Raw genomic sequence first — 144179 nt, 5'->3', positions numbered from 1 at the left:
TAAAATTAAAATTTAGTTGGCTTTCTTATTGCAAATACTAAAAGTCAGGCTAAGTAAATTATCAAAACCTAAAAAAAGAATGAATTGATAGAGAAACAAGTGAGCTAAACTGTTTAGAGAGAGTCATTCAGAGGTTGATTCATCATTTCCAATCTATGCACATACAAAAATGACAGCTTATTATACTTTCCCCCCAAAGAGGCAAGAGTTCAGTATGCAGTATCCCTCTAACCACTTAGTACTCTACAAGCATAAACTCAGTCAGGCTTATATAAACTATCTGCAGAACTTCACAGCTGCTCCAGAATTCTAGGGGCCAAAGTCAACTCTGGTTTAAATGGACTTAACAGCACAATAGTCAAAATGGGACTCAGTTTTGCCCATAGTTTCTAGTTCATTTATGGAATCTTTCTATTTGTTAATTAATGTAATTTATTTTATGTATTTCTAGCTGATGAAAATGCTGTCCATTCATACTTGTTATAGCAAATTGGAACAGTATATAAATAGTCAAGGGCACTGTTTTAATACCAAAGCAAAAAGATATTTGGGTGAACAAATCTGTTTTTAGTTTTTTCTAGGCTGTGTGATCACTGCCTTCTTCTTTTTGGTCTTACTTGTTGTCTTATTCTTTTTACCACGTAACTTGAGGGCCTTCATCAAGCAAAATACTGTGCCAATGTGTATGCACAAACTAAACAAATGGACCAGTGTCTACCAGATGGTGATAAAATGCAAATGAGAGTGAAATATAGGGTCACTGAGACTTTTGTGCATGTGCACGCACACACAAAAAGGTATTTTATGTGAGAGCTCTCAACAATTCAGCTGAAAAATCCAACATCTTCTCATCCAAAATTAGACTGCTGCATGTCGCTCTGGTAGATCATATACTGGAGAATGCAGTTTTTTGTTTTGCCCTTTCGTGACTTGCTGGCTTATTTTTCAAAACAATAGGTCTAAGATTCTTTGGCACTGAGGTCCAACTCGTCAAAGATATTTAAGTTGATTTCTATGGGAGCTGGGAACCTAAATATCTTTGAGGAGCTGAGCCTCAGATGAGGTGCGGAGAGCCCTGTCAGTTTACTTTATTGGGAGCTCCGTGCTTCATGTGACCAGGCCCTGAAGAATTAGGGAAGCAAGTTCCTGATGAAGACGTATCTTAAAAAAGCAGCTTCACTGGAGAAAAATATTGTCTTCTGCTTTGAATGCCTCTTTTCACTATGTTCTAACAGGCCTGATTGTTAAGTCTTCTCTGACATGGCAAGTGCTCTTATTTCCCAATCAAATCCAGGGCAGCAGAAAGAAGTCATATTTTTTGCAGGCATTATTTCGCATGCTTTTGTAGGATTGGGCCATGTGTGCAACTTAGTAAGATTTAGCTACCGCTGGGGTGCAGACAGTTTGGCTTGCCATGTCACACAAAAACTTCAGGTTTATGATCCAGTTTTCTTATTAAAACAAACACATTTCCATAAAATATTTTTAGAATTAGGGTTCATAAACATAAACCTAATGTCAAACACAGAGGATTTTGAGATGACTAAGTATGACTAAGTCTCACATGGGTTTTTTTCCCTTCTGAGAATGTAAAACCAGGAGTAATAACATTTTAATTGGTCAGTCCTGAATGTCAATGAATAGCTTTAAGAGATGTTTCTCGAACGAAGGAAATAACACAACCAGAAGATTAACTGATTCAGAAGAGAACTGCATGTTAATTGTAGCTTGACTCCTATTCAAAGACCCAGAGTTATCCCTTGAAATAAAAAAATTAAAAAAATAGAGAAAACAGGAAAGCAGTTCTAGTTTTCCTTCTGTTTTCAATAAAATCTGTCTTTTTGGAATCTTCAAAAAAAATCCTACGCATTATTAGCAACTTATCCAAAACATTATGGCACCTAACATTTGTTCTGAAGAATGAATAAGAATGATTAGTTTAGTAAGAAAGAAAGAAAGAAAGAAAGAAAGAAAGAAAGAAAGAAAGAAAGAAAGAAAGAAAGAAAGAAAGAAAGAAAGAAAGAAAGAAAGAAAGAAAGAAAGAAAGAATATTGGAACGTTTGCTTTCTGCATGTTAGTTAACATATTTATTTTATATCAGCTATAAAATTCCTTTCAGCTAGAGAGAATATAATGATTTTAACCATTATTCCACTAGTAGAGCAAAGTAAATTGAATTTAATATTAAGATTAGCAGCATAAGCAATATTGTACTGTATACTGATTCTATTACTATTAGTGGATCAAGTCCTCCATGAATATCAATTGGCATAGCTCAAATTACTTCAATGGAGCTATGTCAGTTTACATACACTGAGGGTCTGGCACCTCATATTTGAGTCAGTAGAAAACCTCATTTTGAATTTCTTGAAGCTGAAGCAAAATTGCCAATTTGTCATAGAATTCAGCTCTAGAATTCTGCAGAAAACTGGTCTCTCCACAGACTGTATCTCTAGCTTGCTACAGAGTACTTAGGGCATTACCTAGAAAAGATATAAAAGGGATGATAAAAGGGGATATTGCACTCTGCAATAAATAAACATAGAAAATAAAATTAGCAATGAAGTTTCCACCCTGACATCTGCTGGAAAAAGTATTTATACATATAATGAATTTTTTTTAGCTTGTTTGGCTTTGCATTTTCTTTCAATGTAGACAACTAACAGTGCATATACCTCATAAAGTCACCCCAATTTAATCTAGTGTGTTACTGTTGGCATAGCTAAGAAGTTGTAAATCAAGTGCAAACTGACAAAATTATCATGAGAGAAACCTCAGAAATAATAATAATCTGGTAGGTGAAGCTAGTAATTGAATTTCATGAAAAGTCATCATTGTTTTTACTGGCATCAGATGTGACCCTCCTTTACACAAAGAATGTTGTAAGAGAAGGCATGCAAGGGCTTCTAAGACCTAAGATGCAGGTGGATAAAAATACTTACCTTTTGAATCAAGGGAATGAATGCATAGAACTCCAAGGCCGTGTCCAGACTCAGGGGTTTTTTCGGGAAAAGTAGCCTTTTCCCGAAAAAACTTCCCCTGCGTCCAGACTCAAGCCGCGTTCTTTCGAAATTATTTCGAAAGAACGCGGCTTTTCTTTCGATGGCGGTAAACCTCATTTCACGAGGAAGAACGCCTTCTTTCGAAAGTTCCTCTTTCGAAAGAAGGCGTTCTTCAATGTAAAGAGGCCGTCTTCGAAAGAGAGCATCCAGACTCGCTGGGTGCTCTCTTTCGAAAAAGCGGATTTTTCTTTCGAAAGATCCGCCTGCAGTCTAGACGCGATCTTTTGAAAGAGGCTCTTTCGAAAGATGCTTTCGAAAGAGCCTCTTTCGAAAGAAGCCTGCAGTCTAGACATAGCCCAAGCAACTAAGCTCTCTAGCAGGGGTGGAAAACCTCAGGCATGGGACCAGATGCAGCCCCTGGCTTGCCTGGATCTGGCCTCTGAGGCTCAGGGATCCTCCCCATTGAAGAGCTTGTGTTAGTGCTCCAGCTCCCAGCCATCCACCCACAGGGCTGGAGAACAAAACATATATTAGACTGGGCCACCCTATGCTCTAGTGTGCCAGGGGAATACGAGGAGTGTGTGGCCTTCGACTGATTTTTCTGTGGGTTAGCAGCCCCCGAACAAAAAAAGGTTCCTGCCCCTGCTCTATAGGAATGTTTTCACTCTCTGCATATATCTCACTTATGATCACTCAGACAGATCAGACTTCCAGGAATAATACTTGATGTCAGCTAGGCTTCATCTAGACCACAGGTTTCTTTTGGAAGAAGCTTTTCCGGAAGAGATCTTCCAAAAAAACTTATTCTGAAAGAGAGCATCCACTCTGCCAAAGTACATCAAAAAAGCGATCTGCTTTTTCAAAAGAGAGCATCTACACTGAATGGATGCTATCTCGCATTTCAGCTGTGATTTCTATGGACGGAGTGGCCACCAGGGCACCTGTGCTTTTTCCTCTTTCCTCTCCTTTTGAAAGAACTCCCTCTTCCCCGTCCACACACAAAGCGCTCTTTTGGAAAAAGGTTTCTTCCTCATAGAAAGAGGTTTACTAATGTTGGAAAAAACCCTGTGTTCTTTCAAATTTTTTTCCAAAAGAACACAACTGCAGTGGGGATGTAAGTGAAGTTTTTTTTAAAAATGTCGTTTTTCTGAAAAAAATCTGTAATGTAGACATTACAAGAGGAACATATGCAGAACTTTACTGCACACACTGATCATACATCTGCCTCAATGTATTGAACAATAGTTATGCTGTGTTTTTTGTTTGGTTTGGTTTGTTTTTCATATCACCACCAGTAAAAACATCATACAGATACAATTACCAGGCAGACTCACCCGAATGTTCCATGATTCCTTAATAGAAGACATTGGTGTGATGATTACTTGCTAGAATTGAGTGTGTGTGTGTGTGTGTGTGTGTGTGTGTGTGTGTGTGTGTTCCAAAGATTACTTTTTGCCATGCTAAGGTTTCCTTGAAATAACCAGAATATATTTAAATTTCTGAGGTGACTAAGTATGACTGAGCCACATAAAAAGCAAGAATGTGAAGGTTGTTGATTCAGCAGATAATGTGGCTTCCACTGAAGAATGAAGATTACCATTCTACCAAGCCTGGACATGAGTAGAACAGATGAAGGATATAAGAATTAAGAGCCGTTTACACCATGGAGAGGTTGCAACTTTCTATGACTAGCTTCAAGAAGACCCTTGTTCCTGTAGCTAGGAGTATTTGGGCTAAGTTGCTCAGATTTTGCTTGGAGACAGCTTCTGTTTCATTTATCTGCTTCATTAAGTTTAGACTATATTTGTCTCTGTTTGCTTTTCTACTTGTGCTTGGAGTGTGTCTATCTGTGCGCTGTTTCACAGAGTCTAGAGTTTATTTTCCTGAGTTTGCTTTCCACTGCTTTTGGACTATGTTTGCTCTGTGCTCTGTTTCATTGAGTCTGGACTTTATGGGCCTAAGCTTGTTCCACAGCATTTGGACTATGTTTGTTTTGCTTTCCAGAGCTTGAGAATGAGGCTATATATGACCTGCCACTGCCTAGAAGAGTGTCTCTGTCCATATTGTGGTTAACATGATCATACGCCTGTGCTACCTTACCCTTTGCCTAGCTGTCTGTTAGCGTCCAACTTGCCATTTGCCTGGTTTGTGTACTACCATTCTGGATTCAGTCAACAGAGGGAATCTAGAATAGACCTGGTATGTTGTAAGCGGTAAGTATTACATTATATAAAAGGCAAATTTGTTACGATGGCCGGATCATGGTGACAAATTTTCTGTTTCTCAAGTATGAATATGGAAGTCCTACAACAATGTAAAGTACCCTTGCAGCTGCATTAATAATTGCTGCTTCTGCATGTTTGTTAGATCTCCATCAGACAATGGCATTGGCTGAAATTAGTGCTAAATTACTTACCTAAGACAAGCCTTTTGAAATGAATGAGTCTGTTTGGCATGGAATAGTAAATTGCCAGTTTATAGGACATTGTAGGACAATGCTCAGCCATAGTACAGACAAATCCAGCTTACTTGAAATCAGTGGATTTATGCCTGCTAAGATAATAGATGAAGTTGGCTCTATGTATCTATTTCTAGCTTTGAGACATGAAATGAGAAAAATGCATCAGTTGTGATAGTGATTGTAACTAGTTTAATGTTGAATATCTGGCAATTAGGTAAGAAAAACTCTGATCAATAACACAGTTCATCCCTCTATAACATAGATTAGTAATTCTCCCATGTCACCTATCCCTTTAATTTCCATCAATGAGTACTGATGGCATTTGATCATCAAGATCAGATTAGATCAATGATTATTAGTTCCCAAACTAAATAGTTTGCCCCCAGAAGGCCATCTTCAGTTTTAGAATCATTTTGCCTTGTGGGGGACTATTTATGTAGCCGATAGAGAGATTATAGCTCAATCTCCTCTATTTCCTGAATTAGGCCACCAAAACTTCCAGCATTATTTGGCCACATCTTTGAAATACATGCCAATGCTATATCCTGATAGAACTCATCAGTTGTATCATAGAGAACATCAGACTCTATGTATTTTAACTCTGTCAATGGATACAGAAAGAGACCAATACAGAGCATGTCTGAATCCCTCTCCCCCAGTGCTCCCCTATAATATATATTAAGTATACAATTGAAAATAATAATTAAAAATTAAAAATAAATACAGACAACCTCCGACTTGCGACGCAATTGGTTCCCAGGGAAACATCGCAAGCCGGGGTGCGTCGCAACTTGAACCCTCGTTGATGATAGGCACCGTGTGTCATTGTAAATGCGGGCCGAGGATGTAAGTCGGGGGGTTTCAGCCCCTTCTGCACTTCAAAAAATAGTTGTAAGTGCGGGAGGGGTCGCAGCTCGGGGGTTTCCTGTAAATAGCTATAAAGCAAGGTTTTTCTTCTTGCCTTCTCTTCTCCTGACACAGGCCACCAAAAACCCAAAGAGAAAGAACACAATTAAAGTGGTCCACAAACCACAATTAAAAAAAAAGATGGGGATGTGGCATGATCTGCGGATGTGGCTTAGTGGGACTGATACATCAATGGAAAGGAGGGGAAAAGAGTCAAAGATGGAGAGGAGAATAGAGTTGAGGGAGTCATCTATGGAATCAATGGGATTTAGGGAGAAGAGTATGGAAAGGAAGAAGCCCAGAGATGCACAGAAGCTAGGGACTTGTGTAACAGATTTATGGACAACCCCATGCTGGCAAAAGAACTGGTGGTTGCAGTGTTAAAGACCTCCATTAAAACCTCACATGCCCCCTAATCAGGTAAAGAATCTGGAAGGTCCCAACATAAAGATGGCTTGAGTTAGCATTTGCTAGTCTTGCTAACCTTTAAATCCATCCTACTAATTAGCTCTCATTTTAACTGTTGGTACCTTGACAACAAGGGAGGCAGAGCCTCTAGGGAGGTCAGATTTTGATACATTAACTCTGAATAGTATCTTACTTTATAAATAAGATAAATAGTCCCATTGAAGTCAATGGGATTAGTCGGGATAAATTCCTACACAATGTGAGGGAAGGGTGTCAAATTCAGATCTTTAATGTAACTATTGGTCTTTTGAATTGTTCTTGTTTTAATCCACCAGGATTAAAGGAAAGAAATGTACCTAGCTGAAAGCAGAACTGAGTAATATTCAATTATATAGTATCTGAACCATTTTAATATAGGTATCTACTCCAACCATAAATACCACTTGACCAATATGAACTTTCTAAACTGATATATAAGAAAGGAGTTGGAAAACAATTTTAAATGATGTAAGTCTACAAGAAGGGAGAACATAGGGAAGGTATATAGTGCATAAAAAAAAATAACAGAACTGTTATCATGTATCTCAAAAGCACATTTTAAATTAGTATAGAGCTCTTAAAGAAAACTTGAAAAGTTTCTTCTGCAAAGATAAATTCTGAACAGCTCATGCTGGCAAATGTTAAATGAAATCTATCACAGGAGAAAGAAAAATATTTAAAATACTAGGTGCTCTGGCGCTAATTTAGGCTTAACATAAAATTTTCCTTTTGCCACAAAGAGCAAATGGGAATTCCAGTTGTCTTCAGTTTTCAAAAGGAATTTCTTCAACTGCTTAGTTCATTACAAAAAAAGACATCAAAGATTCACGGCACTCATCTGCAGATAGATTGCATATTGTTTCATCCACTTTTAAAATGAGATAAGAGAAAGCACAAAGAAAGGAACCTGGAGCAAAAAAAGATAAGCTGTGAGAAGATTTAAAAAATATAATTCCTCCGTTGTGTTGTGGCATTCTGTGGGCACCTGTCCACAGCCATCAGGACCAAGTGACTGAAATCAAACCAGCAAGTGGAACAAGTACAGTTAGCTTCATGTGTTGGGCATGAAGGTGTTGGATTCTGTTCTTGCCAGGTCCATAAATGACAGCTAGAGCAGGGGCAGTATGGGTAGGGATTTCTTCTAGTTGTTTGAGAGGCAGAGAGAGAGAAGAAACAGTGAGGGAGGAAGAGAACTAACTTCACCCCAGGCTGTTCCTGCTCCTGATTGAGACCCTGCCTCGGCTGGCTGCTTAAGCACACACCTAACGTTAAGCATGTGAATAGACCTATTGACTTTATAGACAACAAGAAGTCCTGTGGCACCTTATAGACTAACAGATTTATTGGAGAATAAGCTTCCTGAATCAAGACCTCAGAGTAGGAGCAGGCCCAAGTCCAAAATGCTTGAAAGTTGCCACTGATTTAGGAATACCATTTCTTAAATGATGTTAGTGCTTGAGCCACAATTTACAAACCTCTCCCAGCTGAGACTTGCAGCACTATCAGATTATTCAACCTTCTCCATAACTGGCAAGGGGATTATACTGGCAGGGTATGTCTACATTGCATTCCTCCTTCGAAAGAGGAATGCAAATGCAGACAAACGAAATCACAAATGAAGCACGGATTTGAATTTCCTGTGCTTCGTTTGCATAATCACGGCTGGCCGCTTTTCTGAAATATCCTATTTCAAGAAAAAAACAAGGTTATTTCGAAAAGAAACTCTTCCTTCAAAATAACCCTTACTCCTTAAAAATGAGGTTTGGGGGTTATTTCGAAGGAAGAGTTTCTTTTTTAAATAATCCCGTGTATTATAATAAGGTATTTCAGAAAAGCGGCCAGCCGTGATTATACAAATGAAGTGCAGGAAATTCAAATCCGTGCTTCATTTGCAATTTTGTTTGTCTGTATTTGCATTCCTCTCTCAAAGGAGGAATGCAATGTAGATATACCTGCAGGGATTAGACAGCCATACTATTCAGTATCTGCCAACATAGCAATACATCCAGAAGAGTTTCAAAAACTACCACTTATTTTGGATGCCCTGTAATTTGTTTCTCGTCTTCTGTTCACCAGAGTGCACTGCTTTCTCTAATGAAGATTTGCCATTACCCTAGTACCCTCTTACTCAGTTTGGTGAAATTGTAGGGCTAATTGTACTTTCCTTAGTGAGGCAAAACTTCCACTGACTTCATGACAATGAATATAATTTAGTTGGGTCCTGTGGGCGTAGAACTCTTATTGCAGAGTTGCCTTTTTATTATTTTCCCTTTGTCATGAAGGTTATCTCAGGGTTGGTTTTTTTCCCCAAATCTGTAACCAAGTACAGAAAACTAAAAGTGATGAGATTTCAGCAAGAAATGGCCAAATCAAGCATGACAAATTTCTATGATTGTGTTGGTAGAGACAGAGCCGTCCAGTCCATTGGATGGTTTGGGGAGGCTGCCTCCAGACCTGCGATTTGGGGGGGGAGGAGCTCCACGTCAGCTACCTCAACTGTCCTATGAATGGGGTTCTGAGTAGCCCAGAGGATTACCTGGTGGTGTGACATAGGGCAGCAGCAGGAGTGATCTCCCACTCACTGCCATGGCAGGAGCCGGTGTGACCCAGCAGCCTTCTTCACTGCACTCTGCCTCGCCTTGCCACACCCTCCCAGCCCGCTGTGCTCTGCTTCACCAGAGCCCCTGCTGCCTGGGAGGGGACTTTGGGCAAAGAGGTGGGAGGGGACAGAGCAGGGTGGGGGAGGGTGGAGCAGGACCAGAGCAGGAGTGGGGTCTGGAGTGGAGTGAAGGTGGGGTAGAAGAGAGCAGAAGCAGAGCAGGGGTGGGGCCAACTGAGGGGAGTTGGCCTGGATCAACATCTGGGACACTGAGGGAGGTTGCCTTAGGGCCTGCTGACTCCTAGGGACAGCCCAGGGCAGAAATATGATATGACATTTGTCAAACCCATTTTGAGATACATGTGTAGTAACAAGTGGCAGTGACTGACAGTCTACATAGCCAACTTCCAAACAAAAGGATAATATGTATGTATCACTGGGGTTGTACAATAGGGATACAAGTGACATGAATTCTTGGGAATTTTTTTTACAGAAAGTGCTGTAAAATAAAATCCACTACTACTCTTACCAGTACCCATAATATACTGATAGTACTAGTGCACCCTTTCTATTGCTGAGCTGATAGAAGCACTACCTGAAAAGTATATCCAGTGTTATACTGCAGTTAGGGTGGAGTGGCTGTGCTGTCTAAGTAGGAAGATTGATTACCTAACAAAGATTGCTGGCTGATTAGCCCCTTAGTGATAAGTATTGAAAAGTAATATTACTGGAGCGAAGAACGCTTGTATGAAAGCATTGGTATTTGTATTGTAGTAGCACCTAGAGGCCTCAAGTGTGATCAGAGCCTGTCTGCTAAGCCCTCAAACATTTAGTAAAATACAGTCCTTCCCTCAAAGAATTTACAAGGTAAACAAGAACAGATGAGGCACTATTATTATATCTGCTTTACAGAGGAAACTGAGACCCAAAGCAATTAAATGAATTGCTAAAGGTCACACAGGTAGTCTAAGGCAGCACTGAAAACTGAGCTCAGGTCTCCAGACTCCCAGCCTGATGCATTAACCCAGCAATATCCTTCTCTAGCAGTACTACTTCTGTTTCAGCAGTGGCCTAATCAAGTAAATCCAGATTTCCCCAGTTTGCTTTCTAAACAAGCTTGGGAGTGCATCCACGAGTTTTAAAACCCAAGTTAAGTCTCATGTGGATGCTTGTTTTCTAATTCAAAATCATCCCTCTTTCTGATTTCAGGACAGAGAGCAGGTGCTGACTAATTGTTTATGTGTTAGGAGGATAGTCTCATTTTTCTCTTGCTGCTTGACTCTGGTTGCTGCTCTGATGTGTTTAGAGAATGCTATTTGGAATTCTAAAAAAGAGAGGAGAAGGGACAAACCTGATAACAATTTAGACTCATTGTTTTGCCTTTGTATTTTCAGTGGCACAGAAACAGCAGGTTATGTGAAAATCAGGCTTATGGGCCTTGGCCAAGAGGCTGAGATCTATAGTAGTTTGTTTTATGGGGGTGATGAAGTCTGGGAGTCACATGTAAGAGAAGGCCCTGTAGCCTAGCCAAGGAATCCATGTGTGACTTCTGCGCTCTCCAAACAATCTTGGTTTCTGCAGAGTCAAATGATTGTTAGGAATCAGGATTTGAGACTTAAGTATGCAAAATCCCTTGGCAGTAGAAAATAGTGAATGAAAATTAAATAGAATAAGCAGCTGGGTTAATACTGAACACAGTACATTTTTTTAAAAAAAGTAAGTCAATAATCATCCATATAACCTTGTGTGTGCACCCACGCAATTCTTATTGTAGTTTAATCTTATTTCTTCTTGGTGAGATTAAGCAGGTTCCTTGGCATGTAAATATAAGGGGATATTTGGTAAGCAGTGGATTACACAAGGAAAAAAACTTGAAATGTTTGTTTCAAAAAATGTACCTACACAAACTTCCTTGTTTTGTATCTCATTCTTGAAGTAAAATTCTGATGTATTAGTACAGGGCTACTCAACTTTGGAAGCTCTGGGGGGCCACAGTGATACTCACAGCACATGCCGAGGGCTGCAACTTAAGTGTGGCTGCGTATACATGCAAATATATATGCAAATAGCTTTCACACTGCTGGGCATGAATACAAAGATTAAGACAAGACTACACAACACACAGGTCCCATTTAAGTCAGTTCTGCTGATATTAATAAAATGCAATATTCACCCGATTTCAACCCATATGACAGCGCTTTTAATGAGCAAGGGCAGTCCAGGAAATTAACTACCAGAAGACCATTATATTGACTTGCTGTTGTGGAGCATGTTCCCAGTGGAGGCCATGTTCAAAGGATCTCATCCACAAGCCGTGTGTTGAGCCCCGCATAAACCCACACTGCACCGTGGGCCTCAAACAAACAGGCCACGGGCTGCGAGTTGAGTAGCCCTGTATTAGTAGGATAGACAGTCCTTTAATTGTTTTCCTTTTTCTCCTTTCAGGATTTTCTCAAAAGGAAATCTACAAGAGAGATATTATTTTAAATCTCAGAGGGCAGTTCTCACAATACTGAGGGCCTGCTCTCACTGAAATCAACAACAAAATATTGAACGCTGGTCAAAAATTAAACATTTGAATGTTTTTCTTGTGAATTCCAGTATCTACTGGCTAGCCCATTTAATTTCAATGACTTCATAAAGCATAAGATTTAGCCCCTACTTAAGGCAAAGAGCAAATGCATCCTTTGTAACACTTGAAAACGTCAGACTAGTTAAGGATGGGATGTTCAAAAGTGTTTAGCACCATATTCTAGTCCCAGTCTATCTGAAATAAAATTCTCATTGTCTGCAGTGGTCAGGAGACTTAGGCTAACATAAAGGCTCAGATCCTCCTAAGTATTTAGGTACCTAACTCCCACTGTACCCAAGTGATTTCTAAAATCCCTCCCTTGACATTTAGGGTATGTCTACACTACCACCCTAGTTTGAACTAGGGTGGTAATGTAGTCAACCGGAGTTGCAAATGAAGCCCGGGATTTGAATTTCCCGGGCTTCATTTGCATGTTGCCGGGCGCCGCCATTTTTAAATGTCTGCTAGTTCGGACTCCGTGCCTCGCGGCTACACGCGGCACGAACTAGGTAGTTTGGACTAGGCTTCCTATTCTGAACTAACTGATTTAGGAATGTTCATCTTTGATGTAAACACCCTCTTGGTGTCCTCTTTCTAGTTAGTTTAAATGCCAAGGCCCAACACAGTCAGTGGACTCAGAGACAGCAGAGAACATTAATAACTGGGTCCCAACTACATGGCTACAACTTTTCTTCAGGAAAGGGGTGCAATAGTTTAATTGTACTTGGACTTATCTGTGGCCATTTTTTTTAAATTTATAAAATCAAAGTTATCTTGATATTTTCTCATGATTTTGTTGAATTGCTTCAAGTTTTGGTTGCAGAAGTTGGTACCAATCAATACAAATAGAAAATAAAATGAGATACAGGCTTACCTGCTGTAATCAAACATTTTCTGGAAAATTCTTAAATACTAGGGAAGGCACAGAAATGCATTGCGGCCACAGACCTAAATAGCTTTTCATTATATATCTGGCAATTAATGCAATCCACAGAAAAAATGGTTTTTTTGTAACTGTAAAATCGATCTTGATTTAAGATTGGTACCCTGCCCAGGAACATCCATAATTCTTCCTTGATTTCCTCCTTCCCTGCCCCATAAATTACTTCATCCCTTTTAACAGTGCGCCTTACTCCCCTCCTATGTGTCCAGGGGCTACTCTAGCCAGTGAGTAAACAGGGAAAAGCCAGGAATCCTCCTTCTACCTACCTCTGTTGCCCCACTTGCTGGCAGTAGAGAGTGAGGTGGAGCCTTCTTTCCCTGGCTGAATTCACAATCTGAGCTGAGCTGAACAGAGCAATAAAGAAAGTCTTCTTCCTCTTAGCTGAATAGGTGACAAACTGGCCCATGCAGAAGAGGGGAGGAGAAAATATGCTGCCTGATTGGGAAAATATTGACAATTCATATTGCAGAGAAGTGATGGGGGGTATTTCCAGAGCATTCCCCGCTATACATAATAAACAACATCACGTGAAATAAATCAGAGTAACCGTAAACCGAATAATATGATCACTTTTTTAAAAAATCCTGAGCTCATACCTAGAAAATAAGCCCAAATCTGACTAGACATTATGATTTAACCTTTTTAAAAAGCTTTTAAGAAGACAACAGCCAAACTCTGCAATGAAGTGGAAGGATCTGAAGAAAATGGGGGTAGAAGGGAACTGATTACTTTTAATACATTGTTCTGTTGCTTTGTAGAATACTGCTTGAATTAAGCATGAGGGAAACGAGGATTTCTTATCTTGTAGACTGACCACGTCAAGTCGCTCTCAGGGGTTTTCACTATTTCTGATTCTGTACGAAATGCTGATGTTTGCATATGATGTTTGTGCCATTTTTTTCTTTTTACAATAGGAAAAATATGAATTGAACATTGATACTTTTTCTGATAAATTGTATTGTGTTATCTTTTTGAACATTTTGGAATTTTTCTCTGTGCTTGTTCCACACTACAAACCAACTCCTATCTATCTATCTATCTATCTATCTATCTATCTATCTATCTATCTATCTATCTATCTATCTATCTATCTATCTATCTATCTATCTATCTATCTATCTATCTATCTATCTATCGCTATGTCTAGACTGCAGGCTTCTTTCGAAAGAGGCTCTTTCGAAAGCATCTTTCGAAAGAGCCTCTTTCGAAAGATCGCGTCTAGACTGCAGGCAGATCTTTCGAAAGAGAAATCCGCTTTTTCGAAAGAGAGCACCCAGCGAGTCTGGATGCTCTCTTTCGAAGACGGCCTCTTTACATTGAAGAACGCCTTCTTTCGAAAGAGAAACTTTCGAAAGAAGGCGTTCTTCCTCGTAAATTGAGGTTTACCGCCATCGAAAGAAAAGCCGCGTTCTTTCGAAATAATTTTGAAAGAAAGCGGCTTGAGTCTGGACGCAGGGGAAGTTTTTTCGGGAAAAGGCTACTTTTCCCGAAAAACCCCCTGAGTCTGGACACGGCCTATCTATCTATCTAAGAGTTTGTATATCTGTCTGTCTGCAGGTCCATTAGTTCAAGGACTCCTTCTAAATGATAAGAACTAGGACCACCAAAGTTGGTGTGCAGTCTTCTCCTGACTTAAAGTAAGTTTGGGGTTTGGTTGTGCCAGGAAAATGGGAAGTGACTACAATGGGATTGCTTTCCATAATGTGGAAAGGGAGGGGACAGTTCAGAGGCAGCTATACTGCAGTGTGATCTCTGGGGACTGATGCACAAGCAGGAGAGTGGTCAGCTCCTCAGGGCTCTACATGGCCAGCCACTGTACCAGGTAAGTGGCCACCCTGCCCCCAAACAGTTCTGGACCACCCCAGGCCTCGGCAGCACAGCCTGCCCCATCAAGGGAGCCCCCTAGAATCCCGTCCGCCCCCCGACCAGCAGCAGAGCAGCTGGGGGACTACTGGAGGCCAGGTCTGGTCCCTTGAGCTCTGCCTCCCTGCAGGGCAGGGGGTGGGGCAGCTACAGCATGGGGCCAGCCTCCAGAGACCCCTCCCCCACAGAGCAGCTGCAATGCATGGAGGCAGCTGGAGGCCAGGGTTGGCCCCCAGAGGTTCCCACTAGACAAGCTGGATGCTGCAGGGGTAGCTATAGGCTGGGGCCAGCTCTTAAAGACCCACTCCCCTAAACAAGCTACAGGGCAGGGGGGAGGCAGCTGGAGCTTGGGACCATCCCTTCCCCAATAAGCTGGAGGTTGGGGCTGGCCCCTACATCCTTGGCCCCCTTGGAATGCTGCCCTGGCCCCCAGGGAGGAGCCACCAACAGAGAAATAGCACATTTGCCCCCACAGGTGGCCCTGGTAAGCCACCTCCAACCCCCTGCCCTAAGCCCACTCCCCTGAGTTCTGCACCTCCCATCCTCTGCCCTGACTTCTGCATCTCCCACACCCAACTCCTTGCACTTACTTCTGCACCCACCCTGTGCCCTGTACCCCCCCCGCACACACCAAACCCTGTGCCCTGAGCCTCAGCCCCTGCCCTCACTCCAGCACTCCCCACCTCCTGCCTTCAGCCTTCCCAACTTCCTGCCCTCACTCCTGTATCCCTACCCCTTACTCTGAGCCCCCCACTCTCTTTCTGACTCCTGCTCCTTCATACTGAAAGCCCTGCCCTGACTTCTGCATCCCACCCTGTGCCCTGAGCCCCCTCAACCAACCCCCTTCCCTGACTCCTGTATCCCCACCGCTTCCCTGATCCTCTTCCACACCTCCCAGCCCTGACCCTGTGCCCTTAGCCCCTTCATACCCAACCCTCTCTCCGATACAATACAGCATGTACATTTTCCTTGTAATCCCCCACTCTCAAAAAAAGAAAAAAATATCACCCCTGTCATTACTACAGTTAAGGACTTGAGCAGAGCCAGTTAAGTCTGCTAGTATTATAATATCCAATTGACTGATTACAGCGAGCATAGTGCAATAGTCACATTTAGAACTCCTATTTCTCTCAGAGCACTGCTGTTGGGTTTGCAGCCTAAACGGACTTATACCCGAGAGGATAGGCACTGATCCAAGATCAAGCCTAGGGATGGCACTAAATTAGGGTTGGTTTCTCAGATACATATTGATAATCACTCTTAATTATGTCCACGATGAAAACGGATTTGGAAACGAAGGTGGGTCTTAATTATTTTGCTTATTAGATTTTGTAACCGATTTACCAATTATGAACAAAAAGGAAAAATATTATTTCTTTCTCCTGAGGGTTTAGTACAACAATATAAGCACTGGGCGTTGTGTATTTTAGCATTATTTTCCTTTCCTGCTTATAGTCCCTTCTCATGTTTCTCCATCATTTTAGGCCCCTAATAGGGATAGGATGAGCCCATTGATGTCGGCACATGGAGGCCTGCTAGTAGCATGCCTTTAGGTTTAGTCTCCTAGCAGCAGCCATTCACATTATGTGGGCTTTCTTTTTTGGGCATTGCCCACCCCTGAAACTGACTTCAGGCATTTTTCACTGCCTGTTCTGCATGAATAGCCACAGGCCTCTTGCCAATTGTCCCCCCTTCTTGAAAGCCAGCCTCAGCCAAAGGCCTTTTCAAGTGTGATCCCAGAGTGCCACACAGGCTTTCAGGGCATTGTTGTTGAGATGAGGGCCCTGCACTGGAAAGTGGGGTCAGAAGAGAAAGCACAATAAGGGGTGATGGAGGCTTCATGCAGTCCTCAGATGCTGGCCTGTTTATTAATTTACAAAACTAATGTCACTGTCTTTAGAGAAGAGATTGAGTGAAAAAGATGCCCTTTGAAGAGCAGTGCTGCTTTTGATGCATTATCAAAACATTGGTCCCCTTATTATATTGATTAAATTGGGGGATGCGTGGGGAGGGGGGGAACTGGAGGCAAATGCAGATAATAGAAATTCAGAAACGTTGATAAAATATTGAAGGGCAGGATAATGTGAAAAATGCACCATTACCTTCTGCCAATTCACATACAGTTCATATGAATGAATATTAAGTGTTTTGTATTAATTCTGATTAATAACATTCTTAAGTCTTTAGTCTGAAAACCCTCTAATTACTCAGGGTGCAAATACCTAGCCCCCCTCATACATATCAGACAAACTATTAGCCAAACAAGCACAATAGCGAGATGCCTTTAACAGAGATGGCTTTTTCTGACCAATGGAGTCGCCAAGTGTTCAAACAGAATATGTTTTCTCTGTGGGTGTGTTGACTGGAAATTAGGGGGTCTGTGCACTCTGGCCAAATCAAATCCACACACACACACATCAGAAGAAAATATTTGAAGACTGAACTGGGAAAGGGCCTTGAAACTAGCTTCTAATGTGGCTCTTGCAATCAGTTACGGGTACAGTAAAACGTGGGTGTGAATTATAGGATTTATTCTGGCAAACAGTTGCCTGATTTACCAGTTCAGAGAGGGCTAGACGAGATCTAATTTATAGCCTCGTTTAAGGTGCAGTGTACAAAAAATCACTCTAAGAATGGCCCCAGGATGGAATTGTGCTTTCATGGTTCCCCATTGCTCCAGGAGAAAAGCAAACTATGTAGCCCTTTATGGGGTACTGTTCACATGCTGTTCACACTCATGCTGGCTTGGTTTTGCTGACTAGCCAAGGTTCCAACCTAGCCCACCCCCTCCTCTCTCTGCTTGCCTCCTTGCTTATAGGAAGGAGTAGAGGCTCTGCAGAATCTACTTTCCACACAGCATCAGATCAGTGATACAGGCAAATTGTACATGGCAGTGACTTATGCTCCCTTCTTGCCCTAATCATGCAAATAAGGACAAGTGTTCTTACCCACAGACAACTGATGCCTCTCATTCGACCGGTGAAGAGGGGTAGGGGAGCCACCAGCCATATGATCTCCACCTCAGGCTGGGGAAGGGCCAGAACAACCCCCTCCACTCTAGGCCCCATCTCTCCTTGCGACTCTGTCCCTCCCTGAGCTTCTCCATACTTTTCCCGCCTCTTCTACCTCCCCAAAATGATGTGGCCTGGGGGACTAGCTGAGGCCAGCAACAAAGGTCCCCACCCCACACTGACCTGCAGTGGCAGGGCAAGTGGAGCAAGGCAATTCAAGTTTGCTTGGCTCCCCTGGCTGGGTTGCTCTGCTTCCCATGGGTGAGTGCAGAGCAGTCCCACCCCTCCCAGTTGGTTGCAGCCCATTGGAGGCATGGTTGTGGGATGGGGCTGGCTGCTGGCGTCAGCGCTGCCACATACGTGGCACGTACCTGGCTAAGACACCCTGGAATGTGAGGCAACGTGGTGTCCCAAATTTGGTGGTGCCCTACACAACTGCATACTTTGTATAGCAGAAGGGATGGGCCTTGCCTTGTATAGTTATTTATACCTAGCAATTTGAGTGCCTAGTGAGTGCAGAACACCAATGACAGCACCTACAATGCAGAGATGGCAAATGCTGACCCAAGGCATTGAGCAATCAGGCCTATGAAGTCAAAGTTCTTAGAACCCATTCACTTTAATGGCAGCAGAAAATGATATAGCAAATACGGGATTACAGTATTTATCCTTTCATTTCATGATGAAGCACAAGAAGCATTTTAAAATACTGGAAGTAATTTCAAGCAGAGGTAGCCTAATACAGTAAAAATTAACAAACATATAATAACAACAAAAATACCCCAACCCAGTATTATTTTACCAATTTGGTTTAATTGTTAAACCAATTAAAATTCGTATAATTGACTTTATAGTTCACACACAGACAAAGCTTCAAACTCAGTCTCCACAATTCAGTCAAAGAAATCTATTCAACATCCAATACATGAATCTGATTATTAATATAAATATTTGACATTAAATATGTGTCTTTTTGCTATTAGAATACATTGGTTACCAATTCTAAAGTATGATTTCTGAATGCCAGCATTCAATTCTTTGGAAATTATATTGCCTGGGAAAGTCTTGGAATATTTTCAAATACAGAACTAATTTGTAAATAATATGAATGACTTGCATATGTTTTTGTGTAGCAACGTTTAAAAAATTAAAAAGAATTTTACCAAATGTTGTATCTAAATACTATATGACCATCTGACATTTCACAGGAAGTGGGGAAAGACTTTTTCTATAAACATTCCCCCTTTTCATGTTTGCTCTGATTTAAAAATGCATCCTTAGGTTACATTTAGTAGGTCTGATTCTCAAGCCTCTTATACTTTTCAACCCCTTTGACTCCCCTGAAGACGTTATAAAATAGAGGAATGGCAAATTAGGCCCTGTAACTTTTCACTTCAGTAGGGTATGTGTTCCTCCTCCCATTGAGTTAGATGTAAATATTTTTCAGTAGATTATTTGCATTGCTGAGAGTATCAATCAGGGATGAGAGGATAGTATAGCCTTAATGGTTTTCCACACTTCAGAGTATATTTGGGGTTCATATAAAGAACAGCAGCCTTGCAGAATGCTACAACCTATACATCGCACTTACAGCCAGGATAGTCCATCTCTGCAGCCTATGGGGAGAAATCTGTCGAACTTCTGTGTAACTTGCCTGAACAAGGTCTGTTTACTTTTACCCCTATATAAAAGCAACCACAGGGAATGTGATGCAAGTACACTATATTTACAGCTTTTTAAAATTAATAAAAATAACCACAATAAAAATACTGTAGTGTAAATATGACAAATGCTGGTCTCCCAAATTATGTTTCTTTCTCTATCTTATGAACTGTAATGGCACAGAAAATGCACATAAAAAGTGTTCAAGCAAACGTAGCATGATCCTTTCAATAATATCTAGACATAGCAATGGGGAGCTATATACTGTATACATAAATATAGGGGGGAAGGCTAGATGTTGTAGGAGCTTAAAGGGATCATGAATTAAGAAAAAGGCTCTTATTAAAGTATTAATTATGAAATAATTTTGAGCATTTGAGGTTGGAAAATGACCCAAATGTTCAGATGCTTATCCAAGCCTGTGTGATCTTATTTACTATATCTGAGAGGTAAGAATTGAGCATGATATCACATTACAATAAGGCTTCTCCTGGTATTTTAAACTTCTGCTTCTGATCCCATTTTTAAAAACCAAACCAGGAAGTGCTAAAGTGTGCTAGCATGAAACATTCTTTAAAAAATAGTGCAAACTTTGTGATTATAAGGATCGTTCAGGTAGGGTGCATCTACAATACACCCGGAGCATGACATAAGCTATGCAATTTGAGCTATACAAATTGCGTAGCTTATTTCAAGTTAGTTTTGAAATAGTTTGTTTCAAAATTTGGCACTGTCTACACAGCACTTATTTTGAAATAAATCGCTATTCCGAAACATCCCTAACTCCTCGTGGAATGAGGTTTCAGGGACAACAGAATAGCAAGCCCATTATATTTTGAAATAATGGATGCACTCAGAAGACATGGAATAGCTATTTCAGGATATCTCTGGTATCTCAAAATAGCGCTGAAGTGTTGACATAGCCTTAGAGATTAAGATCGCAGTTCAGGCCATTTTTATTGTATCTTAAGCATTTTGCCTTTCCCTATTTGACCACTTAAGCATCAACTTAAGCGTGATGGAACTTAAGTGACAACTTAAGAATGTTGGAATTAGATCCTCACATAAAGTAGTAGCCTCTCCAATACATTTTTCTTTTTTCTTCATAGTGTTATGCTGATCTCTATTCCTGCGTGAAGAAGCAAACATTATTTGTAATGAAAAGGGGAAAGAAGGGAATGAACAAGTCAAAATAAATTTCTGGAAGAAAATAAACCTGTCTTTCCTAATTAGAAAAAAAGTTTTTTCTTTGCTCACACAAAATAAATAAGCTGCATGAGAATATTTCTTCAAAGAGAGAACAGGGATATTGTGGTTTCTGTAGACAAGAGAGACAGAATGAGGTGGTCAGTCTTTGAAGGATATATTGTGGTAATCCAGCCGCTAAGGGAGGGAAATTCTGGAGTGCTTATGAATGTAGTCAGGAATGAGATACTGTTTGAATTTATTCTACAAAACTATAGCTGGATTATTTTTCATTTTTATACTATCTTGAATCATCAGTGCTGCTAAAAATCTTGCATGATGATTGTAAAATTTTCCCTGAAGGGAGATTTCTAAGTCATATTGCAATAGCAGTCCCTGATTGATAGCAGGCAATTGTTGCTCTTCCATTTGCATATAATCTGCCACATTAGATACACGATCTCTCTCACACACACTCTATTTTCTAGCTAGCATATATATTTTCTGTGGTTAGAAGTTCAGAAAGAATCAGCACCACAACTAGTGCAAGATTTTCTAAATAGCAGACCTAAATAAGCAGCTAGTTTACCAGAAGAAAATCTGGCATGTGTTACAATTGGGGGGTTCTGGAATACTTTTGGAAATTTGGCCCTCAATTAGATGTACAAAGGAGAACACAGCTCTTTCAGAAATTTCCCCCCAATATCTGGCCGCATGAATGCGTTCTTTTGTGTGATAAATGTGTGTTCCCAAGGTGTAGCTCTGTCTGTGGGTGTAGCTGGCTGACGTCTCCTTTCTGTGACATATTTAGGATTCAGTCAGTTTCTAAACTCCTATCTGCAGATTCACATCAGTATGCCTTGTTAGTTCAAAGAGGCATGTGATGGTCTCTCATTCATTCATTCATTCATTCCCAACACAAAATGGTCTCTCATTCATTTCAAAAGACTGTTTCAAATAGTCTTTATTATTTGTTATTGGTTTTGTGAATTTGTGTGAAATGAAACCAGAAGCATATCAGCAAATCAATGGGAATGGAAAACCCAGACTGAGAGAAAGAGAGAGAGATCTCAGAAACAAAATGCTTTTGATTAAAAAAATTGATGTTTCAACATATTTCCATCTTGTGAAAATATCTGAAAGGTTTTTGTTGTTGTTGTTTCTTTAAGTAGGAAGGAAGGAAAACAAATGTCAAAACTTCAAAATTTGTGGTGAAACTGAACCATTGTCTTGCAGCCAGCTTTGCTGAGATGTGAATACAGAAACCAAAGATTCTGCAATATTAAAGTGAAAATATTTATTGCAGAATTCTACTCACCCTGTTTTTTGTAGGCATGAATATTTCATAAAAGTTTCAAAAGTTAATAAAGATTTTGATATTGGGCTTTCCTGAGAAGTCCACCTCCTAATATGGGATGACAGATCCTACTTAATTAATCTGTTCAAATACACACATGGGACTTATATACCCAATTCTCACTGACTTTTAAGAGGAGTTGGGTGCCTGCGTGCTTCTTGTGCCTTTGAAAATATCCCCTTACTTCCATTGCATTTTGTCAAGAAACCAGATCTAAAAAGGTGGTGTAGAAAATGCTGTTGCAGTTCCTATAGATTTCCACAAGACATTTGATCCCCCCCCCCCTTTTTTTTGTTACTCTCTGGAATGCAGATATTTTGGTTAATTTTCTCCAGCTGTCACAAAGTCTTACAGGAAAATGACCTGGTGGAGTGACCACTTCCCTTGTCTTGACTTTAGGGGGTTTTTGTTTAGTGCTTTCACCACATCATCTACATCACTGTCTGAAGCCTGCAATAAGTCAGGAAAAAAGAAAAACTAAAATAGCCAGCCTGTTAAAAAATTATGAACCAAACCTGTTTGCTTGAAACAGTTTTATCAGTATGTATTACCATTTCAGATCAGTTCATTTAGCTGAAGGTTAAATCTTATTAGAGTCCCACAATCTGTAGGGAGATAACAGTGTAAGGAAATCTTCATTTGATGTGTATTTCCTTTGGGGATATATTTAATATACAGGTTTATTTGATTTAGGGAACACAACATTTTTAAGAATCTCAATAAATACGGGAAGTAAAATATTCTTTTGTTAGCTTTTAAGAATGTGCTATTCAGAGGGGGAAACCCTCACTTGGACAAACCTATATTTCCAGTTTAGTTTATTGAGGTAGCACTATTGATAAGAAAATCAACTAAGTTTTATGTAGTTTACTGGTTTACACAATAAAGAGTGTGAGGCCAGATGAATAGATTTTGAATGATGATGGTGTATTAAGTGCCACAGAAAAAAGTAAGAACTGGATATATATAATACAAATAACATTGCAATGCTTTTGAAGGGGTTTAAAGCTGTTGTCTTGAGCCCTGTTGCTGCAGAGACTTGAGATCAGTGGGGCTACTTTTGCACATAAAGTTATGCATCTGCATAAATCTTTGCACAATCAGAGCCTTAGATCCCAGCTTTGCATAGAAAATCACAGAGGCAGCCTCACAGATCTGTTGAAGTCAAGCTTTCATGGTTCTCAATGCAAGGTTGAAGTCTTAGATATATCTACACTACACAGCTTTTAGCACCAGGCTGTGTTGACACAACCAGGTCACTAAGAATCACCGTTTGTGGACACTTTTACCAACAAAATGCTTCCACCTCCTACGAGCAGTGTTTGCTTTGTTGGCAGGAGCGCACTCCTGTTAACAAAGCATTGTTTACACTAGAGATATGTCTACACTACCAAGTTTTGTCGACAAAATTTAATATCGACTTCCAAAAGTCAACAAAACAAAAATCACCAGAGGGTATTTACACTTGGTTCCTCTGTCAACAGAGCTTGCCCATACTAGGGATACCATGACTGACAGTGTGAGCAATGCACTGTGGGTATGTATCCCACAGCGCAGTGTGCTGGGAAGGCAGAGCTGATCCTGGGGCATTTTGGGATTCCCTCCAAGTTCTCCTACAGCCTTCTCAGCTGTTGGGAACGGCACCATGATTAGTTCTTTGAGCTCTTGGGGAAAGTCAAAGCAGCACAGTAGCCTGCCCCTCTTTCTGTGCGGCAACAGTCTGCCTGCTGCTGTGTTCCTGGTGCACGGTAGAACAGGAGCATTCCAATGATTTGCTTTTTGTTCACGCAGCTCACTCAGCGGTCAGATACTTCCAGGAGCTTTGGAAGGGGAGGGGCACATGCCTGGAGGGCAGCAAAGATCACAACACTGAGCAATGGCATCAGGGCAGGAAAGCATTGTGGGATACTGTGGGATACTGGCGGAAGCCAGTTCTGTCAACAAAACAAACAGCAGAGTCCACACTGGCTCTTTGTCGACAATAAAGGGTGGGGAAAAGAAAAAATTATCTCATGAGGGGAAGTTTTTTGTGGCTAAAACTGAATGGTTTTCCCAACTAAACTCATATTGCAGTGAGAATAAGGCAGTTTTTGTCAACAAAATCTTGATAGTGTAAACGTAGCCTAGTACTTGGGGCCACAAAGCTTTTGTCATCCAGAGGGAGAGGGGGATGCGGGGATTAAACACCAGTGAACAACAAAAGCTTTGTTGCTCAATTGCCAGTGTAGACAAAGCCTTGAGGCATGTTTACTTTGGTAAGTTTGGTCTCCCAAAAACCTTTTTTGGTGACAAAACCCAGAGAACATTCACACTGCAATGTAACAAAAGTTGTGAAAAAACACCCAGTTTCAGCAACAAAAATCTTCCATCTCCCCCTACCTCAACAATCATGCAGTGTATACTATAGGAAGCTTTTTTTGAGTTGTTGAACTCCAGGATGTTACCCACACTGCCCAATTAGCCACTCTGGCCAGTGCTTTGAACTCTACTGCTCTGCAGCCAGATAAACAGATATGCGCCCTTCCCCCTGCCAGCCTGGGAACTTTAAAATCTATTTCCTGCTGGTTGGCTCATCATGGCATCTTCTCAGGCAATCAGGAGTTGCTATCACTCAAGACACTCTCCTGCTTGGAGCAGCACACAGCTTTTAGATCTTATCAGTGTGTGGGAGTGACAAATCAGTCTAATCACAACTGCGAGCGACCCACAGGAACTTGGACACATACAGTCACAATTCTCGAGTCCTGTTTGAAAAGAGGTATGAGCGACACTAAGGAACTTTAGCAGATGTACAAATAGGTGAAAGAGGCAAATCACTGGTCTTGTGCTGCACCCAAGACATGACATTTTTATAAAGAAATGAATGCAATCCTGGATGGGGACTCCATGTCCAAAGCCAAGAACCCAATGGATACTTCCAATGACACAGAGTCAGCAGAAACAGGACTCAACTCGGAGGAACAAGCTTTTGATGAAGAGGTGGAGGCAGACAAGGAGGAGGGGCTTACTACAGGATCACCTGCAGTGATAGGCAGCCAGGAGCTGTTCTCAAATCCCAAAGCTCATGCTGAGCCTCAACAGCAGCTCAATGTGGAGCATGAAGGAAGGGGAAGAATGCAGGGTAAGTTGCTCTATTGCAAGGGAGAAGGGAATGGGAGGGAGGACACCAGTGGCTGTATTTCTGTGAGCTGGTCAAGCAGTGCCTTGCTCTGCATTATGTCCGAACAGGACATCGATGCACACAGAGATACAAATACAATCTTGCAAGGAGATACTGTTGCTTTTCCTGAGATACTTATTAATTTTCTCACACAGATTCCATGGCAGGGCTGCTGTTTCCCATCCGCCGTTGGGCAAAATTCTACCAAACCATTACTCTAGGGCTACATCTACACTGCAGGCTTCTTGCACAAGCACTGTTTTGCACAAGAGTTCTTGCGCAAAAGGTATTGCGCAAAAGTGCATCCACACTGCCATGTGCTTTTGCGCAAGAGCATCTGTGGCAGTGTGGATGCTCTCTTGCACAAGAAAGCTCTGATGGCCATTTTAGCCATAGGGGTTTCTTGTGCAAGAACCCCTTGTTGCCCATCCACACTGTCTTCTTGTGCAAGAGGGCTTATTCCTTGTGGGGAGAGGAATAACTCTTGTGCAAGAAGCCCTCTCTTCTGATGCTTTACTGTAAATTTACTTGCGCAAGAACAGGTGTGCAGTGTAGACGCTCCGCGAGTTTTTGTGCAAGAACAGCCATTCTTGCGCAAAAAGCCTGCAGTGTAGATGTAGCCAAACTGTGCTTCCAGTACCACAGTGGCACAGAGTTGGGTTGCATAAAGGGCAGGGCGCCCCCACTCACAGCTTGAAGCAGAGTCCAGGTTTGCCTGTTAACCTTTGGTAGGGAAAGAGCAGCTAGAGTTATGGCAGCCTGTGGACAGGTGGGGGATTATTAGAATATTTTTCATGTACACCTGCTGTACAAGTGAGGGCTGTACTTTTCTTGTGCCTAAATGCACAACCTTCCTGCCACCTTCCCTCCCCTTTAAAAATCACCATGTTCAGAATGTTTGGAAAGATCTGCATTTGTCTCCAGGGTAATAGAGGAAGTGGCAGGTTGTGTTCAGAACGGCGCATGTTAGGGTATGTCTACACTTGCCCCAGTTCGAACTAGGGAGGCAAATGAAGCATACCGAAGTTGCAAATCAAGCGCGGGATTTAAATATCCCATGCTTGATTAGCATATTCGCGGCTGGTCGCCATTTTAAAATGCCGGTCGCCTGATTTAACTTGCCGCGTGTAGACATGGTAGTCCGATTTAAAACCCTTCCCTCGAATTAACTGTCTACACATGCAATGAGGAGTAACAGTTAATTCGAGGGAAGGGTTTTAAATCGGACTACCGCGTCTACACGCTGCAAGTTAAATTGGGCAATTGGCATTTTAAAATGGTGACTGGACGCGAATATGCAAATCAAGCACAGGATATTTAAATCCCGTGCTTTATTTGCAACTTTGGTATGCTTCATTTGCCTCCCTCGTTTGAACTGGGGGCAAGTGTAGACATACCCCCACTGAAATGTTCCAATCTTTATCAGGAATAGAACGGTCACTCTATTTTTAACAGTTGCTTTTTCAGAGCAGACCTTGAGAAGTGAGACATGCTCCCCCTCTCACAGGCTCCATCAGCTCAGGAAAAGAACACATAGGACAAGAGAGGACCTAGTGAAGGATGTTTCACAACATTCGTTGACTCCGGATCAAAAAAAAGGGAGGAAAAGTGGGTCAGGGAGAAGAAAAATATAAAAGAAGCCACTGAGCTTATGCTAAAATTCATGGAAGATCAAACTGAGATTCTGAAGTCTCCAATTAACATGCAGAAATGGGAAAGGCCTCCATGGAAGCACATGCAAAATTCTGTATCTAGCTATCCTCTCTCTGCACCCACTTACTCCGTTTCACTATTTGGAAATGGTGTTTTACTAACACACTCCACTCCCTTTAACAGCAGCTATAGCTTTTGACTGTAAACACTAACACGGTTGTGAGGTTTTCCCCTAACCCTTACACTCTCTTATCAGCAAGCATTCACCCTTGGTGTGTGACTGTGATTTGCAGTGATCAATAAAAGCAAAATTGATGCAGGATTCAATGAGTTTATATTGGGTTACACAATCCCATCACTCTGGGACCTGTGAAAGCCTATAACACCCCTTGGTTTCATGGAAAAGCCTTGCTCAGGAATAGAAGTCGAATGAGGCAGGAAAACAACCGCAAAGATGCAAAAGGCAGCGCCCCTCTTTGTCAAAGTGGTTCCTCAGAGCCTCCCTGATATTGATGGCCACTGTGACGGGGAAGACGTTCCCCACACTGACAGCCGCAGCTCCAGGGCAGTGTGCGGCAGGGAGTTAGCGGAGAGCCCAGAGGAAGCCAGCCGTTCAGCGGCCGGAGGGCAGAGCGCACTCACAGCCGAGTGGGGAACCGCGGCTGCGCCCCCGCCACCCGCAGTGGGCAGTAGGACCGCGGGAGGCACGGGCGGCGGTGGCGCGGTGGGGGAGGACGTCCACGGTGCGCTGGTTAAAAAGGTCGGCGGGAGCGAGAGAGGGGGGGAGAGAGCCAGGAAGGGACATGAGCTGGTGGAGTTCTCTGCTTCCCCACAGGCAGCCCCAGCGGAGTAACGGCCAGCTGGCTCCAGTCGGAGTGACCAAGGACCACAGACCTGCCCCAGGACGGGGTATCCAGACCTGGCGGCTCGGGGACCGTTGCCAGGAGTGGAGCCCAGCGGCCAACACTCCTGAGGACCGAAGGGGGCCGAGTCCGGGTGAGGACGTTCCGACCCCGGCGTCCCGTGAGTGCGGGTGAGGGACGAATCCCCGGGGGGCCGACAACCCGGCGACTTGAAGGCGGACAAAAGGGGACAAGGACTGGGGGTGCGAGAAGTGAGGGGTGATGGGAACCACCTCGCCACAGCCACCTTATGGTCTCTTCTGACATCCAGAGTGTTTGGCTGTTCAAACTGTGCACCCAGGCCCTGAGCCTCAGTTATCCACCCATTAGAAAATGTCTCACCCTTAATCTCACACAAATTACGTAAACAACAGCATGTGGCCACCACCCTGGGGATATAAGAGACACCTCCATCTCCCTTTCAATCTGCCATTCAACAACCATGCAGAACTAACTTATCCTGTTGTTTAACCACTCCTGATTGTTGTCTAGGTGACCCATGTAAGGTTTCATAAACCAAAGCTGTAAGGGATAAGACAGGTTACCGAGTATCACTATGGGCTTTTCCACATCCCACATTGTAATTTTGTAGTCTGGAAAGAAAGTCCCTGTCTGCAGCTTTCTGTACATGCCACTGTTCTTGAAGATGTGTGCATCATGCACCTTTCCAAACCATCCCATATTTATGTCTGTGAAATGCCCATTTGGTCCTCAAGCACCTGAAACACCATAGAAAAAAACCCCTTCTAATTGAAGCAAAGAGGTGGCTGATGAGATGTTTTTCACATTTCCAAAATGCCTTCTGCAATGTTACATGTTCCCAAAGTGCCTAGTGACTGAAGGTGAAGCCAGGCACCGTGGGATACATACACATATTGCTTTGCTCTTTCTGTCAATGGGGGAGCTAAAAATGTGGCCATATGTCAACAGAGGGTTGCAGGGTAAACATGATTGGGCGACTTTCTTCTTGGTGACTTTTGCATGTTGACATTACTTTTATTGCCAAATCTTTCTAGTGTAGACATAGCCTATTTTTGTAACAGGTCTCTTTCCTATTCTTGGATGGGCCCTTTTGTTTTTTCTCATCAGATAGTTCCTTTTCTTCTGATCATTTTCATAACTAGCATAAATACCAGGTTAGCTGGGCTTTTATTGGCCTAAGGACATTCTACTTTGCTAGTCACCCTCTCTCCTTTTGCATTTTGCTTGTATTTTGAGACTACCCCACTTTTCTCTCTAATTTACATGTAATTGGGTATGGGACTACCAGTTTTGCAGGATAACAAATGTCTCAATTCATCTGCAGACCAGAACTCACAGATAAGTGGTTAGAAAACTGTTAAAGCCCTGGAACATCTGAGAAGGAAAGAAAGAGGGAACTTTGATTGACTAAAGTTTCTCTATATTCTGATTGATTGTTATTCTAAAGAATTCCAAATGGATTTCTAAGATTTGTCTAGATGCTATTATACAACTGAAGAAACTATTTCAACCAGAACACAACTGTAATGGAATTTCAGAGGGTGGGGGTTCCTTCTTTTTTTGCAAGGATATATAAATCATTTCCACATTTAATAACATTTGAAACTCCCCATCTTATGTTTTTAATCTGTGCTCTATTTCCTATATGATTCGTTTTCATCCTGCAGTTCGCAGATCCCTGAGGGGGGCGGGTGGGTCTATGGACTATGTCTAAGATTTTCAGTGGAGTCCACACCTTCATTTGAAATTTTTAGGGATCTAGAAATGAAAAAAAGGTTGAAAACCATTGTCTTAGATATTATCTATTGCCTCTTGAGCAGTTTTCCTAAACAGTAATGTCTTCAGATCCACTGACTTTATGATATATGTGTATTATACCGAGACAGTTGTTTACCTCAAGGCAATATGTTGCTTGTTGTATTTGTACACTTCTGTAATCACCACGATTATTATGAATCAGGCTTTTAAGTGGACTAATCTATTATTTTATATATTTTTAGATTAATTACAAAATTACACCATATTTTAATTTGGTATTAATTTTCAGCAGTTCAGAAGTTGTAACAAAGATTTTGAGCACTTATTGGAGAAACTGATAAAAGATTTGTAAAAGGGCAGGTGTTGTGTTATAATGACACATCCAGATGCGTGTCAGCTTTTGCAGCCACATCACAGAGATAAGGCATTGGTTGGATGCTGAGTCAAAAGACAGCGTGCTGGAGTGAGAGGGAGGCCTCGGACAAGCTTTTAAGGAGGGGAGTTGGGGAAGAATGGAACATGGAGCTGAGGGTAGATTGGGACATGAGTCCTTTGGGGGGGGGGAGATATGAACATGTCAATAAAGACTTCAGGCAGTCCCTGAGTTACGCGGATCCAACTTACGTCAGATCCGCAGTTACGAACGGGGACCTCTACCTGGTCTCCAGCAGACCAGGGAGAGGAAGCAAAGCAGCGGAAGACGCAGGCAGCGGACAGCCCAGACACGTCTGGGCTGTCCGCTGCCCGCATGCTCCGCGGCTTTGCTCTGCTTTGCTCCACGTCTCCCTGGTCTGCAGACCAGGGGGACGGGGAGCAAAGCAGAGCAAAGCTGCGGAGCCCGAGGGCAGCAGGACAGCCACGGCGCGTCTGGGCTGTCCCGCTGCCCCCGTGCTCCACGGCTTTGCTCCGGACGCCTGTGGTACAGAAGCTGGGGCGCTGCCGGTTGGTCCCGTAGCGCCGCTCTGGGCGCTACTGGACCAACCGGGCAGCACCCCAGATTCTCTGCCCCAGGCGTCCTGATTCAGCCACTGCTGGTCAGTTTCAGCAGCGGCTGAATCAGGATGCCTGGGGCAGAGCAGCTTGGGTGCTGCTGGGTTGGTCCAGTAGCGCTGAGGAGCGGCGGCGCTACTGGACCAACCCAGCAGCACCCCAGCTGCTCTGCCCCAGGCGTCCCCAAGTCAGCCGCTGCTGAAACTGACCAGTGGCTGACTACAGGAAGCCCCTGCTCCGGGCTTCCTGGAATCAGCCGCTGATCAGTTTCAGCAGCAGCTGACTTGGGGATGCCTGGGGTTCTTAAGTTGAATCTGTATGTAAGTCAGAACTGGCGTCCAGATTCAGCCACTGTTGAAACTGATCAGTTTCAGCAGCGGCTGAATCTGGACGCCAGTTCCGACTTACATACAGATTCAACTTAAGAACAAACCTACAGTCCCTATCTTGTACGTAACCTGGGGACTGCCTGTATATCACAAAGCATCAGAGCAAGAGGCTGAATTAAAGTTGCAAAGGCAACCATAATCATAAGGCATCTCTTAACTTTTGAGTTGACTTTGAGACCTTATGTTTCTTTAATGTAGTTTTAGATATATATTTAACTGTATCAAAATATACCTTATAAGTCTTTAATTACATGATCACATATTAGAGAGAGTGTGCACACATGTCTTCTTATAATTTAGTATCTAGCTATCTTTCTATCCATGTAGCTACAACCAATTAGATGCCCCAATGGTGAGCTTTTACCTCACTCTTCGTCATAGATTCATAACTATATACCACAGCAGTAGGTGAAGTAAAAGAACGTACATAATATCTAACTGAAACAGAGGGAGATATTTAACTGGCTGTGATGTTCAGTAATCGCTCTGGGCCCAAGAAGCTTGTGAGAGATCCTCTTTATTCAGTGACTCATTCCAACTGCTTCTGTATAACAGAATAGGGACTTCTGCAGTCTATTTCCAGACTTCCACATGAGGCCCATTGGGGTTCTATGTGTAGCCCACAAAACATTTTGTTTCCTGATGATGATATAAAGGGTTACCAGAGTCCACTGGTTCTGATGGTCTCCCTATCCCAGGATACAGTCTTCGTTACATCAACCTTGCAGCCCACTGAGATGAAAGAGGTCCACTCATGCAGCCTGTTCACTAGCCTGGATTGCCTATCGCTACTCTAAAGGAAAGCCACTTAAAGATACTATTCCCCAAATCCCCAAAGATACTGTTCTCCCTAGTGTGCAAGTGCCACAGCTTCACTGCTGTTATTTGAATAAGTAGATCAAAGCCACCTTGGGTATGTCCACATGTGATACAGTTAAGCCTCAAATCGCTGTCCTAACAAATTCTGTGAAGCATTCAGACACGTAATCTAAACCCTATGCTGATAACCTCTAGAAGAAATCTTCTTTTAGCGCTAATGGTAAAGAGGTGTGGATTTTGGAACAACAGGTGCAAGTTCCATCACTGCTGTTCTTGTGAGGGGGAAATGGCCATCATTTGTGGTATGTCTACACTGCAGCGCTGTTTTGGGATACCAGAGGTATCTCGAAATAGCTATCCCAAGTCTTAACAGCAAGCCTGTTATTTCGAAATATAATGGGCTCACTATTCCAATGTCCCTGTAACCCTTATTCCACAAGGAGTAAGGGACATTTCAGAATACTGGGTAATTTCAAAATTTGGTGCTGTGTAGACACCGCCAAATTACGAAATAAGCTATTTCAAAATAAGAACGAAATAAGAGACACAATTTGCATAGCTTAAATTGCACATCTTATTTCAACCTATGGTGCAGTATGGACTCTCCCTTGAAGATTAACAACATCCATGAAGTCCTCCTGAGAGTCAAAAATTTGGTATAATATATGATAGTTTTGGGACAGCAGCTCAAGAAAATGGTTTAAGATGAAAAGCCAAATTCTTTCACTTTCAGTCACATTCAGTACTTTAATTATACAAATAGTCTCATTTGGTTTTTAGTAGGCTTTCTCATGGGATAAAGTACTGTGTGAGAGTAAATGTGACATTATTTGTCCTTTAATGATTACCTTTTTGAATAAGCTGGAAAATTCATCTTCCTTTCACAGCTTTATTTGTGAAGTGCCACTAACTGCACATCAAAAGCACAAGGATTGCTGGGTCCATTTAGATTTAATAACAGAAATAAAGTTTCATTATGTTACGTAAGGATCCTGTATGCAAAACCCTGACAATCAAGTCCAAGTTCCTGCTCTATCCTGGATAAAAATATTAGTCATTAATGATGATATTAATAAAGAAAGAAATAATAGCTAGTCCCTTGGAAGGGATACCTACTAAATATTATCATTATCTTCTGCTTCCACCTTTTAAAGAGAGAAGTATAATTTCCAACATGCCAGGTTTCTAAATCACCTGACAATATGTAAGGTGATATCTGACTGATTCCTGTAAGCAAGAGGGTGAGCACTTTCCCTTATTTGTTTGCTATTTGAGCTAGCTAGATTACTACATTTGCTCAAGACCTTCCTAAGTGCTGGCTACACATAAGTGCCTGTACTCTATAGTTCATCCTTCCCTGTGTGTTTGAATGTGGAATAGGAGTGAGTGGGAAGGTCTAGATATGCAGCCCACACTTTTCCGAGTGGAGAGCAGTTACTCACATAGACCTGGATTCAGGAAAGCATTTAAGCATGTGCTGAACTTAAACCCTAAGGGTATGTCTACACTACAAAGTTAATTCGAAATAACAGCCCTGATCCAGTGGCCCCAAAACATGAGCCAGCAAGCCACTGGCAGCCAGCCCTCCACTGCTCCCCAGGAGCAGTCTGCCAGCTCCCAGGAGCCTGACGGGCTGGAAAAGGTGGGAAACTTCCTGGTCCAGGGTGGAGATCATGGACCTTATTCAGGTTTGGGGGGGATGCCCCCAACTTCCATGAACTCAGCCCTAGACGGAGGAACTCGGCCGTCTATGGTAGGATAGCTTCCAGCCTGTCCACCACAGGCCACATGTGAACCCAGGCGCAGGTTTGCATGAAAGTCAGGTTGGTCCGGCGAGACCCCCAAACCTGAGCCCTGAGCTTCCCCTCCCCCTTCTTCCCCTTGCTTCTCCCTTACAGCTCCCTCCTCCCAGGTTTCCCTCTCCCCTCCTCTCTCTTCTCCTCTCCCACCTCCTTTTCCCAGTCTCCGCAGAGGCTCATCCTCCCCCGCCCCCCAGTTTTGTTCAATAAACCCAGTTTCTATTTTTGAACATATGTGTCTTTTATTTGACATCAGGAAGCGGGGCTAGGGAGGGGTAAGTGGAAGGACATGAAGGAGGAATGGGGCACGAGCCTCAAGTGGGGAGGACCAGGGAGGCTCTGAGGGCTCCTCGTGGTGGACGCCCTCCCTCAGGGCCTCCTGGATCCTGACAGCCCCCTGATGGACCCCCGTACCCAAGATGGCAGCCTGCAGCAAGTGCAGCTGGGCTGATGGCACCGACCCCACGAGATGCACTGGCATGCCATGGGGCAGCTCTGGCTCCATGTGGCTGAGTGCTGTGTTGTCCCGAGTGTGGGCACTCAGGGCACTCCAAGACAGGACTGCTTGCTGTCCCTCATTGAGGTAGACAAGCAAGCGGGGAACCCTGAGAACTGTCTGTCCAGGGTGGAGGTAGGGTCCCTTTAAGCACAGAGCTCTGTTAAGCCTCAGGCAGCAGCCCCACACACTCAAGTCCTAACCTGATGCCCTACCAACACTGGTTCCAGCCAGCCTTAACTTCGGTTCAGGGTCCACTCAGTGTGGATGTGCTATTTTGAAATAGCAAAACGCTATTTCAAAATAGTTTTTGTGTATAGATGCATTATTTCGAATTAGCTTAATTCGAATTAACTATTTCGAATTAAGTTAATTCAAAATAGTGCTGTAGCGTAGACATACCCTAACTGAATAAGGGTGCTTTTCTGAATTGAACTCGTATTTGGTCACATTGAAAATAGGGTTGCCAGATAGTTTAAAAAAAATACTGAACATGGCAGGAAAAAAATTGGTTGAACAATGTCCAGTATTTTCTGTTTTTTTAACCGGACAGAAGCCGCAAATATCGGACTGTCCAGGCCAATACTGGACACCTGGCAACCCTAATTGAAATCCATTGGCTCCACAGTTGGTCAGACCCTTGTGCCATTGGTTTTGCTGGCCATCACATGGTTTTAAGTCTAAAGACCTGCTCCTGCTCCTAGTCAATGACAAAACTGTCTTTTATTGGCATTGACTTCAGTGGTACAAAATGTGAACTCTACTACAAGGGCTCTTTCTTACTATGTATACTCACAATGCCTAAGGTCGGGGAGGGGCCAATCTTTTTTTAGTCATTTTCAAGACAAATCATAAATGATTTAGGATAATTTTGTTCTATCCTACCCTCCCTGTTCCATCTCAATTTACTAAGCCTTGTCTATGAAAGCTTTGTTTCATAAATAAAATGAAATATGTTTGATTATAATATGGAGGTAGAATAAAAGGTGTTGACAGTGACTGGGTCTTATTCCTGTGGGTCTTATGTGTTTTGAATCCTTTCAGCTTAGTTTTAGGTGACAAACTGCACAGCTGTAATGCCTTACATTTACCAGCCTGCATATATGAAAGATGTGGAATGTTAACCAAGCCCCTTCCCGTCCCTCATGGAGGACCACCCTGACTGCAAAATCTCCAGGGGAAAACACGGCGTGTCCTGATCAGAAACTGCCTTTGTTGGCAGAAACACAGTCTGTTGCATTAACCAAAACAGCATCTTTTTAAAAAAAAAAAAAATTGATGGTGGCTGTTTTTTATTTAAATATTCATTTTACTTGTGTAAACGGATCTCCTTTGGTCTTGACATCCCAACATCACGGGACGATCTGAAAGCCTTGTTTACATTTAGCAGTTGAAATTGTTTCAAGCCTCACGCAGAACCTTCAGAAACTGATACACACTGAGCAGAAAATGTGCTGGATCTCCATCAGCGGTCCCCTCAATGGTCATTGTCCTGTGCATGGCTTTCCATGTGATAGAATTTATGTAATCCTCAATCCCTGCTGATAGTGATCTTTTTATACTATGTAGAAACCGGTATGCTCTCTGTGTAGACCTCACATTGCCTGCACTGTCTGGGAAGCATTATGTTTTCGGTGCCTGTCTCTCACAGGTTAGATCCTCTAAATCTGCCATTACTGGTTAGACAGGTAAACATTCGTGTCTACTGAGATCTCTATACTATTTCTCCTCTATCCTTTCTTTTCTTTGTATTCACCCATCACTTTTTGCCTAAATCTTAAAATTTGAGGTATTTGGGACAAGACAAGAACTGTCTTTGTGCTTTTGGTTTATACGGTGTTTATATAATAGTAGAGAAACCGGGTTAGACACAACCTCAAGAGAAATAATAAACAATAATATTACTGTACTGAACGCAGCCACATCCCACTTGTGCATATGTGATAGGCAGCAATGTGTAGCAAAGGCGATTTTCTAATTTCAGTTATAAAGGGAAAGCCTGGAATAATTGATTCCAATCGAGTTATCCTGGATCCTGAATAATTCCAGACCTAAATTCAGGACCTGGCTCCTGGAAAACAGTACTTACACCATCTATGCCATCTGAGGAATGTAAACCTTAATAACAAACGTATCTTAACACTGTCTCTCTTGTTCCTCCTTGAATCATGGCTATATTTTAAAGTAGCTTCTTGCTTCAGCCATTACTCTATATACATGTTAGTACAGCATAAAATAAACTACACTAGACTGTCTAGTTTAGCTGGTAGAGCACAAAAAATGTAGAACCAAATATTTCTCTGCTTTAACACTGTTTTTACATGAGTGCAACTTTTTTCAAGTTTATTATTATTATTTGTATATTGTAATATGTAAGAGTCCCTGTCTTGGCCAAGGCCCCACTGTGGTAGGTGTTGTACAAACATACAAAGGTAATCTCTGCCCCACAGAGCTTACAGTATGGCTACGTCTACACTGGCCCCTTCTCCGGAAGAAGCATGCTAATTTCCAACTTTGGAATAGGGAAATCCGCAGGGGATTTAAATATCCCCCACGGGATTTAAATAAACATGTCCGCCGCTTTTTATCCGGCTTGGGGAAAAGCCGGAAAAAAGCGTCTAGACTGGCGCGATCCTCCGGAATAAAGCCCTTTTCTGGAGGATCTCTTATTCCTACTTTCAGGTAGGAATAAGAGATCCTCCGGAAAAGGGCTTTATTCCGGAGGATCACGCCTACTTTCAGGTAGGAATAAGAGATCCTCCGGAAAAGGGCTTTATTCCGGAGGATCGCGCCAGTCTAGACGCTTTTTTCCGGCTTTTCCCCAAGCCGGAAAAAAAGCGGCGGACATGTTTATTTAAATCCCGCGGGGGATATTTAAATCCCCCACGGATTTCCCTATTCCAAAGTTGGAAATTAGCATGCCTCTTCCGGAGAAGGGGCCAGTGTAGACGTAGCCTATAAGTATAAAACAAAAGACAACAAATAGATATATACTCTCAATAGTAGTTTATGGGGCTATTCCTTATATACGTCAGAGTAGATGAGAATAGAATCAGGTCCTTAATGACAGGGTGATGGGCTTGAGACCCCATATCATATGTGGGGATTCTTAATATCATGAGTGGATATTTAGAGAGGTGGTTGGCCAGTAATTTAAGCACCGGACTCCTAGACAGGAAGCTCAGAGTTTTAGTCTCAGATTTAATCCCCTTGCAATGGGCAGGTGCCTGAGCCTATGTGGACATGGCTACACAGCAAACAAAACCCCACAGATGGCCTGAACCAGCTGACTTGGACTGTTTCACTGCAGAATTGAGTTGGTGCCATGGCTCTAGAAGCCTACAGGTGGAAGGGTCCCAGAGCTTGGGCTCTAGTCCACACCCAGCAGTCTACACATTAATGATACAGCCCCGCAGCCCTTGCCCCTCAAGCAAGGGGTTTTCATTCTTGTATAGATATACACTGGGTGCCTCAGTTTCTCCAAGTATAAAACAGTCACACTTGTACTTGCCAGAGCTGAGAGCTTGCCTCCATTACACAGTGGATCAACGCTGCCACAGTCAATCTACTGGCTGTTGATTTATCACGTCTGCTTAGATGCAATGAATCGATCTGTGAGCACTTCCCCATTGATGCTGGTACTCCACCAGGATAAGAAGAGTAACCAGAATCAACAGGAGAGCAGCCCCTTCCTACCTTATCACACAAAAGACACCATGGTAAGTACATTGACTTCACCTAGGTTATTTGAAGAGCTGAAGTTCTGTTGATTAGATTGATATCAGGGGTTAGTGTAGACGAGGACTGAGAGTCCTACATTCCAAGAGAGAGGCAATGAGGGGCTTCTGATTAGTGCTCTAGACATCTGAGTTAGTCTGTTGTTCATTGTAGAGCACAGGCCAAAGTACCTGCCTGTTCCTGCCCAACATTCCTGCATTCCAAAATGCATGATGTAATGACTATAACATGAAAAAATCCTGATGGCATTTTTGCATCTGTCTTTCTCCAACTTGCCTGAGATTTTATATGGGTTCTAATTAATCTTTAAAAGTCTTCTGTGGCATAGGTAAATATTATCTGCATTATCCAGATTGGGAAACTGAGTCAGAGAGGTTAAATTAGTTGATCAAGACTTACCAAGGGCAATGGCAAAGCAAGAATTAGGACTAAATGACAGGTGGAATTTTATATCTCCAGAAATGCTTAAGATCATCACATTGGAAATTCACCTCTGTAAACTGTAAGTGCTGTTCTATCATTAGCTGTGTGGATTAAGAAATGATTAGATACATCTGTAAGCATGATTACTCCTAGCTATAGAAATACATTTTTTACTTTTAGATACATGGAGATGTGGTGCAGATCTCAGACAGTTTTGTCTTATGATTAAGATGAAGAATTTTACTATATCTTATTTTCTTTGTAGATACTGATCCTTTCCACTGTCTATTGTAATCAGCTACTGAAACTTCAATATTACCTTATTTCATTTTCCTTGATCACTCCTTGATCCTCATGTACTAGCATCTTTGCTAATTCACCAGTTATAAAAGCTAACCTAAAGGGAAAATAAGGAATGGCATTAATTTAACATGAGCGTTAGACTTTAAAAAGAATGTGGTAGAGTTTGGCTCCTGCTGCCACTTCTTCCTCCTCTTCTTTTACTGCCTGACATTCCTGATGCTGGGTCTTGGATTCTGTAGCCATGCAGCGTATGAATCAGAGAACTCACCCAGTGCTTTGGCATAACTCTTAAAGCACTGACAGTTCCTCTTTCTTCAGCAGTAATTAAACAAGTAAAAACTGGTTACATTGGTTAGCAGACATAAATGTGGAAAATATTCACAAATGCACATCATTGGGTGTGTGCATCTAAGGAATCTGGAGGAGTTGTGGTTGGACTGTCCTTTCTCACATGTATACAACAGAGGTGCTTAGTCCAAAAAAGCAGCTTGGCCAACGTATTTAATTTCACTTAATTTGTGTTCTCCTTTTGTTCATGTGGTTTAATTGAGCCTTGCATTCACTACAGTTTAGTGCAGCTCGGAACAGTAGGAGGCACTGGAGATAATGTGATTGTGCAAAATAAAGTTATGAGATAAACTAATAAAACAAAGGCGTAGGCTACATACAGTTTTTGCTGATTTAACTAATGCAATGAGGGGTGTTATTTTTACTGAAATAATTAGAGCAGGACAATGTCTGTTGTGGAAGGGAATAAGCTATATCTTTATACTGTTCTGATTTCATCCATTGAAGGAAAGGTGGGAATGTGTTGTACTGTTTTAAATATACAAAATGACATTGTTAAAGTGATACAACAAAGTTTTGGTGTATTGAGCAGACCTTAGTAGCAGCCTTATTAGACAGGAAGTATGGCTTTGTGATTATGACATTTGGCTGAGATTCGCAAGAACTAGGTTCAGTTCCCTACTCTACCATGTGTAATCTTACCAAAATAGAGATGTTTTTCTGTGCCTCAGTTCTCCCTTTGTGAGGGGGGCATAGTGACACTTCCCTTCCATGCCAAGATGTTGCAAAGAAAAATTAATGTGTGTTTATGAGGTATTTGGATACTATTTTGTGACCACAAAAGCACTGAAACAGAGATTCTGAAGAGATTTTTCTTGGATCTGCTGAAATGACACCACATTAATATTTTTCGCTCATTACATCTGTCTTTGTTTTTAATATGATCATGGCTAAAAGTCTTTTGAAGAATATTATTGATAATAATCAGAGTAAAAGGACAATATGGGTGCACCCGAAGCATTTTAATAATCTGAAAGCCGAAAAAGAAATCCCACAAAAAAGTGGAAACACGGACAAATTCCTAAGGACGAATACAAAAAGAATAGCACAAGAATGTAGGGACAAAATCAGTGACCTCTATAAAGGGATATAAAAGACAATATGAAGAGGTTCTATAAGTACACTGCCAGCAAGCATAAGACAGGCAAAGGAATATGTAGGTCCACTACTTAGTGAGGAAGGAGATCTATAGATGACATCAAAAGACTGAACTGTTTAATGCCTATTTTGCTTCAGTCGTCACTGAAAACGTTAATTGTGACCAGCTGCTTAACACAATTAATATTAACAATAATGTAGAAGGAACACAAGCCAAAATAGGGAGATAACAGGTTAAAAAATATTAGACTAATTAGACATATTCATCTGGACAGGGCCTGGTGAAATTCATCCAAGGGTACTTAACCTGAAGCAAATTTAGAACTATTTGCAATTATCTTTGAAAATCAATGGAAGAAGGGTGAGACTTTTGAAGGCTGGAGAAGGGCAAATATTGGACCTATCTTTTACAAAGGGAAAAAGGAGGAAAGATACTGGAAAAATTATTATGCAATGAATTTGTAAGCACTTAAAAGACAATAGGGTGATAAGTAATAGCCAACATAGATTTGTCAAGAACCAATCATTCCAGATAAGCCTTATTTCTTTGTTTGACAATGTCACTGGATACAGGCAAAGCATTAGTCTTGATTTCTCTTGATTTTAGTAAGGTTTTTAATAAAGTTGCACTTGACACTTTCATAGGCAATCTAGGGAAATGTAGTCAAGATGAAATTGTTCTAGAGGAGGGTACAAACTAGTTGAAAACCCATATCTGAAGAATATGATTAATATTCAAACATATTAATCATATTTGAGAGCCTCTCAGAAGTCAGTCTTGGGTCCAGTATCATTCAACATTGTCATTGCCAACTTTGATAATCGAGTGGACAGTATGTTTATAAAATTTGCAGATGTCACACAGCTGGAAAAGGTTGTGGACTCTTTGAAGGACAGGATTTGAATTCAGAATGACTTTTACAAAGCAGAGAATGTCAGAAATCAAAATGAAATTCAAAGTTAAAAGTACTGCACTTAAGAAGGAAAAATCAAATCACAAATACAAAATGGAGAATAACTGGGTAGGCAGTAGTGCTGCAGAAAAGGATTGGGGGGTCATAGTTGATCACAGATTGAATTGAATATGAGCCAACAATGTGATGGAGTTGCAAAAAGGACTAATATAATTCTGGGATGTGTTGATGGGAGTTTTTGCAAGAAACTGGAGGTAATTTTTCTGCTGTACTCAGCACCAGTGATGCCTTCATTGGAATATTGTGTCCAGTTTGGGGCACCAGACTTTAGAAAAATGTGCACAGTTGGAGGGAGTCTACAGGAGAACAACAAACATCATAAAAGGTTTAGGAAAGCCTGACTTATGAGGACAGATTTAAAAATCTGAATGTGTTTAGTCCTGAGAAACAAATACTGAAGGAGAACCTTGTAACAATCTTCAAATATGTCAAGATCTGTTATAAAGAAGACAGAGATCAGTTGTTCTCTGTGTTGACTGAAGGTTGGACAAGGAGTAATGGGCTTAATCTGAAGCAAGGGAGATTTAAGTTAGACATTGGAAAAGCTCTCTAAGTATAAGGATAATTAAGCTCTGGAATAAGGTTACAAGGGAGATTGTGGAATCCTCATCATTGGAGGGTATTGAGAACAGGTCAGAGAACAACTGTCAGGGGTTGTCTAAGTGTTCTTGGTCCCAGCTCAGCATGGATAGCTGGACTAGATGACTAAGATCTCTCCCAACCCTACATTTCTATGGTAATCAAGATTTTTGAGGTGCGTCTCCTATATTCCTTAAGGCAAAATCCTGCTCTTAGTCACAAAAGGCAAAGGAAGTTGTACGCTCCTGACAACAGGATAAGTATGATCAGGAGGGCTTTCAGTGTCCAATTTCCTTATTGCCTCTAAACACCCATGAAGTTTTGGCCATTTTCCACTGGTAGTTTAAGTTAACGGTAGATGGGGTTGCTAGCTATTTTGCAGGAATAGACCTCTGGGGACTGATCCAAAGCCAGTTCAATTTAACGGGAATCTTTTGTTTTCATCGTTTGCAGTGGGCTTTGTATCAGACTTTCCTTAAGCAAATCAGAATCTTCTAGATATTCTTTTATTAAGAGATGCTTCATGTTCCTTCAATTTTTGAAGGATATTCTATTTTTATCAAATTCTTATTCAACTCTTTCAGCTTTTGTTGTGATGATGACAAATCTATTTGTATCTTATCAAAGGAGGTGATTCTCCTTTCATCTATCCTAGTTTCACGCTGGTGTATCACCTTGGCTATCAAAGGAGAAATTCCTGATTGATACCAAAATAAGCAAGAAAAGAATCAAGGTTAAAATCTTTTTCTTTAGCCTGCTTTTCCCTGCCTGAATTATTTGGTGAGGCCAAGATTTGATGTTGTGAAGTCTGACATCCAAGTATAACAAATATTCCCAGGTTTGCAAAATTCTAAATAAAAATGTATGCATGGATATCTTAGCAATCTGCTCTGTTAGGAAGGAAAAGACATAAAGAGTAGAGGATTCAGAGCATTTTGGTTGAAAATATTGTTGCTTTTAAACATTGCTTCAGTGGGGTTGGTGCTCTTTAAGTAAATATATTTGATATGAGATGTGGTCTAAAATGTACACATCTTGGAACTTTTCTGCATGGAGTAATTGTCAGTTCTGGGAGTCTGAATTTCTCCAGGTTTCAAAAAGAACTGTCCTGTTGTCCCTCCCTCCCCAAGAGGTACCAACAAAATGAACGGAGGGGTTGGAGAGGCTACTGACCCCAAAAAATCTAAAGTTTCAAATAGACTTTAAAACATAGATGTCAGTGTTCTGCCTCCAGAAGCTCAATAATGTCTTTTGTTCAAATACCACGTGACTCTGCTTTCGGAGGGACTGGAACCATGAGAAGAGTTGATCCTCCATCGACCCTGCAATGTGCAAGCTCAGCAGATGTGGAAGGCACCAACTTTTTTTTTTCCAGAATAGTTATTGAACTTCCTTTGGTCATGTTACTGAAGGGAGTGAGCTGTATTGATGCTTCAGTCAATAAGCCCATATACTGCTCCTCATTACATCAGTTCAATCCCACAGACTTGTACAGCTGCAAATTGTATTACTTATATCATTCACATGGTGCCATAGGTGTGCCTCGTGGTTTTGCAAACATAAAAGAAGCCCATTTAGTGTGAAAACATGAGTATGAGATCAATGGGCTACTATTGTTGAGCTCTCTTGCTTTCAAATTGGATAGTTTGTTGTTCTACACTTGCAATTGAACAACAAACCTTTTATCATTCTCAGGTGCTTACCACCCCTACCCCTGCTTATTCCCAAACAACAAAAGTTTTGCCTTGGCAAGTGCAAGTGTAAATGCTGCTTTGTTGGCAGGAGCACTCTTCTGCAGACAAACGAATGCCATTGGTGGAGGGTAGAAGTATTTTGTCTGCAAAAGTGCTGACAAACAGCATTTATCCCGCCTGACTTTCAGCGACAGAGCTGTATTGACACAGCCTTATCACTAAAAGCTGCATAGTATAGACATGACCTTAGAAAGATAATGATTATATAAGGATTTGTGACCAGGTATGATGTTAGGTGGATGAAGTAAAGTGAATCCTAACAGTGAACTCAAGCGGTAAGAAATGTGTTCTGAGGAGAAAATTGCAGAAGCTGAGGGCAGGGCTGCAGACAGAATTGCCAGGCCCCTGGGCAAGATTGGGGGAATGGCTATGGGACCCTAGAAGGAGTGGAGCCTCAGGTGGAAGGGATGTGGCTGGAATTACCCCTCTTTGTCCCCCAGCCAGTCCTTCAATGTTGCCTGGCCTGTTCCACATGGGGCTCTGGCAGCAATGTTGCTCCTGCTGCCTTTTAAATCACCAGACACATGGGCAATTCACCCTCCTCCTCCTCGTTGGCATCCCTGTTTAAGGGTGTGCACATGGTATTTAGAAGAAGGAATGCATTTCCAAGCAGATGGTAAAGTGAAAGCATGGGAGGAGGAGCTAAAAGAAGATGAGAATCATAGTAAGTCAGAACAGAAACATAGAAAACATCAGAATTGTGGCTTGAATGGTCCCTTAGAATATGTGCTAACTACTTACTTCTGCTAAACAATCTGTTTCACCTTGCATTTAGCTGTGATGCTTGGAGTACATTTCCCAGACCTGAAGAACACTGTGAGGCTCAGAAGCTTGTGTCTCATTTGTTCAATAAAAGATTACCTCATCCATCTTTTCTTTCTAATATCCCGGACAAGTGGGACTGTAAGTATACTGCATTTAAAGGCATTTTATGGAATTACATAGAGTAAGTATTATCTATTAGATCTATTGTTATTATCTATTAGATCACGAGAATTTTTCCTTTAAGATTAAAGGAATTTTTCCTTTAAGATTAAAAGGAGGCTATGAGGGAACATGAACACATGGAGGTAAAAGAAATGATGGACATGTTACTATTCAAGATGTTGGGGAAATGAGCTACGAATAATAAATATCTGGTTAGAGTGGATACAACTGAAATAATTTCTTCATAGAGGATCACAAAGGTATGCATGGATATCTTAGCAATCTGTTGGGAAGAAAACTATATAACGAGCAAAGACTGATTTGTGGCCTTTTGGTTTAAAAGTGTGGTTAATTTTAATTCCCTTTGAGTATGAAATGTGAAAGGTAGCACTTCATACCCACTAGATGAGGTAAGACTTCAGAAAGAGTCCAAGTCCTTAGTCTCCCATAAGTTTCTTGTGTAACCCTGAGCAAATCACTTATTCTTTGTTTCCACCTCTGTACATAAGAACAACCATACTGGATCAGACCATCTAGCACAGTATCCTGTCTTCCAACAGTGGCCAATGCCAGGTGCCCCAGACAGAGTGAACAGAACAGGTAACCATGGAGGCTGTGTCTAGACTACACCTCTCTGTCAACAGAGAGATGTAGATTAGGCATGTCGAAATTGCTAATGAGGCAGGGATTTAAATAACCCATGCTTAATTAGCATAAACATGGCCACCGCTTTTTTTTCAACATGGAGCTTTTTCAAAAAAAAAAAAAAGGCAGTCTAGAGGGGGATCCGTCGAAAAATAAACCCTTTTTCTACAGATCCTATAAACCTCATTTTTTGAGGAATACAGGATCTGTCGAAAAAGGGTATATTTTTTGACAAATCCCCATCTAGACTGCCCTTTTTTTAAAAAAAAGCTCAGTTTTGAAAAAAATGTGGTGGCCATGTTTATGCTAATGAAGTGCGGGATATTTAAATCCCTGCCTCATTAGCAATTTTGACGTGCCTAATCTACATCTCTCTGTCAACAGAGCTGTGTTGTCTAGATGAAACCTAAGAGATTCTTCTCCGGTCACCCATACCCAGCCCCTGACATATAGAGGTTAAGGACACCATTCCTATCCATCTTGACTAATAAGCATTGATGGAACTATCCTCCATGAATTTATCTAGGTTTTTTTTTTTGAACCCCGTTAAAGTCCTGGTTTTCACAACATCCTCTGGCAAGGAGTTCCACGGATCAACTGTGGGTTGCGTGAAGAAAAACTTCCTTTGTTTTAAACCTGCTATCCATTAGTTTCATTTGGTGACCCCAAGTTCTTATGTTGTGGGAACAAGTAAATAATGTTTCCTTATTCACTTTCTCAACAACTGTCATGATTTAATAGACCTGGATAAAAAAGACTGGAATATTAGCACTCTCCTACCTCACAGGGTTATTGTGAAAATAAATACATGGAAGTTACACTAATGCAAATTTCCTTATTGTACACATGGGCTACAGTCCTGATCCTAAAGGGAGTTCAATACCTTAGTAGAGCCTTATTGATTTCAATAAAGTTCCACCATTTATGAGCAAATAGGTCCATGTGTATTAAGGTCAATGCAGGATCAGACCTTTTTGTTTGTTTGTTTGTCTTTTGTAACAGTCAACAATGACTCCTCATTATGTTGGAAAGCAATGCAAGTCCCTAAACAAAAGGTGTGTTTGTAAAGTTTTCTTTTGTATTGTTATGCAAGAGAAGAAGGGAGTACAAGATGCATAGATTCACAGATTTTAAGATCACAAAGGACCATTAGATCACCTTGTCTGAGTCCCCATGAAACACTGGTCTAAGGTTTCATCAAGTTGCCCTGATATAGAATTTCACCTTTATTTGCTATGAATGAAAGGTGTTTTTAATATGTCAAAGGATGAACTGAAAACAATTATAATAGGGACTAATCCCTCTTTCCAACCATATTACTGGTGTGGGGTCAGAGGTAACGATGAGGGAGACAACGATGTTGTTCTATTGCATGAAAAGTGACTGAGTATATTCTAGTCTTGAGGGATTTTTTTGTAATTTCAGTTTCATGATGGGATAATAGTCTGTGGTAATCTATGACATAATGTTACATATTTGAAAAAATTTAATAAAAATAAACTATTTTTAAACATGCATGGCCATCCAATACACCATGAAATTTTGGATACGGGACCACCTAGCTTATGGAACTGTTTTCCCCCATTACAGCCATTCTGAAATCTATTACTTTTATTTCTGTAACATGAACATAGGTTATTAACACTTCAGCTGACTTCTGTGGAAATGGTGATTCACTCCTCTCAGTGAGTTAATAAAAACATATGAAATTGCCTTCAAATGACTTTTCAAACCATAAGTAGGCTAATTTAGAAAGAAAACTATTTGTACCATAGGAATCTGTTGCCTATATATATAAAAACTCTCTAGTTTTCACAAGAGTATAAACTGATAATAATTGTGTTCCTACACTGTCATATGTCAAGGGATAGGAAACTATAAACACTTGCCTGCAATCTGCTGTTACCTACAATGGTGCTAGTCTGGAGTTACTCTACCAGTACACATGAGAATGGAATGTGGTCCATTAATTACATTTCTGTAGGGTCTGTATTTTTAGACCCATTTTTCAGTTGGAAAATTGAGACACAGAGCTATTACTTGATTTGTCCTATTTAGTGAACGTGTCACTGGTAAAGCGGGAGATAAAACTCCCAATCCTGCCTCCCAGTTTCTTATAAAATTGAGAGTTTGTAAACAATAGTTATGATAGAAATAAACTTGGAAGCTGTTATGATGATGAGATCAACAAGAACATAATTTCTAAAACTTTATTTGCATCATCTTGCATCATCTGATATATTTACAGAAGAAAAATGATCCTGTGGTCAAGGCATAGGGTCTCAGATCTAAGTTCATTTCCTAGCTAAACCACAGATTCCCAGTGTGATCATGGTTAACTCACATTATTTCTCTATGCCTTAATTCCAAAACTGTAAAATAATAATACTTTCTTGTCTGTGTTTTCTGTTTAAATTATGTACTTTTCAAGACAGGAATTGTCTCTGGCTGTGTGTGAAACAAAGTGTGGCCCTAGTCTTGGTTGGCATCTTTAGGATCTCCTATACTGCAAATACAAACATAAATTATTATTAGTAGTAATAATAGTAACAATAATTTAAACTAACATTCCTTTATGAATGGTCATCATTTTGCTACAGCACTTCATCATAATTTCATTTCCCCAATAAGGTCTTATTTTAGAAATCTTTGGTTATGGGCCTACCCGTTGCAAATATCACAAGTATGAGAAATATTTCTAATTGTGCAATTTAAAGGACTTCCCAGACTTTTGCTCTTTTCTATTAATTGCAAGGTTCTGTTCACATAAATGAAGTTTGTAGCCCTTTCCTTTGTGTGGACAGCCTTCTCAATCCCTATACAAATCAATGTTCTGTTGCTCTGTTAAGCTAGCCATGCAGAAAATGGTTTCCAGCCTAATAATAGGAGTAGCAAACGTATGAACTCTATACCTCAATGAGGTGCTAACTTCAAAGCCTAGTTACTTGGGAGTTGGGGCCATTTAAATGCTCACATTATTAGGCAAGGAAGTCTAAGAAACAAGCACTCAGTGGGAGTCAAAGAACTTTTTAAAAAGCATTTTCTTTATGCTCATCACACCACAATTCATTTAGGATGGGCTCTTTTTCTATGCCTACCAGTTCTCTAATTAAGACTTTTTCATTTGCCACAGTGTTTAGGTTGGAAAGAGTCTGTGGTTTTCCGTGCACCCTTTCATGATTGGCATATTTTTTCTTTCCCCCATCCCCATAATTATAATTACAATACAGCAGCTTATCTCTTGCTCAGAGGATGGGTAAATTTTTCCTTCATATAACTGCTCCTACCAGCTGTTGACAGTCAGGGAAATGCTGTGCACTGACCCGAAAATGCTTATCTACATTACTCAGTGTTGAACGCAACTGTGAACCAGTATAGGCCAAGAGAAATTGCATTCAGCACATCAGCTAACAGTGATTAAAACCTAGCTTAATCAAAGTGTAATCATGATACTGTATTGTATTTGTTGTAGTCAACATTGGCCAATCAGTCATGATCAGCATCATGTCAACTGACTTGATGGCTCACAATTCTAGTCAATATGATAAAGTTCTGTCATAGAGATGACTGTATAGAGACAGGACTATAACCCATATAAGCACAGCTAGAGAGTAGAAACTCAAATCTAGACTTAAGTTTAAATATCCCATGCTGCAGCATGATTTTATGTCCTTGAACCATCAAAAAAGTTATCTAAAGAGAAAACATGCCCTGTTTAGTCACTGCTATCGAGGCATTTCTTAAAGTAGCCTTTTAATTCAAAAATATATGAACAGACAAGCAAGCTGTGATGAATGGATCACGGGTCTCCTTGGAATTGTCACCCCTGTGCTGGTCACACCACTGAGACCGCCAACCTGCTTTCTAGGGTATCCCACCACTCTCTCCTGCTGGATCAGAAACTCTGGTCTCCTCCAGCCAAAGCAGAGAGTCCTCCAGCCAAAGCAGAGAGTTGGAGCAACAGCCCCACTGCTGAACAACACAGGTGCCGAACCAAGTCAGCTAGGGGAGAGCTCAGCTACAAGGACATTGACAATACCTAGGAACACAATCCCCAAAGAGGACCAATCCCCCAATAAATCTGACTTAGTTTTATAAAAGTTTTACACAGAGAAAGCTTATAAGTTCTCCCTCTTCATTGATGAAAAAAGAAATATTCACAGTGGTTGCTCTCCCATCCACCCCCCAGTAACAATTATTTATAGTGGACTTGATGATAAATAAAAGTATTTGTATTAAGTATAAAAAGTAGGATTTAAGTGTTTGTAAATGAAAACAGACAGATCAAAATAAGTTACTAAGCCAAAATAAAGAAAACACACCATCTAAGCCGAATACATTAAGAAACCTCTTACCTGCAAAGTATATTCCTCACCCCTTGTCCCTGTTTCTGATAAAATGCTTCAAGGCAGAGTTAATTTTTTTTCTCTGGCTTGTGTCTACAGCTCTCTGTGTCTTTAGAGTTCTTTGTTTTCAGGTTTCTTCATGTGTATCCTCTTAAAGTGGGAAGGCAATTTCAAAAGGCAACTAAAGACAAAATCCTGATTGCTTTCCATTCCTTAAATAGACTTTCCCCAGGGTAACAACCATTTGCTTAGACTCTCCATTCCCATGGAAAAATACCAGATCCAAAATGGAGTCCAGCACCAGGTGCTATGATCACATGTTTTTCTAGGACCAACCACAGTTTGGGCTTACAAGAAAACATTCATATATCATTGACTTGACCACTGAGCCATTTAGTTCCTAAAGTATCACTAATGGCTTTTACTAGTATACCTGGACTAATAAAACAGATTCCCACTTAATATTTCTAACTTCACAAACAAGAGAGATATGAACACAAAAATAGAATATACACATTCAGGGGATAATAGGCTCTTGACTGATAGGTTACATGACCTCTTTTGCATAAAGCATCTTCAAGTTAGTCATATTAATAGCCATAAGCCATTTTTCATAAAGCACAGGGGCCATGCAACCCCCTTTCCCTGAGATCACTGCTAGAGGGTTGGATGTTGTCCAATGCAGAGGCAACGTGTTCAATCTCCCCGTTTCTGAACAGGAGGCTTCCTAATATTCTTACCCCATACCTCACAAAGTTTTATGCATTCTTGTAGTTGGCTGACCCTGTACACCTCCAAGAGGAAGTGTTGACATAATTAAGACTGGACAAACTGAGAAAGAAGTGAACTCCAGAGATAAGGCCAGAGCCTTTTGGCTAATTGTACTTGTTGGCAGTTTTCTCTCTAAGTCCTGGGGCAGCACAGCTTCACAGGTGATTACTCGGCCCCACCCAGTCAGAAGCTCAGGGCTCCATGCACAGAGCTGATTGACTGGGCAGGGCTGATTAATCACCTGTGAAGCTGTGCTGCCCTGCAGCTTAGAGGGAACACTGCTTGTTGGGCCTGGGAATAGTGTATAGGGTGGGTTTATGTATTTTTTTGAGAAAAATGCATGTAGATTGTCTTACCTTCTTGTGCCCTCAAACACTGCAGAAATAGTTATCTTGTTGTGACTCCAGCCTTTCTTTGTATTAATAAAAATAAATACCCTGTTGTGCTTTATATTTGGTTAACTAAAAAAATTTGTATCGTCAGAGAAAACACCTCTCATTACTGTTCAAGTTTTTACATAGTCAGATTCAGTGGGCAAGGAATCTTGAAGAGTGAAAAATAAAAATGGGCCCCGCTAGATCTGCATGCAAACTTTCACAAATTTTGTAGGGAGAAAGGGTTTGCCTCCAGGGATTTAGTTTAGCTCTCTATCAAAATGACAGCTGCAAACTTTAGATCTGGGACAGAACTCCCTTTCCAACATGAGATGCTTGGATCTTGGGTGTTATTTCAGGCCATCAATTTAGGAGGACACACATGAGCACACATGCTTGTGTAAACCACATACAAACATTCCTATACAACAGTAAGAAATGGAAACATACTGACTAGAGATTACACTACACCACTAATGATTTTGATTGTAAATGTTATGTCCTGCATCGATGCTCAGAAGCAGAATCCTAAAACTTGGGAAAAGTAAAAAGCAGCATATTTTAGGGTGGTAAACAGGCTTTTAGGTCTAAGCTTCCTAATCATTACCTTATGGCTCATAAAAATAGCAATTTGATACCAACTACCAAGAGAGGTAGTTATTTTTCTGCTCTACGCTATACTACCATAAATGCTAAAACTATAAGTACATTTATCTCTTGTTTAAGAGGGATTAGAAAAATGGTTTTGTCTACTACATTCAATGAAATGGTTATTTTCCCCATCATAAGCACATTAAAATTCAAATTTTGAATATCAAATTCAAAAACTTCTCAAGAATGGGCAGAATTTTGAGCAAATATAAACACTAAAAAAAGCAAACGGGTGCAAATTTGTTGGTCAAATACCCATTTTCAATTTCATTATACAAAGTTAAGTATAACTTAAGTGTAAACGCTCTACATCTGAATTGCATAACAGTTCTATCACGGTTTCACACAATGCTACACATAAGATTGTTTTTAAAATCTCTGGTTTGAAAATATATTGCATGAGTTAACAATAATATTTATCATGTCATTTTTTCACAGTGAGCTTTTTGATAGCTCTCCAGGTAGAAATCTCACTGGTGGGTATGCTCTTTTATTGCTAACCATTTCACTTTTATCTAAGAAAATGACTATGACAAAAGGCTTTTCAGGTTTCGCCACATAGTATCGGCAATATCTGATAGCTTTTATGTGCTCAATTTTCAAATTGATGGATTTGAAAGAAAACTAAAACATAGCCTAGATACTGGCACAGTGCAGGCAGGCACTATATGCATACAAGTCTGCTAATTTACTTGGATTCTTTACCTGCAACCTCCCTGCTGTTTTAATACTGGGGCCTCTTGTGGGTAGAGACAGGCAAGCATGCTGTGTGGTGGTTTTATTGTGATGTGAACAAATGATCATGAGGAAATAACTGGCAGCAACCATCAAACATATTAGATCTAGATTGCCATGCTGGCACTTCAAGGTAAGTGGATTATCATTGTGCCCCCTTATTATCTCCTTTATTCTCTCCCCCTTGTTCCCCTCCCATGCAATGTAGACTAAATACCACCTTGATTGTAGTATTGCTACTATCTGATGGATTTTGGCTGCATTCAGTGACCCCTTTTCAAAGAGAAGGGAGGGGTGCGGACTAGCAAATCACAAAATGTGGAAAATGAGTTAATACTGCTTCAAGTACCTTTGATGAGAAGGGCTGATCCCTAACTCGGGCCTCCGTTTTTAATATCCTCAGTCTGCTTTAATGAGTTTGTGTGTGGTGCAGGGAAAGTTGTTCACTTGTATGTAGCTGCCTTTCAATCATGCTGCCATTTTTCTGCAACTACCAGTGACTCAAGTTTATTCCCTTCGCTAATGCAAGGGCCATCCTGGGCTTCTTTCTTAGGCTAACAGAGTATAATCTTCAAAAACAACTAAGCAATTTGCCAGCCTGAATGCCATTTTCAAAAGTGAATTAGACACTTGTGAGTCTAAGTCTAACTGGAAAGTCACATCAGTGCTTTTGAACATTTTATCCACAGAGCCAATTTTGTCCCTACTGTCACTCTGAACTTGTCTTGAGGGTAATTTTTGTCCACAATGCTAATGATCACTGACATCTACGATGTGCAGTCCCTGTCCCAGTATGGTAACTTTAGGTTTACATTTAAGATGATATGGGGGACTGACAGAATTACCAGTCCCCTGGGCAAGGTGTAGCCTACAAGCTCCCAGAAGGGGTGGGACTGGGGGCTAGCCCGCTCCATCAGCTCTTCAATGCCCCCTCTCATCTGTTGGCAGACCTGGATGGTATGTTGAATTGTTGCCAGGTTTAGTTATCTTTGTACGTCTGCTTCTGCATTGACATAGGTGAAGAGTAGGGATGTTAACATGTAGACAACTACACAACTGATAAAACTGGGCTTATCAGTTAATCCTGTCGAATAAAAGCGCCCCCCCCCCCCCACTGCCTCTGTATTAGACAGTGATACAGGTGCAGCAGTGCAGAGGGTGAGGGGGGAAGGTAGGAGCCAATACATGCTGGAAGCCAGCTTTTAAGCTCTGCGGATCCACCTGCCCTTCCCTTGCTGCCTCCCTCCCCCCCTTTGCTGCCTCCTACAGAGGTGGGTGGGGGCAGGATCTGCCTGCTCACCCCCACACTGCTGCCTAGAAGCAGCAGCATGAGGAGGGGAGGAGAGGAGGATGCTTCACGGCAATGGCCCCTGTCTGCGGGGAGATTGAGATGACAGAGAGCTCTCTAGCCATGGTTCCTGGGAGCACACTGGCTGCTGGCCCCATCTCCGTGGATTATCAAATATTCATGTAACTGCTAAAATGTCATGCGGTTACACGACTATTCAATTGCACGCTATCTAACATCCCTAGTGAGGAGTATATTTGATTAGCTTTGAAGGGGAAAAAGTCTGAAGAGTCTACTTTTGTAAAATGCTACATCTCCAAGTAGGTGAACGGTAATGAGAAACTTAGCAGTGGGATGAATTGGAAGCAAACACTCGCAAATAAGGCCATTTCAAGCAATGCAAATGGGACTGAATAGGGGGAATTCCCTCAGAATGGGGTGTTTCTGTCAATTGCCAGCTTGTACATCAACAGTGACTTTAGGGAGTACAAGGGGGACAAGAGAGGTGAGTGCTGCCGCATTCCATTTATTCCTAATTGGGGGATCCCTCTGGGAGGGACTACTGTGATCTGATTTAGGTTAGGTGCTACTAAGCTGCACTGTATTGTGCTGGGCTAGAGCCAAGCCTGGCAGAGAATCAGAGATCTGTGACCAGCCGAAATGGATCTTGGCTGTAGCAGAGAATCTGGCCCATTACATCTTTTAAAAACACAGACGAGTATCTCTTGCTTGAATAAAATGAGTGACAATGTAGTGCTGTCAAATTAGGTACAAGTGAATATATTCCCAGAATTGAATATATACAGGACTTTCACTTTAAAAGATCAGGCAAAATGTCTTATAAATAACAATTGCACTCCCACTAATGAGAATGAATTGAGTTTGTTTTGTATTCTAGAAAGGAATTCTAGAAGATCTGCTCTATCAGAAGGGTGAATTTTAAAAAAAAGAAGCTATAATTAGCATTTCCAGAGTTTTGTTTTCCAGGTCAGTTGTCTAAAATACATGGGATCTTCATGATACACTTTCTTTTTTCAAGATCTTAATGTTTTTTTATTAGGACAAATTTTGTTTTATTGCCTTGTTTTCCCATAAAGCCAACAAGTTAAAACAACAGGATTTAATTTTGGATTGGCAGGGTAGCTAAAGGATAATACATTGTGTGGCCCCTCATTTTATCGTTCTCTTTTCCTTCCTCCTGCTTCCCAGACTCATTTAGGTGTTCTACTTTGCCACTGTGCTGTTCAACTTATTGGCCGAAAAATCCTTGCAGGTGATTTATAGAACCCCATGGTTATTGTATGGCTAATGATTCATGGAATTTCATTAAATACCAAGTATGTGCCTGCTTACTGTCTGTGCACACTGCATATTAGAACCTTTGCACTCCCCCTTTGCAAATTGCACCCATTAAAGTCCCAGACAAAAGGTCCTCTCAGTAGCTTACATATTTTCCCACATGTGAGAGAGCAATTGGAAACTTCCTCTTGATAACTAAAAACTTTTGAATTAGAATTTATGAGACGGGTCTTTTGGTCTCATTGCCTAAGGGCTGAAATAGATCCCAGTGTGTACAAGTGCTCCTTTGATGCATGGAGCTGCACAGGGTAACATTTATGAACAGGATCAAAAAGTGTAAAGCAAGGACAATGTGTGGAGGCCCTTACTCTGACACAAGGAGCCAGAGTCTGTATGTTTTCCAAGGCTAAAAATGTAAAAGTATATGGTCAGGATAGCAGCACACTCCAGATCCTTTTTAATTGTAGTAAAACCCGAGATAAAATAATGGCTGTTGGTGCTACAACTTCCTTTTCTTCCCTGTTCACCTAGAAAGGCTTTCAAGCTGCTTTTGCCTTTGTGAAAATATTCATCATGCTTGTGTTAAAAGAACTATATCAACAAGAAAATGGTGGGCCACATCCTGAACTGGTGTAAATCAGTGTGGCTCCACTGAAGTCGATGGAAGTAGAGCCACACCGATTTTCTTAACCCGAGTATTTGGTTATAGCTTTTAAATTGACATTGTCTTTGTTTTTCTTTCCGTCTATTTGCAGAGTAAGAATGTCTTATCATGAAGTAACTTATTTTCAGTATAACTTATCCTGGCCCCAATTCAGAATAGAATCTAAATCTAACTTTAACTTCATGAGTAGTCCCTTTGGCTTCAGTGGGAGTACTCAGGAGCTTACAATTAGGTGCATTCTTAAGCCTCTGTGTGGAAAAGGTCATGATGATAACTGGAATTGCCATGTGTACATGACAGTACAAGGGAAACTATTCAGGACCTGCATGTGATTGTATGAGATTTCAATATATCTGAGTTCACGATAAGTGGGCTCCCATGAATTTGTATCTGTAGATGTTATATAAGAAAAAGAGGGAGAAAAAGAGAAATTAGGCAGTCTCAGGTTATGCAGCAACCTCTCTAGAGCAGGGATGTACAGCACTGTAAAATGGTCATGCTGTACAAAGCTTGTTTACACACTTGTCAGGTGAAATCTGTCCTAGATGCAGATCCTTGGTATATTAAGGTTGGCAATACCTTTAGAACAGTAATCAAGTCGCAGATATTAGCTGGGAGGGATGCTTTAATCAGAGGTGAAAGTGAGCTGGTATGGCAAACTTGAAAGAAAGTGGCTATCAGTATGTGCTGGTACACAGCTGATGACCATGCCGGCAGGGCTGCCAATTCGGTGGGGGTAGGGGAAGGAGAGGCAACTGATCTGAGTCCTGGTGATGCAGCAGCAGCTAGAGCCACAGGGGGCAAGGGCCAAACAACACTGAAGGGCTGGCTGGGGGCAACTGGCCCCCCTATCCCCACCCTTTCTGCCCAGTGCCTCCCCCACTCCCTTTGCCTGAGAGGTCCCCGAGTACAGTGACCCTGAGTACCAATAAGACCCTGCTTTCATCCGTGGCTTTAAGAGGTGTAAGCATCAGGAATAGTTAGATTGTCATGAGTGACAGCTGGTTTGACTCAGCTTTTCTACATTCTGTGGCTGATAAATTAGTTACCATCCCATTTATTTTGTGTGTGTGTGTGTGTATTCTGAACAAAGCCTAAAAACACTGACTTGCCCAGGGGACTTTCCAAAAGGTTAGATTTTATCTTGGTGTCTTTGGCCAAGATATCTGCTCTGTTGTCCAGTAAAACTGAAGCTGCCCATCTTGCCAGAGGCACTGCACCTTAGAGGTGATATTTTTAGAGTGGAATGTGTCAGTTTTAAAACAATCCAAGATCCTTTGGTATAAAAAGTGCTACATGAAAGTTCTGACCAAAAAAATCAGAGACTTTACTAGAGCTGGCAGCTCAGTGGCCCAACACGTTCTGGGATGTGTTTTTATAGTGGCCAGTCCTGCTGGTGTGTTTGTCCCTGCTAGTTAGAAGCTTCAGGGAGTAGCCGCGTTAGTCTGTACGGGATAAATTTAAAAAATAACAAATAGTCTGGTAGCACTTTATAGACTAATAAAACATGTAGATGGTATCATGAGGGTCATCTGAAGAACTGGGTTGTGCCCATGAAAGCTCATGATACCATCTGCATGTTTTGTTAGTCTATAAAGTGCTACCAGACTATTTGTCGTTTTAAAGTTTATCTTATTTAGGCTTGTTTTCTAGTAAGTCTGACTAATAATAACTAAAAAATGTTGTAAAATATCCCTGGTAGTTTTCTTTATCCAATAGAGTACATCTATTGGATAAACAGACCGGATTAAGACTATCACATCCTTTTCATCTCGTATGGACCAAATGTAGGAAAGTTCCACCCAAACTCTTCTTCAGGACAACAGGATAAATACTGAAGAGGCTTTCGCATGGAGTGGACTGAGGATGATTTATGAATGAATGGGATCTGTCGGAAGTACAGTTTACACATGGAATACAGAAAAAGCTCTGTTCGGTATCACTGTTGATTTTAAACCTTGACTCAAATATAATTGGGTTTGCAAACTACTTTGAAGAAGTTATAGGGGAGAAGCATAGAGGGAAAAAGACAAAACAGTGCAATCAGAGCTGTACAAGAATGGAGCATAGAACAGGCACCATGAAGAACAAATCTAGAAACTGAAAAATGAAGAGATGGGTAAGACAGAAAAAAAAATCTGAAGAAACAAATGGGAACATAATCTATACTAAATTACACCTTGTGCAATCTGTTTGACCTCATTGGAAATGCACAGGAAATAGCTCAACAAAGAATTAGATCAAGCCAGGATACATACCAGTTAAAGGGTCCCAGTTTATTCCAGCTGAGAGATGTTCTCTTTCCAATATATAAAACAAGTTTCACTTGAATCATAACAATATGTTGAAGGAGGAATTTCAAAAGATGAATTACTCATGGAAAAAAATCAGAGTTTAAATTACCAAAAAAAAAAAAAAAAAGGTTGACAAACTCAAACTGGTCTTGTGGATTATCCTAAATAATATGATGAGCATGTAAAATCTCAAATTCCAAGAATTTCTCTAATCTCTAATGATAGTCATGCTTATCCACATAATAAAGTAATCATCACTCTACTCATTATAATCAAGTATCAGTTTCAGGCATTTCACCAACTTTAAAACTCAAGTGAAAAAATAATGTTAAGATGGTCAGGTAAGAGAAATGGAAGTGTACGTCATTACAGAAGCTAGGGAGATAGGATTGTTGGGTCAATAAAACACCTAAGAAGTTGGGGGAGAAAATTAGGAGAGGAATGAGACTTGATTGGGTATTCCAAATGTAAGTAATGAAGAAGAATTGATTGTTATTATTAAGAAAATAGATGATACTATACAGGCATTGGCGGGGGGCCAACAGGGTGCTGAGCCCCTGGGTAATGTGTCAGAAGGACTGAGGCCTCAAGTGGAAGGGATAGGGCTGAGTTTGTCTCCTTCTGCCAGCCCTTCAGTGCCCCCCTTCCCCTGGGGCTCCAGCAGTAATTTAAAGGGCTCTGGGCTTCTGCTGCTGCTGCCTGCTCCTGGTCAGTTGTCCCCATTGCAGTCCTTCCTCCCACTCCTCCCCTGTCAGCGGTCCTTGCTACTGGTTAGCTAAATGTAGGGTTTCACAAGTACACAGTAACATTACCCAATGAAATGTGAGCCGTCTTCTAAGATTTATTCCACTATAAATTGGGTTTTAACAATATAATAGAAATCTGGGAAAGTGAAATTGGAAATGCGGGTGTATTTTGAAAGTTCAGTCAAATTGGGTGACGTTTGGCACTGAACATTTATACTTTTTGGTAAGATTCCATTAACATTGCTTAATTTGACTGCAATAACTAGAAACTTTTCAGAGCTGTGACTGTAACACTTAGGCACAACAGGATGGCTGAAGGGCAAAACAGACGCACTCAATCTGAACTTCCTCCACCTTTATAAGTTTAAATGAAATCTAGGTTTGATTTGGATAATCATCTAAAAAATTGCATTATTATCATGATTCAGGAAAGCACGTGCTTAAAAGCTAAGCATATACTTAAATGTTATTCTGAATATGGGTCGTAAACTTCAAACAATATATAGCAAGGTCCAGTGGCAGAGATTCAGAAGATCGGGGTTCCATTCTTGGTTCTTTCATTGGCTCGGTTACAGACTATACGAGTGCTATAGTCTGTAAAATAAAGATACTTATGCTCACCTGTCTTGGTAAAACACTTAGAAAACAATAGAAGAAAAATACTGAGACAGACTTTCTCAGTGGATTTCTGGTAGTTTCTCCTTTGAGTCAGGCAGGACATAGCATGAGAGCTGAGAGAGTAAGATACTTACTGTAAAATTCTTGTGCCACAACAGTAAGTGGCAAGACTGATACAAGATCCCTTGTGAACACTCCCTCCGCATATTTTACAAACATATCTGCTGAGTCAAAAAATGCCCTATTCTGGGATGATAGCACAATAGTGCTGACCATGAATAGATAGCAATGGATATCCATAGATAGCTGCATCTGCAGATATTAATGCAAATAGCTGCGGCTCATTTTTGCAGATATGGTTGTAGATGTGGATACAAATTTTGTATCTGTGCAGGGCTCTATGAATAGAACTGGTGGGATTGGAAAAGCCACATTTAAGTTAATGAAACTACACCAATTTATACCAGCTTCAGACCTGGCTCAAAGTAATTGCTTCATCATGCCTCTATGAGATAGAGGCAGCAAAGTGGGGGAGGGAGGGATACTTCAAAGTGGCAGCACCACACAGGTGAGCCAGCGATCAACTGTGCGATGCTGCCACTTTGAAACTCTAAGGCGGCATTTCAAAGGGGCAGCCACCGTACAGCAGATCCACGGCTCTGCCCCTTTAAAACCTGAAGTGCCATGGACCCCGGAGTCAGCTGGAGTTCCCAATTGACCCTGGATTCTGGGGAAATGCCACACGAAGCCCAGGATCAGCTGGGGAGTCCTCAGCTGCCCTCGGGCTTCATGGCACTGCCCCTTTAAAATGCTGCTTTGGCATTTCAAAGGGGCATCATCGCACAGCTGAATCCAGGATCAGCCGTGTGGTGGATGCCCCTTTGAAATGCCACCTCTATGTTTCAAAGGGGCAACCATGGAGCCTGGGGTCAGCTGGGGATTCCCCAGATGATCCCCTCCGTGCGACATTTCCCAAGAACCCGGGGTCAGCTGGGGAGTCCCCATGTGATTGTGGGTTCTGCTGAGCAGTCCCCCATAGACCGTGGCATGGGGAGTCCCCCTCTGACCCCAGGCTCCATGGCTTTGAAATGCACAAGAGCTCCTGCTGGGGACTCTTGTACATTTCAAAGCAGGCACCTGCATGCAGCCCAGAGTCAGCAGGACTTTCCACTGGCCCCAGGCTGTATGTGGAGTTCCCCATTCCTCCTCTGAAACATACAAGAGCCCTCGCTGGAGCATTTCAAAGGAGGAATGTTGAAGTGCCTATCAACTAGTTGAGTAGTCAATGGAAATTCCATCCACTTCTCAACTAGACAATTAACTGCAATTTTACATCCGTAATGCAAATAATTCTTTCTGATGCAGAACAATCTTATTATAGTCAGTAGGACTACTCATGTGAGTAAGGACTTGTAGGCTGAGTTCTTCCCCAGTTAAAAGTTGTGTTTGTATTTGACTGACAGAGCTTGAGGCAGTAAAGAATCCATTGCTGATGATAACTCAGAGTTCATCGCATTCTCACTTCCTTAAGTCAGAGCTCATTCTCTAGCTTCCACGTGATGGGCTCATAGCCAAAGCCATGAGTCTGTGTGTATGTGTTCAGGACAGTTAATATTTATGATGCATCTTACTGGGAAAATTAGTATAAAGCTGTGTTCCAGAAGTACATTTATCCCATGACCTAGTTTTATGAACAACACACTGAAACATGGCCCACTTGATTTAAACCGTTGTCACCCATTCTGATGGATACAATGCCTAGCTTAGCTTATGCAATGCAAGCTAGGATTTTTGCAAAAATGCAATGTGTATTTGTGCAAGGTAAACAGATGGTAATACTTTTGTTAATACTAAACACACACAAAGATATTTATCAAAGGACCACATGTAAGGTCCGCAACTCTTGGCAGACATCCCTATGCTGTTACATCAGCAAATAAGAGCATTTTACTGCATTAGTGACTGTTTGGGTTTTTTTTTCAGGATCTGTTTTAGAGTAGACAGGCAGCTGCCCAGAATGCCATATTTCAGAGCCTTGTGATCTCATCATCTGTGGTACCAAGCATCCACATCTTTGTTTGAATTCATTAAGAATTGTAGATACTCTAGCTAGCTCAAGCCCTTGTGTGGGAAATCCACTGCAGGAGACAGCTCTAGAGAATGGATAGGGCAGCTGGGGGTGAATACTTGAAAAAGTTGGAACAGGGATGAGAGAGATGGGCAATCAGAGTAAAGGAAATGGAAAGAATGGATTTGGGAGGCTGTGGGAATGTCAATTACTACACCAACTACTAAAATACAGCAATCTTTTTTTGGAGGGGGTGAAAGAGATTGTAGTTTTTTAGTAGTATGCAGTAATGCTACAAGTCATTTATGTCAGAAAGGAAAGGGAATATATCCCTCTGAAACTATAGGGAAATTTTAGTTTGACAGACATAGATTTTCCAAAAGTTCTTGGTACCGATGACAAGCTCATTCTGTGATAGCACTGTGGCCTGACTTCAATGTGCTTTTATTAGCAAATAGGATAATAAAATGTGCATGCAACTACTGCTGAGGAGATCTATCTTACCTAAAGTTTTCTACCGAGACACAGGAAAATATCTAGTGTCCCACTTCAGGAAAGCACTTACACAATGGGAATTGAGCATGTGCTGAAGCACCTTTCCCAAATAAGGATGCTTTCCTGAATCAGAATATTTAGTTGGTTATAAGGGCGGAGGCAGGAATATTCTTCAGAAAAAATTCAAAAAACTGTCAGCCACCTCTATACACAGGAACCTTATGCACACTTAATTGCATTTTTTTCCATATGAAGGCCTAATGAAATCAATGGGGCTATTCACAAGTTTGGGTACTTCTAACTGTGAATAAGATATCGCTATCTCATCCATAACTATTATGCAGTGCTGCTGCTAATAATCATTATATCACACGTATAGGCCAGAGTGTGAGCTCCTTGCTCCTTTTGGTGAGCAGCTACTCACAGATGCAGTTCCATTGACTTTAATGGAATGGCTTGTATGAGTAAATGGGAAATAGAAAATCACAGTCTGGCCCCAAGTTTGTTAAAAATAATCATTTAAATAATAATTGTATAATTATTCAACATACTTTTATTTATTTTTTGGTACATGAATCAAAAACGTTAGCTCAATTAGGTGCGTAACTAGGGAAAAAAGTCAACGTGAGACAAAGGCCCTGATTCAGTAAATGTACACACAGGCTCAGAGCCAAAGCCATGTGCTTAGCTTTAAGCATTCACTTAAATTCCATTGAGTTTCTGAACTGAGCAGCAAATAGTGTTAAATTACTTACCATTAGTGCCGTTACTATTATGTTCCGCTCAGCCATGGTCATTTCTTCTGTTATTTAAACAGACTTTCTCTAATACCCTGTACAAGAACTGAAATCCAACCTATTGACCACTGGGAAAGCTTCCAATAATTGCATATTGGAGAAGCAAATCAGCAGGCATAGCAGGGGTATGTACATTCTCATAAATATAATATTCAAATTCATTTGCCTATATAAATTTAATGTAACTATTAAACCAGCCTTCTAGTTGCTCTGGGGTTTCTTTTAAACATTTTCTCTGCTGTAAACATTCCATTCAATATTTTCTGTATCATGTTAAAATTCAAAGGACATTCATCATCAGATGAGATAATTAACACAGCCTCCTACCAAAAGCTAAACATGCTACAGTCTCTTTTCTAATGTATGCATTTCAATGGTATTTCCAAACAGAGTTACAAGGGTTTAGTATTTTTCCTTCTGGATTTCATCCAAACAAAGTATTTTCCATTTAAAACCAAACTCATCAACTGAGGAGGCTTTCTTTGGGCTATAACATCTTCTATGGAAGAGATGGAGGGAACAGACTGGAAATACTTAGCTTAGTTATTTCTCTCTCCCTATTCCTCCCCAATCTAGAGGTCAGTTATGAGCCAGATAAAAAATAGCAGAGCAGATCTTCACCTAACATAAATTGTTATAACGCCAGTGATGTCAACACAGCTATGACAAGTTATGCTAATTGAGATCTGCCTTAAGATATCTAAGATTTCTATCATATCTGCTACCTATGATATTATTTAAGAGGAATTTCAGTTGCATGCCTGAAGGGTGTATAACTCTCACTGCCTAATTATCCTTTTTACTGCAACTTGTTTCTTTTTTAGCTAGCCACCCTTCACCCCTCAAAAAAAGAAAGAGGAGGAGGGATGACTTGGAGACGGACCAAACTGGCAACAGTCTTTCCTCCCAGCCTGAATATTGAGATTGAGATAAGAAGATTCACCTCTATGATGGTCCTGAAACAGGACTTTGGATCCAAACTTTCTCTAAAGTTTTAAGTAAAATTTTCAACTGTCTCTAAGTCATTTTGGATCTTAAGTCACATTGAAGATCAGAGAGACGTAGGCTTCAATGGGTATGCCTAAACAGCGATTCGACAGTACGGCTAGCCTGTTCCAGCCAACCTAGGCTTGTAAGGTTCAGGCAGTGGGACTGTTTCACAGCAGTATAGACTTCTGGACTCCAGCGGGAACCTAGACATCAACACAGCAATAGCCCTGCAGCCTGAGAGCACAAGGCCAAGTCAGCCAACACGGGCCAGCCATGGGTTTTTCTTTGCTTTGTAGATATTACCCTATGCGTGCATCTAAACTGCACCTGCAGGTTGAAATAAGATATGTAATTTGAGCTACACAAATTGCCTATCTTATTTCAATCTCATTTCAAAATAGTTATTTCGAATAAAGCGCTATTCCGAAACCTCCCTTTAACCCTCGCAGAACAACTGTTACAGGAATGCCAGAATAGTGCACCCATTATTTCAAAATCTATTTTGAAATAATAGGCGCGTTTAAAGATGCGGAATAGCTATTTCAGGATACTTCCAGTATTCCAAAATAGCGACACTGTCTAGACATAGCCTTTGTGACTTAGGTGCTTTAAAACTTTACCCTAGTGGTCTGATTTTGATTTCACAGTGGTGAGCTAAGATTTGAAAAAGTGATTAGTGAAATAAGTCCCTCAGCTTTTGGTTGCCCAATCTGAGACATTTTAAAAGGAATCTGATTTGCAGTAGGTAGGTGCCCAGCATTTCTGAAAACCAGTGAAGTTATACACACAAACATCCAGAGGGAGATCAAAATCAGGGCTCAGTTAGGTGCTGAGCTGATACTCATTGGCATAACTCCACTGAAATCAGTAGAGCTTTGTTGATTTATACTTGTTGAGAATCTAGCTGTCAATTTATACCACAACCTACTTCCTGTCCTCTAACGACAAAAGGCATGGCAAGGAGAGATTTTCCACATGCTTAAATGATTTAGAAGCACTATTGAAAGTCAGTAGGTTGTAGGGCTAAATCTGCAAATGAACATAGGCATTGCAATGCCTAACTTTTAGGTGTCCTCATGCCCACTGAACTCCTGAACCTTTAAATTAGGTGTCCAGACTCCCCATGCAATGAATGGGGAGAGCAAGAATAGTATTCTCAGAAGTCAGCAAGATAAATGAGGAACCACTTTAATTATCCAAAAGAAAATACTGTGGCGAGGGGTGGATCTTAGTCCCATGACTCTGGAATGGTGCCTATCTTCACTCTGTGTTCATAGCCACGAATGTCAAGTGCCTATGCCAGGTCAGCCTTTTCTCAGGAAAAAACAGAGAAAGGGAGACTACCCAAATTCCAGTAAACATAGTAAACAGGACATTGACCTGCTCCAAGTCAGGCAGAGGAGGGCTTTTGAAAACTGATTTCTCACAGCACAGTCGAGTGTCTGGACTAGTGGATATTCTGGGACATGAGTGCCACTGCCCCAGTACCAAACATTCCTGATCTGGTTGCCCTCATCTGTCTTTTGTGTGACAGCCAACCCAGTCGGCATGCTCTAAGAACTACCAGATCGGGCCCTGCAGGTGAGATAGGTGGGGGAATGCCTAGCTTGTGACTCCTGTTGGGACTTAAGTATGAACCAGGGCTCTGAGCAGCTTGTTGGTATTGGGACCTAGGCAACATTGCTCACCCCCTCTGGCAGAAAGTGAGGCACTAGGTATCTTTGCTGTCAGAAATTTACGTGCGCAGGGAATTTGTGTGCGTCTTTGTGCATGTACTTTTAACTGACAGTATACAAGCCCCGCCACATAACTGGCAAAAGTCCTACTAACATTCCTAAGAGCAAGAGTGGGCCCAGAAATGCAACTAATCTATTTCAGAAGGGAGTAAACTGTACGATTTACAATTTAGCTAATCCTAGTCACAGGCTGCGTGAGATTTCTTGTTCCTGTTTGCTTCACAAGATATAACATGGATTACGGTAAGAAATAAAGGAACTAGAGATATTGTACAACCAATATTCAAATGAATAATCTCATTCAAGCCAAATGGACTACTTGAATAAGAAAGGATTGATTGTTGGATGGGGCCTTTTCACTGCATAAAACTTTATGGCTACATCTACATTGCAGGCTCCTTGCACAAGAACTGTTTTGCACAAGAGTTCTTGCACAAAAGGTCTTGCACAAAAGCGCGTCCACACTGCCATGTGCTTTTGTGCAAGAGCATCCATGGCCGTGTGGACACTCTCTTGCACAAGAAAGCTCTGATGGCCATTTTAGCCAGAAGGGTTTCTTGCACAAGAAACTCCTGTTGCCCGTCCACACTGCCTTCTTGTGCAAGAGGGCTTATTCCTTGTGGGGAGAGGAATAACTCTTGCATAAGAAGCCCTCTTTTCTGATTTTTTACTGTAAATTTACTTGTGCAAGAATGCACATGCAGTGTAGATGCTCCACAAGATTTTGTGCAAGAACTTGTGCAGATAAATCAACTGATATGTTTGAAGGCAATAATTAATAATTATAACCTCAACATATTTACCATAACAATATTATTTAATCCAATTCCTTGAATGTTCCTCGGTGCCCTTTTGGAAGCCTAGTAGGGGGAGCAGGGAGAAGATGTTCTTTCTTTGAACCATTCATTAACTAACCCTAAGCTTTGTTAAATACTAGCCTAGTGGCCTTGGGACAAGGGAGGGGGTCTGAGTTTGCCAGGGGCAGAATGTCAAGACTTATGGGTTCTTCTGCTTGAATGAAGTTGAGAACGTGGACTGTAACCAATGTGGCTGCTCCTTTCACAGGCAGCTTCAGGGCACAGTGGACCCTCCACTATGAAAATGAACCTCCTGTTTTGCAAATTGGTGCACCTCCGCTCTTTGCGGCTCTTCTCTCGACTGTATGCTTGGTTGAGTTTCACATTCCACATGATGCTTACACAGAAAAAAATAGCAGAACATAGTCAGGAGGCAAAAATTCACGTCTCCTAAAGCCCCTGAAAAATCCTGAAAAGGCAAAGAGGAGATTAAAGGGTTATTAGATCGCAATAACCCTTAAAAATGTAATGACTGATACTGAATGCTGAGAATGAACTCTCTCTCCCCCTATTTCAGACAAAAGAATGTTTCCTAAGCTCTGGTTTCAAATGGACTATTTGCAGTGGCACTAATGACTGTTTCAGAGCCTCCTATTTTCAACAACAACCTTGATCATGTTTTCTCAAACAGAAGAGTTCTATCTATCAATCTTCGAGCAACAAAATTTGAAATCAGTACTTAAAGCTATTGAAATGGAACAGATAAAACCCAGAGGGGGGAAAATTAGCATAACAACCAAAAGGAAGATAGGAACAAAAACAAAATTAAGGCAAGCTGATATCAGAAAGCATGGAAGAGCCTTCAGGCAGAGAAAGACATTGTACAATGCATGGACATGGTATTGACAGCACATTGTAAAACAGCTCATTCCACAAATTAGGATGGGGAAAGGGGTATTAGCCAGTGAGGCAAACTGCATGTCTGATCATAAAATAGGTGAGAAACTGGGGAAGATAACACTGATGTTATTACACAAAGACCAGCTGCAGTTTCTATCCCCCTTTGAACAGATTTTAAAAATAACTAAATACTATTTTTGTACCAGGATAATGCTTTATGAAATTATTTCTTCTTGTTTGAGTATTTAATGAAGTCAACACAGAATGATCAGAGACTGGAGCAATACTGGAAGGAAGATTTTAGGGGTGGAGGATTGGTCTTCACATTAATCCATGCTTTATTACATCTCCGCTTAGCTCTGATCTACAAAGAGTTCCTGTACCATGGGAAAGAAATGTTTTGGTTATGGGAGTTATATAAGTTCTGCTGCTTGTGTGGAAATTATTTTGGTATAAAAGTGCCTTACATTCATATAGTTTATTCTCCTCAGATGGCAGGGGTGGGTAACATTTTTGGGTCGGGGGCTGCTGACCCACAGAAAAATCAGTCAGAGGCTGGGCACTGCGGAGAGACGGGGAGGGGATTGGAGTGCCAGTGTAGACTCCCCAATGCTGGGGGAGGCCCTAAGCCTCAGGGGTCAGATTCAGGCAACCCAGGGGCTGCATCCGGCTTCTGGACCTAAGGTTCCAAACCCCTGTCATATGGGAACAACTAAATCAATAACATTATTTTTACTTTTGTAACTGTGCCCATGCTAGAAACTTGTACTACTTTAACTGTACCAGCATAGTTAAATTGTGTGATTTTTTTTATAGACTGCTCTAAATTTGGGTGTAATAAAACCTGCTCTCATCTACTTTGCATGCATCAGGCTTGATCTGAACTAATGCGTATATTATAGGCTAATTATTTGTGAGTCCTACTTTTGCAGGGAAGAATATGAGTTGTTTAGGAGGGGTAGTTCCTTGACATTTTTGCTGTATTGTTCACATTCTGTGGAGGAGAAACTCTGTACCCAGAAATGTGATTAATTGCACAAATTGTAGGAATGCGAATACTGATGTCAAATCTGCAGCCATACCAACTTGTGCTGTGATCTAGTGCTATCTTACAAACAAAATGGTAGAGAAAATTTTTAAAAATCCAATTATTTTGCATGGAAATTTTGGGGGAATTTTTTTCATTGTTCCAAGGAAAAAATTGGATTTTTTTTTTTACAATTTTTTATTAATGTTTTTGTTTTAGTGAATACTCTGTGTGTGCATGCATGCATAAGGGGGAGGGGAATTAAATTTGCTCAAAAAAAATTTCCCACAAAAAAAAGGCAACGAGTGCTAATAAAAATGAGGAGTTCTAAAAGACAACTAAAAGTGGCACCCAAAAGACTAACACATTTATTCAGGCATAACCTTTTGTGGGAAGGAACCCAGTGCTAATAAGAGTCTTTCAGATCTCTATTGTGCTGGTGGCACTTTTCCTCCCTTTAGTCAGCATTGCACTAGTACCTGGATAGGATGTTAGAATTCACTATGTCTCTCCCAAGTGCAGGCTTTTAAATAAGATACAAAATTCAGTTCTTGACCACAGTGGGACCATCATAAACTCCATACTTTCACAAATTTGGAGTTTCTAGACTTCTTTCAGTTGTGTAATTCTGTTCTGCCTACCTAAATCTGCCATATAATTTCCCTATGCAGGGATATTATTCTCCTTCACTTGCTCTCCTCATTCATTCTTAGTCATAGCATAGCAGTAGTAGTAGTAACATTTACTGCTTACATTGCTCTAGGAGGCCTAGACGGAAAGTAGGACCCCCTGTGATTGCTATATAATGTTATTGTGCACTGTTCACCTGCTGCTGCACTTCCCTCAGAGGTCATTTCATTTCCATGGTGGATAAATGTATTAAATCTGTAAAGTCCAATGGGATGAAAGATGCACTAAATGCTTAAGATAATTTTCTTAAATAAGGGACCTGCTATAGCGCCTCTTATAGTGAAACTATGTGAAATACACTGACCACAACATGGTGAAATGATCATTTTAAGTTTAAAACATATGCACACTCACTCATGACATAAATGTTCTCTTTCTTTTCTTCTGTTCGTTTAAACAGAGATGCCATTCCTTTCCCCATCTGAGTTAAATACCACAGTATCCTTTTCGGCAGGCTTCTAAGCTAAATCTAATCAAGCTGTGTCACAACTCTGTCAGGCAGGTTGCTCTTTCTTTGGCCTTGAATAATTGGAAGAATGTTGGCACTTGTGCCTGGGCCATGAGAACGTGACCCGGGTTGATATTTAATCTACTTCAGTGCTAGGCTGCACTAGGACTGGGACCTAAACCAGGCCTCAGGAACAGTATGTTAGACATCAGCAGCACTCATTTTACCTTGAAATGGATTCCATTTAATGTATCATTACACTGCTACAGGAGAATGCTTTAATGAGACAGATACATGCACTGGAAAGGATTAAATTGTTGTCCTTTAAACATTTTTGCTTTGCTAGCCTAATAGCTACAAGGTGCTGGGAAATACCTGGAGAAGGCAAAAGGTTACAGTCAATCAAGAGTGTCTAAATCTGAAGGTCTGTCATCTTTGGGTCTGTGAACACATTGCAAGAATTGTAAATATCTCTTTTGTCTGCAACAGGGTTGTGAGGACCAGTATTAAACACTGAAACAGCAAGTTGTGTGTTAAGCTTCTTCCAGGGAAAGTTGGAACTTCTACTGAATTATAAAAATTCTCTGGGTACATTAAATACTTTGAATTCAACTACTTTACTGTGTTACTTAGAAAAACCAAAATTTTTATGTAAACCTCATACACAAATAAAAATTCCGTCGTAACTTGTATTTTGGAAGAGTTTTCGGATTTCTCTTCAGAAGGAGAATATAAGCTCCCTAAGTCCTCAGGAGAAAAAAAAGGAAAGTCTGTGCAGATTTATCAGTTGTCTCTGAAGAAAAATCTTAAGCCACAGTGTATTTCAATAGTTTTATTTCTACTTTCATGCAAATTTCAAGGCAACAAGGAACCCAATGGGGAGGGGTTATCAATAATCAGAACATTTTCCGTAGCTTCACTCATGTTTACTAACAAGAAAATTGCCTGGTTTTTGTGACTTATGAATACTGATTTGTTTTTAATATTCCAGGATTTCTTCAGTATCCAAAGGATATCCTAACTTAGTTCATGTGAGAGTCATAATGACAAACTGGAGGATGTCTGAGGTGATTTCAGTCATCTTCAATTTTAATAATGAGGTAAGCCTTCTGGAGATTACAAGTCTCATGGTGATGATCTGAGAGGAGATAATTTCCATATTAAATCAGGGCCAACACAACTAACTGCCCTATACCCTGTTTTTGCCACCCAGCATTTACCCAGTGATGTTGTCCTGTACAATATAGAAAATTTTAATCAATCCCAAATGCCTGCTACTCCACCGCTTACAAATGGGTTCTGGTGATCTGAACAATAACAGAAAGGAGGCTTTGTTACAGAGTGGAGTACTGAGAGACTAATCAGGTACGTTACTGATTAACCCTGCCTCCGTTGGAATGTCAATGACTTCCTTTCTTTAATGCTACAGTATTTAGGGACAAAGTGTTTGTCCCTTTCAGATGCACTCTCCCAATCTAATTTCCACTTATTTTGTTATTGAAGACTAACACCTGCTTTAAGTCACCCAAGCCTCCCCCTTCCCCCCTCCCCCCGCCAACCATTCACATTAAAAGATACTGTAGGTTCCTTTTATATTTGTGAGTCACCATGTAAGCAAAACAGTATTTTGATATGTGATGTTAAATAAAATATTTTTTCCTCTTGCTGTGGGAAATCACTCTGTCGCTTTGAGAAAAATCTCCTCAATCCTTTCACATCAAGCTAAGAATAAATGTTAACCTTTCAAGACAAATTTAACAAGGTTGACATATAAAGTTCTTATATATATTTTGAGAAAGAGTCTGAGCGCAGTAGCAAAGGTAATGCCAGAACTCTTTTTAAAATTCTTTTCGTATCAACTGCTGGGATTAAAATTAACAACTTTCCACATAACAGAAACCCATCACTCTTCTGAATCTTTGGAAAATTAAGCCTGTTTTCCTCATCATAAGTACAACATCCTGGGGCACATTTTCAGAAAAATCAGAAGCCAGACTGTCTTCAGGAATGGACTTACTCGAGAATTTGACACAAACCTAGACCAAAGCCTTGGCCTTGTTAGTTTTTTGACCCTCAGAATTCTAGAACAGTATGAAGCCAAAGCTGATACCCAGGGGTATAAATAAAAAAAAACCAGCCTCATGCTCTGCGCACTGGACTAGGAGCTGCTGATTTCTAACCTAGGCACTAACACTGATTTTCAGTGTCGCTTTGGCTCAGTTTCTCTCCGCTTCAGTGTCCATGTCTGTACAATGATTAGCCTTCCCTTCTGTTTGTGTGATATCCATGCACAACTGAATTCACTCCTAATTTGTATTTACCCATTATCCTTTTTTCAGTTTCATGGCTGGATTGCAGATAGACAGGGGCGGCCCATCCATATAGGCGAACTAGGCGGTCATCTAGGGCACCAAGTTAAATGGGGCGTAAAGGGGCGCCAAATGGTGGCGCAATATCATTGAGGGGTTTGGAGGTGGGGGCGCCGATTGCATGGTTCGCCTAAGGCGCCAGTTGCTGGCAGCTAGTCTAGGCCGCTCCTGCAGATAGAGAGTATTGCCATGCTATTTACTGTTGAGTTTAACTAGCCGATAGTTAATGGAGGCTTTGGTTTTCTGGTGATGAAGTAAGGGCTGCCCAGCTGCTCCCGGGGCATGAGTGGGACGCGTCTTTCTACCTTCAGCTGATGCCAGCTCCTAGCCCTGGGGAAGCTGGTGGTGGCTGTCCAGCTGCTTCCAGGGTGGGACTTAATAGCCTTAGAGCTGGAAGACCTGGCCACTGGAGGATTCCCACAGTGCATATGAATCTGAGTGGCACAGAGAATCTCTGTGTGCTGTTACCCTGTTGGCTGCTGGTATAGGAATATGGTCAGGAAAAAGGAGATGTGGTTGGGTGTCCCTACCCCTGCCATAGTACTACCTGGAGACTAGCAGCAGCAATGCTTCAGGTAGCTCTAATTTACATGCTTAAACCAGACCAGCACTAAGCAGCATATAATCTGGGAGGTTGGGGCAAAGGTGGTTTAAAGCTACCTTATACTAACCCATCCAGACTTGCAGTGCCTGTTTCTCAGTACGACTTGAGATTCCTGCCAAGTTCAGAGTGCATAGCCCAGGTTTTACATATGGTTAAGCAAGCAAATGTTAAAGTGTAATATTTTTCAAATGTAGATGACAGCTGTAATTTATAATCTTCTTGGAGGTTCACCAGAAACAGGAAGCTATGGAGAAGGTGGGGGAATTGAGAAGTTGGGAGCGATGAGGAAGGAAGAGCTATGAAAATAGAATGCTTTCATCTGATCTGTTCTGCAGACTGAAAAATGGCAAGAAACGCTGGCTATGTCTACACTCCTACTTTACTGTGCTACAGTTTTCTGGCTCAGGAGCGTGAAAAAACCTCTCTCCCTACCGCTCTCCCCCCACCAGCTCAGCAAGTTGCAGCTCTGGGGGCTGTGCTCCTGTGCTGTTAGCTACTCCCCATGTGGAGATGGTTTACGTAGATCACGGGGCCCTGGTCTACACGAGGAAGTTATTTCAAAATAATTCCCCTTATTTCAAAATAACAAGTGGTGCATCCACACTACCAAGCCCGTTATTTTGTAATAAGGGGCTGGTTATTTCGAAATAACTCCTGCTTTCCACGAGGACTAACGCTTATTTCGAAATAGCAGTAGTGTGGGTGCTCCAGTGCTGCTATTTTGAAATGACTACTCTTCAGGGCCATTCAAAATTATTACTCCCCAGTGCTCCCTGGGGCTCTAAGTTGAGATAGCATGTCCACATTAGGGAAGCCTGCCTTGGACTAATTTTGAGGCTTCCCTGTAGAGCGCACATGCTATTTCAAAACAGTTATTTCAGGAGTTGTTATTTTGAAATAAGTTATTTTGAAATAATTCCCTAGTGTAGACATGCCCAAAGACACCTCTTTCCCAGTGCTCCTGCCTTGGACACACTTTCCATTTAAAGCCTGTGCTTTAATTTTAGAAGTGTAGACAAAGCTAGTGTTTGACTCAGTCAGAGAAACGTCTTCACTGCATCTGCACTGCATAATAAGATTCCAGCTAAGGAGCCTCCCACTGAGTGTGAAAGATCTCAGTGAAGTCAACAGAGTTTTATATGAAGCTCTTAATGCATGTATGTAGTCCTGTGCTTAAATTCAAGCATGTGCTTACATGTTTTGCTTTCATCTATCAAAAACATGGGTATAGATATGCATATAAGATAAGTTAATGGTGCAGTTAAAAGATATAGAAGGTCAAGTTACTCTTGGCTTTAAAGGACTTCAAAAACAAATTAGGGATGTTAAATTGCAGATAATCAGCTAATCGAGTAGTTGATGGAATTTCCATTGATTACTCGATTAGTTGATGGGGGGGCGCTCATTACCCTCTCTGCAGCGTCACAACAAGTTTAGCTCCCAGGGTGGTGGGATGGGGATGAACCGGGATTTAGCAGTTCTGGCTCCTGCCAGCCCCGGTAGCTAACCCTACTATGGCTCTGCTTTTTAAATGTAGTAAGAGCCTGCTGGGCTCATAGAATCTGAGAACTGGAAGGGACCTCAAGAGGTCATTGAGTCTAGTCCCCTCTCCTCACGGGTGAAATGTAGCTTAGTCAATAATGCAATGGTAAAGAGTTTATATACTTTGAATAAAGTATATAAGTCATTGATGGACAACCTGCGGCCCAAGAGCTGCATGAAGTCCATTGCAGTTCTGTGTGTAGCCTACAAGATATTTTGTTTGTCATTGCCCACACACATGGCTGCCAGATTCTGTTGATTTGGGGCTAATGGGCTGTTTAATGGGGTGCAATCGTTTGGGCTTGGACTGGAACTCCAGGCTCTATCCAGATGTCTGAACATCTACACTGCAAATAAACAACCCCTTAGCCCAAAGTCTTAGCACAAGTCCGTTGAAATGGACCAACTATGGGTTTTTAATTGCAGTGTGATCAGCATCAGTGAAGCCATGAAAATAACCACAGTCTCTGTCCCAAAGAGATTACAACCAAAGGCCCTGATTCTGCAACCCAATGGGATATCTCAGAGATGGAAGAAAGGAAAACATGTAAGCATATGTTTTAAATGTCATTTTAACTTTTAAATGTCATTGCCATCATTAAGACTTAAACGCATGTTTAGGTGCTTATCTGCACTGTGGCCCAAGTTAGGTCTGCCTGATCAGACTCTAAAAGATAGGTGTAGATGGGACAAGATTCAGTGGGTTACCTAAAAGAGGAAGCTAACTAGAGTGTGTGAGGGTAGGTGCATGCAACTTTATATCATTCAGGGTCAATTAGCATATTTCTGCTTTTCTGCTATAATAATCAATTATGTATGTGTAAAAGATTTCCTGGTTGGTTCTCATCTCGGTACAATCTCTCTTGAGAATCCTAGTTTAGAAGCATGTGCTAACAGAGGAGGGTGAGGGGGAGTGAAAGCAAAAGAAGAATGACAAGAAAATAATATATGCGGAAATGATGATGGGAAGGCAAACAGAAATTTGGTTCACATGACTGTGGATTGTCCTAAAGTAAACTTCTTTAGACAGAAATAGTAAATGCAATTTACCATCCTTTTTAGAGCACTACTTCCCAAGAGACCCAAAAGGTATTTATATGACAAGCCTGAGCCTTTCCCTCCTTTCTCCAGCAGAACTCTGACTAACTTCAATGGTACTATTGGATTGGGTCTGGAGAGAACTTACACATTTTGACATGTACCATTGAAGTCAATAGTACTACTCATGGTAACAGGTGTTTTCAGTACCAGGCCCTTGCTATGGATGATAAGCTGCAGAAATTGTTATGGAAGTAAGAACAATAGATTAAAAAGGAGTTATGGGTGTGTGCATTGGCTGTTAAGATAAGTGACACACATGAACTATAAAATGAGCACTCTAAAGTTAGGAAAGACCAGAATTAAAATTGCAACCTTCATTCAGCCTCCTGTGAGTGATGCACTGTGCATTAAGAAATACTCTCTTCAGTTACATGGTTACAGAATGTGTGGGCCCAAGCCTTATTAAAGGCACACCAGGAGACCCTGCACAGAATGTTCATTTCCTCTGGATTTTTCTGTGGTGTGCTTACTATAATATCTGAGTGCTTCACAATGATTCATGCATTTATCTTCGCACCATCCCTGCAAGATTGCATGGCAGTATTATCTGTATTTAACAGCTGGGGGACAGGCACAGAGAGATTAAGACCAAAAGTGTCAAAAGTATGTACTAACTATGGGTGCCCAGCTTCAGAAAGGGTCTTTTAGGCTATGTCTACACAGCAGCATTATTTCGGAATAGCTCACGTTATTCCGAAATAACGTAGTGCGCATCTACACAGCAAGCCCATTATTTCAAAATAAATTTGAAATAACAGGCTTCTTACTCCAACTTCTGGACATCTCATTTCATGAGGAGCAAGGGAAGTTGGGGGAAGAGTGCTTTATTTCAAACTAACTGCCTTGTAGGCAGCGCCAAATTCAAATTAAGCTATTTCAAATTCAGCTACGCAATTGTCCTAGTTCAAGTTGCGTAGCTTGTTTCGGCTTCAGCCTTACTGTGTAGACATACCCATAGAGCACATAGCATTTTTATGTCACTTTATATATGCAAAGCCCAGCTTGAGTTGAACTTATGAATTAGGGTTGCCAAATTTCTAATCACATAAAACTGAACACCTTTGCTCAGCCCCCTGCCTTGCCCCTTCCCTAAGGCTGTGTCTAGACTACATGCCTCTGTCGGCAGAGGCATGTAGATTAGACAGATCAGCAAAGGCAAATGAAGCCGCGATTTAAATGATCGCGGCTTCATTTACATTTACATGGCTGCCGCGCTGAGCCGACAAACAGCTAATCAGCTGTTTGTCGGTTCGTGCGCTAGTCTGGGCGTTCCCCCTGTCGACATCAAAGCCCTTTGTCGGCAGCCCCGTTATTCCTCATGGAATGAGGTTTACCGGGGCTGCCAACAAAGGGCTTTGATGTCTACAGGGGGAACGTCCAGACTAGTGCGCGAGCCGACAAACAGCTGATTAGCTGTTTGTCGGCTCAGCGCGGCAGCCATGTAAATGTAAATGAAGCCGCGATCATTTAAATCACGGCTTCATTTGCCTTTGCTGATCTGTCTAATCTACATGCCTCTGCCGACAGAGGCATGTAGTTTAGACATACCCTAAGGCTCCTACCCTGCCATGCCCCTTCTCTGAGGTCCCATTTACTGCTCATTCCACCCCTCCTCCCTCCATCACTCACTCCTTTTCACTGGACTGGGGCAAAAGGAGGGGGTGAGGGCTCTGGGGTTAGGCCAGAAATGAGGGGTTCAGGATGGCTCTGACAAGGGTTTGGGGCATGGAAGGGTGTGAAAGCTTTGGCTGGGCATGTAGGATGTGGGGTAAGACTGGTGGTGAGGGGTTGAGGTGCAGGAAAAGGCTCCTGAATTGGCCAAGGGGTTCAGAGTGCATAATTGGGCTCAGGGTTAGGGTATGGAGTTGGGTGCAAGTTCTGGGGTGAGGGATTTGGGGTGCAGAAGAGGGCTCAGGGCTGGAACTGGAGGTTAGAATGCAGAAGGGGGTGAGGACCCAGGAGGTATACCCTCTGATGTGAGCCTGGGATGAGTGGTTTGGGGTGCAGGAGTGAACTCTGCACTGGGCCAAGGTGTTCCAGGGACTACAGGAGGAGGCTCAGAGCTGGGGCAGGGTTGTGGTGTGGGATCTGGGCAGTGTTTGCCTGAGGCGGCTCCTGGAAGTAGCTGGCATGCCTGACTCCTGAGTGCAGGGGATATGGGCTCTCATGGCATCCCCATGTCCACCCTTGCACGTAGGAGCCGAACATCCTGGCTACTTCTGGGAGCCATGTGAAGTTGGGTGGGAAGCCCACTTTAGCCCAGCTGTGCTGCCGACCATATTTTTAACAGCCCATTCAGAAGTGCTGACCAGAGCCACCAAGGTCCCTTTTTGATAGGCATTCCAGTTGAAAACCTGATGCCTGGCCATCCTATTCTGACGGCTCATCACTTCTGCAAATCTGCCCCACTTCCCTTCATTCATAACAAAGTGCATCCTTCTTCCCCACCTCACTACCTGGGCAACAGGAGGGAAGATTAGACAGCACAGGAAACACTCATCCTACTTTTGGTACCATAGATGCCTCCAGCTGCTAAGAGGAGTGATTGCATGACAAGCCTGGTTTAACCCCAGCAACCCTGGACTGGAACCCACTCAGTCTTTCTGAAGGGCTGGCACATTTGCAGTATAATCATTGTGAGGGGCATAGTAAGTACAGATGGAATCTTCGAAGAATTTCACTGCTAGGTCTCTACCAAGCATGCGAAAACTGTGACTTCTATCTTGGACTAACCAGCGCAAATTTTATGGGTTAACAAATAGCTCAGAGCAACCCCTCTACCAAATTTCAAAGATCTGCTTCAAAGCATGGAGGAGCTACAGTTTTTTGATGCAACAGATGAAAATTGTTTTAACAGAGGCAAAATAATTGTATTCCCCCTTCCAATCTTGTTCTGGAAAATGGCCTAATCATTGTTGCTAAAATTTTCAACCCCCCCTCACTCTACTGCTCCCACCCCTCACTCTGCTGCTCCCACCCCCCACATGGCCTGAGGCAGATACTTGGCATGGAAAATTCCAGGCCAAACAGTTAAAGTTTGGCAAAGTTGTAAAGAAATGAAAACAGGGGCTTGTGATGGAAAGTCTTGGGGAACCTTAACTTTAGGAGTGATACTAGTTCTCCCTGTAATGTATTTGTATGTTTTATATATTTAAATTACATGATTAATATAAAACTTTAAGGAAAACATTTTAAAAATGAAACCAGAGCTCTCTTGTTCAAGATTCAGTCCCTGCTTTTATCTTATGAGAAATGTTGTCACAAAACACTAGGATTTTACAGTATTTTCTTGCTTTGGGGCATCATTTAGAAGTCTGTTTGGGTTTTAGTTCTCTTTATTCTGCTTTTATATAGTAGAGTTTACTAAACTATGAGGCAACAAATAGATTAGCAAAAGCACTGACCAATTGTACATAATCCACCAAAGTTGGCTGGGGAGACAGGGTCTGTGTGCACTCTTTTCACAATTCTCCCCCAATCATTTTTGCATAATCCAATGGAATCCAACAAACAAAAGCCCCTCACAAATCAGATGGTATTTAATTTGAGTAGTAGGTAATCAGTGAAAGAGAGTATCCTGGAGAGAAGGTAATTTGTCTTGAGCTGACAATTTGAGATGGATGCTCTGGGGTTATCTGCAGTGTCAGTTCACTCAGAGATGAAACTCCATTTCTCTCGCTCTGAAGTCTAAAGATCCAGAGACCTAAGAGATAATAAGGTATTTTAAGAGTTCACTCTACTCCTTGTGTTTCTGTATGGCAGATTTCTGTGCTATAGTGCTTAGCATCTTTTCTCATATATGGAGAACTCAAAAAAAAAAATCAAGAGAATTTATTTAGTAATTTAACTATAAAGGGCAAATTAATCTAGATTACATAATGCTGCATTTCCCCTTTCTACTGGAATTGATTGACTGCCTCTGATCAGATGTACCACATTCCACCACAGAAGGGGCTGACATGTAGTGACTGATGACCTTTTTCCAGAACTGCTAAGTTTCCCAAACTGTGGTCCATGGACCAGTGTAGATCCGGGGAGCACTTGCTAGTGGTTCCATGGAGAACTGGCTGGCCATATGGTGCTGATCCTTTTTTAAATCAATTATGACTCAAGGCCTGCTTAAAATTCAATATGGCCTGGCATTAGCTTCTTTGCTAGAATAAAGGCCAAAGCATCAACCGTTATCTTGGTATTTTTAAGTCTGGTTTAATCTAAATGAACTCTGCTCATTTTAAATGAAATCACTAGGCCATCCAAATGGACTTCAAATGCATGTTGTGTGTAAGTGGACAGCAAATGAAATGCAAACCACAGATTAGGGAGCTGTTTACCCAGAGCTTCATCTGAGGAATAGAACTTGCCCAGTAATAGCTAATAGTAATTAATTAATTTTATTTTAGAAAATGTGCAAAAATGTATTAAAACATACTTTAATATTATTCAGTCACGTCTCCTGAGGAGCTTGTACTGTATAATGGTTTATAATAAGGGGGAAAGACTGTATATTTGAGCAAGTTTGTGTCTGCCCAGCCATGAGTCTGTTTGTTCAAGAACTACTCCTAAATGATAAGAGCTAAGACCACCAAATTTGGTAGGCAGCTTCCTCTTATCAAAACTTAAACCAAGGCCAGGGTTTGGTTGTGCCAAAACAATGGGATTTGCCTGGAATATGATTGTTAATTCTCATAAAATGGAAAGTGGGAAAGGGGGTTACTATTAGGAACACTTATACTGAAGAATGACCACAGTGTGGGTGGGCACACTGGGAAGAGAGTGGCCAGCTGGAGGTGGGGCGCTGGGTGTTGCTGGCCACTGTACATATGTAAGATTCTTGTGCTGGTGGGCAGTGCATCGCCTCTTACCCCGGCCAGCCCCTGGGGATCTCCCACCCAGGCAGCGTGGTCCCCGTCTCCCTGACCAGCCCAAGGGAGCTGGAAACTGAGCAGCATGGCCCTGCTGCTCCAATCAGCCCCTTGGATCCGCTGGCCAGGCACTGTGCCTCTGCTGCCTCCACGAGCCATGGGGAGCCACCACCCATGCAGTGTGGCCCCCTCTGCCCTGAGGATCTGCTGTTTGGTCTATGCAGTCCCTGCCATCTCTGACAGCCCTGAGAATTAGCCAGCCTCCTGCACCCCTTCCCCCTGCCCAGAGCTCCCACACACCTGCTAACCCCCCGATCTATCTCCAGCACCCACCCATCTCCTTCCCTGAGCCCCCACCCTCTGCCATGACTCATGGTCTCCTTACCCCCTGCTCTCGGCCCCTCTTCACCCCCCACTCCTAACCCCTGAACCCTCTAGCATCTTGTCCTGTGCTCCTCCTTAAGGACCCAAGCAAGCCGAGTCAATGTGCTGCTATTTGAATAACTGAACTTTATTATTAATTATCATTAGTTTAGTTTAGTTTATGCATACACTATGGAGGAATTGTAACAGATAATAGGAAATTGTTCCTGCCCCAAGAACTTCCTATTGAAAGCTCAGACTCAAACAAGCATTTATGCACTTTTTTGCTATCCCGATTCTCGAAACCACTTATGCACGTTCTTAACTTTAAAGCTTTAAACCTAAGCCAACAGAATGCAAGCACATACTTAATGCAATGAAGGTGCTTAAGCATGTCTTTCCTGAATAGGGATGTTGTGCCTAAATAGACAAGAGAAACACAGGGAGGGAAAGAAGTATTACTGAAGATAGGGTGCTATTTAAACAATGTAGATTAATTTTGTTATGTACAATTTGCATATTTGGGCCTATTTGCCTCTGAATGTTAAGTGGGTGCAGGTATTTCTGTTAATAATGAGAGATGGTCTGGCCTACAACAAACTTTGAGCTTAGTTTATTTAGAAACACAGTTCTGAGATTTCAAAGTACATGAAATATCTTCTTTTAATAACCAAAACATTTGTTTGGATTCTCAGTCAAATCCAGAGTCTTGTAATTATAGTCCAAAACAAGAGCTATTTCATGTCTTTCTTATGAGTCACAAATCATTCCGTTTCTCTGTGAAACTTAAAACGATTTGGTTTACTCAATACAAACAATTCAAAACAAAATTATCATTTCAGTGGTCCTTTAAGTAAACTGGGTCAATATTTTTTTTCTTTATCAAAAATATGGCTTTGTTAAAAATGAAATTTTCTCTTTCTCTCACACACACATACACACACACACACACATTTAAAAACTAAATTAATGAAATTGATATTTTATCAGCGTTGCAGTGAGAAAAACCCATTTTCCAATCACGTCTATATTTGAGCTATTACATTTTTTCATATTGGAATTTATTGGTATTACCGTAACATGGTCTTCATAGATTGTATATTTGTTGTGGGCCAGAAATAAGGGGAATTTCTGTTATTAGGAAAATTGCTCTCAGCATATTAAGACTGAATTATTCAGGGGAAATGGATGGCCTAGGGATTAGTAATAGGATATGGAGTCTTTCACCTCTAGGTCGCTGCAGCAAATCCAGCCCAGGTTGACAGCCAACATCTGAACTGGATGTTTAGTGACTTATCTGAAATGAATCAGTGATTTTTGTCCTCCTGTGTCTAGTACAGGGTTTCCCAGCCTGTGGGTCGGGACCCAAATATGGGTCGCCGTTACATTTCAAAAGGAACACCAGGTGTCTCCCCAGGTTGCTCTCCAGGGGTGTGTCTAGACTACATGCCTCCTTCGACGGAGGCATGTAGATTAGCCAGATCGGAAGAGGGAAATGAAGCCGCGATTAAAATAATCGCGGCTTCATTTAAATTTAAATGGCTGCCCCGATCTGCCGATCAGCTGTTTGTCGGCAGATCGGGGGAGTCTGGACGCGATGCCCCGACAAAGAAGCCTTTCTTCATCGGCACAGGTAAACCTGGTTTCACGAGGCTTACCTGTGTCGATGAAGAAAGGCTTCTTTGTCGGGGCATCGCGTCCAGACTCCCCCGATCTGCCGACAAACAGCTGATCGGCAGATCGGGGCATCCATTTAAATTTAAATGAAGCCGCGATTATTTTAATCGCGGCTTCATTTCCCTCTTCCGATCTGGCTAATCTACATGCCTCCGTCGAAGGAGGCATGTAGTCTAGACACACCCCAGGAGCCATTCACACATTTTTTGAATTGTCCTGGGTTACCAAGTCTTCCAGAATTGTCAAAAAGGGTCCCCATCTGGAAAAGGTTGTGAACCACTGGTCTAGTAGAATGGAGCTAGATTCTATCTCACTTACACCACTATATACTGCATGATACCCTTATTAGCAGTCTCAGCAGAGATGAGAGAGCTGAATTGTTATGGATATTTAAACTGGTAGATTTGTTTTATATGTCAGTGTTACAGTACATTGGCAGGCAGTATGGGGGAACTCTTTATGGAGAGGGCGATGGCTGTACTGCATGGATTCTGATCTAGTCTCTCCTCCCTTTGAGGTGTTCTCTTCAGAAAAGGGGTGAGGCACAGTGGAGTTGTGTAGGGAACCTTATACAGCCATAACTTTTATTCTGTGCCATGAATTAATAGGAAACATCATCCTTCAGACTTGTCAAGCCAGAACATTTCACAAGCACTACATTCACTTAAACAGGTAGCAAAATGCAGATACTGAATTCTGGCTGGCACCAGAAAATGAAAGTTAAGCAATGAATTTATCATCAGCAGGAAGTCAATGCTGGGCCTCTGCAGAGTGAAGCTAGACAACTGGCTCTGAGGGGTGGGAGCTTTGCTCTGTTGTCTTGTTCAGAGTTTATGGAAGAACATAATCTTCATTTCAGGAACTTCTGTTTTATCTGTTCCAGCCACCCTTGCCTACAAGTTTAGCCCCTGGAAAACTCAGAAATGTCATTTTGTTTTGATTTCAAATAGAAGTGAGTCCAAGCCACAAAATCTGGTTCTGGATCTGCATTCCAATAGAGTAGGCATGTTTTGATCTGAGACTTTATCTTAGTCACTTATAAAGGTTTGCAAGGTTAAATCCAGATGCGGGTTTCATTTCCCAGCATCTCCAAAGTTTAAGGTTTGGGTTCAGAGTCAAAAAAAAACTTAGATGGATTGGTTCATATGTATTGTATTACATAAGACCCTAACCAAAAACAAGTACAGGAGAAGTCAGCCTTCTATTTGGCATTCTCACCACTGCTTTTGGCACCTCTGTAAAAGCATGTACCAAGTATTGTAAGTTGACAAGTATATACTTGTTTTTTAAACTGTCGCTGATACATATTTCTACCTTAACAAAATAATAAACACTTGCTGGCATTCCTAGCTATTTGCAACAGGAACTGAAAGCAAATTTTAAGAAATGTAGACTTCATCAGAGCTTGATATATGAAAGGTACACCAACTTTTAACAATTGAGCTGATGAAGTATTTCTGACTCCAAGCATTCAAATACCATGTTTGCCTTCCCCCAAAATCATGAGAGTGGATTAAAAGCCATGAGATTGCAAATATAATAGATTTTAAGATTTTTGTCTTTTGTTTTTTGAGCCTGTAGAGTTAACCTGGGTCATGATTTCAAGTTTTATTCTTCAGCCATGAGGACTAGAAAGTCACTTTTTAAAGAATGAACGCTGGAATTCTTATAAAATATTATTATTTATTCTTATTTTATTTTTTCAACTACCATCATGACCATGACTGTTGCAGAAGGGACTGCACAAACACAGACCAAAATGTGGGTTCCTGCTCCCAGGTGCTTACAATCTATGTGCAAGTTGTTTGTAGATGTCACAGCAAAGGATAGCTTGACGCAGCTCTATGGATGTTTAGGGGGGATATCTCCCAAGTATAGAGACTGCATGGGAGAAAATATAAACGTGCTTGTTTATAAATGGAGACCAGAGTCATGGGCTGATTGGAGGCGGGAGCTGACATCTCTAGGTGGATGAAAGTTTTTAGAGTGAAGATAAGTCATAAAGGCACTTGAAAGTGAAGACAAGCAGCTTACATTTGATATGAAAGAAAAGGGGAAGCCAGTGGCAGGATGCAAAGAGTGGAGAGAGTGATCTGGTTAAAAAGATGGGCTAGGAAAATAATCTTTCCAGCACCATTCTAAGTGGATATGAGAGAGGCAAGATTACATTTGCCAAGGCCAGGGAGAAGGTTGTTGCAGTAATTGCTACATCTGTGGAGATGTATCAGAGGGGTAGCCGTGTTAGTCTGAATCTGCAAAAGCGACGAGGAGTCCTGTGGCACCTTATAGACTAACTGAAGTGTAGGAGCATAAGCTTTCGTGGGCAAAGATCCACTTCGTCTGACATGCATCTGACGAAGTGGGTCTTTGCCCATGAAAGCTTATGCTCCTACACTTCAGTTAGTCTATAAGGTGCCACAGGACTCCTCATCGCTTTTCCATCTGTGGAGATGTTAACCCTAACTCTGTTTCTTCTGCCTGCATCCCACCTCCATGGGCAAAGCTCCAGGACCCCCTTGCAACTGAAGGTCCAAGACCTCCCCTTCCCTGCCCAGAGAAGTATTGAGTGCACTCCCTCGCCCTGGTAGGAGGAGGCTCAAGCCAGCCAAAGCCCCGAGCTCCCCCTGTCCACCTCAGTGGAAGAGCTCTGGGCAGATCAAAGTCCCAGCCCACTTCCACCTGCCTGAAGTAGCCCTGTCCAGCCACAGCCTTGCCTCCCCGCCTCCACTTGCCCAGAACTAGCCCATCCTGGGGAAAAGCATCTCTTCTGGATGCTTTTGATAGGCTCCCTGCAGGTTCTGGGGCAGCTGAGGAGGCAGTTTGTGCTACTCAGCTTCCTGAGATTACGGATGAAGCAGGAAACTGAGTAGCACATACTGACTCCTCGGCTGCAAGATAAATCAAAAACTTTCCCCCCAAAATTCCATAACTAGGGGTCCAGTGGCTGTGGTAGTACCATGGGAGACAGAGTTCCATGGCCTATTATACCCACCCTCCATGAACTAAGACACAAGATGATGAGAGCCTAAGCCAGAGTTTTAGCTACAAATGTAACCCACACACCATCAGGGAGGGGGTACACTGTCCCATCTAGTGGCACTGAGACACTTCCAGAGCGAACAGTGAGTCTGCTCTATGGCCTTAGCTACCAGCCAACTGGCTTTTAGCTCAGGTGATAGAGGCTCATGCACTACGCTTCAGAGGTCCCAATTTGAGTTCACAGTGATTGAGAAAGAAGATAGGAAGGAGTAGTCGGGGGGGAGGCAGGATTAAGAGCTCTGTTTTAGAGAAGTTGAGTTTCAGCTGATGGCTAGACACTCATGAGGTGATATCAGAAAGACAGGCCATGATTTGATTTGGACAGATACATTTCTTCAGGCTAATAGACTGATAGAAATGCCAAGTATGGGAAGACTCAGGATAAAGTTTGTTGATGCCTAAATCTTTGTACCCCAGAATGAACTATGGGTATAAATATGACAATTTTCCTTTTGACTATTGGAATTGTGTCTGCACTCCCCACCCAAAAGATCATGGGACCCAGAACCCTAACAATGCAATAGCACTGCAGCCTCATCCTTATGAGCCTGAGTCAGCTGGAACATGTTAGTTGTGAGTTTTTCTTTGCTGGGTGTAGACATATCCAAAGAGACCGCCAGGTAGTCGCTGACAGCCACAATGGACTCCAAAGGAATGTATTATGCCAAATTTGTAATTTGGTTACATTTACTTAAATTATAAACTCTTGCTTGTATACATTTTCCATTTGATTGCCTGTGCTATCTGTCACAGACTATCCCCATTTGTTTCAGTTATTTGTGAGGTATTACATTATGTTCTATTCATGGATATAGTTTCTTCAATTGAAAGCACAAAGTAATGGTGGTAAGGTTGGCAGGTGTCCAATTTTGAACCGGACAGTCCAGTATTTGACCTTTCTGTTCAGGAAACAAATTGAGAAAATATAAATGAGAAAATATAAATGCCCGGTAGTTTCTAAATAAGATGTAATGTAGATTGTGATGTAATGTCAAGTGTGTCCGGTATTTTTGTTGATTCCATCTGGCAAACCTAAATGGTAGCACAGCCATAAAACAATAGATAAACCATTTAATGATTTGAAAAGAAAGAATATAAGTGATACCAAAACCATTAGAATAAGGAAGAAGAAAAGGAGAATAAAGGCTTGTTTTCATGGTGCACCAAAGAGTGCTAGAGGGGTGTGATTTGTAAAGAGTTCCAGTGTACTGTACTCTACCTTCCCCCATGCAGAATGTGTTGGTATGCTCTGAAAAGGTACTTAGTTTCCATTAGCATGGTCATGCATTAATGCAAACTAGTTGCTTTTTAGGGTATGCCAAGGGCAGTGTGAGCACAATTCTTAAGTGTGTTTTATAAATTATATATCCTCAGATGCGCTTTGCTGGCTCTATCTGGTCAAGCTCTAAGCAAAACCAAAGGGGCATGAGAGAGAGAATTCCAGTGCTAGAGGAAAAAATGTCATGATATTTAGCAGATCAAATGAAAGTAAGATGAACCAAAAGTGTAAACAGGATGTCAGGGAGAAGAGTGGCAAGAGAAGAAAGGTAGGAAACACCCTTTCCTGTCCTACAACACCACTCTAAACTCAGTTTGGAAAGTGCCTTTGCGTCTTGGAGGCATAATGCATTGCTGCAAAAATATCAGCATTGAACAGTCTGGGCATAAAGAGAAAGCAGTGTGGCTCCCAGGATATTAGAGAGACAAAGTGGGTGAAGTAATATTTTATTGGCTTACTTCTATTGGTGCAAGGAGCTTTGGAGTGCTATAGAACTTATTCCAGGTACAGGAACAAGCTTTGAACCAAGGTTTTTGGAATGATTATGCAGAGAGAACTACCACTAAAAGCCAGACAAAAAGCAGGTGAAAGATGCTAAAAGGGAAAGAGGTCAAAAAATGTGGAGTGACCAGTGCCTTGCAGACATGAAATTTTCAAAGGCATAGGGAGGCTTCCCACACTTGGGGTTTCTATCAAAGTCTCTTAGCCTGAAGAAATAATTTTTCCAAGCCTGTTTGGCCCATCTCAAATGACAATATTACTGTTTTGGGCCACCAGCTAGAATCAGTTTAATGGTCAGCCTTGTGTCCATTCTTTGTTGCCCTCTTTAAATGGAGTGGCCATGTGCCTAGTTGTTAATGATCTGAGCTCTTCCAGTGTATGCATACCAGTGACTTAAAATTCCAGTGTGCACAACCTTACTGTATTTTATTTCAGTACATTGCATGCAAACAGTCCCATATGCTTCAAACAACAAACAGAGAACAGGTGATTACACTCCATAAACAAACAGGGTTTTCCCAGTAACAAATCAACACCTCTTCATGTCTGGTATTTGTGGAATTTGATAAGCCACCCACTCTGCCCCTTCCCCATTCTTGTTTTGTCTGTCTTCATCCTTCTTCATCTTTTATCCCTCCCTCCCCAGCTTCCAAAGGAAGGCATTCATTGTTAATTAACTGCTGAAATACTGCAAGCAGCTTGATTCATGGGATTGAGTTGGGAATGAAGCTTTACTCCTGAATTTAAAATGTTTGTAAAGACCTAAAAGGCAAGCTTTCTCACTCCAAAGGAGTGAGGGAGAGGGTAGGGAAATAGAGAGATGGGGAATGTAACTGGAAAACCTCAAAACAGAAAATTAAGACATATGTCTTAATTAGTTTGAATGATAGTTTGAAAAAAAAACAAAGGTTCTGGAGTTTCTGGAGCTTATGAACTCTCAGATGTGTTTGCCTTGAATAAAGTTTCTGGGATGGATTCTGATCTCAATCACACTGGTGCAAATCTGTAATAATTCCACTGTTGTCAGGATTCATAAGCATTGACTTCACTGAATTTATTCTGGATTTATGTTTATATGACTGACACATTGCTGCAAAATATATTATCTGGCCCCTTCTCTCTAATGTTTCTGAATGAAAAGTGCCAAAATAATCCTGCATGCATTAAAAAAATACTTAAGGAATTTGTAAGTAGTCTTAACATTCTTAAATCCACTACTGATAAATGCCTCTATTCAATGCTATTACCAGTATCCGAGTAGGTAACTACATACATTTTTTTTATTTAGTAGATCCTAGTTTATCATGCCATGTTTTTATCCTATTGATCAAATGTGTATATTAATTATATCAAATAATTAATTATATCAATTATTAAGTTGCTATATCATTAACAAGTAGGATAGAAATTGAATGGTTAAAAAGTTACCATTATTGTTGCTACTCCATGAATCTTGCTAAAAATGCCTGCAACTTTGAGATGGCTTTGAATCAAATTGCCCCAAATTTCCACAGTTGTCCCAACCCGTCAAAACGTAGGAAACATTGGAATTTTGGGTCAACAGTTAAAAGGTTCATAACTGTACCCTAAAGTTTTAGACGATGCTGAACCATAGAAAATTATCATCCTGTTTAATTATTTATAGTCTGTTTAATTAAAATACAACTGGCAGTTGCTCCCTGGAAGTAAATACTGTTTTAAAAATACATACAGGTTAACGATGTAATCCACTACTGGTAACAACTACATGGACCATCCCACATTATTGCAAACACATTCAGCCTATGCTGACAAATAGTAGAAATATTTCAATCTTTCGCATTACTCTGATACTTTTGCAGATGCATATTAAAGCACCCAGCATAACAGGGCTTTCATCCATGACTAAGTATCTTTTTTATCATCTCACATCCTCATGTGCATAGGGCCTCCACCAGTTTCCACCAATTATTTTAGCGTTGCGCTGCTCTGTTCAGTCTCCTAAGTGTAATATTGATGGATCCAAGCACTACCATACTATAAATAATAACAACAGTAATGATAAAAGTGACAAGGAATAAGAAATACTGAGTTTTATTTCTGATACTGACAAAATATTGGCTGCTCAAAAGCTCTGAAAATCAGGCCTCTTATGTAGGTGTCTGAATTTAGTAATCCAAACTTAAACATTTTGACCTACGATTAACTTTTAAAAATTCTTGGGATACTGTCTGATAAAAAGGGATCAAACCTTGTAGGCTTTCCTGAGGTGAGGAATAAGCACTTGCAGACTGTACCCTAACAATGTAAAATTAATAAACTTGGGTACAGATGGGGCTCAAATGCAGTGGTTATGTGGCTGACAGGAGGTTCTTTTTCTGAGTGTAAGGGAATAAGAAATATCAGTTACATTAAAAATGTAGTATGTCTCCAAGATAATTTCATCAATAACGGGTGTTTTTAATCACTCTGAACAGGAAATAGCATGCTGCATTTAAATACTGTACATGATTATCATGGGAAATACAATTAGCAAGTATAATTAAGTGGGATTGACTGCATATCAGACTGTTTCTCTATTTTTCACTCAATCCAGCTGTTTCTCACAGCCTCTTTACTTTGAATACTGGTGGTCTTCCATGAACCCTCTGTGCAGAATGGAGAGCTTCTTTAAAAGGAGAGCTTCTTCTTCATTTAATCTAGCTACACCAATTTACAAATGTAATCATGGTATTTCCCAACACAACTTCTTTTACTTATTTTTGTAGATGCTTTATTTCAGAATGTCTAGATTGCAATTTGAAGATGTTTTTAAATCCGAAGCATTGTTACCAGCAAAGGCGCACTAGTAAACTAATTTAGACTGGGGCTGCTGACTAGATGGTAAATGCCTTTGTCTCAGAAGGAGATCCGGCCTGGAACCCACTGTATCTATCACCAGCGGATTTCTCAGATGAAAATAAACACAGACTCTGATTTCAGATTTAAAAGATGTAAAAGTGTATTGAATACAACAGTTAACCAATAAACACAACACAACACAACACTGTAAAACCAACCCTACACTCTTTTAAAATAATGAGATACTATGCAGTGTGTAAAGGAGATTAAACTCAGTCTGTCCGGAGATGGTAACCGACAGCCGAGGCTTAGGACCTGCAACCCTTCAGCTCAGATAGCCTCGGGGGGAGGAACACTGAGGAGTCCTTGTTGTTGCTCTGTCGATGGTGTGACAGTCAGTTTGTGAGTAGAACACACACAAGATAGTCTTCCCAGCTCTGGAGCAGAGGGCATTCACCACAGCACTCGGAGTTAGGCGGTGTGTCTGGTTCGTCAAGACAGGTAGCTGGAGTTCACTTGCACTGGGCTTTTACCTCAGTGGGTGAACTAGAGCACACTGCTAGCCGATGGATGCTGGTCTGCTATCAGGATAGGCCCGGGCCTTCGCCACGGTCCTGGAGACAGCAAGTTAGGTGAACGACAAACTCACGAAGAAACAGGAACGAAGGATCCCGAGAAAACCAGGAACTCAGGAACCAGAACTCTCTCAGAGTCCGAGCTTATAAATACCTCTGGGCGGGAAAGCGGCTGGAGTGCTGAGTGCAGAGAATGGTGCTGGGTGCAGACAAACTGGTGTGGAGTGCATGGACACGTGCCGTGTGCAGAGGGTGTTTTGGCGGCAAAAGTCCTCTCAGTCTGTTGGGTTCCATTTTAAAATCCCACCACGCACCACAACTCTACCTTGGATTGTCCCTTTAGTCACAGTCTCCATTTTGGTTTTAGTGCATTTCTAATAACATTAAATTTCCTACTAACAGCATATACACCCAAAGTTGGCAGGGCTCGTCTTTTTGGTATTTATTTGTACACCAGTGCACAGTGAGGCTCTGGTCCCTGACTGGGTGCCCTACATGATGCCATAATATTAATAAATTACCAGTATCAGTATACTGTTGTTGCTTTAAAGCATTTCACTTAAGAGGTGTGTGGAGTGTTTCTATCCCTGAGGGTATGTCTACACTACAACGTTAATTCGAACTAACGGATCTAGACTAAAAAACTAGTTTGAATTAGCGTTTTGCTAATTCCAACTAGCATGTCCACATTAAGTGGACCCTGAACCGGGCTTAAGGATGGCCGGAAGCAGTGCTGGCAGGGCATCAGAGGAGGACTTAGAGAGTGGAGATGCTGTCTGAGGCTAGCCGAGGGCTGTGCTTAAAGGGTCCCGACCTCCACCCCGGACAGACAGTTCTCAGGGGTGCCCCGCTTCCAAAACAGTCCTGGCTTGGAGTGCCCGGAGTACCCACACTGGGCACATCATAGCACTCGGCCATCAGACCGGCTGCACTTGCCGCAGACTGCCATCTGGGGAGAGGGGGCAATCGGGGGGCTGCAGGGGAGGTTCCACCCTAAAAGCCCGCAGAGCCAGCCCAGTCCTCCCCATCGGGGGTGCGTACCCCATTCCTCCCTCACCTCCTTCCACTTACCCTTCCCTAGCCCCTTTTCTGATTACAAAATAAAGGACAATTGTGTTCAAAAATGGAATCTGTCTTTATTGAACAAAACTGGGGGAGACTGGGAAAAGGAGGTGGGAAAGGGGAAGAGAGAGGCTGGGAGAGGGGAGGGCAACTAAAATGATCAGGGGTTGGGAACAGGTCCCATATGAAGAGAGGCTAAAGAGACTGGGACTTCTCAGCTTAGAAAAGAGGAGACGGAGGGGGGACAGGATAGAGGTCTCTAAAAGCAGGAGTTGGGTGGAGAGGGTGCATACAGAAAAGTTCTTCATTAGTTCCCATAAAGAAGGACTAGAGGACACCAAAGGAAAGGAATGGGTAACAGGCTTCAAACTAGTAACAGAAAGTTGTTCTTCACAAAGCACAGAGTCAACCTGTGGAACTCCTTGCTGCAGGAGGCTGTGAAGGCTAGAACTAGAACAGAGATTAAAGGGAAGTGAGATCAAGTCATGGAGATTGGGTCCATGGAGTGGTATTAGCCAGGGGGTAGGAGTGGTGTCCCTGCCCAAGGTTTGTGGAAGGCTGGAGAGGGATGGCACGAGACAAATGGCTTGGTCACTGTCTTCGGTCCATCCCCTCCAGGGTCCCTAGGGTTGGCCGTTGTCGGCAGACAGGCGACTGGGCTAGATGGACCTTTGGTCTGACCCAGGACGGCCATTGTAAGCTCAGGGCTCAGGGTCTGGGGTCTCAGTGGACCCCCTTGATTTTCATGCACTCCTGCTCCTGGGTGGCCAGGCTGGCAGCTCTCCTGCCCTAGCCGGCCACATTCCTGTGCCTAATGCGGAGATCATGGACAAGGTCCACGATGTCCGCACTAGCCCAGGCGGGTGCCCGCCTCTTGCGGTCCCGGGCAAGCTCCCGGGAGCTGCCAGCCTTGTCCCGGGAAGAGGAGGGGGGCTGGGGGGCATCGGGTGGGTGGTTCGATCCGTGCCAGGTTCAGGGTCTGCTGTCTGGGTGCTGGCAGGCTTGCACCTGGCACGGGCACCGTAGCCCGCCCGTGCCCCTTTTAGGGGTCCGGGGCCGGGAGGGGGCAGACGAGTTTCCCTGGTGTTGGCCAGAGTGGCCACCTGGGAAAGCTGGGGAGGGCTAGCCTCCCACTAGTTCGAATTAAGGGGCTACACAGCCCTTATTTCGAACTAGTAAGTTCGAACTAGGCTTAATCCTCGTGGAATGAGGATTACCTAGTTCGAACTAAGCGCTCCGTTAGTTCGAATTAAATTCGAACTAACGGAGCGCTAGTGTAGCGCCTATGAAAGTTAATTCGAACTAACGTCTGTTAGTTCGAACTAACTTTGTAGTGTAGACATACCTAAAAAGAACAAGATGGGAAAGGCTTTTAAATCATGTTATCCTAGCAGAAAATGCTGTAGCATCTGTAAAAAAATGATCACAGGCTCCATAATATTTCAGTAGAAATAAAAATATATGGAAAGGATATTGTGATTAAAGGAAAGTAACCAAGTTCTTGGATATGACTGGCCAATTTTTGGTCCAAGTACAATGCTTCTACTATATAAATTCTTGTACCCCACACATCACTGTAGTGGTGGGTAGAGAAGGATATGTAGAGTAAGCAGATATAGCAATTTTGGCAGGAATAGTTCTAAGGTAACTTTGAAATGAAGAATGTGGGTGATATCCCCATCCACAGGGTTGGTTTACTGATGCTAATTCTTAGTGACAAGCGGGCAGAGGGGAACAGGGAGGTGTTGAAAATTCATCAAATGTTTAAAAGAATCTTCTTGGACTAAATTCATGCCTCTTTCTCCAGAGACATTTGCATTATCAAGTTAAACTTGCAGAAAGTGACTTTTGAAATGCCGTATGGTATTCACACTGCATGAAAGTATATGCTGGAAGTGCTCATCCAATTGTGTAAATGAAAATAATACTGCATGACTTTTCTAAAGAATCACGGCCCTTCAAAAAACCTTGACTAAGAAATACTGGGAATTTTATACATCTTGTTAAAAAGTATGGGTTAAATATTTGCTGAATAATTTCAAATAATGGATGAATTCAAGGAAATCCCAATCTTTTTGTGAGTATTCTACAAACCCAATGTTTTATTAATTATGAATTATTTGCTGAGAGACAAACAAAATGTGATCCTAAATACATCCTTTCATTTAAGGATGTTTCAGTGCTTTAAAATCTGTATTATTATATCAGTTTTAGTTAGAGAAAAAGGTCTAAAAAGATTATATGACTTCTCTGTAGTCACCCAGCAAGTAAGTAGCACAGTAGTTCAATTGGTAAGTCCTTTCTCCCTTTCATCATCTAACCACTGATTCCCTGGAACTTTCAACAAATTATAGAACTATTAAGAATATTATGGGTTACAGTTCCAGGAACTTAGAGAAGAAAAAGCCAGCAGTAATACCTGATACATCAGTCTTGGGAGAGTCTCATACCAGAGGTTGAATTTATAGTTGAATTTATAGTTATATTTAAAGAATGTAGCTGGCTTATTTCTGACATCTTAAAGACACGTACTAAGAACCCCTATCCAAGTCAACTGTGGGACACAATGGGACTTAAACAAAGACTGCATAATGTTCCTGCTATGCAACCAAACCGCTAACTTTTCATTTTAAATTTAAAAGTTATTTTTAGATCAACGGTTGGTGCCAAGTGACATTTTCAAATATGACTTCAGTCAGTATTTACATCAGTTAACACAGCCAAGTTGGCTGCAACACGTGAAGAAGGATGTAGCTGGAGAGAAGGATGTAGCTGGTGCTAGGAGTATGGTTTGCCACTTCCATCTCAAAAGGAATGATTGAACTTATACCACAAGGCACAAATGGCAGCAATTTTAATTAATCCCCTTTCTAATTTGCCTGCTATCACCTCCAAATCCCATGTTTTTTTTCAAGATTACTGAAAAATTACTCAGTACAGCTCTAAAAAAATTTCCCCTCTACCTGCACATTCTATAAATAGCACAGATATGATTTTATAGCAATAACAGAGACCTGAATAATAGATTTCACAGTCAGGATCAGACTGTCATAAAATTTGATGTGTACAATTAAGCATAAACTTGAAGAAGAGTTAAATATAGGAAATGCATTGATTCCAAGTGTGCTGTAACAGCATGCATGATGGGGTGTTTACTCCTGCTCACACTGTGATACAGTAGCAACAAATCAACAATGCCAAGAATAGAGGACTGATCTTCTGTGGAGTTAGTAAGAGTTTTGCCATTTATTTCAGTAGGAGCAGGCTCATCCCTTCTACATGGATTTTCTTTCTCTGATTTTGTTGTATACCATGTCTTATTCTTTGAAAAAGTATTTACAGGCATTGTTTGTATTTATTGCTTTCTGATCAGTAGCAAGTTGCATAATGCTAAGAGCAGCAGAGTAGCAAGAGAAAAAGGCCTGTGCCCTGTGGAGCTGCAAGAGACTAAACTGGAATTTACAGCCCCCATGAAGGACTCAGGCACAAGAGGTATATTGTCCTGGCACTTGGCGGATAAGAAGTCCATAGGATTAACCTTGCTGTTGCCACTAACTTCTTCAAAGTGGATGAAGATGAGGCAGAAGAATGGCAGGGAGAGAAGCAGATTTTGCATTTCTCTCCCAGAAATCCTGGAAGCCATTTTCCCTTTCTGAGGCTTCGGTCCTTGACTACCAGATCAGCTCAATAGTTTATCAAATCAATATCCAGTCTCTTCGGGTGGTACCATGTGATTTGAGAAAGATGCAAGAAACTCTGTAGTGGATAATTCTGGAATAGCATGTACATAGGGAGCATTTTTGTTTACATATCTCTTTAAAGACAATAAAAAAGTCTATTTACATAACTAGGGCTGGTCTTTGAAAACTACTCCTAAGCCATAAAAAAGACTTATGGACAAATTCTACTCTCTCTCATGCCAGTGAGACAAGCAATTACACATTCCATTAATGTTTTAGTCAGTGTTTCAGAATAGACCCAGAGGCATGAATACTTTGTGACTGCAGGGACATTACAATAGAAATAGAATGCTCCTCTGTGTGTGGGTGTTTTGTTATATGTGATTGTCACCTTTCCCTAGACACTGAGGGGCAGAGAAGAGGTTGTCCTTTAGTTTCAGGTAGACATATTCTGCATAGCCATTTTCCACACATGAGCCTAACTGATCATCTGCTGTAGTCAGGAGTCTTTCCTTTGGAGATGGATTGGGCTTTTACATAAAAGTATGAACCCCTCACTCTTTCTTATCTTCTATGAAAGCATCAACATTGCAGTGACAAAGTTAACTCTATTTGGCTAAATTCAGTTCTTCTTTTTCATGTGAGCTTGTCCTATTGATATCATGGGATCATTCATAAAGTAGAATGGATTTAATCATGTAGGCTACATCTACACTGGCATGATTTTCCAAAAATGCTTTTAACGGAAAAGTTTTCCATTAAAAGCATTTTCGGAAAAGTGCGTCTAGATTGGCAGGATGCTTTTCCGCAAAAGCACTTTTTGCGGAAAAGCGTCCGTGGCCAATCTAGACGCGGTTTTCCGCAAAAAAGCCCCAATCGTCTTTTTCACGATTGGGGCTTTTTTGAGGAAAACAGTACTATGCTGTCTACACTAGCCCTTTTGCGCAAAAGTCTTTCGGAAAAAGACTTTTGCCCAAATGGGAGCAGCATAGTTTTTCTGGAAAAGCACTGATGATTTTACATGAGATGGTCAGTGCTTTTCCGGAAATTCAAGCGGCCAGTGTAGACAGCTGGCAAGTTTTTCCGGAAAAGCAGATGATTTTCCGGAAAAACTTGCCAGTCTAGACACAGCCCTCCAGCATTAATACTCATGGCATCATATCAGCATTGAAGTGAAAATTTCTGTCTTGTCATTGTATTTTCATTTAACATTTAACTATTTTTTTCTGAGCTAGAGCTCTTAAGTTGTCACTGAAAGTTAGAAATGGATTTTAAACAAAAGAACTTTCTGTCCTTCTCAAAATGGTTTCAAGTATATCCAGTTCCCAAGGGGTAAAAACTATTTTCATACTGCACTTTTGTACTTTCTACTGTAAATTCCCTCTTTAGACATTTGTGTGTTGAAATTATCATTTGATGACAATTTGTACATTTAGGACTCTTCATCAGAATGAAAAGATAGGATGAGTCTGCATGTCACGTAAGCGATGTGTAGCAGTGACCTAGCACCATGGCCATCACTAGCACTCATATGTGCTATAATAATACAAATAATAAATGATTACTACTACTATTATTTATTATTACCATTATATATTTTTGGAATTTGAACTCCTGCAGCAATGTGCGTCTGCAGCAATGTTTCTAGCCTCGGCTATAGTAATCTCTACCCACCATGTGCCCAAATGGTCTCTACACCTGAACAAAGCTACTCCCAGTTTAGAAGGGGCCAACCTCACCCTGACTTGCCAGAGAAGGTCCATCAGTTCCCGTCTTACAACTATAGTCCCTATGAGTATATTTACAGTGCAGCTGGAAGTGAGTTTCCCCCTTTCCCCAGAGAAATAGATTCATTCTTGGCTTGAGCTAATGCACTAAAAAATAGCCATGTGGACAATAAAGCACTGAGCTAAGCCACCCAACCTCTGACTCAGTCTAAGGTTGAGTTACTAGCCCAAGCCTCTGCTGGTGCTATTTTTCATGTGCTAGCTTGAGACAGTGCAGGTCTGTCTACCTGGGTTGGGAGGCATGTGTTCAGCTGCACTGTAGCTAGGATGGGTCTACACTGCACCCAGAGCTAGACATAAGCTATGCAAATTGCTTAGCTTATTTCCAGTTCATTTCAAAATTTCAAAATTTGGCACTGTCTACACAGTACTTATTTTGAAATAAATCGCTATTCCCAAACATCCCTTACTCCTCATGAATGAGGTTTACAGGAACGTCGGAATAGCGAGCCTGTTATATTTGGAAATAAGAGGCATGCTTAAAAGGAAGAATAGGTATTTCAGAGTACCTTCAGTAGCCCAAAATAGCACTGCTGTGTAGAAGTAGCCTAGATGCATGCTGTCAGTTATCATTAGCAGCACTTGAGAAACAAGAGAAAACAGGATGACGAACAAGCACTGGAAACTACATAAGCATTACAATGCAAATCTAAAACCCCTATCTGCAGTGCAAATCCAAAAGTGTCCATGCAAAGTTTAAATCAGAAATGCGTAAGTCTCTTTCTTTCTCACTTCTGAGCCTTTTCTTTTTCTTGCCTTTTTAATGCTGTCTATGCCAAGGAGTTTAGGGTTCTAAATCCATGTAAAATGTTTTACCACAATCCTGTGTATTTTTTGACCATTTTTTTGTTCCACTTTTTTGTAGTAGTAACCAGAGCTGGCCTTACCATGAGGTGAACTGGCCTCAGGTGCCAGACTATGGGGGAGCAGGGGGGATGCCGCTAGCACCCAGAGAATTGAGACCTTTCAAAGTTTTGGCCCAAGCGAGGGGACATGGGGGTGTCATTTGAGCTCCCTGCTTCAGGTGCCAAAATGTTGTGGGCCAGTCCTGGTAGTAACCAAATAATGATAATAAAAATCATTTTCATTATTTTTGGCAGTGGAAAGGGGGAGGGGTTGTGAATATAGATACATAAAATAAATAATTTGGCTTGACATAATACCTTGTGTTATGATATTTAATCCCACAATTCCCTTGAGAGATATACAGGTCAAGAGTGAGTTATTTAGGATTTACTTCACCCACTATTGAAATATAGCCACTGCTGGCCTGCATGAACTCACTAAATATCGGCAATACATACAGCAATACTGCACAACAATCTAAAGACAGAAGTAAAGCAGTATCCAAATGAAAATGTAGGGGGAAACTTAGATGAGCAAAACATGAGTTTGTTTAGTTAAATTGACCCCAATTTATAGAAAATCATCCTTACTATCTTTGAAAACAGCAAATAGGGAGCTTGGTTTCATGTTTGTCCAGAAGACAGACATTAATAAACTAAAAGAGTGAGATCTAGTCTTTTTAATTATTTAATCTGTATTTCAATTTCTGAAGCCTCAAATCAAAAAAGATGGAGGAATAGCTGTTATTCTTCTGTTCAGACTAAGCATCTATTTTCACCCCAAGTCATTTTTATGATTAATGATTCATTCATGATTATGAGATGTAGCAATACCCTCTCAATTAACAACTATTTATCAACAATACACCAATTTTTAACGCAATAAACCTGATTTTCCTGCTTGGAATTGTTAGTAAATAAAGGGTCTGCCCCTTTACATGCCCCCCCTCTCCAATTCCCCACTCCAATGGCATATCATTAATGAGGACAATTAAATTGTTTTGGCTGTGGCACAGCAATTTGACTACTAAGTCTTTGTTACTCAATGAAAAAATGCTCCAAAGCAGATTTCACTTGGTATGCTGTAGGCATTTCTACAGCCTCTGTCAAAGGGCTCAGAGAAAACCTTCCTTCCTTCCTCTCTTTGTTTCTCAGCTGCACTGCTGAGACATTTGAGGGTTACAGTTGTTTTAGTGAATGAAACTCGAGCCAGAGCCACATGCGAAGAAATGAATTTATAGCTATTCAACTATTTTGCTGTCACAAGATCCTTAAAGTCAACATAGAACCGGGAGGTGGGGGGGAGGGGAGGGAAGCCTGTGGGCTATTGGAGGTAACCACAGCCTGTACAAGAATGATACAATTATACCAGAATCCTCATATGGTCTGTTTAAAAAAATTGCATCATTTCCTATTTCAGAGAGAGAGAGAGCTTCAACAAGGTATGAGGCTGGAGGCAAAAATCATTCACAGCAGAGACAGAGGCCTCACACAGATCCTGTGGGTGTAGCCAAGACTCCTGATTGGTGAGCCCCAGAAAAGGCTTAGCCAATGGGTTTACTAAGAAGCCTAACCATTCATGAAAGCCAGCAGGGCACTCTTTTTAGCTTACAGAACAGGAAGTGGGATGAGGGGGGGAAGGGACTGTCTGTTATCACTTTCCATCGAGGTTTCCACTGTAGCTAAGCAAAACTCTGAACTTTACATTCTGATTTCATTTATGCAAGACATCAAAAAGCCTGGCTTTTGAAATATTTTTGGAATTGTGCTAAAGCACAGTTTAAGTCTAGGGGGCCACTTGTTTGTATACTGGAAATCAAACCCTTGTCTTTTTCAGTATACTCTTGCCATGAAGTCATTTTTTGTGCTGATTGAAATCATCTGTTTTCAGTTCTCTGACAAATTAATTGAACTTTCCTCTGACTCAGGGGCCTTCTGACTTTTGAAGCAGATTTTGTCTACACGCCGTCTCCCAGACGAACACAATTTAATCTTCTAGGCTTTAAATGAACTGTACGTTTCCAGAAAGCCAATGAAAGAAGCGTTTGTTCTGGTGATAGCTTTTCAGCTTTTACAAATATGGCACGAGAATAGAGGCTTATAAAATGTTTATTTTACTGCAACTGATAACTAACTCCAAAAAGTGTTAGATCCTGCAATCCACAATAATGATAATGTCTTGTGTTATGGAGCTCCTTGAATTCAAGTATATTAAAAGAATGTTTGCTAAATGAAAGAGAGAGCTGTTCTAATATTGAACTGTGACAATATCGTGCCCAACTCTGTTTGTTGTGTTGATAAAATAACTGCTGGTTAAGGCCTTGCATTCCAGTTTAGATTTATCTTATACAGATGAGTCTGAGCTTAGAAATTTGATTAGGATACAAACTCCCCCAGAGTTTGAGAAGACTCTCTGACATAAATTGTATCCCTCACTTTTCAAATCTGTCATTTAAACCTAATGATCCAAAATATCTGCCCTCGTATATATGAATGCAACTGCACTGAAGTCCAGAAGCTGTACATACTCAACAAACGACACATTTTGACACAAAAAGTGGCTAATATCGGAAACGTGATTATCAACATAAGACAGCAGCAGATATCTGCATGAGTAAAGGCTCACCAAAACCACAGCTTGAGATCCTTTCTTTCTCAACATAGCTTACATACTCTGTGTGTGTTGTTGAGTCATACCTGCCAACTTTCCGGACAAAGGTCCCAATTCAGCAAAAATACTTTAAATATGAGCATGTGCTTTGTTGAACTGGGATAAAAAAAATAGAGCATGCTTAAAGTTAAGCACATGCTAAAGTACTTCTTTTTGTCTTTGCCTCTCTTTTCTGTCTGGGCCTACATCAACATAATATCTGAGTGTATCATAAACATTAATAAATTTGTCTTCAACTCTCACCTACAGCCCACTGGGGAAGGGAGGCATTGTTCATTCTTGTTTTACAGAAGTGAAAGGTGATTCATAGAGAGGCTAAGTCAGTGACTTGCACAATGTCACTCAAGAAGTATGTGGCAGCATCAAAAATTCAATCCAGATCTATAGCATCTCAGTGTAGTAGTACATTTGCCACTGCTACAAAAGAGTCAGAATGACTTTTTTCTGCCTCACGGATCATCCAGAAAGTTGATAGCTAGATTCTGATTGCAGATTCTTTACCTTGGCCTTACTCAAAACCTCAGCTGCACGCTTTCCCAAATGTCAGGAAAGTATATAAACAGATCCAGATTTGGACTTTATGATTTATCCTTTTTGTAGGCTTGGCCAAACAAAATCCCTGGTTCTGGATGCTTCTGAACTTTGGTTTACATTGGATCCATACATGGGTTTAACTTTGCAATGCTAATCTTTACTACAGCACTATTGAAATTTACAGGGGTGTCGGTTAAATATAATCTTTTGACTTGTAAACAGAGTCAAGTCAGTATAAGAGTCTCAAAAAAGCCTTATTCAATGTTGCTTTCCAGTTCAAAAGAATAGATTTGAAACTCTTCATTGTAACTTTTGCACAGTTCATTTTCTGAGTACAACTCAGCATTTAAATTTAAGTTTACTCTTAGAAATGTTAATGCTCTCAAAAAGATTACCAGAAAAATTTCTCAATGGAATGATATATTTTAGGATTTTGAATGGTTTGGAATGTACTTGCATAATATGGTTGATAAGGATATTCAGTTTCTTCGCTTAAGCTTTTCAGTATTTATTATGCAAGCTTAAGAGGTTTCTGAAAAACTTAGCGATTAGACATGAAATTTGCAGCTGTTCAAACTTTTTACTATCTGACCACAATAGTTACTGTAGTGCATAGAAAGTTTTCTGTTGTGAGTGTACTATTAACACTTCATGATTATGAAGCAATAAGAAACCAGTCATGGTTTCAGGCTTTTACTAAAAAAATACAAGAAAGGGATATTATTCAGGTGGACCATACATCTCTTTGCCTCACCTTCCATTTTGTGAGATGATATAAAATAAAACCTTACAAGAATATATATGGATATAGATTGTAAAAGCCCCATTGAAATCAATAGGAGTTTTTCCTAAGCAAGGAATGAGCAAGGGTCATTAGGTTGCTCTTTGTTTCAGGATGGGCAGTTCTGAAGATTAGCAATGCTAATATGTAAGGATGAAGAATTAAAGCAAGGAACCATTTTGGTAAGAATTTAGGTTAATATTAAAACATATATTGTGTGAAATCATGTTTGAAAGAGACAACTTGATTCTATTGGCCTATAATAATTTTTTGTTTCTTACAGCACAGTCTTCATGTGACAGTCATAGCAAGCACATATAGGCTACGTCTACACTGGCATGATTTTCCGGAAATGCTTAAAACGGAAGAGTTTTCCGTTATAAGTATTTCCGGAAAAAGAATGTCTACATTGGCAGGATGCTTTTCCGGAAAAGCCCTTTTTCCGGAAAAGCGTCCATGGCCAATGTAGACGCGCTTTTCCGGAAAAAAGCCCCTATTGCCATTTCCGCGATCGGGGCTTTTTTGCGGAAAAGACTACTGTGCTGTCTACACTGGCCCTTTTCCGGAACAGTTTTCCGGAAAAAGGACTTTTGCCCGAGCAGGAGCAGCATAGTTTTTCTGGAAAAGCAGCTGATTTCTTACAGTAGATCGTCAGTGCTTTTCTGGAAATTCAAGGGGCCAGTGTAGACAGCTCGCAGCTTATTCCGGAAAAGCGGCTGATTTTCCGGAATAAGTGGCCCAGTGTAGACACAGCCATAGAGTTTAATTTGCAGATGTTTAAAAAGGCCTCTCATCCTGTTCTTAAAATATAGATGTCTGTATTTCCTGCAGTGTTTGGGCAATTTCCACTCCTAGGGTGTTTATTATGAAATTAACCCATGGACATAGAATTGGGATTCAGATTATCAGCGTGCATTATATAAAAAAGAGCATATTATATACATAGATAACCACGAACCAAGAGTAAGCCAATGTAATGTTGCATGCCTGAGTCAATAGAAAATCAATTGTTAGAAGAAGTTTGAGCTTCATCTCAAGAAGGGCCCCATGGAGGTCCTGATTCCATAGCTATGGAATGGTTTTATTTTCCCAAAATTCGTAAATCAACATTTGGTACAGCCTCCCACCTGACATTTTGTTCACTATGTCTCTCTGCCCCAATGGGATCTACTTGCAGCTGTCTCTTTCCTTCTTTCTCCATAAGGGGGAGTTAATCGGATCACATTCCATGCTCTCTATCCTCATCCACTGAGTCAGGGAGCAGGTTGTCAGGAAGATACCTGCCAGCATCCAACTTGCAGGCAGCAAGCAAAGGGAACTAGAAGTGTTGGCTGATCAGCAGTCTGCCTGAAGACAGAAACATCAGCAGAGGACTGTGGACCTAAAGAGACAAGCCAATGAAGCTGGCTAAAATCTCTGTTCATCAGTTGCAAGTAGTGAGAGAAGAAACCTCAAGGCCACCTGGACAATTTCACAAGAGCAGAAGCCTAGAAAGTGAAGCCAAGGTACCTAAATAGTATAGGGGAAACACACCTGCCTCCAAATCCTCTTTCCCCCCAAATAACCTGTCTTTCGTGATAAGCTACATATTTCACAAGAAGAATTGTTTTTGACTATGAGCCATACTTTTGTGTATTGATGTGGTACAGAAGTGAGCTTAAAAAGCATGAGAATGAAGGAAATTTCACAGGAATAGGCTAAAGTAACTATCATAGCATAGAAGGCGCTATTGCTTCAGAATTTGGGTCTGGTCCGTTCTTCTATAACATGTGTAACTTGTAAGTTCCAGTGGAGGGGAAAATAGGCCTCCTAGGGCCAAACCCAGTTTACTTTACTCATTATGGAAATAATTCCACTAAATTCAATATGATCATTCACATGAGTGAGTTAAAGAAGAGTTGTCCATTAATTATATCCTAAATATGCTGTTAAAAGTTCAAGTTTGTCATTGGAATACTGGCATGTCTCTAGCAAAATTACATGGGTTTTAATCTAAAATATACAATTCACTTTTAGGAGTAAAATTCAGTGAGACTAACTCAAGAACCTTTTGTTTGTTTGCTTGTTTGCTTGTTGTTTGCCAACATTCCTGCAAACTAAGTTTTGTTCAGGATAGTGAATTTTTGGCTAGTAGCCAAGATTCACCATGGAATCTATTTTGCAGTCAAAAAGAACTTCAGGCAGAAGCAGAAATAAAAGATAGGACCTGCCAGTCAGGGAACAGAAATAGTATAATTGTGAACAAAGTCATAGAACTCACCTGCAATATTGAGGTACCTGAAGCAATACTTGCAGTGAGCATTTCATGAACAACCCAGAAACTGATATTTGTTTGCACAAAGCATTTACTAAATGGCAAATAAATACCTAATATCACAATCTGGCCCAGTTCCTCTAAAGTATTTAGATACCCAATACCCATTGAATTCCATGGAACTTAGAGGCCCAATTTCTTCTGACTTGTGAACAAGAAAAATGATTAATTTGCTGGTTGAATGGTTTGTGGCAAATTATTTGGCCATCTCATGTAGAGGGCCAGTACAGCTAATTGTGCCATCGTTCAAGGACAATGCAACTGAGACTCAATTATTCGAGATGTTCAAAAGATATTTTTGCTAGGACCTATTTTGATGACAGATTATGTCAATTATACATTTTGGGAAACAGAAGTCACTTGATAAGGACTTACCAATAGTCCATTTAGCAAAACCACAGACACTTGATGACTGACTACATAGAGATGTCAGCTTTCTAGCTAGAGATGAGTAAACTTATTTGAATAAAATAAGAATTGACCTGAAGCAGGACCTAATGTTTCAAGTGAATGGAATGTTGTTGTTACTCAGGTCTGTTTGGTTAACCCTCCCCGCCCCCAACAATTTTTTATTTCCATGGATCTCTGCACTTTCGGCTAGAAACAGAAGCTGAAGTAATAAAATATCCCAAGAAAGGCTATTCTTGTGCGACTTCCGGCCCTACTGGACGCAGCAAGAACAGGAAATCTTACAAGCGAGACTGTTGTTTCATAATTTCCAACCCAGTTTTGCAAACTCAAGTGACTTCATATAGATAAACTTCTAAAAATGCATCCTTCAAACTTATCTGCAAAAGATGCAGAGGGATGAATAGTGATCATTCTGAGGATATTCACTCACTCTCAGGTCGAGACACCCAAAACATGTATTTCCAAACTTTATAGTTAGTCACGTAACACCTCATGTCATGCAAGAATCTAATACAAGTCAAGATCCCAACATCTCTGTGTCCACATGCAAACGAATTATGTAAAGAACTTTAATGGGGAAAAATCCTGGCCTGCTCAGTGGCTATGAGAGCTCTGGCCGTAGTACAAGGAACAGAGTCCATGATCGCAAGCTCCCATCCCTGCTGTGAGTTCACATTCCCCTGTTGCTGCACAGCTGTTTTCCATGAAAGCTCCTTGTGCCCCAGTGAGCTGAAAGTTTGGGGGGTGGAGCTGGTGGATTCAGGACTTTGCTGACCCACTAGCAATTTCTTCTGCAGAAGGAAGATGCAGCAGCAAGCTACTAATACCATCAAGATATGTACATAACAAAGCCTAGCCATAGGACCTCATTCTTATGGTTCTATTTGTTCCTTTCCTTCTATTTCCTCTGCATTGTTGTTACTTTTATGCATTGTGTCTTGTCTAAAATGTTGATTATAAGCTGGGCAGGGAAGTCACTGTGCCTGTTTATTTGCTTGTGAGATATCTGTCCTGCTCTGGGGCACCACCTCAGTAGCAATAATTGAGCAAATGCTGCTTTATGTGTTTTGTTAGCAGCTTTATGTTGTGCAATACGAATTTTTCATAATAAAACCAGCGATGGCTAAAAATATCAGTATAAAAGTACAGAAAGGGAGTCTTCCCGCTGACTTCAGTGGGCTTCGGGCCAGGCCCACAGTGAGATGCGGATCTTAAAACCATTCAGAAATATTTTGCAGAAGTTATGCAGTTAAGCATAAAGATGGACACACACGCTGTCAAAGATGATGACTCAGATATAAGCCCTTCCTGCAATGTCACTCTCGAGAACAAATGTCTTCCCTCTCAGTAACTGATACAGTATTTCTGGCTCTGCAGCTGCGATACCAGATTGCATTTTCAGTATTCCTTTGGCAATTTAAAAACCTTGTAATCATCTGCTTCAACACAGAAAGCCAGTCAAACTGCCAATATAGTGCTGCCGCTCTTTGTTTCCCTCACGCACATCCAGGATGCAGCTTTTTAATTCTGTGCAACACTTGGGACATTTGGAGATGGAATGCAACCACTTGAAACTGTTTGGTTTGTCACTTTTGGATTTGCTACATAAGGATATGTTAATACAAACAGGGCCTGTTTATAATATTAATCAGACAAAGGAAGAAATTCCTCTGATGTCTGTGTAATGCAATGAGCAGACTTCTTGATTATTAACATATTGATTGTCTATTCTTATTTCAGATGTTAGCTCAGGGATGGGAGAAGAAAAATATGAGATGCATGACGTATTTGGGATTCAGTCTGTGAAACTGGAAAAAATATTTATATGATTAGATTGCATTTTTATGTAATATTTTCCTTTTATGTAATATTTGGATATGCAACTGAACTTTTCAGTACTTACCCAAATCAAACCACACCTCTAAACTTTAGAGCAAACATGGTGAGAGATTAAATGAAAGGGACGTGTCTCCCCAGTCTTTAATAATGCTCTTGACGTCCCATTAGTGATGATATAAGCGTGCCCCCCCCCGCATTTATTTCTTTAGACTGAGCACTTAAGCACATGCTTAACTGTAAGCACTACAATAGGACTACTCAAAGGTTAAAACCTAAGCATGCACTTAAATGCTTTCCCAGATCAGCATCCTCCTAATCCTTCCTCCTAATCTTTAGAGCGTCTCACCTCATTATTGATAACCAATTCTTTGGTTGAAAGGCACACTGGTAGCTGCAAAGCAAGGAATCTTAAACATTTGCACAGTTTGATCATGCATGAAAACAGTCCATGAAATGCAGTGCACAACAGCCAGCATGCTTAATGTTCCTAGCCAGAAATAACTTCAATGGGTTTCGACTGTTATATCCTGTCACCAGTTACTTACCAGCTTACAATACTCTCATTATTAATAATGCACATTTTTTGATGCCTTAGTCATAGGAAAAGCAGCAAATACTTTTTGCATTACTCTGTTTTCACCCTCTAGGTCTTATCTCCTGCTTTAATTTACTGTTTGTTATTTTTAAAAGGAACTTTCACTTTTGGTTAGTTTCAGAGCCCACCCTGGATATCCCCGGGATGGGTTGAAGTGCATTAGATAGGATGTTAACTTGCATTAATGTGGAAACTTAGAATCCAAAAAGAACTTGTACCACTGCCCAAAAATGAGTCATTGTCCTTTTTCTCTTTTTAGCCAACTTCAGATTCAGAAGCTGTGAGACAGTTTCCTGCAGATAAGAGATAAATAGAAGGGAAACCTGGCAAAAAGATGATGGTCAAATTGCAAGATATCATTTCCTCCAAAGTTCCTACATACTAATTAACCATTCCAGACATATTTTCAACAGCATTTAGGGATTTCCTCATCAAAATAAACTTCCTCCCATGTTATCTTCATTTTTGGCATCTGGTAATATAGTTTACTATAAGAATCCTAATGTTGGGTTATATATATATTTGAAGTTTTGCCAGCATTGCATTAGAATCCTAGTGCCTGATCCAACTCCCAATGTAATCAAGCTGGATAGAGCCCCTGTCCTTCTAAGATTTTTTTTCACTTACGACTTGTCTAAAACAAACTACAGATGGATTCAAGTCATAAAGTTCAGATAAATATTCATTTCCGAAGTTTGGATCCTTGCATTGGACCCATTGCTTTAAAATACTGTTTATGCATTTCTCAGATCTTGCTTTGAAACAGAAAATATTGTCAGAATGAAAGTGTATCTGCCATAAACAATATTTTCATTATCTTCTCCTTAATTTTTTTCTCCTTTAGATGCTGATTTCTTAACTGCACAATTTGTTTTAAGGTTTCCCTTGAATGCAAACTTGTCATACCTGATTTGCAATCTTTTCTGTTTCAAGTGCTATCAATTATTTTCTAACTAGATGCTCCTGTGGGTTCAGCTGTCACTAAGAGCAAATTTGAGCACAATAGTTTGCTTCCTATTTCTCAAAGAATCTGAAGATTGTCAAGACTTGACAGGCAGCTCCAGTTTTAAGATGAAGCAGATAAGTTAGGTTTTTCTGTTAGGCACTTTTGAAGGGAAGGACATAAAAGGAAGTATTGTTTCTGGAGAAATAGTCATTATAGTGCACATTTGCATCTATTAAGAATAAACTGCACTTGCTTTGGGGCACAAAACCCAGCATATTTGCACTTCATTAAATGTGAAAATCTGGACTATTTTGATGTGAAAATACCCCCTCCCCTTGTTTTTTAAGAACCAGCACTCAAACACATTTGTGTTGTAATATTTATCTTGCAAAGATCTTGTTTAGGATACATTAGAAAAAATCCTAAAATAAAGTGTATGATTTAGAGTAAACATTGTGTACAAGAAATACACGTGCATGTGTGCACATGCACACACAAACATAAACCAAATTAATCTTTGTTCAGATTCATCCAAATATGGTCTAAATTTATCCCTGGTATAATTCTATTTATTTCAAAGGAGTTACATATGTCATGGTAGAATGTGTCCTGGTGATTACTCTATTTACTATAAAGCAGAAACTAATGCTGAATATAAAGGACACTATGAATAACAATGTTATTACTTTTAGTGAATCACTTAGTCTGGCTCTCTTTATCTATTTGTAACTGTGAGATAATGTGCTGATCTTGTGCTTGAAAATGGATTAGAATAGTGCTCAGATTCAGCCTTAGTATGAACAGGTGTGGCAGCTATCACTGACTTTCTTAAACTAGATGTGTAAAGAAATGTAGCGCAATTGATAGAAAACTTCCTACTGTTTTAGCATGGCAGAGTGACAGTTACAAAGACATGTAATTATCTGTAGGGGAGATATGACTTATAAGACATACAGCATGAGCAGCAGGAAGTTTTGCTGCACCTCATCTCTTTTCTGAGAGGGCCACCTTTATGTTTGAGACGGAAGGTCAGTTTGTCTCCTTGCCCATTCAATCCTTATCCTTGCTACTGAGTATGCCAACAAGTGTGCCATCTAGTGTCAGTTGTAGTGGTGGGTTTTGTATGGACACTTGTCCACTACTAACTGGGCAAAGAACTTCCTTTATTTTTTATCTAGAGAGGAAAAGCTCTGATAGTCCAATGTGTCACTTGCTCATTATTTTGGGGTGGGTCCAATACCCACTGGCTTCAATGGAACTACTGACATGCCTAAAGTTACGCACATTTTGTAAGCATCTCACTGAATTAAAGACCTCATGTTAGATTCTGTGAGAGAAATTCTTCCTTCAGATATATTACTGGCACCTCACTGTATGAGCCAAGAACCCTCTTGAATCTAAAGACAGATTTTGACACTCTGGGTTTGCAATGAAAATGAGTATATAATTTTAAACTTTAAAACACTTGAAAATATTCAGAATACGGCAAACACCCTGCACAGAAATTTTATCTTGAATGCTTAAAATTAAGGGAAGGCATAAGCAACTTAAAAATGTTGATAAGACCTCTTGCACAAGAACCCTTGCACAAGATGTTCTTGCACAAGAAGCCGCCAGTGTAGACATAGCTTAGGTCATGCCTATAGCAAAAGACATATCAGATATTGAAATGATACAAAACTTCCACTTACCAAGAATATAGGTGTAACTCATATATCATGCATAGATTTTAAAATATTAAATATTAAAATATAATAAATATACCAAAATATTTAAAAATAATAAATAATGTCTTTATTAAGATTTCAAAAGAAAAATTTAATACATTCTTTCTTTTCTCTGTGGTGTTACAGAATTGTTTGCTATTTGTATAAAATGGTTTGTTTGTGAATAATCATGAATTATGTATAATGAATGAGGAGGTTACACCTATGTATTAGCCTTTGCAATGATAGCATCAATATTTGTATTATTCAAATGTCATCAACTGTAATGGTAAAACTTGTTGTTGTTCTGTTTCAGATGTACATGAATATTCATGTGTGGAAAATCATTACCTTCATGAATATTCATAGGGTGAACAGTTGGTCATGTATATTAATGTGTTTATCCTAAGGACCAATCTATTTGAATCTATGTAGATTAGCATCCTCTCTCAGCCAACCAGTTTGAAAGAACCCCTATGCATAATGCATGAACCGTACCTATAAAAGTCTGTACCGAGCCCAAAGTTGCCGTTGCGTCGGGGCATCGGGCTTAGGCATAAGTATAGGTCTAGGCATAGGTGAAAGAGAGAGAGAACGAGATGCGTATTGTCCTGCAAAGATTGTGTAAGATAAGATAAGTTAAGAGTATGAACAAAGTGGAAGGCTTTAGTCTATCTGTTTAGGCTTAGGTAGTTAGTTTTTCGTCGTTGAGACTGTTCGTCGGGCGCATCGAGTGTTAGTTAGGGTTTTAATTTAGGATAAGTGTAGGTTAGGTTAGCTACAGTTTAGGTTGACCATCGCCGGTTCCAGCTGCCCCAAAGCGCAGGAAGAGTCGTGATCAGCGGAAGGCGATTGTCGCACTCAATTCCAGCTGCTTCGAGGAACTCCTGGCCGTTCGTCTCCAAGGGCCTGTAAGAACCTACGGATCAAGGTCACCAGCTTCGGCTCCGTCAACCGCCGTGGGACTCCTGGCTGTTCCTCTTCCGAGGCTCAAAAAGACCAACGGATTGCAGGTCTCCAGTGACACTTCCATCGTCTCCACGCTGTAGTCTCTGTGGTAACTTTTATGTGTTTGTGACTAATTGTTTTGCTTGTTTGATCTTTTAAAATATAGTCTTGTGGTTGAAACTTACCAAATTGTCAGTGGTAATTTGAAGCACCACGTACCAATTAAGATTTAGAGAAACCCAATGATAGCTGTAGGAAGAGGGTCCGCACTTGTAATTTTCTCATAGGTTAATCAGGCTAATTTGCAATCAATTAGTGAACACCGTTACCTTCGCGCGCCGGGTAACAGTAGAAGCACCTGACATGATTGCAACTTATCACCACTGCCATTTTAACTGTCTTTAAAAGCCTCATTTGATTACAGTCATGATCAGCATGGATAAGTCAGGTACACATGTGTAGCAGCTTTAGTAATACAGCAACTGGGAACTGTGGGAATTTAAACATACAAATTATAGTGTTGCAAATCAGAGATAATGGGTAAAGTTAATTGACTTCAATGGAGATGAACCTGAAATTGATTTGGCTAAATTACTTTAAATCCGGAACACAGGAACTGTCTTCATAGAATGACCTGTCATCCAGTTGGTCTCATATCCTTTCTCTAAGAGCAACCACTATGAGCTACTTCAGAGGAACATGCAAGAATTGTGCAGTGAGTAGTTATGGGATAACTTGCCTAAGGAAAATTTGCTCATAAAAAGCTGTTTTATGACCGGACATATAAAGGCATATCTCTAAAATGTTATTGGGTGTGCTATGACATTGAACTATAGACTTGGCTGCTGGACTCCTACCATTATAAACTTCTGCAGTGGATGTGAATGCCAAGTTTGTGATCAGAGAATGAAATGTCCAGAACCAAAGGTAAGACCAGTATGGTACACCTAATTAGATGTTGGGAAACCAATACAACAGTACACGGACAATTCAGGAAGTTTTTGGACACTATTGGGGACAACATCCTGGTACAAGTGCTGAAGGAACCAACTAAGGGCCGTTCTCAGCTTGACCTGCTGCTCACAATCAGGGAGGAATTAGTAGGGGAAGTAGATGTGGGTGGCAACCTGGGAAGCAGTGATCATGAGATGGTTGAGTTCAGGAATCTGATCAAAGGAAGAAAAGAGAGTAGCAAAATACAGATTCTGGACTTCAGAAAAGCAGACTTTGACTCCTTCAGGGAACTAATGGGCAGGATCCCCAGGGATGCTAACATGGGGGGGAAAGGAATTCAGGAGAGATGGCTTTATTTTAAAGAAACCTCATGGAAGGCACAGGAACAAACTATCCCAATCTGCAGTAAGAAATGCAAATATGGTAGGCGACCAGCTTAGCTTAACGGTGAAATCTTTGGCAAGCATGAACACAAAAAAGGAAGCTTACAGGAAGTGGAAACTTGGACAGATGACTAGGGAAAAGTATAAATATATTGCTCAAGCATGCAGAAGTGTAATCAGGAAGGCCAAAGCACAACTGGAATTGCAGCTAGCAAGGGATATGAAAGGTAATGAGAAAGGTTTCCACAAGCATGTTAGCAATAAGAGGGTGATCAGAGAGGGTGTGGGGAGGTAACCTAATGACAGATGATGTGGGAAAAGCTGAAGTACTCAAGGCTTTTTTTGCCTCTGTCTTCACAGACAAGGTCAGTTCCCAGACTACTGCACTAGGCAGCACAGTGTGGCTGTGTCTAGCCTGGCAAGTTGTTCCGCAAAATCATCTGCTTTTGCAGAAAAACTTGCCAGCTGTCTACACTGGCGGCTTGAATTTCCGCAAAAGCACTGACGATCTCATGTAAGATTGTCAGTGCTTTTGCGGAAATACTATGCTGCTCCCGTTCGGGCAAAAGTCTTTTTCCGAAAAACTTTTGCACAAAAGGGCCAGTGTAGACAACAGAGATTTGTTTTCCGCAAAAAAAGCTCCGATCGCAAAAATGGCGATCGGGGCTTTTTTGTGGAAAAGCGCGTCTAGATTGGCCACGGACGCTTTTCCGCAAAAAGTGCTTTAGCGGAAAAGTGTCCTGCCAATCTAGACGCTCTTTTCCGAAAATGCTTTTAATGGAAAACTTTTCCGTTAAAAGCATTTTTGGAAAATCATGCCAGTCTAGACGTAGCCTGTAGGAAGGAGGTGAGCAGCCCTCAGTGAAGAAAGAACAGGTTAAGAACTATTTAGAAAAGATGGACATACACAAATCCATGGGGCTGGATCTAATGCATCTGAGGGTGCTGAGGGATTGTAGAACCATTGGCCATTATCTTTGAAACTCATGGTGATCGGGGGAGGTCCTGGACAATTACAAAAAGGCAAATGTAGTGCCCATCTTTAAAAAAGGGAAGAAGAATAATCCAGGGAACTACAGACCAGTCAACCTCAACTCAGTCCCTCGAAAAATCATGGAGGGGAGCCTCAAGGAATCCATTTTGAAGCACTTGGAAGAGGGGAACACGATCAGGAATAGTCAACATGGATTCAGGGCAAGTAATACCTGACCAACCTAATTGCCTTCTATGATGAGGTAATTGGCTCTGTGGATATGGGAAAGGCAGTTGACGTCATATATTTTGATTTTACTGAAGCTTTTGATATGCTCTCCCTCAGTATTCTTGCCAACAAGTTAAAGAAATATGGATTAGATAAATTGATGGTAAGGTTGATAGAAAGCTGGCTAGATCATCATGCTCAATGGGTAGTGATCAATGGTTTGATGTTGTGAAGGCCAAGACTTTAGCAGGTTCAAAAACGAAATATATAAATTCATGGAGGATAGGTACATCAATGGCTATTAGTGTCCCTAGCCTCTGGCGTCCCTAACCTCTGTTGTTGGGAATGGGTGACAGAAGGTGTATCACTTGAAGATCACCTGTTCTGTTCATTCCCTCTGGGGCACCTGGCATTGACCACTGTTGACAGACAGGATACTGGGCTGGATAGACTTTTGGCCTGACGCATTATAGCCATTCTTATGTTCTTATCTTAACCAACATTACAAACATGGGGAAAGAAGCAATGAATCCCAAACGATTTAGAGTTTTAAAAATGATCAACTGTTTATTGTTTTGTCTCTTATATTTACATGGCAATTATTTATAAACCCATTATATGCCTAAATAAATAGAGTTAAAAATATTATAAGCATCACCTTGATTTTTAGTCAAAAACAAATAGATTTCTAATGTAGAGTATGGTGTAAATATAAGAAAAATGAGCTCAGCATCTACCAAATCTCCTGATCTCCCCCTAACATTGGAGCTGTTTGAGTGATATTCACAAAGAAAATTATTCACTTGATTCTTTTTCGAAAGTGTTGATCAATGTATCTATTTTTTCCATTGAGCTGCCAGCCCAATAGCAGTCCAAAGAAATCTGATGGATCATTTCTGTGTATTTTTGTCAGATAATTTTTATGAATATTATTTGTAAATTGGTGAATAAATTATTCAGTTTTTTAAATGATTCAACCATCTCTTTACTATGATGATGATATGATTAAAGGAAGCAAAATAAATCATGATAAGTGTTTTAAAAAATGTACTTGCTTCAGATAAGCATGAAAGTAGTACTTCATTGAAAGGCAAGGCAAAATACCAAAGTTGTAATAACAATGCCAATTTTTATTTACATGATATACACATACATAATATATGCTATTAAACTCACAGATTACTTGTGCATTTTCAGGGAAAGAGTCTCTTACTTGTGCCATACTCTAAGGATATGACTATACTGCTGAGAAAAGTCAGAAAAAGATACACAAATTGCGAACTGCAATTTGCGTATCTTTTTCTGCTTTTTTTCTGGAAGAGGCTTTTCTGAAATTTGGCTCATTTACACAGGGCCAAATTCTGGAAAAAACTCCTCTTTCAGAACATCTCTTATTCCTCTCACCGAGAGAAATACAAAATGCAGGACAAGTCTTTAAAGTGCTACATTGTCCTGCATTTTGCTTCAACTACCCCAGACTAACACGGCTACATTTCTATCACTAATTTACATACGAGAGAAATACAGCAATGCCGAAAGAACACATCACTTTTTTGGAAACTGTTCTGAAAAAATGGACACATTCCTTGGACCTCTGGTATCCCGGAAAAGCTCTGCAGTCTAGACATAGCCTAAGAGCAGTCCATTGTTTGCAGTGGGTCAAGTTTCAGAAGAAGCTATTACTCAGCAAGGGTGTCAGAAACTGGCACTAAATATTTGCTTATAATTTCATTTCCATCTTATTAAAAAATATTTTCTGAAAAAAGGAAGTAATCTTTCTAAGGAAACCCAAAATTCCCTCCCTCCTCTCCTCCCTCCAAAAGCTTGAATGGCTTTATAATAGTGATTTCATCAGATGAACTATCTGCCTGGTTTTATGTATTGGTGCTCATGGTGCGGATCCATGACAGTGAAGTCAGAGGGAGTAGTGAGGAGGCAGCTGCTTAAATAAATGTCTGTCCACTCCTCAGCATGCCAAAACCAACAGTGTCTCTTTATAGTCTATCTAGGGAATGATGTTACATAAGTAGGCTGTTTGCACTAATGACTAGGTCAAATACATCTTGAGGTTTTTTTTCCCTGAAGTAACTACACTGATATAATAAAATAATCAGGCCTGCAGACAAGTTGGGAGAGGACGCAAAGAGGGCAGTTGTCCCATTGCCCAGAGATTCAAAAAGGCTCAGGGCTCCCACTTGCCACTGCTGCCACCGATTTAGCCCTTTAAATCAGTGCTAGAATGCCAGGCAGAAAACTCCAGGTGGTTCTAAGGGGTGATGAGGAGTGAGAAGGGGCTAATTGCAGTGCTTTCCATGTGGTGCCAAGGGCTGGCTTCCCCTTTCCCGTCTCTTCTGCCTGAGGCCCTGTTCCTTCTGGGAGCCGGGAGCCAGGGGCCAGGGGCCTCTCTACCTTGTTCTGTCATCCCCCCGGAGATAATACAAATCTCCTTATTATGTAAATAATAGGCCAGAAGGCCAAGGACATTATTTAAATTAAACTGGAGAAATCATTTAAGAAATTCTCTCCTCCTTTTCTTCCTCTTCTTCCCCCATAATAAATTCTGCAGACAGCAGGACAGAATGCAACAGGAAGAGAGCCTTCTGCAAGTAGAACCGTTACAACCTACTTGAGACTCCCATTCTTCCAGCTCAGAACTCTCTGAATGCATAGTTGTTGGAAATGAAAATAAATCTAAACATCTGAGCATTGCATTAATGATATTAAAAAAAATGAACAATTTAGGTGGCCACTAATGATGGGATTTGGGAGGTTGTGTTGAAATGAAAGTAAGATATTTGTGTGAGCTTTCCAAATCTGTTGGACCTGCAAACTAGAGCTATTTCCAATTTCTGGTCCTAGGGAGTATTAAAATAAAAGACAATTAATTAAAATCTTCAGGGGGTAACCAAGTTAGTCTTTACAGAAAAAAATAGTCTGGTTGCACTTTATAGACTAACAAAACATGTAGATGGTATCATGAGCTTTCATTTTAATTTTCATTTCAATTCATGTTTGGGGCCTCTTATTTTACTGGAGTTGTTTCACTTACATATTGTCATTAGGTATTATAACAATTTTTATTGTTTTTTTATAATAGTTACAATCTGTGTGTTAACGTACCATCTAAATATTTTCACTCAGAGGAAGACTACCACACAAATACAAACTGTTGGTGTAAAAGGGGTGGATGGATACTGTCGCAATACTATGTATAAATCTATTACACTCCCCTTCTATCTGCATCTTAACTTAACATTTTGCTGAAACACAAACCAGAGTTCTGTCTTTTCAGGATGCATTACAGAGAGTGAAACTGACCACTGTCATATGTGACAGTAACCCTGATAACTTGTTGTTAATAGTTTCTAGTTAATTTAAAAGAGCAAGTACCATACACATTCTTAGTAAAACAAACATTTGATGCACACACAAAAGATTATAAATAGCATCAGACTTGTAAATAGTATGTGGAATACTGTAGTGGGGCGGACTGGCCGCCCACTGAACCGGAGGGGGAGGAACCTCTCCGGATGCCCTGTTGGGCTGAGGCTAACCCCGCCCTGTCACCTGACCGGAAGCCAAGGGGCGGGCCCAGGCCTATAAAACCCCAGGCAGCAGCTGCAGTGGGGGCTGAGCCTGCCAAGCGGCTAGAGGCCTCTCCGGGACTCTCAGCCTGGGGAGTGGGAACTGAGGCCTGGCCTGGGCCTCCTACCTACAGGCCCCGAGGCAGACTACTGGCTCCCTGCCTGGGAGGCGGAGGCCCCGCACAGCCAGCCTACCCGCCCGGACGCAACGGCGGAGCCACAGGGCCAGTCTGAACCTGTGCCCCAGCGCCTGCCCCGGGACCGGGAGAAGCGGCACCAGCCCCGGCCTCGGCTACTTCGACCAGAGGCACCGCCGGGGATTCCCACAGACCCTGGCCCAGAGGCCTGCCTCAACCGCCCGCCCCTGCCCGCCCCGGGAGCTCAGCTGAGTCCCAGTGACCTGCACGTGGCCACAGACTGGACCGGACCGCCCTGGTGGGACGAGACTCTCCTGGACTCCCTGCCTCCACTGCTGGACACCCAGGTACCGTCCGAGGGGGAGAACGGAAGTGGCCCAGGGATAGAGGGGGCTGTTAAAGGCCCCTAGGCCGGCGCGTTTCGGGCTGGAGCCCCCGCTGAGCCAAAGCAGCCTGCACTGCTGCCCTAGGGCCCTGGGCCGGGGCGCAGTGGAGTGGGTGGGCCTGTGCCCCCCTGCCACCCACGTATCGGGTGGCAGCCTCCCCCTTCACCACTGCCACAGGCGATCCTTCTGCACCCCTCCCGAACAAGGAGCTCACGAACTGTGGTTGTTTGTTTGCCACGCCCTGAACTGAGGGCCTGGCCCCCTGCTTGAACTGACTGTGTTTGGTTGCTGCCACGCCCTGAACTGAGGGCCTGGCCACTCCTTACAAACTGGCAGTGGTGGTTTGTTACTGTCACACCCTGAACTAAGGGCTGGACTGCGCCCGGGGAACTAATAGGTCCGGCCTTAAAGGGGCCGCGCAGCGGGGCGGACTGGCCGCCCACTAAACCAGAGGGGAGGACCCACGTCCGGACGAGCAAGAAGGCTACAGATACTATGAACAACTTTTATATAAAAGCTATTACACGGTAAATCTGCTGGTGTTTCTCATACATACTTCCCTACCTTATTTCTGTTAGATACATTCAAATATAAGGTTTCAACATAACATTTTTCTATCCTTCAGCACAATGGTCAGAATATGTTCTCCTTTGATCTTCTCTCAAGGTACGTCTACACTGCAAGCTTATTTCAGAAAATAATAGCTTATTTTGAAATAGAGTGTCCACACTTCAGGGAAGCCTCAAAATTAGTCCAAGGAAGGCTCCTCTAATATGGATGCGCTGTCTTGATTTAGAGCCCCAGAAGGCACTGGGGAGGAATAACTTAGAATGGCCCTGGTGAGGAGCTATTTCGACACAGCAGCAGTGGAGCGTCCACACACCCTCTTCCGAAAGAGCTTTTTTGGAAGAGACATTATTCCTCGTGTAATGAGGTTTACCAATGTCAGAAAAGCCCTCCGTTACTTCAATTTTCTTTCGAAATAACACAATTGCTGTGCGGATGCTAGTATTATTTTTCCAGAATAATGGACTTTATTCCAGAATAATAGTGCAGTGTAGACACACCCTCACATATAATTTCTCAGGATATTTCTACTCTACCAAGTTTTGTTGACAAAACTTATGTTGACATCCCTAAGTTGACAAAACAAAAATCACCAGAGGGTGTTCACACTTGTCAACAGATGATGTCCACATAGGGGGCACCATCATTGATAGTGTTAACAGTGCACAGTGGGTATGTATTTCACGGTGCACTGTTGCGGGAAGGCAGAACTGATCCCTGCACTTCTTGGAATTCCTTTCAAGTTCTCCCACAGCCTCCTCAAATGTTGGAAGCAGCATCATGAGGAGTTCTATGAGCTCTCCGTACTGAGAAATGTCAAAGCAGCACAGCATCTGTCCCCCTCCTTCTACAGCAGCAGTCTGCCTACTAATGTGTTCCTTGTGCAGGGCAGAAAAGAAGCATTCCAATGATTTATTCTTTGTTTCTTCTCCCAAACCAAACTGAGCAGCTCACTCAGCTGTCAGGGTATGTCTGCACTACAAAGTTAATTCCAACTAACAGACGTTAGTTCGAATTAACTTTGATAGGCGCTACACTAGCAAACCGCTAGTTCGAACTTAATTCGAACCAACGGAGTGCTTAATTTGAACTAGGTGAACCTCATTCCACGAGGACTAACGCCTAGTTCGAATTAACTAGTTTGAATTAAGGGCTGTGTAGCCACTTAATTCGAACTAGTGGGAGGCTAGCCCTCCCCAGCTTTCCCTGGTGGCCACTCTGGCCAACACCAGGGAAACTCTTCTGCCCCCCTCCCGGCCCCGGAGCCCTTAAAGGGGCACGGTCCGGCTACGGTGCCCGTGCCAGGTGCAAGCCGGCCAGCACCCAGCCAGCAGACCCTGCACCTGGCACAGCTCGAGCCAGCCACCCACTGCCACCCAGCCCTCTGGCTCTTCCCAGGACCAGGCTGGAGACTCCCGGGAGCCTGCCCAGGTCCGCAAGAGGCGGACACCCACCTCGTCTAGTGCAGACATCGTGGACCTCATCCACGACCTCCGCACTAGGCACAGGAAAGTGGCCGTCTAGGGCAGGATAGCTGCCAGCCTGGCCACCCAGGAGCAGGTGTGCATGAAAATCAAGGTGGTCCAGTGAGACCCCCGACCCTGAGCTTAGAATGGCCATCCTGGGTCAGACCAAAGGTCCATCTAGCCCAGTAGCCTGTCTGCCAACAGCGGCCAACACCAGCTACCCCGGAGGGGATAGATCGAAGATAATGACCAAGCCATTTGTCTCATGCCATCCATCTCCAGCCTTCCACAAACAGAGGCCAGGGACACCATTTCTACCCCCTGGCTAATAGCACTCCATGGACCCAACCTCCATGAATTTATCTCACTTCTCTTTAAATTCTGTTCTAGTTCTAGCCTTCACAGCCTCCTGCAGCAAGGAGTTCCACAGGTTGACTATTTGCTTTGTGAAGAAGAACTTTCTGTTATTAGTTTGAAGCCTGCTACCCATTCATTTCATCTGGTATCCTCTAGTCCTTCTATTATGGAAACTAATGAAGAACTTTTCTTTATGCACCCTCTCCACACCACTCATGCTTTTATAGACCTCTATCATATCCCCCCTCAGCCTCCTCTTTTCTAAGCTGAGAAGTCCCAGTCTCTTTAGCCTCTCTTCATATGGGACCTGTTCCAAACCCCTGATCATTTTAGTTGCCCTCCCCTCTCCCACCCTCTCTCTTCCCCTCTCCCACCTCCTTTTCCCAGTCTCCCCCAGTTTTGTTCAATAAAGAGAGTTTCTATTTTTGAACATACGTGTCCTTTATTTTGTACATCAGGAAGGGGGGCTAGGGAGGGGTAAGTGGAAGGAGGTGAGGGAGGAATGGGGTACGAGCCCCCCATGGGGAGGACTGGGGTGGCTCTGCGGGCTCCTCGGGGTGGAAGCTCTCCTGCAGCCCCCCGATTGACCCCCCTCCCCGGATGGCAGCCTGCAGCAAGTGCAGCCGGGCAGATGGCCGAGTGCTGTGATGTGCCGAGTGTGGGCACTCAGGGCACTCCAAGCCAGGACTGCTTTGCTGTCCCTCATCGAGTTAGACAAGTGAGCAGAGAACCCCTGAGAACTGTCTGTCCGGGGTGGGGGTCGGGTTCCTTTAAGCACAGCCCTCGGCTAGCCTGAGACAGCAGCTCCACGCCCTAAGTCCTAATCTGATGCCCTGCTGGCACTGCTTCCGGCCATCCTTAACCCCGATTCAGGGTCCACTCAATGTGGACATGCTAGTTCGAATTAGCAAAACGCTAATTTGAAATAGTTTTTAGTTCTAGATGCACTAGTTCGAATTAGCTTAGTTTGAATTAACTAATTCGAATTAAGTTAGTTCGAATTAGTGCTGTAGTGTAGACATACCCTCAGATACTTCCCAGAGCTTTGAAAGGGTAGGAGTGCAGACCTGCAGGGCAGCAGAGATCACACTGAGTAGAAACCTCAGTGCACATGTGGTGGGATACTGGCAGAAGCCAGTTCTGTTGACAACACAGATAGCAGTGTCTACACTGGCTCTTATTCTACATTAAAGAGAGGGAAAAGAAAAAAGTCCCTCGAAGGGGTGGGTGTTTTTGTTGCTAAAACTGGGTTTTTTTCCCAACAAAAGTCACACTGCAGTGTAAATGCTTTCACTGTTTTGTCAACCAACCACAGTTTAGATGACAAAGGGTACGTCTTCACTACAGAGTTTTTTTCAGAAAAAAACAGTAATTTCTTCTGGCACTGAAGTTTATGAATCCATGAGTCACTAAATGCTGACCCATTCTCTCTCTCTAAGGGTATGTCTACACTACAGCGCTAATTCGAACTAACTTAGTTCGAATTAGTTAATTCGAACTAAGCTAATTCGAACTAGCGGATCTAGAACTAAAAACTAGTTCGAATTAGCGTTTTGCTAATTCGAACTAGCGCGTCCACACTGATTGGATGCAGGGGGGCATTTAAGGGCAGCTGAAACCCGTTCTGGCAGGGCATCAGGTCAGTAGTTGCTTTGTGTGGCTGCTGTCTGAGGCTATCTGAGGCTCGTGCTTAAAGGGACCCCCCTGGACAGCCGGTTCTCAGCTTTTCCTGCTTGCTTGCCCACCTCGCCGAGGGACAGCAAAGCATTGGTCTCTGTGCCCGTCTGTGTCGGTGCTTCCCTTCGGGGGGGGCCGCCGCAGGTGGCAACATGGAGCCAGAGCTCGCCCTGCACCTTCTGGTGCACTTTCTGGACTTGCTGCTGCAAGCCTGCCAGCAATGGCTTGAAGCTGCCTGGCACCACCTGGTGCATGTCAGCCCCCTGCCTCTCCGCCTGGCCGCCCTGGGGGCCGTGGAGGAGCCGCGGTGGCGCCCCGGCACCGGCGTGCCCCGCCGCGTCTGACGTCTGGACACCAGCACCGACTGGTGGGACCGCATCATCCTGGAGCGCTGGGAGGACCGACAGTGGACCCAGAACTTCAGGATGAGGAGGGACACCTTCCTGGAGCTCTGCGAGTGGCTCGCCCCTGCCCTGCGCAGAAGGGACACTCGCATGAGGCCCGCCATCCCCCTCCAGAAGCGGGTGGCCATCGCCCTATGGAAGCTCTCCACTCCGGACAGCTACCGATCCGTCAGGAACCAGTTCGGCGTGGGGAGATCCACCGTCAGAGCAGTGCTCATGCAGGTACGGCACTCGTCGGCCACCGAGCTGGGGGGGGAGGGGAGCTGCGAGGAGGGGATGGGCCGCCCCAGGGACAAAGGGGGGGCGGGAGGAGGCGAAAGCGCTCCGCACCGGAGGGGTCGGGCTGTCCCGGTCATACTACACGCCGCCAGGGGGGTTGCTACCGGGAGTGGGGCGCGGGGCACTGCCAGGGCACGAATGCTCCCAGCCACCTGGGCGCCCCACTGATTGGCGCTTTGCTGTGTCTCTCTCCGCAGGTGGTCAAGGCCATCAACCGGGTGCTGCACCGCAGGGTGGTCCGCCTCGCTGACCTGGACGCCGTCATCCGGGGATTCGGCGCCCTCGGCTTCCCCAACTGCGGGGGGGCCATCGACGGGACGCACATCCCCATCCGTGCCCCGGAACACCAGGCGTCCCGGTACGTGAACCGCAAGGGGTACTTCTCCGTGATCCTGCAGGCCGTGTGTGACCACCGGGGACAGTTCACGGACATTAATGTGGGCTGGTCCGGCAAAGCACACGACGCCCGGGTGTACCGCAACTCCTCCGTTTGCCAGCGGCTGCAGGACGGGACCTTCTTCCCCGACCGCCACATCAGGGTCGGGGACGTGGACATGCCCGTGTGCCTGGTGGGGGATGCCGCCTACCCACTGCAGCCCTGGCTCATGAAGCCCTACACGGGGCACCTCAATCCCTCCCGCCAGGCCTTCAATGCCAGGCTGACCAGGGCCCGCATTGTGGTGGAGGGGGCCTTCGGGTGACTGAAAGCCTGCTTTCGATGCCTCCTCACCCGTCTGGACCTGGACGAGCACAACATCCCTCCCGTGGTGGCGGCATGTTGTGTGCTCCACAATTTGTGTGAGTGAAAGGGGGAGGCTTTCCTGCCAGCCTGGATGGCTGAGGCTGACCGCATGGCTGGACAGTACGGTCAGCCCCGCACCACCGCCATCCGGGAAGCCCTGCAGGAGAGCTTCCTGGTGGAGGAGGAGGAGGACTGACCTCTCCCTGCATGCCCCACTGGGGCCTTCTTCCACCCTACCCCCTTTCCCCTTTCCCCTCCCTATCTACTGTAAAATAAAGACACCTGTTTTTGAAACATAAACATCTGTTTATTTAACATAACTGGGTGCGGGAGGGGAGGAATGAGGGTTGGAGAGGGGAGGGGGAAACCTGGGACGAGGGAGCTGGAAGGGAAGGGAAGGGAGGAAGGGAAAGGAAAGCTCAGGGGTGGGAGTCCGGCTGCCTCTCCCGTCTCGCCACACTGCGGGTCCGGGGGCGTCGGTGGGAAATGGTTGTGGGGGGGGGGGGCAGGAGGGACAGGGGGTGTGGAGGAAGCAGGAGCGGGAGCGGGAGTGGGAGCAGCAGGGGGAGCATGGGGAGCAGGGGGAGCAGCAGGAGGAGGAAATGGGAAGTGGTTGAGCAGGCTCTGGAGGTGGCCTCACAGGGCACGGCCCTGCTCCTCCAGGGCCTCCAGACTCCTCCGGCGCAGCCTCAGGTCCTCCTGGACCCAGTGGTCCTGGAGACGGAGCTGTTGATCCAGGAACCGGAGGTGCTGCCTCTGGTACTCCTCCAGGTTCCTGGCTCTCCTGCTTGCCCGGGTGCGGGCGGCTGCTGCAGGCGGGGGGGTGCGCCCTGCAGTCCCCAGTGCTGCGGCTGTGGTGCAACAAGACCAGCGGTCAATTACCCCAGGGGCCCAGGTGTGTGAAACCCAGCTCCCCTCTGCAAGGCCAGGGCCCCTGCAGGATCCCCAGCTGCTGCTCCTTGGTGGGCAAGGCCCAGGCGCACGGTCCCGGGGCTCCCTCTCGCCCCAGCCCCCCGTACAGATAAGGGGCACACGAGGGTACTCACAGGTGGATGCCTCCCCGGCCTCTGACGACACAGGCGAGCGGTTCTGTGGGGTGCCTCGGGGGTCCCGGGTTCCGGGCAGGCTGGCGGCAGGCTCCTTGCTCTCAGAGCCCTCTTCCTCCTCCTCCTCCGTCTCCAGGAGCGGTCCCTCTGCCCCGGGGTCAATCACGTCCCGGGGGGCAAGGATGGCATGAGCCCCCAGGCGGCGGTCCAGGGCGTGGAAGTGGGGGCAGGCCTCCGGGTCGGCCCCTGGCTGGCAGGCCCGGAAGTAGGACTGCCGCAGGTCCTTAATTTTGCAGCGTCCATAGACGGCCGCGTTCCTGTGGCTAGTGCGGAGATCGTGGACATTGGAGGCTTCCCCCCAAACCTCGATGAGGTCCACGATCTCTGCACTTGACCAGGCGGGCGCCCGCCTTTTGCGCCCCGGGCAGGCTCCTGGGAGCCGCCAGGCTGGTCCTGGGGAGCAGTGGAGGGCTGGGAGCCCTCGGATGGCTGGCTCATGTTGTGGCAGGTGCAGGGTCTGCTGGCACAGGTGCTTGCAGCCTTGCAACTGGCACAAACTGTGTAGCCAGCCCATGGCCCTTTAAGGGCTCCGGGGCCGGGAGGGGGGCAATAGAGTTTCCCTGGTGTTGGCCAGAGTGGCCACCAGGGAAATCTGGGAAGACTTAGCCTCCCACTAGTTCGAATTAAGGGTCTACACAGCCCTTAATTCGAACTAGCTAGTTCAAACTAGGCTTAATCCTCGTAAAATGAGGTTTACCTAGTTTGAACTAAGCGCTCCGCTAGTTCGAATTAAGTTCGAACTAACGGAGCGCTAGTGTAGCGCCTAGGAAAGTTAGTTCGAACTAACGTCCGTTAGTTCGAACTAACTTTGTAGTGTAGACATACCCTAACTGAGGCAGAAGCCCAGTTTAACTAAGGTAGCTGATAACTATATGCAAATTCTATAGGCTCTGTAGTTTCTATGGTACAAGTGCTCCCCTTCCAGTTCTCTCTCTAGATCAGTGTTTCCCAATTTTATTTGGCCACAGAACCCTTTTAAACTCAAAAGAATTTTGCGGAACCCCTAATAACATTCTTATATATGGAGCTGAAAAAGTAGACTACAAATAAGTAAGGATAATAATAAACGAATGCTAACCATGGTCATGAGATCAACATTTAGTTTAATTGCATATATTTTAAAACAAAAAACACATTTAATGTGTACAAAAAATAAAGCTAAAAAACTAATATGCATTCAATTTTAATTTTTTTTAAAAAATCATAAAATGTTATTGTAAAGGAATTTTCTCGTGGAACCCTTATTTTCACTTTGCAGAACCCTGGTGTTCATGGAACACCATTTGGGAAACACTGCTCTAGATCCAGAAAATACATCCCAGTGGGCCAAACATTATCCTAATTCTGCAGTAAGTAAAGTTAGAGTAGCACTCATCTGGATCCAAAGTGGCACAGGGAATGGGACCCAGCTTTGACAATAGACTTACTTCTTGGTCCTGCATCATTACAAAGTTCACAGGGATGCCTTTAACACCCATATATATAATTTTCCTTCCTCAGCTCCCTTGTGCTCTGATTAGCTCAGCAAAGGGAGTTTGATTGGGATGTGACCTGCCAGATGGATTGTCCACAATGAAAACTTTCTATAGAGCTTCAGAAACAGCTACTGAGCATCTTTAGTAAATGCCACAACCTATTTCTGGATATTTCTGAGCCCTTTTTGCTCAGGGTTGTCCTGCCCTGTCCTCTGCATATGAGAAGAGGCCCTTCTCTGGGACCAAACCAAAAACAAATACTGAAATGTAAAGATTGGGGGCTATACTGGTACATATGGAAGAGGAGAAATACACCAAGGAAACCCATTCAAGAGCAACTTTGATATCTTTGCTTCTGTGACATAATCGACTTATTTACCACAAAGGTAAAAATTGTCTGTGCAGAATTTTTGATAAGCTGGTCCAAAACTGTGGAGTGAACGCCTTCATGAACTAAGGCCCTTCACAAACCTTGCTATCTTCTGTTCTACATGCAAGTTGCATTTATTTAATGTGCCTTCTCTAACATAAAGAAACATGTAAAAATAAATTCCATAACAAAATGCTCTGTTACACATCCTTCACCTGGAGCACACATGAGGGGCCAACAAGTGATATGTTTTTAGTTATGTTGCTTAATACACCTCTGAAAGGGCCTCTGTTGATAAGTGTGATATAAGTACCTCTATAGAGCAGATTAGCCTTATAGGCTTGGGGTGCTCTGGATTTCAGGGTGCAGAATATGTTGGGGAAATGCTGGAGGTGGGATTGCATTGCTCTTCACAGTGTTATTTGCCATCTGACTTTCCAGAACATTGTACTATGGTGCATCACATATGGTCCATGCATCAGCCAAGACTGATATTTCCTACCTAACTTCAATACACTAGTGCTTTTTTCACATAGGAGGGCATGATTTTGCATCTTACAGTCTGCCTCATTTCATCTGTGATTGGTTGCATTCCTGCTTTCATTTTTTCCTGATTAGCAGTGTTAACTCATTCTTCTTTGGGATGTGATGGCTTCCAATGAATATAAATAAATTATTATTAATAAGGAGAGTTAAAGGCACAAATCAAGTGAAAATGTGTCTTACAAAGCCCTGAACTTAGCTTTATACCGTTTTCTCTATTGCTGGACAAAGTGTAAACAAAACCACTAAAAAATTGCCTGGCTATTATTTGGTGATTTCATCAGTGATGGTAAACCATAAAGTGATCTCGCTTTCTGTGTCTTTTCTTAATGATATTTTTAGTTTATATCACAGTTGGCCTTATTTTTGGTGTTGGGCAAATCACATATACATTCTTTACTGCTGTAAGCTATGTAATCTGCACAATATTTCATTCTGTTGTACACAGAGTTCTACCGAATGTAACTAAAACAGAACTGCATGCATTCAGACATCCCTATAAATAAATTTTGCAGGAAGTCAAGCATTGCAGTAATTGAAGGCCATGTTAGCTATGTATATTTGTACCAGACACTTTCTAACTCCATAAGTATGATTTAATGGCAAGGGGCAAAATTTTAATCCTGGCTATGTGAAGATCCACTTTAATAAATAGGACGTCTGTATACTATAAAAACTTAAAAAACAACAAATAGTCTAGTAGTTCTTTAAAGACTAACAAAACATGTAGATGGTATCATGAGCTTTCATGGGCAAAACCCACTTCTTCAGATGACTGGAGTATTAAAAGTCCAGATCCAAGAATAAATAAGGGAATGGAGGGGGAGAAGGGGAAGGGTAAAGAGAGAAAAGACAGTGAATAGATTGTTCAAGTTACAAGAGGCTGATAAGAACAATTAGCACCTCCATTGTTTGGTTGGTTGGTTAAGTCATTAGAATGTGGAAGGTAGTGTACGAGCCAGCAGATATCTCTGTTCATTCTAATCTGATAAGAATTAAACTTTTAAATAAAGTCAAGTTCCAACCCTCCCCTGTGTATTTGGCTTGCGGAATTGGCCTGAAACAACATGATGACTTGGAGATCCATTGAGTGTTGAGGCAGATTAAAATGTTCTCCAGCAGGTTTCTGTGCATTGCCTTTTCAGATATCTGATTTGTGTCCATTAATTCTTTCCCGTAGAGACTGTCCAGTTTGGCCAATATATATGGCAGTGGGGTTTTGCTGGCATTTGATGGCATAGATCACATTAGTGGAAGTGCCGTTAAATGAGCTCCTGATGTAGTAGCTGAAGTGTTTGGGTCCAGTGATGAAATTGCTTGTGTAGATGTGTAGGCAAAGTTGGCACTGGGGCTGATTGCTGGGGTGGGTTTCTGGATGATTGTGATGGAGGTGTATTATGTGGTTACTGGAAATAATTTGTTTGAGGTTAGAGGGATTGTCTGTAAGCGAGATTTGGACTTTTCCCCAAGGCCTCTGAGAGTGAGGGGTCATTTTTCAGGATAGGTTGTAGATTGTTGATAATGGGTTGAAAGGTTTTAAGTTGTGGGCTGTAGGTAATGACAAGTGGAATTCTGTTGTTTTCTCTTTTAGGCCTGTCTTGAAGTAGTTCATGTCTGGGTACTCTTTTGGCTCTGTCAATCTGTTTTTTTAATTTCTCCGGGTGGGTATTTCAGTTTTAAGAATGCTCTGTATAGATCCTGTAGGTGTTTGTCTCTGTCTGTGGGGCTGTGTCTAGACTACATGGCTCCATTGATGGAGCCATGTAGATTAGACAGATAGGCAAAGGCAAATGAAGCCGCGATTTAAATGATCGCGGCTTCATTTAAATTTACATGGCTGCCGCGCTGAGCCGACAAACAGCTGATCAGCTGTTTGTCCACTCAGCACGCTAGTCTGGATGCTCCCCTGCCGACATCAAAGCCCTTTGTCAGCAGCCCCGTTATTCCTCGTGGGATGAGGTTTACCGGGGCTGCCGACAAAGGGCTTTGATGTCGTCAGGGGAGCATCCAGACTAGCGTGCTGAGCGGACAAACAGCTGATCAGCTGTTTGTCTGCTCAGCGCGGCAGCCATGTAAATTTAAATGAAGCCGCGATCATTTAAATCGCGGCTTCATTTGCCTTTGCCAAAAAAAACAATCTACATGGCTCCGTCGACGGAGCCATGTAGTTTAGACGTACCCTGGGATTGGAGCAAATCCAGTTGTATCTTAGGGCATGGCTGTATACAATAGGTTGAGAAATGTATCTGGGATGGTAGCTAGAGGCATTGAAGGTAAGTGGTCGGTAGGTTTCCGGTATAGGGTGGTGGAAATGTGTCCATCATTTAATTGTTCTGTAGTGTCAAGGAAGTGGATCTCTTGTGTGAATTGATCCAGGTTGAGGTTAATGGTGGGGTGGAAGTTGTTGAAATCACTTGGACCCATCTTCATCATATGGACCCACAGGAAAGAGACCTATTCTTCGAGGGTCTCTTTCCTGTGTGCCCATATGATGAAGATGTCATCAATGTAGCGTAAGCAGAGTAAGTAGTGTAGACATACCCTAGGAGTGCTGGTAGAATAGGGTCTGAGGAGAGAGTCAATATAGACAGATAATCCTACTGTGAGTATGCCAATGCTTGAAATGATGGGTCATCCAGGATTTCTAGATTTGTGTATCTTGGGTACCAGATAGAAAACTCCTGGTTGGGGATTACGGGAGATCCTGTAAGTACAGCATAAGCTGTAGGTATATCACGCTTTCTTCCCTAATCTATTTTTTTCTAGATTTAGCTCTTGAGATGTTTCAATCTCTTTACTTAGCAAGTCAGGCCCAATATGACCAATATTTAATCCTATCTTTCCATTTATAAAGATCTGTACTTGTCTTTGTATCTTTGCCTAACTGTAATTACTGTGTAAGGCAGGTATCTTGTTCTGGTTCCTTGCTAGGAAGTAGGGGTTTTTTTAGTCTTTTCTTTTCTGGGCATAAAATGGATCAATTTAACAACAATAATTAATAAATAATGTTCTGCTAAAAACAGCAGGCTCCAAAATCATTCTCTGAGGAGTACAAAATCCCTTTTCCCACATTGTTGGGATCTGGGTTCAAGCAACAACTTATTATTTGCTGAAGTATGGAATGCATTTATTCTTGGAACACATGTCCTTTTAATACCCTCTGGTTCATGAGCTGGTTGCAAAGCTACAAATTTGCTATAAAATTCCTTTTAAAATGCTGTGCTGCTAGAAATTTGTAGAATAATAGATGCTCTTTCATCTTTACTTTTGAAACATGTAATTTGCTTTAACAGGACCTGATCAGCCATTAGAATCCACTCTGTATTTTATGTGTTTAACAAAAAACATACTTGTACAAAGCAAAATAAGAATGCACGCAAGGCTCAAATGTATGTATTTATGTTTAATGTATAATAAGGTCTTGAATAGCACCTTTCATCCTGAAGGGCTTTACAGCTATGTGCAAACATCACCATCGGAATGCAGGCCCCTCTGGGAAGGATGGCTGCAACCAGCTGTGCTAGCAGCATAATGCAGTATTGAGGGGCACTGGAGTGGGAAATGGGAAGTGAGGGTTTTATTCCTGTCTGTGCCACAGACATGCTCTGTGACCTTAGGCAATTAATTCACCTCTGTAGTCTGTGTCCCCTTTTACCTTAACTGTGTCTCATCTATTTAGGTTGTAAGCACGTCAGGACAGGGACTGATCCTCATTTTGTGATTGTACAATGCTTAGAACCAGGGACTGGGAGCCTCTAGTTACCCCTGCAGATCAAATAATAAAACATAACAATAAGATGGGGGAAATGGTAAATTTAGGAAATGACAGTAGGGCAAGCTCTTTTTCTTAGGCAAAATGCCATGTGATCATTAGTGTCTATGCAGAAACAGTAAAATGCACTAAAATTTATCTTCCTAAAATTAAGTAGACGTGAGATCTGAGCTCACAGTCCCTGGTCTTAACTATAATTTAAACTGTAAACTTGAGACCCTGGTGGAAAATCAGAAAATATGTTTAATGAGAATTAAAAAAAAGTGAAGGTAACTAACCACTGAAACATGTTACCAGCACTTGCGATGGATTCTCCATCACTGGCAATGTTTAAATTGATTGATTCTCAAACCTATCCTCTAGTTAAAAAACACAAATTATTCTCAGAGAGGTATGAGTCTGTATCTGCAAAAACAATGAAGAGTCCTTGGGCATCTTGTAGACTTACAGTGTATTTACACTGTACCATTAGCTCGAAATAAGCTACACAATTTGTGCTATGCAAATTGGATTTCGATGCTATTTGAAATAGCTTATTTCGTACTTTGGCAACGTCTACAGTGCCAAATTTCAAAATATCTTGCTACCCTGAAATTCCTCTTAACCCTCATAGAAAGAGGGTTACTGGGATGTCAGAATAAGCCACCCATTTTTTTCTAAATCTATTTTGAAATAATAGGTTGCTTCGATAGACGCAGAGTAGCTATTTCAGGATACTTCCAGTATCCCGAAATTGCTCCGCAGTGTAAATGTACCCTAACAGATTTATTAGGGCATATGCTTTCATGGATAAAACCCACTTGTCTGATGCATCTGATGAAATAGTTTTTACCTATGAAAGCTTATGCCCTCATAAATATGTTAGTCTAAAAGGTGCCACAAATTATTTGGGATAAGGTCTATAACTGTGCATTCAGCAGGTCAGATTAAATGATCACAATAGTCCCTTCTTGCTTTATAAATGATTAATATATTATATGGACAGATGTTTTGTTTTCTGAATATTTTCATGGGATTTTTCCCCTTTTTGCTATCAGTAATTTTCTAGAATGAAAGCTTTCAGTTCTAAAATGGATTTTTATTTTAGATTGACAGTAATTTTTTTTCAGAAATACAAATTGGTATTGAAAAACTACTTCCTGCTAAACTGGTTAACCAAAGCTACCAATCCCGAAACAAAAACATAAAAGATGATTGACTATGTCAAAACCAACAGACCAAATATTTCTTGGCAAAAATTGTCATAGTTTTTTAAAAGGATAAGTTTGATAAAAACAAGTGCTTTATGGATTTGTATTTATTATTTTAAAGGAAAAGGAACACAGGTAAACACAGACCTCTATCCTTTCCCAGCAACTTCACAGAACAGGGAATACAGATATACAACACATAAAGACATTATGCTCTTATGAGAGGATAATAAAATTATACACACTTCTGTTGTTTGAGACATATTTAAGTAAGGTTTAAGAGGACAATTGTGCAGTCAGTTTTAGAGTATACTTTACTATATTTATCATGGGAAATAGCATGAGCCATATTTGTATTTGCGGTTATTTTAAAAAACTTATAATTTAGCTGACCAAATGATCCCAGGACCTATAAAACATTCTACAATCCTTCTAACTGCATACATTGATGCCTGGTGGAAAACAGATGTGAACAACTGCATGCATCTGTAGAGCTGAAAGCAAGATGCTAGTAACTACAGCATAATTTTTTCTAAGACTAACAAAACTGTATCAGTTGCTTCACTTCCTTGGAAAGAAAAAAATATATGCTCCTGAGTAAGAGACCTACCAGTTGACTAAAAGGATGAAATGGCATCTCAGCTGGTGATAGAGAGACTGAAATGTGATCATCAAGAGATTTTTACACTCTAGAGCCAAACCTATTTTTTTTTACTAATGCAAATAATCCTCACTGTGAGACATGTTCCCATTAATTTCAGTTCGACTACTTGTACTAGTAAAGAATCAAATTGAAACTGATGACTTCCTGAGATTTCTTTCAACCCTAATGTTCAATAATTCTATGATTCCTCTATGAGGGTTTGCTAGGTTTGTGAAATCTGTGAAATTTATTTTGCTTGTAAATTCTTTGAAGCATATCTAAACCCCTAGACACATTACACTTGGAGGTACTGTGTTTGGGGTATTAGTGGCAAGGGCTATCAACAGAAAAACTTGTCTTTTGAACAGAAGGAGATCCCACTGTTGCTCTTTGGGAAAGCTCTGCCCTCCCCCTCTTCAGACAAATGTTTCCAGTCTTCAGGCAAACTCAGGTCCATCCCACAGGAGGGGGGTCTCAGTGGAATGGAAGACATTATATTCTATAAATATCACTATGCAAGAGCCAGGATACAGTGCTGACAGTGAGGGCCATACGTAAAGTCCTCCGACACTATGGCAATAACAACCTATGAGGTTGAAGGGGGCAGATCCCACCTCTAGAATTATAATTTCAGGCTGTTTGTGGACTCAGACAGACATCGCTGCAAAATGTCTTGAGTTGTATATTCAAATTTTTCAATTCTGAGAGCTAGATACACAATTGTTTTTAATGAAATCTGAGATGTTGGCATCCTCATGAGACTCATAATTTTGTGGTCCTGGTCATGCACCTATAGTTCCTATGCCTTAGTATTGGGTTGTACTGTAAAGTACATACTAACATACTGTATAGTTAGTGTTGTATCCATTATTAATAATACCAGTAGCCTACTGCAATCAAATGGACTACTTGAAGAATTAAGAATTTGACCCCAGAGCTTTAGCCTACAGAGCTACTATGATGTTTTTCAATTATTTTAGTAATAAAAAAAAAATAACACCGTATTTGTTCAGAATCTGTATTTGCTTAGAGGGACATGAGCTCCCAATTTCCAGCTGCTTCTGCAGCTGACATTTGCTTATTGAGCCAAATCCATATCTCACAGCAGACTAGAGGGAATGTGTCTGTTCTGGTTCCTAAGAAAGCAGGCAAGGGCTATTTCTAGTGGCCTTTGAGGTCCAGAGTGGGTGGCTGAGAACTTTGGATTAAAGTTCTGCCTTTGTAACGACAATTCAATTATGTGAATTTTGCCTAGAGCTCATGGAATTAAACCCACCAGAGGAAGAGAGCGATGCAATTAGTCATGAAACTAACAACTTCTGCCTCACTCCACGGAAGGAAATCTCTTCTAAAAATGCAGAAGGCAATAATCAAGACTCTGAAGGAAGAATCTAAGTACTAGAGGGATTTATTGGGATCTGGGTGACCTAGTAAAAAGGTCATGGCTCTATTTATTCAGAAAATATATTTAATTTTGACAAACTTTAAAAACAAACAATCAAACAAACAAAGCTGTCAGGTTGAGCCAGCAAACAAAAATGCTAGCAGATGGTTGGGTCCCTTTTTCGCTTTACACAAGTGAACTGTAAAATCCAGCCATGCTCTGCATATAAATAAGATATGTGGAAATGTGAAACTTCTTTAACAGATAAAGACAAAGATTTTTCAAACCTGGGTGGCTAAAGTTAGGCACCTAAATCTATATTTGGCATTTAAATATGTGACCTAATTTTCAGAGACACCAAGCACTCGTAGATCCCATTGATATCACCAAAGATTGAAACTGTTGTTCTATGATCAGGTGTGCTGTGTGAAGCCAAAAACAACATGTATAAAACTGTTTAATTTTTAATTGATGATGCCCCACCCTCTTTTTTGTAAACTGGAGTCTAAATGGTTTCCATTAACATAATATGATCAAGAGGTCCCGTGTTTCTGAAAGAGAACCCTAATTATAAACATTTATGTGTATTTTACCATGTATTTTATCAAGGGAGAGGGTGAAAAAGGGAGTCAGTTCTGGACAAGTTTTAGTGACTTTTAAAAAACATACTTTGTGCTAGTGAATGGTGACAGAATGGAAGGGAGTATGGAAGCAACTCGTTTTATAGCAAATACTAACAACTTATGTGTTACACAATAGAAATTGTATGCAGGAGCAGTGCTCAGCCTCACAGTAAACCATAGCATCTCATAAACCTATGATATGGATAAAGTGCTGCTATTGGGAGTCTGCAAGACCAAGTATTTGCTCATTTAAACCCCAGGGTAGTGGAGAATTTTTCATGGAGCTTATAGTGATTTATAATGGGAAACATAGGCTTTTTCATAGACATTGTTCTCACTGACAGTGTAAAGAAAGAGAGCACTAAATCTCTTCTCGTCATAACTAATGATTGAGTCAGGGGCTTTTTTGGTGAATACAAAATACCCTTCTACAAAAACAAAGTATCCTATTGTGATGTATTACATTTTTTAAAACCAACTCTTAAGCATCCCATAAGGCTATTGCAATATCTTTAACTAGATCTTCCCTTCTTGCCATCATATTGAAATCAATGGAATGTGTCAGGCTGAGTAATGCCCTTTCAATAACTTTTTAGGAGCTTGCTCAGATGTTTGGCAAAAAATAAAGAAACAAGGAAAACTTTCTCAGGAACCTCAGTGGCTGGAATGAAAGATTGGCCCACTAAGAAGGGGGTGGGGGAACTTCTGGTGATGGTGACACTAATAAGATGGAACAGGAGAAGATATCTCTGTTCAGTTTGAACTACTTTACTCTAGTTTCTCTGTTTCAAGTTAGCATGTGAAATAAACAAGCTAAGAAGACCTACAATGTGATGATGATACACTGTGCTACAAAGATGTCATCAGTAAATATCTTACAATGCAATTGCAAACCTGCTTCTGTATGCAGGTCTGAGAAATCTGATAAGATCCCCTCCTACACTAGGTGCTGAAAGACACCCAGAACCATGCCATTGAAAAGATAACTTCCTTGGATTTATTTATATTTAAGACCTGTATTTGAACTATGATCATGAGGTCATAATTATTTGGACATTATGTATTCATTGAAATGGGGCCTCTATTACTGTTTTTCTACAGAAAGAACTTTAATATGTATAGTGCTTGGAACAAAATGATGTGTCTTTTTGTATTCTTTTCCATCAGGGGTGCTGACATTCTGGGTGAAATCTTGTCCCTCTTGAAATCAATGGCAAACCTCTCATTGACTGCAAGGTCATTCACCCTCTGTGTATAATTAAGTTCAAACAGTGAACATAAAGAATGAGCATGGTCCTTCAGAATGAGATATACTCTGTAAGGGTACGTCTACACAGCGGCACTATTTCAGGATAACGTCCATTATCCCGAAATTGCGCTCTGCGCATCATAACAGCATTCGAAATACATTCTTATTTCAAAATGGCCTTCTTATTTCAGCTTCCTGTAAACATCATTGCACAAGGATTAAGGAAGATGCTGGAATAGCAATTTATTTTGAAATTAGCGCTGTGTAGACAGCGCCAAATTTCAAAATAAGCTGTTTTGAAATAAGCTTCACCATTTACTTACCTTAAATTGCGTCGCTTATTTTGAGGTACACTCTTCAGTGCAGATGTACCCTAACACAAGGACATTTATATGTTTCCTGTTATAGAACAGAACTGCATCCTCTTTTTTACATGTATGTTCTCTGTAAGTTCTTACAGGTGTAAATAACTGATTATTTTAAAAACTCAAGAAAAAAATATGTTTTTGCCTTTTTTTAATCTTGAAGAGCAAAATTCTGAATATATTAACAAAATATCAGTAAGAATAAACTGTGGAACTCTTAAGCATAACACTATAGCAAATTAATCCTTACTTGTGTTTTCATAAATACTGTATGGGAATATATTTTGAAAATGATAATTAAACCTGTGTCCATCCTTCAGATTCTCTCATTGTCTTTTTCTTTTAGTACCAGAAAGAAGCCAGCCAGTATTACTAGAAAACACTAGAATAGACATTATTTGAATTGTACTGCAGATTCTGCCTATATCTTGAGTTCACAGTCATATTCAAATGGTCAAAGGTTTGGAGAATTCATACATTATTATTATTATTATTATTATTATTATTTATATGTTGAATTATCATAGCACGTAAGAACTCTAGTTTTATTTGCACTGACACTGAAATAGCAAAGTAAGTGATTAATTAATTTAAATTCTAACTATAAATTTAAGTTTTTATAATGGACTACTTCAGAATTCATTTTCAAAAAAATATTAATTGGAATAAGCTTGATCTTAAAAGGATCTGTATTAAATATCAAAGATTGTCTAAACCTCACTCAAATGCTAAAGAAGTAAGATTGCTGCCTTGCAATAATACAGGTTGAATCTCTCTAGTCTGGCACTCTGCTCCGGCAACATTCATGGTCCAGCATGATTTTAATTAGTTGGATGTCCATTTATCATGGGTGTGACCAAGTTGCCCATGGTCCCATAAAGTCTGTTTTCTGACACCAGTCCTGGCTCTTGGTATTCTGTGTTGTTATTTAGCTCTAATTTACCCATAAATGTCTTCTAACAGCCTAGTAAGCAGTGGAATAGCAATAGTGTTGGCAATGCTGCTAGATGATATTGACCTCCTGTGGTTTGGCAAATTCTCTGGTTTGGCACCGTCAGGTCCTGAGGGTGCTGGACTAAAGAGGCTCAAACTCTACTTTGAATATTCTGTATGAGGCTTGTCATGAGATTTTGATAAGCTTTGAGCATTCCACATTAAATTTTATAGATTCAATTTTTCTTATTTCCTACCATTTAATCCTTTTTATTTTATTTTATTTTCTATAGTTGATTTTTATCTTACTATTCTATTCTGATACGTATACTGTGCTCGTGTAGCTGCCTGTAGCATATTAAACAATGTGACTATACATCATGAACTGTTTGCTGTCTCTTCCTCTCCCCTGGGAAAGAAGTATATGCAGTGTGGTAACATGTTGGGGTAGGCTTTGTTTCTTTTTATAAATACATGTTGCTATGTGTTTGTTAGACAAGACAATGTCAAAGAAATGCACTTGGAACAGAAGGTGGTGAGATTTGTGATGGTCCTCAGTTCCTGGGAGAGTTCATTCCACAGTCTGGGACCAGCCCTCAAGACAGATCTGTCTTCTGCTTTACCCTTATTGAGAAGAGTTCCTTTGTGCCAGTGGAGCGTAGCTGTCGACCATTGTCTTTATCCTAGTGCTTTAGCTGGTCCTGAGCACAAGGGATGGCAATGGGCCGGGATCGTGAACTGATCTGCAGTTCTGTGGGAAGTCAGGGTAGGGACTGGAAAATGACTCTGATGTGCTTACAGTACTCCCTGTCATTGAGATGTGCTGGAGATGCCTGTACTATTTGGCATTTCGTAAACATTGGAGGCTTCATGCCAATAATATTATTTTGTTTATTTCAACTTTGAAAACCCTCAGTATATTTTGTTAGGCTAAACAATTTAGATTGAAAATGAATTCATGGGGAAAGTCTCAATGATTGAGTAAAATGATTTAATCATCACTTTGTTCAGCCTCTGGTGTTTCATCAATCTCATTTGGAGTTGCATTTTTAGACCAACCACATCTCATCCAATCAGAGGCTCTCTCATTTGGGATTAATTATAATCACTTAGTAAAGTATCTTCTTCTTATGATACAGGATTTTGCAGTGCTCTTCAGGGAGGCATTTAAAAATCTTATTCCAACTGCCACCGTTTGGCATCTATCATATAATGCAGAAGTTAATGTATTATTTTGTTTGAAGTCTAAGCCACAATATACAAAAATCATAACTGGCATATGGATGAAAGGAATCTGGGCATTCTTATTTATTTATATTCCCAAAGACGGTTTTTTGAGCCTTAAGAATCCCTCAGATTTCCTTCTTTCTTCTTGTCTCATCAAGGGACCAGCCAAGAGTTAGGAAAAGGAAATTCCATTAGAACCCAATATTGGTGCTTGTGTCAGCCAGAGAAGTCACTAAAAAACAATTTATTTCTTCATTGTGCAGTGGGAGGTGCTCATTCATCAAAGACCTGAGCGTGCTGCTTCCATAACCTCTGCTATCCCAGGAATGAGGGACTGAGGTTGTGACCCTATGTCACTACCTTGTTGTATTTCCACTGACAAACTAACCTTAGTCATGCCTTATTTATTCAAACATCAAATACAAGACTATTGGATATCTACAGCTGTGTGCCTTGTTGACATTTGTACTACATACAGAAAAGCCGTACTTTTCTGCTGCATTCCCTCATCAGCACCAAGGCAGAATGGAAGAGAATGGCAATATCACCTGCATTCCTTCCTCCCCTATTCACCACCTTGAAAATCTCTAATTTTCAAATATACTTTTTTGTTTCTTTCACTTGTCTTTATTGTTACTTTACATCTTTCACTTGTTTTCCATCCTGGGAATGCACCCTCTACTTTGATTTGCACATCCTTGGGAAACACACGAAAGAATCAACCCTTTGTGAATAGGTGAAGGATGCTTTCCTGAGAAGCAAAAGAATGTGTGCATGGTTAGAGGGGCAATTGGGCCAAATTCATCCCTGAGGTAAATCCACTTACTTCAGTACCATTATAAAAGGAATGAATGTGTTCAACTAGGTCTACATAAGACTCTCACAAGCCAAGAACATTTATTTTATTTGGTATCTATTTAGAGCCATCCTTATGATTCCTGGAGCCCTATACAATCTGAGCACCTGCATCCCTCCACCCTGGAGAGGGGGGTTGGCCACTCTGCAAGGGTTCCTCACTTAGGATTGTAGGGTGACTGGGGCAGGAGCTGTGGGGAACAGAACCAGGACTTCAGGGGACAGAAGCAGGGCAGGAAGATGGTGGAGGACCATGAGGCAGGTGCCAAGTAAGGAGTAGTGCAGGGGTGGCCAACCCATGTCTCAAGAGTTGCATGCAGCTCTTCCCCCCTTAAAGTGCAGTTTGCGAAGCCTCCCCTTGCCCCTATACTCCTAGAAATGACCCCGGTTCCCTGTGTTCACCGGGTGCAGGGGAGCTGTCCGATGAAGCAAAATGGCGCTGGTAAGATGGCGCTGGCCGACAGGAGCCTGATGTGGCCAAAAAGCCAAACTGGATGGCAGTGTGCTTTTTTTTTTTTTTTTGCTCAACAACTTTTTTCTCTCGGCTCTTGGCGCTATATCCAGCACTATTTTGGCTTTTTGCCTGTAACAGGTTGGCCACCCCTGGAGTAGTGCAACCTGCAAACTGGAGGTGAAGCAAGAGATCGCCCTGCAGCTGGTTTCAGGAGGCCTGGGAGGTGAAACAGGCCGTCAGAGCCAGTGCTACCTGCACCTTGCTGTCCCGTTCCAGCACTGGCGCTAGGTATATGCAGCACAGAGCTGCCTATGGGTGCCCCAAATTTAGTGGTGCCCTTTACAGCAGCATATGGGCAGCTCTGATATGCTTGGCTGTTTTTATTCCTCTTCTGAGTGATAGTGTATGTTATAAATTAAGAATGCTGGACATAGAACTGGGAGAAACCACCTGGGTCACTGCGTCCAGCCCTCTGAGATTTCAGGCAATCCCATCAGATAATCCCGTTCATAAATTTACCAGGACTAAACTATGTGAATAAACAGGCATTGGCTTGTGTGAGCTGAATGCTGATAGCTACTAAGGTTTTACTCCAAATTTACTCTGACAAACTCTAATTGAATTCACTGGGAGTTTGCTTCCATCAGGGTGGCCCACAGGCCTTGAGGAATTGGCCAGACAAAGGCATTTATATATTAAACATACAAACTGGAGAAATTCAAGACTTGCACAATTACTTACTATATGTATGCGGCACTGAACGTGTGCACACGAATACAATTGCACATTAATCTAATCAATACATTCATTCCTTATTAGAACATAATTACACATCCCAGGAGACTGAAACAGAAAAGTCCCATTAACCCCTCATGCCCTTTTCAGCTTTCCTCTGCCTTTCCATCTAACAGACCTCTGTGTCACTCTACTCATTAGTAGTTACTGTCTCTGACATTGTTACATAAATAAGGATGTCGACCTGTCAGAATGGGTCACCCAATTCAAGGGTGATGATAAATATCTGTCCCTCTGAATTAGGCCAAAGTCACTAGAGTACAGGACAGCTACTGTTGATTATTGGATAGTTAATGTATAGAGGACAAAAAGTACAGAGGCCTGGTCACTTCTTGGATCATTAATATGGATTTAGGCCTATTCTTTAAAAATGGGTTAACAACATTCTTAACTTGTATTTTGGGTATAGCCTAAATATGCTGGACACTTTCATATTTTTAGAGGCATGTCTTTTAGATGAGATTAACAGATCCTTTCAGTGTGTGCACTAAATAGCTTGAGGATGAGTTAAAGGCATTTTTTATTCCCACCTCACTTTTTAAGAGGCTACAAATTAAGTCTCCTAAAGGTACACTGAACTAAATAAAAATGACTACAGGAAATGGAATGTACAGTAGAACAGATTTCAGTTTGGGAACAGGTAGGTAGCCGCTGCTGGGGGGTGTCACATGGTTTGTACTGTAAATGAGCTGTTATTGCCAAGACTCTTGTCTAAAGCTGTCTCTATTTTCACAACACTTTTGCAATTAAAACAAATGAAGGGACTGAAAAAGTATCAGTAACCCTGACTCGCCCATTTGTGTTTTTACATCAGTAACAGATTACCTACAATTATTGGGTACTGAAGCAATACCAATATTTTACTGCCTTGATTTGGGTAGCACATCATATGAAACTAGTCATTCAAGCAGCCATTTTGCCTTCCAAATACAAATGAACTAAGAGAAGAACTTGGTTTACAAAGGATTGAATGTTTAAAGTTACTGATGTTTTGCATCAGGCAGGTTCCTCCCCAAGGAAAATGCACATTTTCTGTTTATACAAAAAACCCACCTTCCCTGTACTGTACACTTTCAAATCCTACTGACTTCAAGAGAGGTGCTCAGCACCTCAGATGATCAGCAATAAGGTTATTGCCTGGAAAATTCCTGTTTGAATAGCAGGCTTTGTATGTAGGGTCCAAGCTTGCAAACTGCTAAACGCCATCCACATTGGTGAAGTGAAGTGAATGTTGTTAGTGAAGGGAAGTGAATGTTAAGTACAGGATGTTGATTACCATGCAGGTTCAAGTACACAGTCAGATTAACTCCTTTCTTCTACAGCTTTATGTACTGTTGTGGAGTCCCTGGTGCTGTTATTCAGAACACTGAACGATGTGGCCACAGGATTATTTTAGACCAACTCCCTGCCAGCCAATAATATCAGTGCACATGCCAACTCAGTAGTGTAAGGTAGCCGTAATTTTCTCCATGTTTCCCTCCCTCTTATTTCCTACACCCTCAGGGAGCAACTAGCAAGGAGTATCCCTTTTTTCCTGGCACACTGACTTATGGAAAGTTTCTGCTAGTTATTGTAGTTAGAGCTCTCAATCTCATTTGAGGAGCCAGGAATCTAACAACAGTCTTTTGAGCATTGCAGGATCAACAAGTCAACTCTCCAGCTTGTTAAGCCACCATGCCAGTCCTGAAAAGCTGATTTAAGTAGAGCTTTGTGAGTTCTGGCTGACTGCAGTTCATTCACATCTTTATCCAGATTCAGCTAAATAGACCTAGTGAAAATGCAGGCTGATCAAAACCAGGGATACCTGTAATTCCTGGATTTCATTTGGCTGGGAAACATTCATAGGGATCATTGCCAGCTGAATGGGAAAGTGTAAGTATATGCTACTGCCAACAGCATGGTTGAGTTTAGGCACAGCCCCAGTACTGCTGGACTTGGATCAATACTGGCACACAGGAAGTCGGAACAGATGCAGTTGTCCTTTGCACTCACTTTGGCACTCCTATTTTTGTTTGCACAAATGTATTATTCATTTAAAAAGAAAAAAGGGAATATTTAGAATACTATTCCATATCAGAACCATAAAATAATATTGCTGGTAGGTAAGCAATAGTAGATAAAGACATTATCTTTATTTTCTATTGCAAACTGTGCAGTGCAGAATTCTGTGTGCTCTTAAGCAGCTGCTGTCCTTTAGCCAGGAGGTGACTGCACTGTAGTAGATGATAAACTATAAAGTGTTTTGATACCCTTTGGGATGAAAGATGATATATATTAATATACTACAGTGCATCTTTACATAATTATAACAACTGAAAAAGAATCAGTCAGTGCATTAGAAACATTAATCACCTAAGCCTAACAGTGCCCTCATGAGGTAGGTTATTTCATAGCATGTGCATTTCTGATAGCTACCATCTTGGCCAACGGGTTTTTCACAGCTAAACACATAAGTCTGTACAACTTTAGCTAACAGTCAAGCTCTGTAATGTAAAATGTAACAGACCCATTTCCTCTGTGGAACAGGTGTAGAGTGAGATGTATAATGAATCCCAATCTGTGAATTGCATTTTATTATAATTTATTATCAAAAATGTTCAAAACATATTTGGTCTTAACTCCTATTTTTCCAGTTAAAGAAAACAAAGCCTTTATATAAACAAAGTCTTCATAAAGTTATATACACCACACCCAGTTTGAGTATTTTCAGATCCAAGGTTTAACCAGACTCTGTTCTCTACTTAAACATGCATTGAAGATAAAGTTTTAGATCAAGGACAAAGGACAAACTCATCTAAGCATATCCTGGTTATCAACTGAAATTGAAGAGAACAGTGAAACTGCCTCCTAATATTTCTGTTCTCTAAAACTCTAGCTTGTTTGCTAATATTCATGTTCATCTAACTACTCTACATACTGTCTTCATTATATGGGCACAAAGGTTTTGACATTCCGTTAAAAAATAGCTGAGGTTTATAAATGAGAAAATTATTGTGAGCTACATTGTTTACTTGTGTTTGGTTATCTCCTGCTTAAATGTTTCTTATACTAACACAGCTGTGTTAATTTAATACTATTCCAGCTGCCAGATATTAACAAGTTTAGGAGGAACTCAGCTGAAATATAAGTTATGAAATGGAAATGCACATTTTTCTATTCTAGTCTTAGTGTAATTCTTAACATGTACAATCAAAAACATTTATAAAAATAATTCCTAGCCCCCTAAAATAAGTCTCATCATAATCTCTCAAATATGCATGAGGTCAATTTGTTTGGGATTATTGTGAATCAAGAGGCCAAGCATATTTTTGGTGAGGAACTCCAGAATATGTTAAAACATATTCACAGAAATGGTGATAGTTAAAACAGTGAATGATGACAGCTGCTATTACCATTGAAATAAAAGTGAGCTGTATACACGAATAATTAGAATTATTACTATTTCCTAATGCATTTCATAAGACTGTGAGAACATATGAATTTGTGTCTTAATTTTGAAAGGAGTCTCCATTTCTGAGCACTTTTACTTACTAAAGTGCAGGGCTTATGTGTACTAATTACCCATCTTAAGTTAAGTTTGTACTCATGAATGGTACCGATGGTCAGCCTTGGAAACCAAACTTCTCAGTCTGTTCATGGATCAGGGACCTCGTGATGAATGATAGTTCACTTTGTAATACTTGCCTCTACTGGAGGCTCATCTGAAGTCCATTGATGCTAATGGGAACCTTTCCATTAATATGTCTCTGCCACCACTAGGGGTGAGAAAATCATTCAGACTTTCATTCAAGCCCGTTCACAATCTTTCCATTTGTGCGGGTGGCTTTTGTGCTGCAAGTACATGAGAACTTGGAACTGGACTAAGATCACTAGTTCATTTCGGATAGGCCATTCAAAACCATACACTGTGAAATATAGCTGTGACTAAGAAATGGCATGACCATTACACAGAATGTTTATGATTTATGACCATCAGAGACTCTTTGCACTTTGTCCTGAGGGATCGGGAATCATCAAGCTAGTGCTGTCCATCTTTCTTGTTTTCTTTCCCCTCCTTGAAACATAGTATAACTTGGGCGATAAAATCAATGTTAACAAATGACAACATTTTTCAGGCTTTCAGATTTCCCAAATCTCACTCTCTGCACGATGCAAGAAACAAAACAACAACAATATACGGTAACATTTTCTAAAATTATCTACATGGCATTGAAGACCAAGTCAGAAATGATGTAAGCACTGACTTTCAATCAGACACATGATTCTAAGTGCTTGTGGCACTTTTGAAAATGGGACATAGATGTTTTTGAAATTTTACCAAAAATTCTCGGGACTGGATGATTCAAGTTGATAGCAATAGGTTATTAAGTATATTTATCTAAATAGCTGGTTCAAATCCAGTTAAGATTTGCAATGACTAAATGTTGTTACCCACTTTAGCAAGTGATGTAAGTGAAATTAGTTTGGTTTCTCAATAAAGTATATAGGTGTCCTGAACAGCTACCACTAATTGGGTGCGGTGCTCTGTCTTGGCAGAGAGCCAGAGAATTAATGGCCATAGAAGCTAAACTGTCCTCTCAGCGATGTAAGTGGTCTTTCAAATCTATTCAGTGCTGAGGTACAGGGGAAGGGCAGTGTATGTGAAAAACTGTTTTATCTATTACTTGTGCTATACCTATTCTGAAGAAAGTAGAATGTTTTGTGAACACTAAATCTACTCAAAATTTAAACAAAACTCCCAAACTAGAATTGGGTGACTATTTAAAAAATTCTAAAGCCTATTTAGTTGTGTTGTACCTGCCTTGTGTTTAGGTCCTGTAATAATTCAAGTAATCAAGTGTTATATAGCTATACCACAGAGTGTGAATTTTAAGCTCCAATGCTTACATATTTGCACTAGAAATGGTAGCATGAGGTTCTCAAAACCTTTCCATGATGCCCTGGAAAAAAGTCAGGTAAGGGACTCTTCACAATTAGGATCACACAAGTACACATAATTAGTAGGTGACAAGAAATAATGCAATCGGAGCTCTTCACGGAGCTAATAAATCCTATACTAGACTAAGTTTTTTTTCTGCAAGTAATGCCTTAGGCAAGGCTTTTCTTTAAAAAAATGTGTTAAATTGGAACAAAAAGCAAATTTGATGAAATTGTGTTTTGCTTGTTAAATGGCTCTGATAACAAATTGAGGCTAAATTCACTGAGTGAATTATCCACTACGAATTAGTCAGATCTATTCTAAACTAAGCCACACATATTAATATACATGAGCAGTGCAATATCATCAGATGTCATTAAAGTCTTCCAAATAGAGTTTTCTAAACTGCATCTTGTAAGTTCATTCATTTGTGTTCCAAAAAACCTTATTCATGACATGCCAATCAAGTAATTGGACATGTAAGTGACATGCAAGTCACACAATTGAACAACTAAACACATATGTATATATGGAATTTCTAAACCTATTCTACATAAACAGATGCTCATTTGTTAACACAAATGTGTCTGTAGTGTGTAGTACAAGCCTGGCTGCCAAAAGAGCCCTATAAAATTTATCTCAAAATGTCAGTAATGCATTCAGTCATTTTTTCCCAAGAACGGTTGGTAACACTGACCATGAATCCATCCTTAACATTCCCCTTTCATTTTAAGTAATCTATCAGTTATTTTTGGGTTACTTCACACACACACACACACACACACACAAACAGACACAGTGTTCTGAAAT

General features: G+C 41.5%; 1 long non-coding RNA gene across 2 annotated transcripts; it reads left to right on the top strand.

The window, feature by feature from the left end:
* The first annotated feature begins 37854 nt into the window (after positions 1 to 37854).
* LOC106732090 (uncharacterized) lies at positions 37855 to 90257 on the top strand. Of its 2 annotated transcripts, none has more exons than XR_012903558.1 (6): positions 37855 to 38196; positions 43949 to 44076; positions 61912 to 62016; positions 62716 to 69067; positions 69471 to 69579; positions 88392 to 90257. It is a non-coding gene; the product is annotated as an uncharacterized LOC106732090 (long non-coding RNA). The 2 variants fall into 2 exon arrangements; XR_012903557.1 differs by lacking the exon at positions 88392 to 90257 and adding an exon at positions 73421 to 73541.
* Positions 90258 to 144179: the final 53922 nt, after the last annotated feature.

The sequence above is a fragment of the Pelodiscus sinensis genome, chromosome 4 (genome assembly GCF_049634645.1).
Source record: "Pelodiscus sinensis isolate JC-2024 chromosome 4, ASM4963464v1, whole genome shotgun sequence".
Taxonomy (NCBI): domain Eukaryota; kingdom Metazoa; phylum Chordata; order Testudines; family Trionychidae; genus Pelodiscus; species Pelodiscus sinensis.
Note: the sequence above shows the minus strand (reverse complement) of the source record. Positions and strands in the feature narration are given on the sequence as shown.